This window comes from Heloderma suspectum, chromosome 1 (genome assembly GCF_057233095.1).
Source record: "Heloderma suspectum isolate Gila_16-S chromosome 1, 16-S_ref, whole genome shotgun sequence".
Taxonomy (NCBI): Eukaryota; Metazoa; Chordata; class Lepidosauria; order Squamata; family Helodermatidae; genus Heloderma; species Heloderma suspectum.
This window is the reverse complement of record NC_139458.1, coordinates 5,702,737-5,846,915: the sequence shown is the minus strand read 5'-3', so window position 1 is coordinate 5,846,915 and position 144,179 is coordinate 5,702,737. Positions and strand designations below refer to the sequence as shown.

The following is a 144,179-nucleotide window of genomic DNA, read 5'->3' as shown; positions in this document are numbered from 1 at the left end:
TCATCTAGCTCACTTTGAGCTAGTTTGCTCATCAGGATATCATGGGGCACTTTGTTGAAAGCTTTGCTGAAGTCAAGGTATATGATGTCCACAGCATTCCCACAGTCCACAAGGGAGGTGACTTGATCAAAAAATGAGATCAGATTCATCTGGCAGGACGTGTTTTTGACAAATCCATGTTGGCTTCGAGTAATCACTGCATTGTTTTCAAGGTGCTTCCAGATGGATTGCTTTATCATCTCCTCCAGAATTTTCCCAGGGATTGATGTCAGACTGACTGGTCTGTAGTTCCCAGGTTCCTCCTTTTTACCCTTTTTGAAGATAGGGACAACATTAGCCCTCCTCCAGTCATCTGGCACTTCACCCATCCTCTATGATTTCTCAAAGAGAATAGACAGCGGTTCTGAGAGTTCTTCTGCCAGTTCCTTTATTACTCTAGCATGCCGTTCATCTGGCCCTGGAGATTTGAACTCATTCAAAGTAATTAGGTGTTCCTTGACCATATGCCTATCGATCTCAAGCTGCAATCCTGCCCCTTCAGCCTGTACTTCGCCTTTGCCAGGAGGGTCATAGACCCTCTTTTGGGAGAAGACTGAGCCAAAGTAGGAATTGAGCACCTCTGCCTTTTCTTTGTCATCTGTTAGTGTTTTGCCATCCTTATTTAATAGCTGAACCACCATTTCTTTCCTCTGCCTTTTACTATGCACGTAGCTGAAGGAAGCCTTTTTGTTGTTTTTAGCATCCCTCGCTAACCTCAGCTCGTTCTCAGCTTTAGCCTTCCTGACACCCCCGCAATTCTGTGCTACCTGCCTGTACTCTTTCTTTGTTACTTGGCCTTCTTTCCACTTCCTAGATGTGTCCTTTTTTATTTTCAGGTCATCCCTAAGCTTTTTGTGAAGCCAAATTGGCTTCTTCTGTTGTCTTCCACCTTTTCTTCTTGTTGGAATGGTTTGTAATTGTGCCTTGAGAATTTCCTTTTTTAAAAGCTCCCACCCATCTTGGACTCCTTTTCTCGTTAGCGTCGCTTGCCATGGGACCTTACTGATCATTGTTCTGAGTTTATTAAAATCAACTTTCCTAAAATCCAGGGTACGCGTTTGACTACACTCGGCTTTTGCTTCCCTTAGAACCAAGAACTCAAGTACAACATGGTTGCTTTTCCCCAGAGTTCCTGTAACTGCTACTTTGTCCACTAAGTCATCTCTGTTGGTTAGGATCAAGTCCAGGATAGCTGATCCTCTAGTTTCTTCCTCTACTTTCTGTAGGAGGAAGTTATCCGCCACACAAGTCAGGAATTTCCTGGCGGGGCCATGTTTTGCAGAATTTGTCTCCCAACAAATATCGGGGGAATTGAAGTCCACCATCATGCTACATCATGCTTCCTTGAAACATTGGCTATTTGCTTTTCAAAAGTTTCATCCTTGTCTTCTCCTTGATTGGGTGGCTGGTAGTAGACTCTGACCACCAGGTTCCTTTTATTCTTTGCTCCATTTATTTTGATCCAGATGCTCTCAATGGGGCTACCAAGCTCATCCTCCTGTATTTCTGTGCAGAGATACATATTTTTCACATACAGTGCAACCCCACCTCCCTTTCTGTTCCTCCTGTTCTTTTTGAACAAGTTATATCCTTCAATTGCTGTATTCCAGTCATGAGTCATCCCACCAAGTCTCAGTTATACCTATCAAGTCATAATTTCCCTCCTGTATTAAGAGTTCAAGTTCGTTCTGCTTGTTTCCCATACTCTGGGCATTAGAATATAGACATCGAAGACCATGTGCTTCATAGTCTGGCTTACTTCCTACATGTGTCTGAAGACTATTATTGGGCGCATGCGCCTACGTCCATTGTTACCCCTTAACATTACATCTCCCTTCCCCATAGGATTCAGTTTAAAGCCTTCCTGATGACGTTCTTCATGCTGTGGCCAAACACATTCTTCCCATCCTTTGTGAGGTGCAACCCGTCCCTTGCCAACAGCCCATCTTCTAGGAAGTATAGCCTGTGGTCCCAGAATCCAAATCTCTCTTGTCAGCACCACCTTCGTAGCCAGTCATTCACCCGGAGTATTTTTCGTTCCCTTTCTATCCCTCTTCTAACTACTGGAAGGATGGATGAGAAAACTGTCTGGGCTCCAAAGTTCTTGAGTTTCCTTCCCAATGCTTCAAAGTCTGACGTGATTTCTTTGTAGCTTCGCTTGGCGGTATCATTTGTTCCCACATGGATGAGAAGAAAGGGATACCTGTCAGTGGGCTTTATGAGTGCAGGCAACCTTTCAGTCACGTCTCTAATCCGTCCTCCCGGGAGACAACATACCTGGTGAGTCCACGGGTCTTCGTGACATAAGCAGGTAAAGACAATGAATGCAACCCTCAAACAAAGGATTTCTAAGATCTGTTCTCAAGGGCAGTTCACGTGGGTACATGATTTGCCATTGGCTTTACAATCAATGCAGACAGCGCCTTCCAACTTTTGGGACTGTCTCCTTATGAAATCCTGTTTGGGAGACTTCCACCTGTTTCCTGGGAATACAGTCAGCCTCATGCATCCTTTCTAGGTGGGATGAAGAACTAACTGAATATGTTTCTGAGTTGCAGCAGCAGTTCCTTCATCTTCGAGCGTATGTAGTAGACTCACAGCCTTTGCCATTAGATGTTCCCACCCACAGGTTTCATCCTGGTGATCGAGTATACCTAGATGGCAGACGGCATCAAAAGTGATGGAAAGGGCCATACCAAGTTCTGCTGGTCACGTACACTGCTCTCAAAGTGCCAGGTCGAGATTCTTGGATCCATCACTCCCACCACGCTGCGGCTAAAGACAGTGTAACAGACAGCCCTGCCGAGCCAGGGCCAGAAGCAGCTGACATCACAGGACCAAGCCGCACTTCCCCTGACCGGGAAACAGGGGGACTTGAAGCAGACGTCGGACTCCAAGGAACAGTGCTGGCATGCCTGACCGTGACAAGGGTGTGCCAGAAGAAGAAGCAAGCGAGTCAGGAGATTGGTTAAAGAATATTAGCATAGCATCTACGGATTCAGTTGACCCATGGTCAACTGACACTTGGGTCACTGAACCCATCGGCCCCACTACTATTAGCTTCAAAAGGCAACATAAGCATAAAAAGTAAAAAGTGATTGTGCTAGTAACCTCTCCCTTATCTGAAGAGAAGACAAACATCATCAGCTTTCTGATTCTGTTTGGACTAAGTTCATGTGTCACAAGAAATAGTTTTTTGCAATTAATGAACCAAGTGCGTAAAGATTAGAATGTGTCTAATTGTTGGCTACGTAGTCATGTACCAATACATTCAGCAAGGGGGCGTGCCAATGATACCGTACCTGTTGAATGAAAGTTTGAAACTGAAATGACAGCTCCTTATTATTCTGATTTGAAGAGAAGTGAAGCATGGCATGATGTGCATTGCAATAGATCTGACTATGTACAATTGGCCATTGAAGCATAAGGGAAATATTGCTGGCAATGTAATGGCACGAAGCTAAGTCTGGGACATAGCACATGTGAAGTAAATTACAGAATAAATGGGGCTTATGTTTTGATTAGTGCAATGTGCTCTATGTGGGGCTGCCCTTAAGGCTGGTCCAGATGCTGGAGCTAGTGCAGATTGCAGCAGCTCGGCTGTTGTTGGGAGCTGCCCCTTTTCAGCATGTAACTCCTTTGCTGAGGGAACTGCACTGGCTGCCTATTTGCCACCAGGCCAGGTTTCAGGTATTAGTACTAGTGTACAAAGCCCTAAACAACTTGGGACCAGGATACCTGAGAGAGCGCCTCCTTCCTTACCAACCTGCCCGGTCACTGAGGTCATCAGAGGGCATGTCCCTGGTGGTTCCACATGGACCCATGGCCCGGCTGGAGACCACCAGGAGAAGAGCCTTCAGTGTGGTGGCCCGCTTCCTGTGGAATTCCCTGCCTTTAGAGGTCAGGCAGGCGCCAACATTGTGTTCTTTCCGGCGCCTCCTGAAGATGTTCTTTCAAGAGGCCTTCCTTCCATGACCAGCCGTGGTTTGTTGAACTCCACTTCGTTGAAATTTGTCTTTTTTTAAAAAAGTTTTAACTTTTTAAACTCTTTTAACCATTGTTTTATTCTTATCATGTTGTTCACTGCTCCGAAATCTTCTGATGGGGAGCGGTATATAAATATTGTAAATAAATAAATAAAATAAAATAAATTATGTGAATGGGACTTGGCAAAAATACAAATCCCCATCCTTTACAGGTTATTATGAGCAATGGATGATGTCACAGAGGTGTAACAAGTGCATTTGCTCTCAGTCATGGCTGCCTCAGCTAACCATATATGTTACGGTTGTACTCATGCACCTGCCCATAGTCAAGGTGGAGTCCCTCATGTTGGTGTCCCAATGACAGCACCATCACCAAGGGTAAACCTGACGTCACCCGGCCTGAATGGCCAGTCTCCACTGTCCTTAAGTGGGGAAGCTATTGCTCCCCTGTGCGCCTCATATGCTCCCAGTGGTCAGCCAAACATAAACCTCAATTCAATTAAATGGGCAAAACTGGACTGTAGAGACCGATTCCTCTACAGAAATTGTGTCTGACATAGTTAGCAGCTGAGAAGCAGTCTCTGACAATATGTCTAATCCCTTTACACAGGATGGCACCGTTTCCAATATGAGGCTGCCATCAAAAGTGTGGTGGTTGTGTGGACACACAGCAATGCTCGCACTCCATGGCGGTGCGCTTCTAGACTTGTCATACCAGGTATGCGAATTGCCACAGACCTTCCCCAGGGCCGCCAACGCAATAAACGCAATAAACGCAGTTGGGCTCGGTTCGGTCATGGCATCATACCTATTCTTGGGATTGCAAAAATTATAATCAGATCATCACTTTAGTTATTGTTTGCATAGTAATTGCTATTCCTTGCTTTGTGCTATATATATACCCGACAAACTTCCTGACTGTAAGAGCAATACGACAATGGAACCAATTACCTGGGGAGGTGGTGGGCTCTCCCACACTGGAGGCCTTCAAGACGAGGCTGGACAGCCATTTTTCAGGGATGCTCTGACTTGGATTCTTGCATTGAGCAGGGGGTTGGACTTGATGGCCTTGTAGGCCCCTTCCAACCCTACTCTTCTATGATTCTATAAACAAAGTGTTGTAAATCACAGTGTGCAGGCTCTATATGAACAAGCACAGAGGAAGAGTTTCCTGTCTGCGTTAGTTCACTGACCTCATGGTGGCCAGGTCTGTCTGGTGTGTTAGGAGTCCTGTTAAAGCTCCTCATTCCAATAATAATTTTAGCTATCGTAATGTTTTGTTGTATTAAGTACGTTCCATTGTGTCTACGCTGTTGTTCTAAAATTATGAAGGGGCAGATGTACGCTGCCTCCCTTGGTGAAAATCTTGAAGGACAATCTCCCACATGCCATTATGAAGAATTAAGGAACTAGTCAAACTTGAATGTGCCTAAGTTGGGGTGAACCCCATCTAGGCACAAAGGGGGGAACTGAGAAGAAAGGGGGCCAAACTCCCTCCATGTTTGACCCGTGCCTCCCCTCCCCATGTTCTGCTGGGAAAGCTACATGCCAAAGAACAGCCCTGCCAGCAGTTTGTTCCAGAAGCAGGCCTGTGAGTGTACCGCCCTTCGTTGGCTGCTTTCTCTTTGAGACTTCTGCCATGCTTAAGCAATAAACACGTGTCTGATCCAGAGCTTACCTGTGTCTAGTTGATTTTTACTGGACCCTCGGCTAAACAACGAACATGTGAGCATGGTCCACTCTTACCACAGCGTGTGGGCTCTGCTCAGAAGTGAGAAGAAGCATGCGGAAATTGTGGAATGGAGGTGGCAGGCACAATCCCAACCCCATGCGTGCATTCAGACACCACAAATATTTTATCTGAACAGGGCTTGTGTGGGTGTGGGATGCAGTTCATAGAGATGTCTGCCCAAACTGACTGAAGCAACCTGAACAGCTGCCATGGAATTTCAGAGCCAGACATGCAGGCAGCCTTTGCTGGGACCAACAACACAGAAGCAGAAACCGGCCCTGTGGCCTACAAGCCACAAACACGTGCAGACAAATGCAGTTGACCCCAGAGCCCAAAGCTCACTTGAGATGAGAGATGCAGAGCATTTGCATGGCATCTTGGAGTAGTTGTGGCTGGCAGGAAGACGGTGAAAATGGATGAAATCGCCAATATGAATTCCAGTCCAGGTGTCACTAGGGAAACAGCACTGCTGTGCATCATTTGAAAAAGAGAGAATACTCTTGGTGGGCTTCCAGTTGTTTATTCGCTCAGTCGTTTCCAACTCATTCTGCCTCAGTCACAGAATTTTATGGGGGTCCAGAAGATGCCACCTTCCACTTGTAATCCTCCCATGTTTTTCCACTGCTTCTTCTATCTTTTTTCTTTCCACAAAAAAATCTGTTAAGGAGGGAAAGATGGAATAGTTTGCACAATGTCTGTGGATTGGTAGAGCTTGATAGGTCAGCTTATCCTTCGACGGCAACACTCAAGCATCCTGTGTTGACCAAAAGATCTTCAAATTGAACCACTTCTAATGCTGAGAGAACATCTTTCCTAACAGTCTTGGTTAATCCTATCTGTAGCAACTTCTAAGTCCAGTGATTTCAAAACAGATGCTTTTGCAAGAACAACAATCTCACTTTTGCAGACAGTAAAGTCTTGTTGTTTGGCTGGTTTCCTGGCTTTCCTGCAGTTTTTTCCCCATTCTAAAAGCTTGAGATGCCTCTCCTAAGGCTGAGTTACTGGCAGTCAGAGCTTTAAGCTAAAACAGGCTGGGATTTCTGCCCCTGCCCCTTTTGCCTTTGGCCCCACCCACCACTGGAATGTGGCCCCTGAGAGCTTCTTTGAAATGGGATCTGGCCCTCAGGTTGTACACCCCTGGCACCGATGCAAATTTAGAAATAATTACTGTAATTTTAAAATGGTGACCAGGTCTCCTGTGTGCCACCCGCTGCTGTCTGCAATCCAGTGCTAAATGTTTGTGGGCAGCTTCCAGCCCCCTGGTCTCCCTTCTTATGGTTCTTCATCTTTACATTAGACTTGGATCGGAGGACAGCCCATCAAATAGACAGTCCCGGGACAGCCCTTCAGGTAGACCACTGTTCTTTGTAGAGTTGGACACATTTTCACCCTAGTTGGGAAAGACCCCTCTTTGCCAGAGAGCCTGGAGAGACACTGCCAGGCAGAACAAGCAATATCCTGAGGAGCTGTGGGACATTTAGGGGGTGGCCAAACCCAGCTGCCCATCATTGCTGGGAGCACTCACTACCACAGTGGGGGATCCTCACCAGGGCCCACCAGCAGAGCACGGGGCCCACCAAACTGGAGCCAGCCAACCCTGCCCCTTCCGCAGTCTGAGTCCAAGTAAGGCTGTACCACATCCCATTTGGCTCTTCTGCTCAACTGGGGGGAGGGATAAGGAACTTTGGCGATTTTGCCTACAGACACCCAAGCCTATATTTGGGATTTCAAGGTTTCCCGGCTTTGGAAATCCTGCTCCTTGCATTCCAGATTATATCTTAAGCCACACCATGGTTAAGGTCGAGTAGCTTGCAGGTTTAGAGAACATTCAGAGTGCCGCAGAGGCATCTCTCCTCTCCCTCCCTCCAAATCTGCATAGCAGAAATGGCTGAGTTATTATCTTTTCTGTACTGTATATAATAGATTCCTGGGTCCTTTTGTTTTCTCAGCTAAAGGCCTCTCCTTCAGATGGGGGGGGAGGGGGAGGGGGAGGGGAATCAGCTAGAGGTTTTAAACCAGTCAGAGGTTTTCATCTCTCTGTTAAATATGTAGAATGTATTTCCGTAAGAGAGACATATAGTAGGCAGACTCCTTGCAGCTTTTAATAGGGACATTTTGAAGATGCTGCTTGTTTACGGAGAGTATATGAACTGAAGAAAGGAGCCTTAAGTGAGCAAACACATCCATAAGCAGCATAATCCACGCAGTTCGGGACTGGAAAGGAACTAGCTGTGGCCTCCTGCGGATGGGTCTAAATATAAGGCGGACCCACAGATCATCAGGGAATTTGGAGTCAGCTGCCATCTGTGTGGCGATGACACTCAGCTTTGTTTCTCCTTGTCATCTGAGCCAGGAGAAGCAGTTGAAGTACTGAATTGGCCCCTGGAGTTGGTAATGGGCTGGATGAAGGCCAATAAACTGAAGCTGAATCCAGATAAGAGGTGTATAAAATTATGTGTGGTGTGGAGGAAGTGGATTGGGAGACATTTTTCTCCCACTCTCATAATACTAGAACCCAGTGGGGTCATCCCATGAAGCTGAATAGTGGCATAGATAATATTCAGGATAGATTAAGGGAGGGACTTCTCCACACAGCATATAATTAAACTATGGAATTCACTTCAAGAGGATGTAGTGATGGCCACCAATTTAGTAGCTTTAAAAGGGGATTGGGCAAATTCATGGAGGAGAAGGCTATCAATGGTTACAACTCCTGATGGCTATATGCTACCTCCAGTATCAGAGGTAGCATGCCTATGTATACCAGTTCATGGGCAATATGACCTGGAGGGTGGTACTTCACTCATTTCTTGCTTGTGGCTTTCTATGGACATCTGGCTGACCACTATGGGAACAAAATGGTGGACTAGGTAGATCTTTGGTCTGATCCAGCATGGCTCTTCTTAGGTCCCGGTACTAAAAAGGGTTAGCAGAGAGTAAAGATGGCTGATTTAATCTGGGGGAGACTTACAAGAAGAGCCCCAAGAAGACCCCAGACTCATAACCAGCTTTATATTCCAGACTCTTGACCCCTGGGCGAGAAGACCGTGAAGTTTGATTCTATACTAAATGATGTTATTTCACTAACTGAGCCTCTAACTGAGATTTTGCAGGACTGTCTTTGAAGAAGGGGGGAAAAATGCAGCTGTCTTTACAAGCAGCTTCACAGAGCTTGCTCATGGCCACAACGTGCTGGCAGAGTGTCTAAGTGAGATGAACAGCAGACCTGAGCATGCTCAGATGCTTACTGAGAGGAGGAAAAGTACTGTTTTGACTTCTCGTGGTGTACACCGGCTGATAAGAGAATGTCCCTCCTCGATGCTAGTTGGGCAGGGAAGTGTAGCCCTGAGCACGAGCGACAACTAGGAGGAGGCGTTTGGGTGGATATGACCAAAAATGGCCAAAGATGGCTGGGAGTTCAAAGAAGATATACCAAAGAGAAATGCGTCAGTCAAGATAGCATGCCCAGATGGTAGACTTTGGGTCACATGTTGGGACATTTCAAAGTAGCCCGTTTGTAATGGTGCCAGACACGTTCCCTAGACACATGAAATTATGGGAGATAGATGGGACACTTTGTTTCTGATTGGTGAGCAAATGCTCTAACCACGTGCACCCCATTTTCTGTTGGAGGCTGATTGTCTCATTGCTCCTTAGGCCCCAGCTTTGACCACAGCAGGGGTATAGAAGCCCAGGGAATGGGAGCTCCGGGGTGGTGCTTTTTGTTCCTGCTGCTGCTGCTGCTCCAATTCCCTCTTTCTGCGGTGCCACCAGACCCACGGATGTAGGTAACTATGGGCCTCTTTAGACTCCTAGACTCTGGAACTTAGGATGATTTCTGAGTTTGGGACTTAGAGTGATTTCTGAGAGTGGCACTTAGAGTTATTTCTGGGCTTGAGACTTACAGTGATTTCTGAGTTTGGGACTTGGAGTGTTTTCTAAGCTTGGGACTTGGAGATTATATCTGAGAAGGGGATTTGGAACCCATCTTCAGCGGTGACAACTGGAATTATTCCCAAGTCTTGAGTTTTCTGTTCACTCCAACTCCTTCCTCTACTCTTCCTATGCCTAGAGGAACTTAGTAATGCTTCAGCATAAGTTTTTGTATTCAAGTAAGAAGCAGGAGGGGGCCACGGGAGGGTGAACACATAGGTTGAATTGTTTTTGTTTAGCTTTGAACCACAAGTAGTAAACAGGAGAAAGTTGGAAAGAGGAGTCAGAACAATGTTAGAAGCTCAAGCCTTTATCTTATTGGCCAAGTTCAAAGTACCAGCTTTGGCAACTGCAATTCTTTTGATTCATCTTCCATTTTTCTTGCATTCTCTTTCCGTGTAATTTGAGAGAAAGTTTCTAACGCTCATTTAACCACCATGCCATTTTTTTGTTTTGTATTTTTCCTGAATTTTTTGCAATAAAGCCATAAATATGGTTTCACTTTACAATCTCGTCTGTAGTGATGTTCTGTGGTGGTGTTTACCTGTTGGGATTAGCTTGGTTACCCACTGGGGTGCTTCGGACCCATTTGGTGCAGGTTCTGAGGTTAAACGGGACTGCATTTACAGTCCCTGTGACATTTGTTTGACTGATAAAGCTATTTTCCTACTGGGATTGGGAGGGAGGAGTAAAAAAGCAAACAGGTGCTAGTTTTTAGTTGCAAAGATCTATAAGCAGTGAGGAGGGAAGCAAGCTCCCTGTAGCGGCTGCCCCATCTTCCCAAAGGATGAGACCAGGCCGGTCTTCTCCTTGCCATGATGTTTGGAAAGGGTCTGTAGCTGAGTGGTAGAGCCCCTGCTTTGCATACAGATGGTCCCAGGTTCAAACTCCAGCATCTCCAAGTAGGGCTAGGAAACACTTCTGACTGTGGCCACTCATTGTCAACAGTAAGGGGCCAGATAAACCAGAGGTCTGACTCTGTAGAAGGCAGCTTCCTATCTTCTTCCTGGAGAATGGCAGAGGCTATCCTGTTGATTCTTCTTCAGCACAATTAATCTTCTATATGCTTCATCGTCTTATGCATAACAATGCTTTCCACAAATTTACTTGGAACAGATCTTAGGCTGATGGACCAACTATAGCAGCTCCTGGACAGGAACAGTCTGGTTACTGTTGTTATCCATTCTCTGGTCACCTCCTGGCTGCACTACTGCAGTGGGTTATACATGGGGCTGCCTTTGAAGATGGTTTGGAAGCTTCACTTAGTAGAGCCTACAGCTGCAAGAGCAACCTTCCGCAACATGGCACCCCCTGGATGTGTTGGACTGCAGCTCCCATCATTCCCAGCTAGCATGGTCATGTGTTGCAGTCCAACTGCTAGCTTTGCTAACACCACACTCATTTTTAAAAAGTTCCACGGGCTGCCTGGTTACCTCTGAGCCCGATTCAAAGTGCTGCTGGTGGAGCCCAAGTTCCTGGAGGAGCCCTTGCTTCCAGCTTTTGGGGACCGATTCCTTCTCTGTGTGCCTCCCACCTCTAAGGTGAGGCGGATGCCACAGAGGGAGAGGGCCTCCCCCTGGATGGGATGCCCTCCCCAAAGTGGTCAGTGTTGTATCATATTTTATGCTCCAAGCAAATAAAACCTTTGAATTCACCCAAACATTTTGAACTAGATTGGCTGAGGCGCTATTTGTATCTTTTCCAGCACAATGTAATGCATGTTTACTCACAAGTAGTCCCATTGGGCTCAATGGAGCTTACTCTCAGATAATTGCTTCTAGGACTGGAGTCTTATAGTCTTGTTGTTGTTGTTCAGTCGTTCAGTCGTGTCCGACTCTTCGTGACCCCATGGACCATAGCACGCCAGGCCTTCCTGTCCTGCGCTCTCTCCCGGAGCGTGCTCAAGTCCATATTCATTGCATCCGTGATGCTATCTAGCCATCTCATCCTCTGCCGTCCCCTTCTCCTTTTGCCTTCAGTCTTTCCCAGCATCAGGGTCTTTTCCAGGGAGTTTTCTCTTCGCATTAGGTGGCCAAAATATTGGAGCTTCAGCTTCATTATCTGTCCTTCCAATGAGCACTCAGGGTTGATTTCCTTTAGGATGGACTGATTTGACCTCCTTGCAGTCCAGGGGACTCGTAAGAGTCTTCTCCAGCACCACAGTTCGAAAGCATCAATTCTTCGGCGCTCAGCCTTCCTTATAGTCCAGCTCTCACAGCCATACATTGCTACTGGGAAAACCATAGCTTTGATTAGACGGACCTTTGTCGGCAAGGTGATGTCTCTGCTTCTGACTATGCTGTCTAGGTTGGCCATAGCTTTCCTCCCCAGAAGCAAGCGTCTTTTAATTTCAGGGCTACAGTCACCGTCTGCGGTGATCTTGGAGCCCAAGAAAGTAAAATCTGTCACTGCTTCCATTTCTTCCCCTTCTATATGCCAGGAAGTGATGGGGCCAGATGCCATGATCTTAGTTTTTTTAATGTTGAGTTTCAAACCAGCTTTTGCACTCTCCTCTTTTATTCTGTTAATTTAATATATTGTATTTTGTTGTTTTTATATAAATCTCTCTGACATCTATTGTGATGAAGGGTGGTATATAAATATAAAAATACATAAATATTCCTCTCCAGTTACCCTTTACTGGTCACACAGTCCCTGTTTTTTGATACTAGTCTGCTCCTATTTTACCCATACTTTGCACTTGACTGGGGTGATTGTCAGGGTGATTTTTTTAAAAACAAAAACGTGTGTGTGTGTGTGAATCATAGAGCTGCCATTTCTGAGGCTTACAGCTCTGAGGCGGTGCGTCAAAGTGTACCGTTGTGAGTACGTATTTTTAATCCCAGGGACAATAATGACATATAATATAAGGACTTATTTGCTGCATAAAGCAATTCAGTCACGCCGAACAAATTATTGGTTTCATCGCCCAACGTGCGGCAGCGCTCTCCTTGTTTGGGAAGAACCTCCATGCAAACGGAGGGGGGGCTGTGACTAAGGGCCAACCGCAACATGACAAGAGGGCAGCTGTCCCCAACCTGGCGCTCTCCAGATGTGTGGGACTACAAATCCCATTATCCCTAGCAAGCATAGCCAGGTTAGGGGAGGCCGTGGGAGTTCAGTGTCCTTCCTCCCCTCTCAGGCTTTGCTTGTTTAATTTTTGAACTGAAAACGTGGAACACGATGCAGGACGAGGGGCTGATTAACCTTCCCCTCTCAAAACTACCCCTCACCATCAGTGCTTTGCCCCTGTTGGTGGAAAATACGCAGGGACCCTGCTCCATTTTTTCTTGGAGAGAGAAAAGCAGTTTGGCGAGGGTGATTTTGATCTGGAAAATAACCAGAGGAGAAAAGGCACAGCCCCCCCCCCCGCTTCAGTGGGATTCCCTCGCCTGCTATGGGCAACAGCTCAGGTGTGGAGGCACAACACGGGACAGGCGACTGGATTAGGGGCAGTTTGGATTACTATGGCCAGCAGCCCCCAAAGCCCAGCCCAGGGCTGGGAGCGATTTCAAGACCACAGAGAGTAGCTCTGCAGCAAGAGTACAGACAGAACCCCCAGCGCTGACTGGGAGCAACTGGCAGGGATTTAGAATCAGGCCAGGAGGGTCTTTCTGGAAGCACCACCCCCTCAGGGGCTGTATCTGGCTGTTAAAGGACCAGAAACCTTTTCTTGCAGTGTTGACTTCTCCTGGGGAGTGAAGGTGGAGGGGCCAGTAGGGGACTGCTCCTCGGGTCTCCTCGCTCACTCGGGGAGGCCAAGGCCCACTCCTCAGAGCCGGGGGCAGGGGCTCCTCAGAGTCCTGGCATTCGCATGGATAGCATATGGGGCTGGAGGCCGTGGGCCCCCGCTGGGGAGGTGCCAGTGCCCTCTGACGCAGAGGAGTGGTTCTCTGACTCCTCCGGTGAGCAGGGAGGGCAGCATTCCTCAGCCACCTCTCCGCTCCCCAGACATTCACCCCCACAAGAAGCCAATGGCTGTGGGAAAGGGCACTGGCCCTTTAAAAAACAGAGGCAGCACGCCAGGAGAGGAGCTCCCCGAAGGGCGTCCCTGGGCTGTCCGTTTTGGGCTACGGGCTGTGGGGTTGCTCTCCACGGCTCTTGCGCCAGCGCCCGCAGTTCTGTCCAGGGTCCTTAACCCGTTCTGCTCCAGAACTGTTTCAGCTGTCACCTGACCCCATCTCCCCTTTCTTGAACTGTTGCCCAGGAGGGGTGGTGGAATTTGCAACAGAACAGAACAGGAACCCACAGCTATGCAATATTGTGCGATCACCTTTGCTGAAGACACACCTTTCACTAGAATCTCTGCTGAGGACATCACTGCTCTGGAGGTGGCCCTCGTGTTTCCATCAGTGTTGAGACCAGGGTCAATGGTTTCATCTGTCAAGAGGCAGAGCTGATCCAGCTTTTATATTGCGTTTCCTGTGTGTAAAATGGAAATAGCAATGCCATACTTCATTGGGATTGTCTTGTGGAGGACATGTGCATATAAGTTCAATGTTTCTCAGTAAAGGAATCTTTTCCGTTTCATGTTGCAACTTACTGAATCCTGTCCCTTTCAGCTGAAGTTCAGCGCCCCTCTTTTCTCCTTGAGTGTAAAGGCACAGAAAGTCTGGAATGCCTATGATCTGCTTTAACCAAAACATTATTTGAGAAGGAAGCCTCGCCGTGCCTCAACTTTCTTCAAATTCTACTTGAATTTCAATTAGTGGAAATTAATTAAATCTAATTTCATCTACTTGAGTGAAATGCAATATCTTTGAATATAATAGTTTGTCCAAGGAGACGCAAGCCCATTTAATTAAAAAATGCTAAAAAGGAAGTGAGTTTCAAAGAATGACGTGAAAGGACACACAGTCTCTTTGGGAACAGAGGTCTGGAAGCCACAGAACATCTGCCTGGGAAGCTGGCCCGGAAGACTCTTTTGGAAGATGTCTACACATCCTTGCAAGTAGCCACTGGGCACAACTCACACAGTTGATGCAATGAATGTTCCAGAATCTATGGTGGGTAACTCTAGCAGGAAGAAACTAGACAGGGGCAGGCAGAAGGAAAATTGGGATCTGCTGGCAAATTGCATGGGTGATCTTCAGATCGGCAAGAGGTTTTGACCCTGAATTCAACAACAGCAACATCAAAAGCATCTTAGGACTATGATACATGTCTCTGTGTGAGTCTGCTTATTCACTGTGCTCCTCAACAGAGGCCTTTGTCCGGGTGCTGCTGCTGTCACAGGCATGACAGGTCTGGACCCGTGAAAGGGCCTTTTCAGTGTTAGCGCGCCCTCTCCTCCTCCCATCACTCTGGAAGGCTCACCTGGTGCCTACCTGGTTGTCATTTCAGCTTCTAGTGAAGACCTCTCAGGCACTGAAATTCTGGTTTTGATCTGATGTGGATTTTTATGCCATTTGTCATTCCCCATTTTATATCTATCATTGTTTATACCTTATTTTTATTCTAATATATATTACATAATTGTATTTTTGTGTTGTGTGATGCTGCACAACACCAGGAAATCACCAAATGATGGGCAGTTGGGGGAAAGGCAGTGGGGCCAGGGGAAAGGGGGGGCATGGCCCTCTGGGGAACATTGGAGGGATCCTCAGAAGGCCAAATTTGGCACTTGGGCAGAGGAGGCTGGTGGCTCCGATGTCAGTGGGACAGTGAATCCACTCCGGGTTTCAGTCAGAACCCGTGAAGCACCTTTGGATATCTCCTTTAGAGTTCTGACTGGTTCTCACTGGAACGCGGAGAGGATTCACCGCCCCACTGACGTCGGAGCCACCAGCCCGCACTGCCCTTGTGGCTGGGGCTCTCTACCCCCGGTCTAGACAATTGGCTCTTACTCAGCCTAGCTCTCTTGCCCTCATGCAGAGGAATGCAGAAGGGTGTGCCGCATCTGCAAGTATGCTGGGCTTAAATAAAGGGGCAGAGTCTGTCTGAAATAAAAAGCTTGGCGTGAGGCGCCCCATCATTTCGCCATTTCCCCTAACAGTCGCCGTTTCCCCTAACTATGCCAAAATTTAGCTTTTGGGTTTGTGTTTGCTTCAGTGGACATGACATAGACCAAGGAGTTCCAAGAGGAATAATGAGTGGAGCTCTGGTTCCTTCTGTGTCAGAACAGAAGCTGTTTTTCTCTCATAAATAATGTTCATGAATGAACATTGTTGTTGTTGTTCAGTCGTTCAGTCGTGTCCGACTCTTCGTGACCCCGTGGACCATAGCGTGCCAGGCCTTCCTGTCCTGCGCTCTCTCCCAGAGTGTGCTCAAGTTCATATTCATAGAATAGAATCATAGAATAGTAGGAAGGGGCCTACAAGGCCATCGAGTCCAACCCCTTGCTCAATGCAGCAATATGAATCGTCAATGCAACGATTCATTGCATCGGTGATGCTATCTAGCCATCTCATCCTCTGCCGTCCCCTTCTCCTTTTGCCTTCAGTCTTTCCCAGCATCAGGATCTTTTCCAGGGAGTTTTCTCTTCGCATTAGGTGGCCAAAATATTTGAGCTTCAGCTTCAGTATCTGTCCTTCCAATGAGCACTCAGGGTTGATTTCCTTTAGGATGGACTGATTTGACCTCCTTGCAGTCCAGGGGACTCGTAAGAGTCTTCTCCAGCACCACAGGTCAAAAGCATCGATTCTTCGGCGCTCAGCCTTCCTTATAGTCCAGCTCTCACAGCCATACGTTGCCACAGGGAAAACCATAGCTTTGATTAGATGGACCTTTGTCGGCAAGGTGATGTCTCTGCTTCTGACTATGCTGTCTAGGTTTGCCATAGCTTTCCTCCCAAGGAGCAAGCGTCTTTTAATTTCAGGGCTACAGTCACCGTCTGCGGTGATCTTGGAGCCCAAGAAAGTAAAATCCGTCACTGCTTCCATTAGCCCGCTGCAAATACATGAATAATACTTCCTGCACTTGTGGAGTTTTGGATCCACTAGGTGGCGCTCTTCTCCAACATTTCCTCCGGAGTTGCCAGCCTTGCTCCACTCCCGGCAGGGCAGTGCCCAGTGGCTTGCTGTTTTTCCATTTCATTTTACGTTGCTGACCGGTGGTGGCTGAGTCATAATGTAATCTGCAACTCAACAGGCTCTGGAATGAGTGCAGGGTCCGGTGCCGTGCCTTGTGAGAAGTGTGCTATCTTCAGAATGGCTGATTGGTGTCACAGATAGATGGGTTTCCACTGGAGATCTTTTCTAATACCAAGCACTCCCTACCCCACGGAAAATGGGAACATGCCTTCTGCTAAGAGAACTAGGCTACCTACAAATTGCACCGATGCGTTCCATGATTCACAAACACCACACAAATGTGGAAACGGATCATGGGTGTCTCAGATGCTTTTTTTTTTTTTTAAAGCAAATTGCCAGCCTTTGAGGAGGCAGAGATGTGCGCAGTGCATGGTAAAAGCTCAAGTCTTGTATGAATGATTTCCCCTCCCGTTGCCACCAGCAAATAACCGTAGCTCCTTATGGGTTGTAACAGATATGGATGAACACCAGGATGTATTCTCTCCTGGTGGCAAATGTGAGGAAGGCTTCATGCATGCCTGCTTTCTTTCTTTCTTTCTTTCTTTCTTTCTTTCTTTCTTTCTTTCTTTTTATCACACTTGTGTCCTGCCTGCAGCAAGTCTTGAACTCAGGACCTGAGGGAGGTGAGTGAGAGAGACCCAGACTGTATGCCACCACCAGTTTATGGCTCACAGAGGAACTGCAGGGAGGCCAGAGCCACACGAGCAAGGAAACCTGTGAACTGCAATAGGCCAGAACAGGGCATGTGATGACCCCAGTCCCTGAAAACACTCTTCTGTTGAGGCTTGCTTGCTGGTTCTGAGCAACCAAGAGGCCCTGCTTTGGCTGGCTATGGACCACCTTTGCCCTTTCCTCGAAGCCAAGTCTGACACGTTCACTGGCTCATCCCATTTTATCCTCACAGCAACCAGGTAAGATGGGGTAGGTTGAGAAATGGCAACTTGGTCTTCGGAGTAGCAATGGACGGACTGTGTAAAATCCACTCCGACTGTGTTTCGCAGATTGTCAGGTGCCTTTAGTTCTGTCGCCCATCCACAGATGGATATGAATATTTTTTTTTGCCATGTGGAACAATACACAAGTATTTACGTAAGTATTTATGTAATTTACCTTAGTACATAACATTTAGCATATTGTCACCCATTCCATTCAACATTTCCTCATGAGAAACTTAGGTATTTTCCTACAAATACATATGTGTATTTTGGGAAAGTAAAAAAATCACCTGAAAGTCAAAGGACTCTGAGTGGCGGGGGGGGGGGGGGCACTCCGCAGTGGATTCTGCAAGTCAGATTCTTCTAAATCCAAGCTCATTTTGGTCCATCTCGAATTTCTCTAGCATCCCTCTTTCAGAGAGCCACCCTGCCTGAAAAGCCTGGCTCCGAGAAGGTCCACCGTCTATTCTCTTTGAGAAATCATGGAGGACGGGGGAAGTGCCAGATGACTGGAGGAGGGTTAATGTTGTCCCCATCTTCAAAAAGGGTAAAAGGGAGGAACCTGGGAACTACAGACCAGTCAGTCTGACATCAATCCCTGGGAAAATTCTGGAGCAGATTATGAAGCAATCCATCTGGAAGCACCTTGACAACAATGCCGTGATTACTCGAAGCCAACATGGATTTGTCAAAAACAAGTCCTGCCAGTCGAATCTGATCTCATTTTTTGATCAAGTCACCTCCCTTGTTGACTGTGGGAATGCTGTAGACATCATATACCTCGACTTCAGCAAAGCTTTCGACAAAGTGCCCCATGATATCCTGATGAGCAAACTAGCTCAAAGTGGGCTGGATGAAACAACGATCCGGTGGAGCCACAGTTGGCTACAGAATCGGACTCAAAGAGTGCTTATCGATGGGACCTTCTCAAGCTGGCGAGAGGTAACGAGTGGGGTACCGCAGGGCTCGGTCCTGGGCCCAGTGCTCGTCTACATTTTTATTAATGACTTGGAGGAGGAGGTGCAGGGAATGCTGATCAAATTTGCAGATGACACCAAATTGGGCGGGGTAGCTAATACTTTGGAAGACAGAAACAAAATTCAGAGTGATCTGGATAGACTGGAGTGCTGGGCAGAAAACAACAGAATGACATTTAATAGGGATAAATGCCAAGTTCTGCATCTAGGAGAAAGAAACCAAATGCACAGTTACAAGATGGGGGATACGTGGCTCAACAATACTACAAGCGAGAAGGATCTTGGAATTGTTGTCGATCTCAAGCTGAAGATGAGCCAACAATGTGATGTGGCTGCAAAAAAGGCCAATGCTCTTTTGGGCTGCATTAAGAGAAGCATCGCTTCCAAATCCCGGGAAGTACTAGCTCCCCTCTACTCAGCACTGGTCAGGCCTCATCTGGAGTACTGTGTCCAATTCTGGGCACCACACTTTAAGAAAGATGCAGACAAACTGGAGAGGGTTCCGAGGAGGGCAACGAAGATGGTCAGGGGACTGGAAACAAAGCCCTATGAGGAGAGACTGAAAGAACTGGGCATGTTTATCCTTGAGAAGAGAAGGCTGAGGGGAGATATGATAGCGCTCATCAAGTCCTTGAAAGGTTTTCACAGAGAGGAAGGCCAGGATCTCTTCCCAATCATACCAGAGCACCTGACACGGAAGAATGGGCTCAAGTGATAGGAAGCCAGATTGCGGTTAAACATCAGGAAAAACGTCCTGACTGTTAGAGCAATAAGGCAATGGAACCAATTACCTGGGGAGGTGGTGGGCTCTCCCACACTGGAGGCCTTCAAGACGAGGCTGGACAGCCATCTGTCAGGGATGTTCTGACTTGGATTCCTGCATAGAACAGAGCTTGGGCTTGATGGTCTTATAGGCCCCTTCCAACCCTACTATTCTATGACTCTATGACTCTTCTGCAAAGCCAGATGCCAACTAGAGAGCTGTCCCAGGAGCTTGCCTGTGCTGTGGGCCATCTCTCCTTTGGAACAGTCACCCGTCCTCCGTTAGTTCTGGTAAAGAGGACGGGGTGGCAGTTCTGGAGGAGAGGTCCAGCGCAGGAGATCTCCCGGGATGCCTCTCCAGCCAGGCAACGCCAGGCTCTGAGGAAGGGCCTCCTGAGAGGCAGGCATTTGACTGTGGACGGCTCTCTGAGGAGCTACACCGGCTGCTTTTGCCACTGCCATGGCTGTCCAGAGAGCCCACCTGCCCTCTGGCTCGCTCTGAGGGGTGTGTGAGAGTGAGCCAGAGGACGGGCGGCTCCTCCAAGACCCTGCCAAAGGCTCTCTGGCTGCAGCGTTTGCTGCCGCCGGCAAGCTGGGCTGGTGGGGCTCTCTGGAGAGCCGCTAGTGCCGCCAGCTTGCCCCTGCAGTGCGGCCGCGGGGAGCCCTCCTGGGCGTGGGGGAGCGCACAGCGTCCTACTCCTCCTGGTCTGCCGCTGGAGGTGGGGGATGCACCCTGCCTGCCTCGTGGGAGGGCCAGCCCTCCTCCAAAGGGCGCATTCTTCCTCGGGGACCATATTCCACAGGCAAGATCCAGTACAGCTGAGCCTCTGTGCGTTTTCTTGTACCCGTTGGACCCATGCCATGAGCACAAGAGGAAGCTGGCGCTTCCCCAAGCAACCCTGGAAATGGGCCAAAATGCTCGTTCCTGGAACACAGCAGGCCAACGGAGCTCACTTGTTTCTGCGAGCTCCACTGACCTGCCCTGTTCTGGAAACAAGAGTTTGGGCTTATTTCAGGTTGTTTTAGGAACTGCTAGCTTCGGAGATGACAGTATTCCAGCTGAGCTATTTAAAATCCTAAAAGATGATGCTGTTAAAGTGCTGCATTCAATATGCCAACAAATCTGGAACACTCAACAGTGGCCACAAGACTGGAAAAGGTCAGTTTACATTCCAATTCCAAAGAAGGGCAACGCCAAAGAGTGTTCGAACTACCGCACCATTGCGCTCATTTCACATGCCAGCAAGGTGATGCTCAAAATCCTACAAGCTAGGCTTCAGCAGTATGCGAACCGAGAACTACCGGAAGTACAAGCTGGGTTTAGAAGAGGCAGAGGAACTAGAGATCAAATCGCCAACATTCGCTGCATCATGGAGAAAGCAAGAGAATTCCAGAAAAACGTCTATTTCTGCTTCATTGACTATGCGAAAGCCTTTGATTGTGTGGATCACAACAAACTGTGGCAAATTCTTAAAGTGATGGGAGTACCAGACCACCTTACCTGTCTCCTGAGAAACCTGTACGAGGGTCAAGAAGCAACAGTAAGAACCAGACATGGAACAACCGATTGGTTCAAAATTGGGAAAGGAGTACGACAAGGCTGCATATTGTCACCCTGCTTATTTAACTTATATGCAGAGTACATCATGAGAAATGCCGGGTTGGATGAATCAGAGGTCGGAATTAAGATTGCCGGGAGAATTATCAACAACCTTCGATATGCAGACGATACCACCCTAATGGCAGAAAGCGAAGAGGATCTCAAGAGCCTCTTGTTGAGGGTGAAAGAGGAGAGTGCAAAAGCTGGCTTGAAACTCAACATTAAAAAAATGAAGATCATGGCATCTGGCCCCATCACTTCCTGGCATATAGAAGGGGAAGAAATGGAAGCAGTGACAGATTTTACTTTCTTGGGCTCCAAGATCACCGCAGACGGTGACTGTAGCCATGAAATTAAAAGACGCTTGCTCCTGGGGAGGAAAGCTATGGCCAACCTAGACAGCATAGTAAGAAGCAGAGACATCACCTTGCCGACAAAGGTCCGTCTAATCAAAGCTATGGTTTTCCCAGTAGTAATGTATGGCTGTGAGAGCTGGACTATAAGGAAGGCTGAGCGCCGAAGAATTGATGCTTTCGAACTGTGGTGCTGGAGAAGACTCTTACGAGTGCCCTGGACTGCAAGGAGGTCAAATCAGTCCATCCTAAAGGAAATCAACCCTGAGTGCTCATTGGAAGGACAGATAATGAAGCTGAAGCTCCAATATTTTGGCCACCTAATGCGAAGAGAAAACTCCCTGGAAAAGACCCTGATGCTGGGAAAGACTGAAGGCAAAAGGAGAAGGGGACGGCAGAGGATGAGATGGCTAGATAGCATCACGGATGCAATGAATATGGACTTGAGCACGCTCCGGGAGAGAGCGCAGGACAGGAAGGCCTGGCGTGCTATGGTCCATGGGGTCACGAAGAGTCGGACACGACTGAACGACTGAACAACAACAACAACAACAACAAGCTTCCCCTGGGTGTACAGCCCCGTACATGCAGAATCACAGAACTACATTGTTTTTAATGTAGAAATTTATTGTTTTAACTGTTCTGTTGTTGTACATTGCCCAGAGTGGCTGGGTGACCAGCCTGATGGGCGATTAATAAATAAATAAATAAATAAATAAATAAATAAATAGGGTCCCCCCCCCACCAATTCATAGTGGAGGATTTGGGAATAGAGGGTCAGTTTCCCAAGCAAAGGCCCACGTTTGGTGTCTCAAAAACCCTGCATCCTGTTGCGTCCAAGAATAGGCCTTTGGGGGACAGTGGCTGAGAAGGATATTCTGGCCGCCTGGAAGAATTCGAGAAGGTTGGTAACCCTAGAGCGACTAGCTTCAGATCCAATTTCCGTTCCTTGTCTTTTCAGCAAGAACCACTTTTCAGTCTAAACCCTACTGCTGGAACAGCACAGGGAGCTACATTTCCAATTTCATACCTCATTTCACCTGGATTCCTTTTTTCAGGGCAACTTTCTCCTCTTTGGTTACGTACGTGTAAACCCAGTTATCTCTATCAAATTCTGCTTGTGTTACAACCCAGGGGAGGCACGTGGATTCGCAACATGATTTTTCGGAGTGCATATTCCACTTTTGATGAATTAGAGTGTTGCAGAGGAACCCAAAAGGCTGTGGAGTCCAGCACAGGGTTGCCAGAGTCTCCCGTTAAGAAAGACACAACTGGAGATTCTGAGTTCCCCCTTCTTTCTAGTCCTCCCTCCCAGGCAGATCAGTGCCAGGGCAGCCTTGTTCCTAGGAGTGATCATAGAATCATAGAATCATGACCTTTAGGTGGGAGGGAAGAGGAGGAGAACCCCCCACCACACACAGAGAGATGATCACTGCCGAGGCAGCCGTGGTGACTATTCATTGTCATCCAGCGTTTTAGTTTTTTACTGTTTGTAATCCACTCACAGAACATTCGTTATTGGGCAGATTAGAAATGGCCTAAATAAATAATATTATGACACTGATGTGTCAGGCCAGCCACCCCCAACCTGATGCCTACCAGATGTTTTGGATTTCACTTCCCATCAGCCCCAGCTAGCATGTCTGATGGTCAGGAATGCTGGGAGTTGTAGTCCAAAACAACTGGAGGGCACCAGGTCAGGGAAGGTTGTGCTAGGCAATGCGAGAGGTAGGATCTGCCTTGCTTTGTATCCGTCCAGCTTTTCTCTGCCAAGCCTGGTGCTGAAAAACAGAACAGCCTGGAAAAACACCAGCCAGTTGCTCTCCTGTTGCTCCCTTATGCCTGCAGGGCTCTCCAGCAAGAGTTGTCTGGCAGCGGCAGCTATGTGCAGGATCTAGATCGCAATGCCAAGATCAGGCTTTGCCAGACCTGGGGGAGCTCCTGGCGGAGGCAGGCGTGGCTCCAGCAAGGTTCATCACTGATCCTTTCTGTCTCCAAGCGTGGGTGCTGGCGCCCTGAGACCTCCTGCACAGATCAGAGGGGCAGTCTTAGGATCTCAAGGGTTACCAATCCTGGTTTAGCTCTGGACCATCTAAAGAGCATCGGTGCAATTAAAGGCCTGTTAAATCCTATGCCTGTTTAGACAGAAAAAAGTACTACAACTGCCCCATGCTGGCTGGGGCGTGCTGCAAGTTGTAGGATCTTTTTCTCTCTAAACAGTCATAGGGTTGTGCCCTAAAACACCCAAAAGGAACTCAGGAAGCTGCTGCCTGGGCACGCTTTGGCTGACATCCTCTCCCTTCACTAAGTGGCCTCTGCATCCCACACTCATGGTCAATGCCCTTGAAGGCCTCTGCCTGAGGGGGAGGAGCCATGTGTGTATCAAAAGCTTGCCTATTTGCTGCACTCATGCAGGAAATCTGATGGCCATCAACAGGTTAGGAAAGAGGCTGGAAAGGTCACTGAGCTGCACCTGTGTGGTCTGCATATGTGCGCACACACAGTTCGAGTTCTGCACCCCGAAGTCAGAATTCTCTGTTTCCAGAATATTTTATTTTATCTAAAATTATTTGGAGGCCATCTTAAAGTGTAGAACCCTTACGGGTAGGATGGATTTAAAAAAAACCTGGCACGTGCTTTGTCTATTTGGAATATTTCTGTTCTCTGCATCTGTGCAATGACATTGCACTGCCCTTAATAGTGTGTGTTCATCTGTCAACTTTCCTATGCTCTGAGAGGCAGCTGGCGCACTCGCCCAGTTGGGGACCTGGTGGAAGGGTAGGTAACCATATGCCCCCTGTGTCTGAGGTAGGGTTTGCTGCACGCACACATCGGAACACATGCCAAGGGTTCTACATCCGTACATCTGTGGGGGCAGGTCCTGTGACCCTTCCCTTGCTAGTGCAGGAACCACCATGCCGTCCCGAGGAGGGTCTGGAAGCGGCTTCTTAAGAGCAAAAACGGTGACATTTTATGCTTCTGTCTATTCACAGAAAAAAGACATCTCCACCCCACCCCTGTCCCCTCTTTCATTGAAATGAAGCAGCCACATTTTTCAGACTCCCATCTGAATTAGAAATGTGTGCTTCCTCTTTTCTGTGCTTCATTAACTCTGTTTCCCACATTCTCATGCTGCGTTAACCATATCCTAGGGTTGTCAACCAGTTAACATATCCTTAGTGAATTCATCATCTGCTGTTTTGCCAATTAAATAGCCGATTATTCTATTTGCATATGACCAAAATGTCAGTGCATGTAGGCTAAACTAGATGGGATATTGAAGCTCCGTTTTCTTTCTCAAAAAGCACCTCTGCGTGGTGGTGGTGGTGGTGGTGGTGGGATTTGGATTACAGCCATGGCATGGGAAGGCAGGGTTTTTCTGAGCTCTTTGCCCCTGCGGTGATTCAATGACAAACTGCTTATCCCAAAACCCTATTACCCATGGAGGGACACACGTGTGCTCTACCACTGAGCTGCAACCTGCCCCCTTAAGTATTACATAAAGGTAAAGGTAAAGGTGTCCCCAACCAGTCATGTCCGACTCTAGGGTGCGGTGCTCATCCCCGTTTCTAAGCCGATGAGCCAGCGCTGTCCGAGGACGCTTCCGTGGCCATGTGGCCGGCATGACTGAACACTGAGGTGCACGGAACGCTGTTACCTTTTCCCGCGGAGGCGGTACCTATTTATCTACTTGCAATTTCTTGCTTTCGAACTGCTAGGTTGGCAGGAGCTGGGACTGAAGACAGGAGCTCACTCCGTCACGCGGCACTCGGGTCCCGAACTGCTGACCTGCCGACCTTCCGGTCTGCAGTTCAGCGTCTTAACCACTAAGCCACCGCGGCCCCTAAGTATTACCTAAGGCGCTTGTAAACATGTTTCATACCCTATTGCAGCCTTCCCCAACCTGGTGCCTTGCAGATAAGAAAATAAGAATATTCAGAGCAGCCCTAAGACTGGATCAGACCCAGGGTCCATCTAGTCCAGCTTTCTGTTCACACAGTGGACAACCAGCTGCCCACAGAAAACCCACAAGCAGGACAGGTGTGCCACACCACCTTCCCACCCATGTTCCCCAGCAACTGGTGTACATAGGCTCGCTGCCTCTGATACTGGAGGTAGCATAGAGCCATCAGGACTAGTAGCCACTGATAGCCTTTTCCTCCAGGAACTTGTCTGACTCCCTTTTAAAGCCATCCAAATTGGTGGCCATTGCTATGTCTTGTGGGAGCAAATTCCACAGTTTATGCGCTGTGTGAGGAATTCCTTCCTTTGATCTGTTCTGAATCTCCCACCAATCGGCTTCATAGGAGGACCCCACTGAGTTTTGGCATTTTGAGAGAGGGAGAAAAATGTGCCCCTCTCCACATTCTCCACACCATGCATAATCTTGTAGACCTCTATCATGTGTCCCCTCACCCTCTTTTTTTCCAAGCTAAACAATCCCAGCTGTTGTAACCTTCCCTCCTAGGGGAGATGCTCCAGCCCCTTGAACATTGCAGTTGCCCTTTTCTTCACTTTTTCCAACTCTACAATATCTTTTTTTAGGTGTGGTGTACAGAACTGTACACAGTATTCCAAGTGTGGCCGCACCATAGATTTGTATAAGGGCAGTATGATATTGGCTGTTTTATTCTCAATTCCTTTTCTAATTATACCTAACATGGAGTTTGCCTTTTTTTTTTACAGCGCCTGCACACTGGGTTGACCTTTCATCGAGCTGTCCACCGCAACCCCAAGATCATTTTCCTGGTGGTCACTGGTAGCTCGGATCCCATCCGCTCATACTTAAATTGGGATTTTTTGCCCCAACGTGCATCACTTTATACTTGCTTACACTGAACCACATTCACCTGACTGGGAATGGTGGGAGTTGTAGTCCAGTGCAACTGCAGGTGTCAGGTTATTGCCTGCCCTGTGGCAATAACACACCAGAACCCCCAAAGTCTCAGAAAACAAATAAGCTTTTTTTCAATGCAGGGCTTCACTGACTAAAAATTAGCTGTACATATTAAAACCAACTGCACTGTTAATCAACTTAATGTCAGTTGATTAATCTACCAACTAAACAGATTCATAGACTCAGCATTTTAAAAAGACAGCCTTGGTTTGTGACAGCTAAGACTGCCTTTCTTAAAATGTTGAGCCTCTGGATCAGTGTAGCTGGTAGGAAGATTTTTCTTTTCTCCTCCTTTGAATGGCAGAAAAGTTTCATTCATTAAATTCTACAAGTCCAAGTTCTTCTCCATGGATACAGGAGAAATATATCACTTTATATATCCACATGGATATGGGAAATATATCACTTTCGTGCCACAAGCCTCATTTTAAATTTAAAGAAATGAGCCATGAACTATTGAAAATAATATTTTTAGTGATAGTAGTGAGAAGCTGTGACAGATAGCTGCCAAGATGTATGTGCACCCCCCCCCCCCGCATCACCTCCGAGGTGCCTGAAATTACCTTGCTGGTTATAAATATTTGGATGGACAACCTGTTGAAAAAAAGAGAATTAGAAGGAACAGATAGTGGGCATGATCCCCCTGGGACGTTTTCTATACAGGCTCCAATGAAATGAATGGGATCTGTGCTGCCATTTATGCTTCCTATAACAAAGGGTTCAAAGCAAAGAGTTTAGCTTATGCCAGAATAAACATGTTAGTCTTTAAGGTGCCACAAGATTCTTTGTAGTTTTGTTGCGACAGATGAACACGGACGCCACTCTTCTGGAATTTATTTCAATGGGGTTTCCATAGAAGGATTTCCGAGGGAGGAATCTGCACTATAGAAATTACCATGTTTTCTCCTTGTGTGTAATTGACTGCTCAGCAAGAGGAAGAATTTTTCATTCCTTGAGAAGCAGGAAACATGAAAGGTGGCTTGCCGTTTGCAAGGTGTAAAAACAAACAAAGAAAAATACATGAAATAAGATTTTGTATTTTCAGCACAAAGACAGAAATGGTTTTTTTCGGTCCAGACTGAAATGCATGGCATGTGCACCTTTGAGAACATTTGTGTTGATATAAGAACAAGAGTGTCCCTAAGCATATGCAGACTGTCGCAAGCAACCAATGCAATCATCATACCTCACGGATTAGGAGGCAGGGTTCATATGTAGCTACTCTGCCTACTTGATCATTTAAACAGTGCATCTTTTAAATTATTTTTTTATTAATTATTTATGACATTTCTATACTGCCCCATCGCCAAAGCTCTCTGGGCAGTTTACAGAAGTTAAAACATTAAAATACAATATACAAAGTTTAAAAACCATTTACATAAAAGCATACAGGCAGTATATACAAACAACACATAACTAAAACAACTTTGAACTATTTTTTTTTTTAAAGAAATCCAAAACTAAAACAACACAGCTTAAAAACAGTATGCAAAAGTCAGCAAAAGGAACAAGGGTTCTCAAAAGGGGAGGCCTGCCGGAATAATAGAGTCTTTAATGCCTGCTTACAAACCTTCGAAGAGGTCAGCAGGTGCATTTCAACCAGCAGGTAGTTCCACAACTGAGGGGCGGCAAAGGAGAAGGCCCTCTTGCGTGTGGCTGCCAGTCTCACATTAGGCAGCCGCAGCAGAGATCCCTCAGAGGACCTGAGGTGGTGGACCGGGACATAGGGGAGGAGGCGCTCCCTGAGGTACTTTGGACCTCGACCATGAAAGGCAAGAACCAGCACTTTATATTTTGCTCGGAAACAAATTGGCAGCCAGTGAAAAGATGTTAAAACCAGTGTAATATGGTCTCTACGGGATGTCCCAGGGACCAACTTGGCTGTCATATTTTGTACCAGTTGAAGTGTCCGAACTAAATATACAGGCAGCCCCAAGTACAGCGCATTGCAGAAATCGAGCCTAGCGGTTACTAGTGCGTGCACCACCATTGCCAGGTCCGCTTGTTCCAGGACTGGGCATAGCTGGCGTATCGGCCGAAGCTGATAATGGGCACTTCTCACCATTGTCTCCACCTGGGGTGCCAGGAGCAGGGTTGGGCCAAGAAGCACCCCCAAGCTACGAACGTGCTCCTTGCTCCTTAAGGGCAGTGCACCCCCATCCAGACCTGGTTGACATACCCCTGAATTAGGACCCTTCACAATGAGCACCTCGGTCTTGCCTGGATTCAGCTTCAGCTTGTTCTCCCTCATCCAGCCCATTACCGACTTCAGTCAGTCCTTCAGAGGAGTCACACCTTCCTTGGATTGTAGCAGCCATATCGGGGTCAGACTAAGTAGCCTCATGCAGTCTCATGCTTCATGTTCTTGCTGAGCTCTTTCTCCCTTGAATATATTGTTGTAAGCTGACGAGACACAGGAATTCCTTATCTTGTCAAAGGTCATACAATTGTATATCTTGTTCTCTGCTGTTCTCTTCTGTTCTCTCCTTATCATGGCTACCCTATAACCCAGTTCTTGTATTATAAACAATGGTGCTAGGAGGAAAAATGTTGAGGATTGCAACCCCATGCGGGAGGGAGAGGAGGAGCCATTTCATATATGTCACAATGTCTATAAAACCAATGTGCTAATGTAAATCGGGGCTTCTGGCTCTTTGGAAACGATTCCAGCCTTAAGCCCGCGCGTTAAATAAAGAATCTCTTTTTCCTTCACTCCGTGGTCTCTCTGACTCTGGGTTCTGCAACATAAATGGTGCCGTGACTCGGATGTGGCAGGCTCTGAGCCAGACAGGTGGCAGTTGCCTGCTCTTGATCGCCGCACCAGGAGGACGAGCTCGGCGCATGCCTCCCTTTCTTGGCGCCACCGACCTTTTTGTCGAGTGAATGGGAGAAAGCCTGCACCGGGATCGCCCAAACGGCAGCGAGCGGCAAGAGAACCTTGAGAAGCGGAGGAAGGAACTTGAGCCCTGCCTGTATCGCAGCTGCAATTGAGTTGAAACCCACATTGGAAGCCTTCAGGAGAAAGGCAAGTATATGGGAAAAAGAGGGCCCCGCCTTTAGGGAGAAAGGCCACTGGGCAGAAAAAAAGAGGGCCCCGCCTTATGAAGAAGGTCAGTGTTGGTGGTATACGTATACAAAAGAACCTACTCCTTGCGGGTAGAAGGGGGGCCTGATCACACCCCCGAGTGGGCGCCAGTACCCAGCACGCCAGTACTCAGTAGGAAGCTGAGGAAGCTGGGGAAGCCGTTTTCCGCTCTGGTAAAAAGTGGGAAAAGTGGGTGGCAGGGACATATGGATGTAGTGGAGAGATTGATGATTGTGTGAGTGGCTACTGCGGTTTCTGACGCATACCGTTGACCGTCCGGGTGCCCAGGCCAGTAGCAAAGTGCGTGGTGTGAAAAATCCTCTTGTGTCGGCCAGTGAGACCCCTTACTCACTGACCAATTCCCATTCCCTAATTGTGTCTGTCTTCAATTTAGGAGGGAGGCTATGGGTGGTGGGGGAAGCAAACCTTGCACCCCCTTGAGATGTATGTCAAACAAAGAAGGAAAAAGGTTTTTTTTAAAAAGATTCAGAATAGAAAGAGAAAACAGCAAAAAGCTCAAGGTCGAGCTGAGAGGAAAAAAAACAAGATCTGAGGCTGTTAATTAGAAAAATGTTGCAGGACAGTCTGGCTTTTAACAAAGCGTGGGAGCATGAGAGTGTAAGGCCGAAGAAGTAGCTGTTAGCCTAGCGCGCCGAGAGAGGGGGGGCAGGAAAATTGCCCACAACGTTCTGAGTTGTGCAACATCATCACCTCGCCTAATTGAGATAAAATCCCTAAGAAATGGAAACTGAAAATGAAGACTCAGAAGATGAAGGCAAAATAGAAAATAAAGGTGAAGAATCAGCCCCCAGAGCACAGGCTAGACCCCTCTTCGAGTGAAAAGTGTGCCATAAGACTGTCCCAAAGCAGAATGAAGCGGAAAGACCATGTTGAAGATCTCTGTCAAGGTAACCGTGTTTAGCTTTGAACTGTGTTAGAATTGCATAGAGCCTGTAGCTACTGACCATCAGCTATATGATTTCTGAAGAGCGTAACCATTAAGCTTTTGCCGTGGGATTCCCTGCAATGAAGAAATCTCACTGATTTGAGTGTCCAGTGTTACACTGCCTAAGTGTGTGTGCTAAAGAGACCGAGAAACCAGACAGCATGTTCCTGGCCAAGCCAAAATCATGCTACTGCCATGCTCCTGAAAGCTGCAATAAACTGTGTAAGCTGAAAGACCCAACCTGATTGAGAAGAAGATATTGGAGCAACTGTCTTGAAAAACAATGAGATCTGTGTAGCTGGCTGGCTGACGCTGTCAGTGATGTTACAACTTTAAATTAAGACTGTTTTCCTGTTTGAGACCCCAGCGAAGAAAGCTGACCCGAGTTATTTGTTGCCCGTGCCAAAGCAAAGATTTGGCTGCCCTGTACCTCATCCTGTCCTGTTTTAAGCTTGGGATTTACAAATACAAACAAACTGAGAAGCTTGCCTTTGAAGTCCTGCAAATCACCCCACCGCCTCCACGAAGATTAATGGCTGCCTGAAAAATGCAAGTATAAGGCGATGCCCATCACCCCCCAGCGTCCTGAGTTTCGGCACTCAGTGTTTCAGTGCTTTCGTGTACCAGGTTAGAAAAGAAAAAAAAAAAGAGTAAGTTTTTAAAATGTCTGTGAGAGAACCTGACAGAAGTAAAATAAAATTTACAGAGGAGTTGCCCAAGTTAAAGCATCATGGCTAGAGAGCTGAGCTGTGCCACTCTGTTTAAACAGAAGCCTTGCTAAAAAGTTAAAGGCCCTTGTCTGTCAGAAGGGGTGTAGGGCCACACTTTCCCTTTTTAAACTCATGCAAAAGTAGAGAGCCTTTGCTGGAAACATCGCATCTTCATTGCCCAGAGCCTTCTCTGTTTGCCTCCATCATCATCTGGGCTTTTTAGAGACACTCTGCACATGAACTAAAATTTTAAATTGTCAAAGACTTGCCATGGACAGTGCTATGAAGCTTTTGATAAACTTGAACTCTCATCGCTGTGGACCGTGTGTCTATGTTTGTAGTCAGCTCAGTGTACAGCAGGCTGAGTTTGATCTATAACTTTTAGATTTCCTTCTGCCAGAACTCATGCAGCATAGAGTTGCCGATGCAAAAATGGTGACCTAGAACTCTGCGTGTGTGGGTATGCCCGTCCCTTGATTTTAATGAGCCCTGAGCTTTCAGCCAGAAGAGCAGTATAATTGCTGGATCTGCTCCATCATGCCTTACCATGCAAGAAGTGTTTTCCATTCATTGTGTTAAATTGCAGAAAAAGTTTGTTGTGTATATTTTATGATTTCTTAAATATCATAAAATATATGTGATATTTGCAGATTAGTGTTAGTTGCAACTCCAAATGATACTAAGTGTGGTTCCCGATGGATAACAAGGAGAAAAGACAAAAGCAAGTAGAAAAAAAGGAATAGAGAAAGTAAAAGACAGATAGAGAAGAGAGAAAAAGAAAAGGCAAAAGGCAAAGAAAAAACATTTGTAAAAAAGAAGCGTGGCCATAGTTGCCCCCAGGGTAAATTAAAAGCAGCTGATTGTGCCTGGAGCTTATTACCTGGGGTAAAGTAGCCACAATAATGTAATAGTTCTTTAAGATAAAGAAAATCTAACTAGAAGGAGAAGAAGAGCCTATCCCAAATGTGTGTCATTGGGACTAGTGTAAGGCAGAAAGGTTTAAGTAAGTGAGTTTAACTTGAAAAAGACAAATAAAGAGACAAGGCTGGTGCATGGAGCAGAAAGTTTTATATAAAAAGTTTGAAACATGATCTGCAATACAGGCAGATCAGCAAAGAAAAAGAAAGCAAAAGAAAGAGAAAAAATTTGTCTTCCCATACTAATAAATAAAAAGTGTTATCAAGCACTTTGGGAAGCGAAGTTGTTTACAGGAAGCTGTGCCTGAGAACCAAACACTTCTAGCCTATGCTGAAAATGCTTGCTAGTGTTGTGCTGCCTCATGGGTAACATGTATAGTATAAAAACCCATTTAGTGCAATAGCTCGTGGTTCAGAGAAGCTGTCTGATCCAAAAATTAAGTACGCCTGTGTGCTGTAAGTTACCCAATAAAGTCTCCTTGTAAATAAATCTCCCCCTCGCTGGAATCCCAAAACACAAGTGGGGCTAGAGCGCCTCACCCAGTATCAAACCCTGCTGTTAAAAGCCATGAAAGCAGGTATAAAGAAGTCAATTAATATGACCAAAGTGTCTAAAGTGCTGCAAGGTGCCACCGAGGCCCCAGAGCGTACTTGGAGCATCTTTCAAATGCCTATCGCCAGTACACCCCCCTCGACCCAGAGGCCCAAGAAGACGTAAACGAAAAAAGAAAAGAAGAAGACCCGGCAGAGGCAGAAGATTCTTAAAAAAAAAGAACCAGTGTGCCCAGTGTGGACAAGATAGACATTAGTGGCATGAATGCCCAAATAAAATAAATCAAATACACAAAGGAGAAAAACAAAGGGGCCAGAATGGGCGAAGAGGGAGACAGCTTGAGAAGGGCCGTGACATTGACTGTGAGGGGCAGTGACATTGACTTCATGATTGACACTGGAGTGGCATCAAGAGCAAGCAAACGTTAGCCTTAAACAAGAAGTCCAAACACTGAGCAAAGTTCTTCAAGCCCAGCGCCGCTTTGTCTTAAAAAAATAAGCCATTCCCATCACAGAAGCTCATCCTTTCCAACCAAGAGTTAAAGTATGAGTTAAAGAGGAAAAAATAACCCTTTGACTCCCAGATGGAAAGAACTCAGAACTGTCATACTTTCCACCCCCGCAGCTATGAAAGCAGCTAGAGTTAAACCCTGGATACATTGGACACGAGTCAAGAGAGCGAGAGGGGGAAAGTAGACCATAAACAGAAATCCTGAAAATCCTTTAAAAATCATTCTGAAAAAGCAGTAAGAAGACTCAGGCTAGACCTTACTGTGGACACACCGGGAAACTGTCCCCCTGCGTACGGTCAGACCTGCAACTGGAGAATTGAAGAAGGGGACTAGACCCTACTGCAGCTTGCCAGGTGAATAGCTGCCCAGCGTACGGTCAGATCCCAAAGAAGATCAAACATGCGTGTTGTAGTGTTAGTAGTGTTGCATTGTGTCTCCTTAATAAGGTGCAAAAAGGGGGGCCAGCCCCTGAAAGAGAAAGTTTGTCCCAGGGATTTGCTGATAATTACTGGCTTCACCTGGCTAACATCACGAGAGTAAAACATTTTTGTTTGCCAAGAGGTATACCTGCAAACAGGCTTATTAGCTCTTGCCTAATACCTGTCTGTAGACATCCTGGGAAAATTCAAAAAGATACCATGTTAAGAGTTTATGGTGTAAGTTTAACTTATTCCCAAAATGCTAATTGGGGCGTAGTTGCAAAGATCCTACCCCCTACAGAGTTCACTCTACGCACCCCCATCATTGCTGAAACAAATGCTACGTGTGCACGAATGCTTAATTGTCAAAAATTTTTCCAGAAAATACAAAGCTATCCCTGGCCCCCTTCCACTGTAATAAAATTCAAAACATATCTTTTAATGATGCCCACATACTTTTGCCTCATGGATAGTTTTAGACATGTAATTCCCGCACTTGGTCATTCATTCCTGCCAACTTGTCTGATAACCACCCATGTTGCCTCAGCCGCCAATTGAACTGGTGCCAATTCTTCCCCTGTAGCCTGAGAAAATCCGTCAACGGCAGCCTCGAGCACTCCAACTAACTAAAAATTGTAATAGTCATGTGCAGTTATATTCTGACTCAGAAAAATTGGCCTTAACAATGTCACTAGTTGGGGTTCCAGGTTTAGCCGTGGCTAATGGTCTAAAGAACAACTGGTTAGCTTGCAGCTTAGCCAAAAGCATAAATGCCACCTCACAAGCATTGTCATTGTTAAATAAAGAGTTGCGTGATCTAAGAGGTGCAGTTCTAGAAAATAGAGCTGGTATAGATTACCTCTTCCTTCTTCATCATTTAAGTTGTGAGACACACCAAAAGCTCTGTTGTTTTAACTTAACTGATAATGGCAATGCTGTAGATGAACAGATCAACAAGCTGCACAATATAGTAGCTAACAAAACAATAAGACAAAACAATTAGCTCAATTAGTTAACCCCTTAGCTTCCAGATCTTAGCTAGCTTAAAAGCATTGTTCATCCTAATTCTACCAGTATTGTTCATAAAAGTTCTGTTATGTCTCTGCGTTCCTTGTCTTATGAGCTGTTTAACCAATCTGTTTTATGTCTCAGCTAGTAAAACTGCTGCCCTCTACGCTCTAATAGCCCAACAAAAGGCTAAGTAATATGTATGTCACAAAAAGCTTTGTATAGTTATCAGAAATGCTATAATTGTAATGAAATTATGCATTTAAGGGGGGAATGTAGCAGCCATATCGGGGTCAGACTAAGTAGCCTCATGCAGTCTCATGCTTCATGTTCTTGCTGAGCTCTTTCTCCCTTGAATATATTGTTGTAAGCTGACGAGACACAGGAATTCCTTATCTTGTCAAAGGTCATACAATTGTATATCTTGTTCTCTGCTGTTCTCTTCTGTTCTCTCCTTATCATGGCTACCCTATAACCCAGTTCTTGTATTATAAACAATGGTGCTAGGAGGAAAAATGTTGAGGATTGCAACCCCATGCGGGAGGGAGAGGAGGAGCCATTTCATATATGTCACAATGTCTATAAAACCAATGTGCTAATGTAAATCGGGGCTTCTGGCTCTTTGGAAACGATTCCAGCCTTAAGCCCGCGCGTTAAATAAAGAATCTCTTTTTCCTTCACTCCGTGGTCTCTCTGACTCTGGGTTCTGCAACAGGATAAGGATGTTAAGGAGAAATAGATTTAGGTGTCGCCAGCATACTGGTAACACTCAGCCCCAAACCTCCTGATGATCTCTCCCAGCCGTTTCACGTAGATAGTGAACAACACTGGGGATAGAATGGTGGTGGATCCAGGTATCAGCTGTGCTCTGTTCACAGGTTCAGGTGAACAGGTGGTGGACAGGAGTGGGAGACAAGGGACATGATCCTCCCTCCATGTCCCTGTGTCCTATGATGATGATCCATCTTCTGCTTGTAGAGCAGCTTGTCGGTAGAAAGCACAGTCACAAATAAATTGCAACAGTAACTTTATAAAACACCTTCTATTTGTGGTGTTTATAAATATTATAGTTTACTTATTTATATCCTGCCTTTCCTCCAAGTCACTCAAAGTGGCACACAGGGTTCTCTCCCCTCCCCCATTTTAGCCTTTACAACAACCCTGTGAGGTAGGTTAGGCTGAGACTTGGTGATTTCAACATGGGATTCCCCAGTCTAGCCCAGGCTCCCCCAGCCTGGTACCCTCCAGGTGTGCTGGAGTGCAACTCCCATCATTCTCTGGCTGAGAATGATGGGTGTTCCAGATTCAGTGGAGGCTGGTGACTCTGATGTCAGTTGGGTAATGAATCCGTTCCTGTTTTCAGTCAGAACCAGTGACAACCCTAAAGGAGTTTTGCACCTTGGTTAGCTACACACCTTGGAGAGCTCCTTTAGAGTTCTGACTGGTTCTGACGGAAACCCGGGGTGGATTCACTGCCCCATTGACATCAGAGCCACCAGCCTCCACTGGTTGCAGCCCTCACAAGTGGAGGCCCCAGGTTGGGGGGAGCCTGCTCTAACCACTACACCACACTGGCTCTTTGCAGTGAGAGGATTTGCCATCAAATGAAGGGCCGAAGAAATAAATCATGTCTGTGTTCACAGCCTGGACCACTGAAGCAACATATGCAGGAATCCCCTGCGAGGTGCCGTGCTCCTTGTGGCTTGCTGGCGTTCCCGAAGCCGGGTGGATGATGCTGGAGTTCAGAAGTTCTGGCAAAGTCACAGAAGCCCCAGGAGATGCCCTCGCCCAGGGCTGAAACCTGGGAGGAGTGGCAAGGGGGTGCTGAGAGAGGTGCCTCCCCTCTAGAGAGGGACTCCACGTTTGCCTTGCTGTTCGCTGGACCTGTTGACCAACAGCCAAGGCGGATGGATTTAAAGAACTCCATCCTGCCGAGTCACCTGGGGGAAGCTAACGCAGAGGAACCATGTGGCTGTGGTGGGGGCCCCACCATTAATCTAGCATAACTTTCCACTCCCCCCCGGCCCCCGTAAGCCTGACTGGAAAGCATGGGGAAATTCCCCCTCCCTCAGTGTGCCACAGTGGCTGAAGGGGATGGTGTGTGGTTAATGAGTCCACTTAATACCTTTTACTTAAGCGGTTCACTAATTCACTGGCCCTGGGGTGAGCCCCCCAGAGCCACTCCACCCCTCATGGAGCACTGGAGTGGGCCCACCCTGCTTTCCTCCCTCAGGGTGTGTGAACTGGGGCCCTTGCAGAAGACCTCGGGCGGCCAGTTGCAAGCCTGAGACGTCAGAAACCTCCCAAGCGTGCTGATTTCCGAGACCACTCAGGAAACCTGGAGCAGTTGCAACATGCGCGCCGTCCATTATTCAGCTCTCCCCAATTTAGCATGTCAGTTGCACTCGCGGTGGGAATAAACTCCGACACTCTGGAGAAGGAGGTTGGCTTAATTTGAAGACGGAAATGAGGACAAAGAGCCAAATGGAGCCTGAAGTTACTGGGTGTATGTTTGGGGAATTTCTTGCAACAGGCCAGGCAGCTGAGATTTCAGTCTTTCTCCGTAGACAGATGGGATTCAGTGCACAGGAACTGCCTTGCATGGTCAGGCCAAAGGCCCGCCACAGCTGTCTCCAGCAGGGCTAACCAGGTAACCCCGGGAAGCTCTTATGTATTTATTTCCTTTTAAACTGCCCAATAATCCAAGATCTGCGGGTGTTGTTGTTGTTCAGTCGTTCAGTCGTGTCCGACTCTTCGTGACCCCATGGACCATAGCACGCCAGGCCTTCCTGTCCTCCGCTCTCTCCCAGAGTGGTGTACAATACATTAAAACATAATGCAGACTGTAAAACAAGCAAACAAGCCCCCAAATAAAAACAGCCCAGAATAAAAGCAAGATAAAACTACCAGCAAAGTACAAAATAATCTCAACGCATGAAACCCAATTAAAACCAGCTACAGAATAAAAAACTAAAAGGACTAAAACAGTTCTTAAAATGCCTGGGAGAATCATAGAACAGTATGGTTGGAAGGGGCCTATGAGACCATCGAGTCCATAAAATGGTATTTTTATTCTCCCAGGAACCTGGCACCAGAAAGACCATAACAGGGTGCCCGCACTGAAAAGGCCCTCTCACTTGGGGCTTCATCACACAAGGCTGCTTATTTTGCAATTTACCAGGGTTTCTGTCTCTGCATTCTAAGTGAGATAAAGATCAGCTTCTTCTTCCTCCCCTGGCCAGCACCGTGCTCGCTGTGAGCCTCTCCTGGCCCAGCCAAGAAAACTCTCCTCCTTGCCCAGGTCAACATGTTGGAGGAGGGTGGGGGTGGGGGGAGCAATTGTGATTTTCCTGCTTTTCTCAATGGCTTCTTCTTCCCAGGCTGTGGTTATAGCGGAACCACACATTTATGCACAGCAGTTAAAATGGATTTGCATTTAAACAGTGGATTATGTCAGGTATTTTTTTTTAGTGGGATAAAGATCAAATACAGCGGGATGTGCCCTGGAGGTTGGAGGCATCATGTAAATGACCAGCAAACTTCCGTGAGTGACCGATCACGAGCGCACTGTCAATGCCTCATGTTAGGACAGCCTTGTAGTCACCTGCCTCGCCTCATTTGGCAAGGACACCTGGAAGAGGGCCTCAGACGATGTTCAGGTAGGTAAACATGGTAGGAAATGTTCCTTCAGGCCCTGGGCTGATGGCTGTCCCCGAGGGTGGCCAGGTGTTCTACTTTGCAGAGGATAGTCCTCTGTTTGAAGGCATCCTCTGTTTGAAGGGCTATCCGGTTCAAGTCCAGTTTATCGATTAAGCATCGTAAGAAGGGAGTTGAAGGCTGCTCGTCAGCTCTTCGCATTTGGACAGCAGACTGAGCATCAAGCACGCAGCTAGGGATGGGTGAGAATTTCATTTTGTGGGGATTTTTTGAAAAGAATTTGCCATAACCTAAGGGGGAGGAAAAAAACCCATACTAAACCAGTGCAATGAGTACTAATCATGGAACGCTGACTGAGAGCTACATTACATCCTATGTTGAAGTTTTATTTACTGTAGTATAAGCGTGTGGGCCCCCATCTAGACTGGGGCCACTTCACACAGCCATCACAGTGGCTTCACAGTGGGGATTAAACTTTCCCATTCATCTGCTTTTTTTCCCTTTAAATTTGCCCCCACCCCCTCATGTAGGGGCTAAAGAAAGCAGGGGAGCTCTCAGTTGCTGCCAAGATATAGCTGCTAGATACAGATTTAAAATATTACGGCCCTTCCTTGGCCTGGAGAGCCAAGGCAATCTCCAGATGTGAGGGGGGGGCTCAGCAAATGCCCTCTGGGGGACCCTCTCCTACACTGAGGGGCCCATGGCTGTGGGCTTACCTGGAGGCAGGTGGCTACAAGCCGCCATTTTAAATTTCCCACAATACTGCTGACATCGAGGAGCTCCAGGCATTGTGGGAAATAAACATTTAACTTCCCACAATGCTCTGGGGGCGATGTTCTGTTGGCTTCACTATGGAAAAGGGCTGGTGGGCCCTGCAAGGTAGCGGGTGCTGCTGCTCAGCTGAGCTGCCTTGCTTTTCTCACTGATCTGGGGTGTGTGTGTCTGTGTGTGTGGTGGTGGTGGTGGTGGTGGTGGTGGTACTCTATCTGTGTGCTCCACAGTTGCCTTAAGAGCTTGAGCAGATATATCTATTGTGTTGTTAGTTTCGCATCTGGCTTATTAATTGTGTGTCGGCTTAATTGTATGATCTCATAATTTTTATATCTGGCAAATTAATTGTAGCTGTACAGTGCTCTGTTCCCGTTTAGGCTTTGTCAATTCTTCAGTTTATAGCTCAGCTAGCTAACATTTGTTGTTGTTGTTATTTTACATGGGGAGCCACTCCAAAGCAGAGGGTGTGGGGAGCTGCAGGCATCGGCCATAGGGCCTTTTACCATATTTGAAATTGCTTGTCTGTCTCATCCTAAAAGCTTAGCATAAGTAACAACGAATTACACGCAAGCGCACACTCATGCACATGCATTAGAAGTCAATATAAGTTCAGTTGAAAGTTGAAATACAAAATACGCAGACACAGCCTTCTGCTAGAACCACCCTAGCCTTTCAAAGCCTGCTTGGCATTGCACTCCTCTGTGGGTTTACTCAGAAGTAAGTCTCATTGCATTCAATGGGGCTTGCTCTCTAGTAAATCGTTTTAGGATTATCCAAGTCTGCAGTCCTGTACCCACTTTCCTGGGGGGAAGCCCCATCGAACTGATGCCCCCCTGTGTCGCTCAGGGTCCCGTGGGTGTATCTCAACCTCACATTATGGCAGGGGTGCAGAACATCAGGCCTGGGGTCCCAATCCAGCCCTCATGGGGTTCCCCAGATGGCCACCCCCCCACCCCCTTCCTGCTGCTCATTTGGTGGCTTCCGGGCTTTGGTGCACTCCACGCCCATCCCCCCCTTCTCAAAGGCTGAAACGCCTCTCTTAAGGCTCAGTTACCGGCTGCAAAAGCTTTAAGTGAAAATACACTGGCATCTTGATTCCACCCCTTTTGCCTTCAGCTCTGCCCACCACTAGATGCAGCCCCCGAGAGCTTCTCCAGAATGAAATCCGGCCCTTGGCTTCTGTACCCCTGCATTATGAGGAACCTTTATAATAGGGGTGGGCAATTTGTGGCCCTCAGTCTAATCTCATGTGGGTGGCAAGGAAGGAAAGAGTGGGGGTCGCGGGAAGGGGCTGGCAGAGAGAGAGAGAGAGAGAGAGTGGCATAGAGGGAAAAAGGGTGCCCCACCCACTTTTGACTCTGCCGGCCACCACAAGCAGGCTGCCCTCCACAGATTATCCCCCCTCGAGGGCATGTGGGCTCAGCAGAGGAATGATTCCCCGCGGCTGCTTTGTAACAGCACGCCGCCACCAAACATTGAAACGGAACCCCCAGATTCTCCATTTAATTTTAGCAGTCTCCCTCTCCCTCTTTCCTGGCACCCGGCTTCGCCTCCAGGTGGAAAATTCATCCTGGCTACTGTTCCTCGCAAAGCAGAGCCGTCACGCAGTTGCCGCCACAGCCCCAGCGTGACAGATGTCGTCGCGGTTGCAGCCCTTCAGTCACCTTCGGGGAGTTGGCTCAGCCACGGAGCGGGCCCTCTTTGGAGGACTTGTTGAGCTGTTCCGTCAACGCTTCTGCGTCGCACCAGAAAAACAGCTCCTTACAGCCGTCCTGGTACTTCATTATGGTTCCATTTTGTAGCTCACGGCAAGGGGAAAGAAGGCCGATTCTTCCTCCTCGTTAGAGGGAAAGGCAGCCAGCACGGAGCCCTGTTTATCAGCACTGGCAGTTCCGTGGGCGGCATGTAAACTTGTGTGTACAGGAGACAAATCAAGCCAGTGGGAACAATTGGGCCTCCCTTGCAGAAATCCCTGTGTGTGGCGGCACACTCCAGCTGGCAGGAAGATACATATATATCTATAGCACAAACCACATCCTCTGCAAGCCAAACACAACAGCATCTTTGGAGCAGAAAGAATAACAATTCTGGCCTCTCCAGAGGGGAGCCCCTGGCAGGAATGGGAAGACGTAGGACAGGTGTCGCTAAGGGTCTCCTGGGATGGTGAATGTTGCAAAAGTGTCTCTGCCTGGGGAACAACCCCCCTGGAAATAGGGGAGGGTCTGTAGCTCAGTGACAGAGCCCAGGCCTTGTACACAAAAGGTCCCAGGTTGTCAGAGTTCCCCTTATGACCTGGGCCCCCTGAGCAACTCCTTAAGGATCTTTTGCCTCCGTAAGAGTCCCATCTTCCTTTTACCTTCCCATTCCAATAACATGGGTTTTAGGCTGTAGGTGTGGGGTGACTGACACACCAGGCACTTGGCATTTAACCACAACGGTTTACTGGTAAATTTAAAGCACACCATCACAACTATAGGTATTTCTGCGATAGAGCTGAGTGATACAAAAGGCCTTAAAATAAAATAAAAGTTGCAAAATGCAAGTTCCTTTACCTTAGCTGTACTTAGATTCCTCTAGGCAGCTTCTTCCTGCTCCCTTTTCAGGCTCTGGTCTCCTGGCTCTGCTCTTACTGGCTCTCTCACTCTCTTTTTATACCCTCCTCCCTCAAAACTGAAATTACTCTTTCAAACCTAGGGATGGACAAAAGTCCCTTACCTGTTCTTGAAGCTTGCTTCGCGGTGGGGGGGAGGCGCTTCGGTTCTCCCCCCAACGTTCAGGCGAGGGGGGGGAGGCGCCCCGCCTCGCCCAGCTGAAATTCAGGCCGGGGGGGAGGCACCCCATCCCTCGCCGGCGAAATTCAGGCTGGGTAGAAGTGCCCCGTCTACCCAGCCGCGAAAAAAAACGTAAAAAAAAAAAAACAACGCCCCCGTGATAGGCTATGTAACGATTAACGTAGCCTATCACGGCTATATTTCCAAAGTCAGCCGTGATAGGCTACGTTAATCGTCACGTAGCCTATCACGGGTGACTTTGAAAAAAAAAAAAAAAGCGCGTACGCAAATGGCGGCCCCCATAGGGCGCCGCCATTTAGTTCCTTATTTGGTCCCTGTAGTCTACGTAAAGATTTACGTAGACTACGGCGAAAATAAGGGCAACGCTATTTTCCCCCCCGAAGTCACCCGTGATAGGCTACGTAATGATTAACGTAGCCTATCACGGCTGACTTTGGAGATCTAGCCGTGATAGGCTACGTAAATCGTTACGTAGCCTATCACGGGGGCGTTTTTTTAAAAATTTCCTTGTAATGGCAGCGGCGGCAGCTGGTCAAAAGACCGGCTGCCGCCCCCACCCCTGACGAAGACCCACCAAACCGCCGCTGGGACCCGCCGCCGGGAGGGACATTCGTCAAAGGTAAGTCCCATCCCGGGGGTGGGTGGGGGGGTGGCGGAGAATTTCACCGCCGATTTCGGGGGGCCGAATGCGTTGGCACTCGGCCCCCCAAAGTTTCGGGGAGAAATTCTCCCCCATCCCTATTAGGGATGTACGAAACTCACTTACCTTTTCGCGGAATTTTTCGCGGTGGGGGGGGAGGCGCTCTGTCCCTCCCCCCGGAATCCTCGAGGGCGGGGGAGGCGATCTGGTCCTCTCCCCCGGAATCCTGCCTGGCTGGCTGTGCTCTGCGGCGGCTCCACGGAGCAGCTGGCCAGGGCCGTCCGCAGCTGGATTTCCGGCCGTGGATGGGCTGCTGCGGACGCAAATGGCGGCCGTCGTAGCGGCCGCCATTTGCATTCAGCCAGGCTGCCGTGATAGGCTGCGTAAGTATTTATGCAGCCTATCACGGCACCCCCCAAAAAAACAAAAAAAAAGGCATATGCAAATGGCGGCGGCTACGGCGGCCGCCATTTGTGTTCCCTATTTTTCGCTGTTTTAGCCTACGTAAATATTTACATAGGCTATTACGGCGAAAAAAAGGGGAATGCAAATAGCATAGTGGGCGGCTCTGGTGGCTGGTCTCCTGGCCGGCCGTGGTCGGGCTGCTGTGGCCGCCATTGGCATCCTTGCAGCTGTGATAGGCTACGTAAGTATTTACGTAGCCTATCACGGCTAACCCCCCCCAAAACCAGCGTACGCAAATGGCGGCGGCTACGGCGGCCGCCATTTGCGTTCCCTATTTTTCGCCGTTCTAGCCTACATAAATTTTTACGTAGGCTAGAACGGCGAAAAAAAAGGAATGCAAATAGTGCCCACTACGCTGCTTGCGTTCCCCTTTTTTTCGCCATAATAGCCTATGTAAATATTTACGTAGGGTAGAACGGCGAAAAATAGGGAACGCAAATGGCGGCCGCTGTAGCCGCCGCCATTTGCATACGCTGGGCTTTTTTGGGGGGGGTTAGCCGTGATAGGCTACATAAATACTTACGTAGCCTATCACAGCTGCAAGGATGCCAACGGCGGCCGCAGCGGCCTGGCTGCGGCTGGCCAGGAGACCAGCTGCCAGAGCTGCCGCCGCTGGTGCTAGAACCGCTGCATCCGCCACAGGTAAGTTCCGTCCCGGGGGGATTCCGCGGGGGGGGGGGCAGGAGGCCGTTCCGCCACGGATTCCGTGGCGGAATTCTCTGCCATCCCTACTTATTTTCCTTTTGCCTCTGTAGGCCTCAAACCTTCACACAGGTTCAACCCACTACAAGTGTTAAAGGTTGTTGAAGGATGCCTCTCACATGAAGCCCTGGAAAGCAGCTGATAGTCAGGGCAGACAATATTTAGCTATAGGGACCAAACGCCTGCTGGTCTCAGTGTAAGGTGACTCCACGTTTTTTAAAATTATTATTTATAAATGTATGCATCACCTTTCAGCCCCAAATAAGCCCTCCCCGTTAAACTTACAGTTAAAACCTGCAACAATGTAACAACTTTAAATTTAAAAAATCCTCTTAAAACCATTTGAAAATGTTCTTATAGGGTAGGTCCAGGTCAGGGCACCAGACGCGCTACAGAGCTGATGTCCCTTTGCAAGTACTTATCATTCAGAAGGATTTACAGAGCGCATTTCAGGTGCTTCAGTGCCTCCCATACATCGTGCCGTCAGTGATCCTTGCCAGAGCTCAGTTAGAACGCAGGCCAGGCGCTGGAAGTGTTGGCCCCAGATGTGTGTGTGCAGATTGAGCAAGCGACTTTCCGAACTGGCTGCCACAATGTGCCTGTGAGTGTGCTTTACTGCATCAGGCTGCAGGCACAGAGCCAACGAACGAGCTGCAAATGTGCCACCCTGGCAGCACTTTGAGTCCGGCCCAGACATGGACTGGCAGCCAGCCAGTGCAGATGGAGAAGTGCTGGCATAATATGATCAAGTTGACCACTCCTGTTAACAGTCTTGCGGCCCTGTTTTGGACCAGCTGAGGTCTCCGGACCATTTTTGAAGGCAGCCCCACCTATAACACATTGCAGTTGTCCAGACGAGAGGTTATCACAGCATGGATAACTGTAGCTAGGCTGTCTCTGCCCAGAGAAGAACCTAGCTGGTATATCTACCACCTTGAAAACATGTCTAATGACTACATTTGGGGCGGGGGAGGATATAATTTAACATCGTTTTAATAACAGTTGATGTGCAGCATGATCTTTGATGCACACTGCACACCCCTGTCACCTCTCCCCCTAGTTCTACCGCTGTACAAGTTTGCGCCTTCTGCTGATGGCTGTGCTTGCTTCTCCCATCTGTCAGTTCTATCTTTTCAGTGCCAGGTTAAGACCTTTCTCTTCTCCCAGGCATTTGGCAGCATATGATGAGTTTTAATCGATCCTGGATTGTCTTATGGTTATGGTTGATGGTTTGAAGTTGTTTTAGATATATCTCGTCTCGTGTGTGTGGGGGTTTCTTTTATGTAAATGGCTTTTAACCTCTGTATTCTGTATTTTTAAATGTTTTTAATCTTTGTAAACCACCCAGAGAGCTTTTGCTATTGCGGTATAGAAATGTAATTAATAATGATAATAATGATGATGATGATGATAATAATAATAATAATAGCAGCTCTTCCACAGAGCTAGCCCAGTTCCCTAACCTGCCTGCTTGACTCCTTAATGTGCGGTTCCAATCCCACAATTTGCATGCTCCTCTTACCACACAGACACAAAAAGCAGGCATTTACATGCCCACCAGCTAATTAAGCAGCCAAATGAGGGATTTTGCACATGCTGTTTAGGTAATCACATTTGGAAATTACTGCGGGGGATTAGGCTGCTCCTGTTTCCCGCCTCTGGTGCCACAGAAAGAGGGGTGATTTCAGATCCTCGCCTCAGACGCTTGGCCCTCTTCCTCCCACTGTCTTCCCAAGCTACCATCTTGCAGCCCCCCCCCCGCCAGCCCTGAGACTCTTCATGCTCAAATGAGGACATCCATCTGCAATTATGCACACAGCACATGGGCTTCATCCCAGCAGCTCCTTCTGCAGAGAAGATGAAAGAGCGGAGTGGCAAACGGCTCTTCGCTCGCCTGGCATTTGCTGCTCTCTGGAGGGGTATTAAGCCATCACTGTCATCTCTTGCATGATTGGAGGGGGACCAAAACGCACCCGTGCCACAGCGGCGACAGAGCACGGTGCTCTCTACCACCACACAGCTGCCAAAGAGGAACTGCACCCCCCGCTTGCCAGACGGCTGCTGTTTCTGCTTTGTTCAGAGAAGAAGATCTGTGTTCGTTGGCCTGTAAAACCCGGACCTCTGAGACGGATCAAAAGACCACTGAGGCCAACCCCCCACATGGAGCGGATGTGGTCTTGCACACCAGAGTGGCACTGAATTTTGAGCAAGGGCCTTGCTTTGGATCGAGCAAGGGCTGACTGGAGAACAGCTCTGGCTTGGCTCACTCCGTCCCACACAAGCAAAGGCCTCTTGAACCACTGCCCCCCCACATAGCATAACCATAACAAAAGCTTTGGCAGATCCCTCCCGTTCTTAGGCACTTGGCCACCCGCCTGCATAGGTGGGTGGGCATAAGTTGCAAAAGCTTTGGCAGAGCTCTCCCCTTGCCACACATGAAGATGCCTGCAGAGGCCTCATGTGGTGTGTTCTGGCTCTTTAAGAGGCAAGCCAGGAAAGGCCCAGCATAACCTGGCCATGGCAGGGAACTGGAAGAATCGGGTTCGCTTTTTCAGCAGAAGCCTGAGTGAGTGGTTGGGCCTGCATCATCTCCTCAGGGGCCAAAATAATGCTGGGCACAGATCGGGGCTGGGGAACCTGCAGCCTGTGAGCCTCGTCTGGCCCACGGAGGCGCCCCATCTGGCCTGCACAGTCCCCTGGAGGAATCTCCACTCTTCCCTCCAGTTTGTGATTGAACATAACAGGGAGGATTCACCTGCATGCCACTCTCTCTCAATTGGCAGGGGGAGCCACCAATAGGGACACCCCCCCCCCAGTTAACTCAAATCTGTGTTGTAAAGAGGGGGACCTGGCTGACACTGGGTGGAGAGGTTCCTCCTAGCACTGGCCGAGCTCCTTTCCCCCTGTGCTAAAAAAGGCAAAGTGGGTAGGCGGGGTTGCCATGATGTTGTCACTTTTGATCAAGTCACCTCCCTTGTGGACCATGGGAATGCTGTAGACATCATATACCTGGACTTCAGCAAAGCTTTCGATAAAGTGCCCCATGATATCCTGATCAGCAAACTAGCTCAAAGTGGGCTAGATGAAACAACGATCCGGTGGATCCACAGTTGGCTACAGAATCGGACTCAAAGAGTGCTTATCGATGGGACCTTCTCAAACTGGGGAGAGGTAACGAGTGGGGTACCGCAGGGCTCAGTCCTGGGCCCAGTGCTCTTCCACATTTGTATTAATGACTTGGAGGAGGAGGTGCAGGGAATGCTGATCAAATTTGCAGATGACACCAAATTGGGCAGGATAGCTAATACTTTGGAAGACACAAACAAAATTCAAAGTGATCTTGATAGACTGGAGCGCTGGGCAGAAAACAACAGAATGGAATTTAATAGGGACAAATGCCAAGTTCTGCACCTAGGAGAAAGAAACCAAATACACACTTACAAGATGCGGGATACGTGGTTCAACAACGCTACAAGCGAGAAGGATCTTGGAATTGTTGTCGATCACAAGCTGAAGATGAGCCAACAATGTGATGTGGCTACAAAAAAGGCAAATGCTCTTTTGGGCTGCATTAAGAGAAGCATCGCTTCCAAATCCCGGGAAGTACTAGTCCCCCTCTACTCAACACTGGTTAGGCCTCATCTGGAGTACTGTGTCCAGCTCTGGGCACCACACTTTAAGAAGGATGCAGACAAGCTGGAGAGGGTTCAGAGGAGGGCAACAAAGATGATCAGGGGACTGGAAACAAATCCCTATGAGGAGAGACTGAAAGAACTGGGCATGTTCCACCAATCAGCTTCATGGGCCGTGCACATTCTGAACTGGTGCCTGGATGCACTTATGGCTTGGATGAGGGCTAATTAACTGAAGCTGAATCCTGATAAAACAGAGACCCGATGTGTGGCCGTCCCCATGTCCGGGATTGGGCTGTTTGCCTGTTCTGATGGGATTGCATTCATGTTGGTGAATTTGTAACGTGCAAATGCCTTCTGAAGTGATGGCTGCCCACGCCACTGTCACCTCTTGGCATGGAATTCGGTAGCTCCACTCGACCGCTGTTACTGTCCTGGCGTTGCTGTGAGCTCATTGTTTTAGGTGAAACTCACATTCCTACTTCTATGTGAACCCAAGATAAAAAATTCTGTAATTAGCAGCATGTAGTAATTTCTCTTCCGGCATAATTGGAAGGCTCACCATTTAAGGATAACACATAAAACCAGCCTATTATACGGCTCATTTGCTTGAAAATTATTGCAAATCTAACAATACTATCAAACGTTGTAGCTATCTCTGTGTGTATGGGCATCCAAAAGGGATACATTTTTATTCTTTTATAAAAGTTATGTCCTTTTTAAAATTGCTGGCACTAAATTGTATAATTATGTTAGTTTTTAGTTATGGGAAGTTGTTCACGGTGGGCAAGTGGTCAGAGGATAATTAATTAACATATTATTCTGGAGCAGGGCAAACAATTGCAGCTTGGGCTTAAGAACCGAGCACTTAAATATGACAGACACTGCTTTATTAAATTCAAACTGGCCTGTTGGATTTCATGCCTCCCCAGATGTTCATGTTTTACACCAAAGAAAGACAACAAATTCTGGGCCATGATGAAAATCCATCAAATTAAAACAAACTTGCTCATGTTCATAAAGTTGCTCAATGTGACGTTCTTTTTTCCTGCTACCGCACTGACTTGTTAGCGAGAGCCCAATCAAACAATGTCTCAAGGTGAGATGTGGGTTACTAGACCAGGGAGGAGTACACACCTGGCCTTGCTCTCTACTTGAGGGGGCGACACTGATTTTACATCTAATTCTCGCTCCCTGCCTGCTTTGAAGAGATCTTTCACTTTCCCTTGCACTGTGTCTTCTTATGCATTATTATTGACAACCCAGTTAAATAATTGCCTGAACTGAGCTTGCTTTGTCGAAGCAAAAAGCCCAGGTCAGCTCCCATTGAAGGTCTGTAGCTTATTTTACCTGCTAATTAAGGGAACTTGAAACATGAAGGGCTAAACAGCTCACACCTATGGTTTTGCAAGGGAGCTTTAGCAAGACTCTAGATCTGAGGATCTAGCTGCTAGGGTTTAGCAGAATATTTTAACCCTTGATAAGTGCCTTATTTGACCCTTTAGACCACCAACAAACAAGATTAGAATTTACAAACGAAACAGAGTAAGATGTACATCTGCAGTTCAACCTTACACCATCGTAATTTTTTTTTGCATTAAGTTGCATTACTAACAACAAAGCTAGCGGATATGACAGTATTCCAGCTGAGCTATTTAAGATCCTAAAAGATGATGCTGTTAAAATGCTGCACTCAATATGCCAACAAATTTGGAACACTCAACAATGGCCACAAGACTGGGAAAGGTCAAGTTTACATTCCAATTCCAAAGAAGGGCAACGCCAAAGAGTGTTCAGACTACCGTACAATTGTGCTCATTTCACATGCCAGCAAGGTTATGCTCCAAATCCTACAAGCTAGGCTTCAGCAGCATGTGAACCGAGAACTACCGGATGTACAAGCAGGGTTTCAAAGAGGCAGAGGAACTAGAGATCAAATCGCCAACATTCGCTGGATCATGGAGAAAGCAAGAGAATTCCAGAAAAACGTCTATTTCTGCTTCATTGACTGCTCTAAAGCCTTTGATTGTGTGGATCACAACAAACTGTGGCAAATTCTGAAAGAGATGGGAGTACCAGACCACCTTACCTGTCTCCTGAGAAACCTGTACGAGGGTCAAGAAGCAACAGTAAGAACCAGACGTGGAACAACCGATTGGTTCAAAATTGGGAAAGGAGTATGACAAGGCTGCATATTGTCACCCTGCTTATTTAATTTATATGGAGAGTACATCATGAGAAATGCCGGGTTGGATGAATCACAGGTCGGAGTTAAGATTGCCGGGAGAATTATCAACAACCTCAGATACGCAGACGATACCACCCTAATGGCAGAAAGCGAAGAGGATCTCAAGAGCCTCTTGTTGAGGGTGAAAGAGGAGAGTGCAAAAGCTGGTTTGAAACTCAACATTAAAAAAACTAAGATCATGTCATCTGGCCCTATCACTTCCTGGCATATAGAAGGGGAAGAAATGGAAGCAGTGACAGATTTTACTTTCTTGGGCTCCAAGATCACCGCAGATGGTGACTGTAGCCATGAAATTAAAAGACGCTTGCTCCTTGGGAGGAAAGCTATGGCAAACCTGGAAGCTCACTGGGTGACTTTGGGCCAGTCACAGACTCTCAGCCCAACCCACCTCACAGGGTTGTTGTTGTGAGGATAAAATGGAGAGGAGGAGGATAATGTCAGCCGCCTTGGGTTCCTTGCAAGAGGAAAAAAGGCGGGGTATAAATGCAATAAATAAATAAATAAAAATAAATAAATACTGAAGCTGAAGCTGAAATATTTTGGCCACCTAATGCGAAGAGAAAACTCCCTGGAAAAGACCCTGATGCTGGGAAAGACTGAAGGCAAAAGGAGAAGGGGACGGCAGAGGATGAGATGGCTAGGTAGCATCACTGATGCAATGAGTATGAACTTGAGCACACTCCGGGAGAGAGCGCAGGAGAGGAAGGCCTGGCATACTATGGTCCATGGGGTCACGAAGAGTCGGACACGACTGAACAACAACAACAACAACAACAACAATGCATTTATGAATATGATATGAATGGATGCCATCACCATCACCATCATCATCATCATCATCATCACCATCATCTCCATACTGCCCAGTAGCTGAGGCTCTCTGGGTGGTTCACAACAATTCACAATATAAAATGCAGCATAACACTTTAAAGACACACCATTTAAAAATAATTTAAGGGCGCAATCCTATTGGGGTAGGCGGCCGCCTCTGAACTCGGAGGTGGGGATGGGGGAGAATTTCTCCCCGAAACTTCGGGGGGCCGAGCGCCAACGCATTCGGTCCTCCGAAGGTTGTTCGGGGAGAAATTCTCCGCCCCCCCGCCCCCCCGGGATGGGACTTACCTTTCACGAATGTCCCTCCCGGCAGCGGTTCGGCAGGTCTTCGTCAGGGGCGGGGGCAGCAGCCAGTCTTTCGATCGGCTGCCGCCGCCGCCATTACAAGCAAAGTAAAAAAAACAACAACACCGCTGTGATAGGCTACGTAACGATTAACGTAGCCTATCATGGCTAGATTTGCAAAGTCAGCCGTGATAGGCTACGTTAATCGTCATGTAGCCTATCACGGGTGACTTAAAAAAAAAAAAAGTGCGTACGGCTAATGGCGGCCCCCATAGGGAGCCGCCATTCGCGTTCCTTATTTGGTCCCTGTAGTCTACGTAAAGATTTACGTAGACTACGGCGAAAATAAGGACAACGCAAATATCTCTCTTTGGGGCTTTCCAAAGTCAACAAGTATGGATGTGAGTCAAATCTATGATTCCGTAATTGCTTTTCCATTCACCATGCACTGCTTATCCAAATTTTGAAAATAGCACAGTGAAGCCATTAGATGTATTCTGTGCTCATGGCTTACTCAATGAACCTACTTCTTGCCATATTAGAGAGCCAGGTGAATCAGCCCTGAGTTTTAATTTTAACTGGGAGAGCAGCTGAGCTCTTGTAAGCTCTCTTTTGATTTTGCAGCTCAGCTCTCACAAAGTTTACCTTGCTTTCCATAATTGCCAGTAAACGGGTATAGGGAACCTACTTGTTGCAACTGAGAAGAAACTTGCTGTCACTGCAGCAGGGAATTGCAAAGAAGTAGTTAAAAAAAAAAGCAGCAACAACATCTTTGTTGTTGTTGTTGTTGTTCAGTCGTTCAGTCGTGTCCGACTCTTCGTGACCCCATGGACCATAGCACGCCAGGTCTTCCTGTCCTGCGCTCTCTCCCGGAGCATGCTCAAGTTCATATTCATTGCATCCGTGATGCTATCTAGCCATCTCATCCTCTGCCGTCCCCTTCTCCTTTTGCCTTCAATCTTTCCCAGCATCAGGGTCTTTTCCAGGGAGTTTTCTCTTCGCATTAGGTGGCCAAAATATTGGAGCTTCAGCTTCATTATCTGTCCTTCCAATGAGCACTCAGGGTTGATTTCCTTTAGGATGGACTGATTTGACCTCCTTGCAGTCCAGGGGACTCGTAAGAGTCTTCTCCAGCACCACAATTCGAAAGCATCAATTCTTCGGCGCTCAGCCTTCCTTATAGTCCAGCTCTCACAGCCATACATTGCTACTGGGAAAACCATAGCTTTGATTAGACGGACCTTTGTCGGCAAGGTGATGTCTCTGCTTCTTACTATGCTGTCTAGGTTGGCCATAGCTTTCCTCCCAAGGAGCAAGCGTCTTTTAATTTCATGGCTCCAAGATCACCGTCTGCGGTGATCTTGGAGCCCAAGAAAGTAAATCTGTCACTGCTTCCATTTCTTCCCCTTCTATATGCCAGGAAGTGATGGGGCCAGATGCCATGATCTTAGTTTTTTTAATGTTGAGTTTCAAACCAGCTTTTGCACTCTCCTCTTTTACCCTCAACAAGAGGCTCTTGAGATCCTCTTCGCTTTCTGCCATTAGGGTGGTATCGTCTGCATATCGGAGGTTATTGATAATTCTCCCGGCAATCTTAATTCCGACCTCTGATTCATCCAACCCGGCATTTCTCATGATGTACTCTGCATATAAGTTAAATAAGCAGGGTGACAATATGCAGCCTTGTCGTACTCCTTTCCCAATTTTGAACCAATCGGTTGTTCCATGTCTGGTTCTTACTGTTGCTTCTTGACCCTCGTACGGGTTTCTCAGGAGACAGGTAAGGTGGTCTGGTACTCCCATCACTTTAAGAATTTGCCAGAGTTTGTTGTGATCCACACAATCAAAGGCTTTAGAGCAGTCAATGAAGCAGAAATAGACGTTTTGCTGGAATTCTCTTGCTTTCTCCATGATGCAGCGAATGTTGGCGATTTGATCTCTAGTTCCTCTGCCTCTTCTAAACCCAGCTTGTACTTCCGGTAGTTCTCGGTTCGCATACTGCTGAAGCCTAGCTTGTAGGATTTTGAGCATCACCTTGCTGGCATGTGAAATGAGCGCAATTGTGCGGTAGTTTGAACACTCTTTGGCGTTGCCCTTCTTTGGAACTGGAATGTAAACTGACCTTTTCCAGTCTTGTGGCCACTGTTGAGTGTTCCAGATTTGTTGGCATATTGAATGCAGCACTGTAACAGCATCATCTTTTAGGATTTTAAATAGCTCGGCTGGAATACTGTCATCTCCGCTAGCTTTGTTGTTACTAATGCTTCCTAAGGCCCACTTGACTTCACTCTCTAGGATGTCCGGCTCAAGTTCAGTGACCGCACTATCATGGCTATCTGCTTGGAAATAATGGAGTTGGGCACATTTTGCCTCTTCCAGGTGATTTAAATTTACCAAAGTGCACCATAATTCTGTAGCCAGTAAAAGCAAAACATGCACGGCTTATTGACTCTCTTAGATGGAGCAGCACAGGGACCGTTGCTTGAAGCTCCAGCATGCTGAACTCATGTCCCTGGAGATGCTATTGTTGATGCATAAGCTGTAACCTAAAATATTGACTTTATAATGTAATTGAATCCTAGAGACATGTTTCAGATAGAGAGCACTTGACAAATGATTACGCAACAAGAGAGCCAGGCCTAAAGGCCTGAGCAAGAAGGTGATGGAATTTGCAGCGGGGGATTCACTCCTATCAGCCACTCTGAGCAGGAGCAAGAAAATGTGCTGGATGACACTGCTTGAACTTCCTGCTCGGGTTACTAGGAGGAATGACAAAGGGGCTTCTTCCTGAAATATTTCTTCCTCCTAGTTTCCAGTATGGGTCTCACTCTCATTTCAGAATCCTGTGGATGCAAACTGGCTTGAATGCTGTGTGTGTACATTCTGCACGATCCGGCTCATACCTGTTACATTTTCTGTGAGCAATTCTTAAAGACAATAATACGAGCTGGGTTTGAAATGGGACCATATTTTTGTATGCTGGCCACTTATGCATGGCCAAAAAAGAGGGGGAAATTCATCCTCGAAAATTAGGACAAAGAGGACGCGCATTGGTGTAGTATTTGCATATGCAAATGTACATGTATAGCTGCATATTTAGGCTTAATAACTATGATTTAAATAGTAATGTAATACATCTCCCACCATAGCTGAGAAGGCTGACCAGGTGACCTGGGTCTCTTGCTCATCTTCAAGGCCCCTGCTGCTCTGCCTCCTTATGGTCTTTGACTTTAGTTTGCGTTAGATTTGGACTGGTCAGCACAATCAAAGAGAGGGCTGCCCTCTGCCAGCTCCCCAGGATAGAGGAATTTCCTCTGTAAAGTAGGACACCTCAGTCCCCTATATTTTGGGGATGTGTAGAAGGAGGCTGTGGGGTGACTTCAACTTTGTCTTGAACTCCCAGCCCACAGCTGTGGCCTAGCAGTACACTGGCCATTGTGCTCGACACAGCCGAAACCACTGGATCATTTTTCATTTTCAGTATTTCATCTAAAGGGAAAAGTAAAAATGGTATCAGGGATAAGCAAATAACAAGCACAGATGAACCAAATGTTATTAGAATTTTGTCTGATGGCTCCAGTGGTTACCAGATAATCCACAGGTTATTCATGAATAACCCATGGAGAGGTTGGAAGCCTTGGGCTCCTTCACACGGAGCTTTTATCCTGCAATTGAGAATGCTCCTTCATGGAAGTTTGCAGGCCCTTTACACGACACTGTGACCCTCCAGGGCATCTCCTTCACTAAATGCCCTTTGTTTTGTTTTTAAACAGATCACAGATAATGAGCTATCAAATTACCCCTTTGTGTTCCGCTTCAGTTTCCTCCATCAAATGAGTCAAAGTGTCAAGAAGAGGCACGAGATCAATGAAAGATAACGGAAGACTCAGGTACAGGGATAAGGAGGCGGGAAGGGGAGCGTGTGTAAAGGGAGTCAGTTGTGATCCTGCATTTAAAACGGAAGCAGAAAGCCCTGTTTTAAATGCAGGATTTTAGGCTGGTGTAGAGGAGCCCTTTGTCTGGGGACTGTCCATTTGCATATTTTGCAGAGGGTTTGGGGAGGTGTTCTAAACAGGGAATCAAACTGAACTTGAACCCAGAACTAGGATAAACTTTTATTTTTGCTTGAACCAGAACAGAACCTTACTTATCTGAAAGTCTCTGTTGAATCAGAACTGGAAAAAAATGAGGTTACTGGTTCAGAATCAGTGTTCAACTAATCAATAACGTACCTAATGTGGTCCACCCACTGGTTCACTGGCTCTACCAGAATTAAAACGAGCACACACAATAAAACCAATATCCAGGTGGTTTTATGTATTTTGGGTTTTTGCAGGCTTCCTGCCTCCATCCCTGTCAAGGCCTGGGCCTGGGAAGCCTTAGGCAGGGACTGAAGTGGAGACCTGCTTCCTGTTGGAGTCACAACAGTCTGTGATTTGGGTGCATAAGCTTAAATACCTGTTTGTATAGGTTGCAGGCTAGCTGGTGGTTTCTGGGATCAGCTGAACATTGCATCTTCTAGTCTGCTGTGATAGTTTGTGTATGACAGTTCAGCTGATGTCTTGCTAGCTTGGGGCTTATCTTTTCCCTCTCTGTTAAAAGATTGTTGTGGTCATTGGCAAAGTTTTTTGGTGCATACTTCAGTTGTGTGTTCAAGTTACTTGCCATCACTTTTTCCCCTTTGCAACAGGGGCTTGGTCAACATAGAAGTTACAACATGGAAGGGTTGGATCCAATGTTAGCTTTACTTGGACTAGACCCATTGAAATGAATGGGACTTAAGTTAGTTATGACCCACTGTATAACACCCAGTTAATGAGCCATGGTTGAATAAATATTTTTGAAATACTGGGAGACTCAGAAAATATCTAGATGTGAGCTGTAGCACTTGGCTCAGGTTTCTTTGTTGATGCCATCAACTCAAGAAAGCATTGAGTGGACATGCTTTTGAGTTTAAAATCTGTATTGTCTCCACAAAGATCCAATATGAAGGAGGCAATCTCTGAGGATGTTTAGTTTGAGAGGCTAAAGAGAAATGACAAAAAGCGGTAATACCGAGTACGAAACAGAAATGCAAGCCAAGCATGTTGGAAATACAATAGGCCACTATCAATGTCAGGTCCATCTCTTGGAGGCTGAGACATGCACAACATTCCTGCTGATGTCCACTGCCGGGGATGATCACCAGTGGTTGGGAGAGAGAATGAGAAGCAGGAAATGCCACTGCCCACCTGCTCCCTGCCTCTCTGCCTGTCAAGCAAGCAATGAAGGGAAAGAGGAGAAGGAGCAAGAGCAGCTGGTGACGGTGGTGAGAGGGTCGTCCCGGGGTGTGCGTGCGCGTGTGTTGAGGGTGTCTTGCCCAAAGGCCCTCCAAAACCTGGGGCTGGCACTGGGTGGAAGTGGTAGTGCACAAATTAGGGAGCCTCTCCACACATCAGCTGCCCAGTCTGTTCACTGGCAGCCGAATCAAACTTCTCGCTTCACACATTATGGTGCTCCAAAGGATTGACTGAGCATCGTTCATTTCAACTAACCGTCCCCATTTGGAAAGATCAGGGCAGGCCACAGTTGGACTGCACACGCTGCCTTGGGGCTTAGAGGGGAACCCTGGGGCCTGCCTGAAAAACAGGCTTGGGAGATTTGGAAGTGTTCCCTCCCCTGGAGCGCTCTTGTCAAGTGCTTGCATACTGCCAGGCTGGTGGGCGGATAAAGGTTGCCCAGGCGTTTTCTTCAGCACGCCTCGCAGGCGTAACAAAATACGGGCTGAGTCATCCACCCACAAGCCTGCAACCCTCTTGAAAACTGTCACGTTTTAAAAGCCCTGTGCTGGCTGCCGGGCTGGGATGGTTCCGAATTGACAAGGACACTTTCTCAGCCACTTTCCCCACCTTGAAATCAACGGTCTGGGCTACATTTGGTGGTGGTTGTGGGGAGAAATTCTTTGGCGGGAAAGAGAATCGGAGCAGCTGCTGTCTTATTTGTCACACAAACTCCTGTTCTGATGCTCCATTAAAAGATGGCTGCTCCTTTCTCATTCGCCAGGAGCTGCTGTTACAGTAGAGAGCAGCAGCTGAATATCTAGAAAACACACGTTTGTACAGGATGGATGGAAGGTTCCTTGAGCAGCACATTTTGTTTGAGAAGTGCAGTGTTAAATAATCTCTCCAAAGAAAGGGCAGTGATTGAGGAAGGCTGGTTGAAAATTTGAAGGCACAGTGCGCTATTCCATGCAACCTTATTTTAAAACCTGGATTGCTAGGAACAACTTTCTTTCTCCCTCCCTCCCATCCTTCCTCCCATCCAAATAAGAATGTCTTGCAAACCCCCCCCCCCGCCCCAAAGATGCTTTACTTGAAAGCAGGCCCAAAGTTAAAAGGTACCTCATGCTGTTTTTGAACAGGGGGGGGGAAGCAAATTGATATTAACAGTGCAATCCTTTGCATGTCTAAACTGAAGTAAACCCCACTGAGTTAAATGGGACTTCCTCCCAAGTAACTGTGCTGAAGAGTCAGTGAAATGATTTGATGAAACTAAGTCGGGGAGGAGCCATTTCATGAAGCCATTTCTCCTCCGATTACTAGGTCAATTTCACAAAGGATTGGCTGAATCTCTGTTTCTCCCCGGCCCTAAGTGGGGCTACCAGGCAGGTGCACAGGCAAGAACAGCCACCTCTGGGCTGCCTTTCCGCCAAGCAGAACAGCATGATTGCAGAAACATCCAACTACCCATCTTGCATTCTCCTCAGTAATTAAAAAGAAATCCAAATGGGAATGAAGTTCAATTCTAGCTTCGGTGAACATAGGGGGCAAAATCCACAAGATGTTCTCCCATGCAACCCCCCCATGGAAGTGAATGGGACCTGCCCAAGAGCTCTTTTTTTTCCAATGGATACTGAAGAGGGGAGCATCCTAAGTGGATGGGCTGCATTATCAAAGCATATTCAGATTTTGGTGTGTGCTGGAATACATGGACATGGACTTGGTGGAGAGCTGGTGATGTATATTCAAGAACATGCTCAAAACTGACCTCACACCATGCACACTAAGAACTTAACCAGATGAGGGACCCGGTCTCCCCAACATGATTATGTTATCTGGGTGTGGAGGTGGATGGGTTGATGTCTGAATGCCCCCCCCCCCCCATTCTCTCTGGCTATACAAAAGAAACATGACATGGAAACTGAACTCTGGGCTAGATGGACTTTCAATGGATAATATCCACGCTAGCTAAATAGAGCCTTGATGTTCAGAGGCAGGGGGACTGTTTCCTCCATGCCCTGCTCGTGGGCTTCCCAGGCTTGTCGGGCTGACCACCTGTTTGAGCCAAGACTGCTGGATTGCTAAGGCTGCTGACAAACATCTATTCCTTGGTTGTTCAAGTTGCAGTGGACGTGTGCTCACCATGCTGTGTTCAAAGGAACAGCTGCATCTCCAGGACTTCAGCTCAAGGATAACATGGAAAATCAGTCCTGACACTTTGTGGCAGAAGCCTACTTGCACTGCTTGGACATCATGAACCCACCACCTGCTCACTCCACACCCCCGGATCAGTTTTGCAACTAAGTGGACTTTCCTTTAAGAAACACAATGAAAATACAGTAACCAAAGAATGCTTAAATCAGGGGGTCGAACTTCAGGCCTGGGGGCCAAATCTGGCCTTCCTGGGGTCCCAGTCCAGCCCTCTGGCATTCCCCCCCCCAATCATTTGATGGTTCCCTGGCTTTTGTGCAGTTTCCTCCCCATTCTAAAGGGCTGAAAAGCCTCTCCGAAAGCTCAGTTCCTGGTAGTAAGAGCCTGAAGCTAATACGTTGTTCCGTCGTTCAGTCGTGTCCGACTCTTCGTGACCCCGTGGACCACAGCACGCCAGGCCTTCCTGTCCTGCGCTCTCTCCCGGAGCGTGCTCAAGTCCATATTCATTGCATCAGTGATGCTATCTAGCCATCTCATCCTCTGCCGTCCGCTTCTCCTTTTGCCTTCAGTCTTTCCCAGCATCAGGGTCTTTTCCAGGGAGTTTTCTCTTCGCATTAGGTGGCCAAAATATTTGAGCTTCAGCTTCAGTATCTGTCCTTCCAATGAGCACTCAGGGTTGATTTCCTTTAGGATGGACTGATTTGACCTCCTTGCAGTCCAGGGGACTCGTAAGAGTCTTCTCTAGCACACAGTTCGAAAGCATCAATTCTCCGGTGCTCAGCCTTCCTTCTAGTCCAGCTCTCACAGCCATACATTACTACTGGGAAAACCATAGCTTTGATTATGTGGACCTTTGTCGGCAAGGTGATGTCTCTGCTTCTTACTATGCTGTCTAGGTTGGCCATAGCTTTCCTCCCCAGGAGCAAGCGTCTTTTAATTTCATGGCTACAGGCACCGTCTGCGGTGATCTTGGAGCCCAAGAAAGTAAAATCTGTCACTGCTTCCATTTCTTCCCCTTCTATATGCCAGGAAGTGATAGGGCCAGATGCCATGATCTTCGTTTTTTTAATGTTGAGTTTCAAACCAGCTTTTGCACTCTCCTCTTTTACCCTCAACAAGAGGCTCTTGAGATCCTCTTCGCTTTCTGCCATTAGGGTGGTATCGTCTGCATATCGGAGGTTGTTGATAATTCTCCCGGCAATCTTAATTCCGACCTGTGATTCATCCAACCCGGCGTTTCTCATGATGTACTCTGCATATAAGTTAAATAAGCAGGGTGACAATATGCAGCCTTGTCGTACTCCTTTCCCAATTTTGAACCACTCGGTTGTTCCATGTCTGGTTCTTACTGTTGCTTCTTGACCCTCGTACAGGTTTCTCAGGAGACAGGTAAGGTGGTCTGGTACTCCCATCACTTTAAGAATTTGCCACAGTTTGTTGTGATCCACACAATCAAAGGCTTTAGCGTAGTCAATGAAGCAGAAATAGACGTTTTTCTGGAATTCTCTTGCTTTCTCCATGATGCAGCGAACGTTGGCGATTTGATCTCTAGTTCCTCTGCCTCCTCGAAACCCAGCTTGTACTTCCAGTAGTTCTCGGTTCGCATACTGCTGAAGCCTAGCTTGTAGGATTTTGAGCATCACCTTGCTGGCATGTGAAATGAGCGCAATTGTGCGGTAGTTTGAACACTCTTTGGCGTTGCCCTTCTTTGGAATTGGAATGTAAACTGACCTTTTCCAGTCTTGTGGCCACTGTTGAGTGTTCCAGATTTGTTGGCATATTGAGTGCAGCACTTTAAGAGGATCATCTTTTAGGATTTTAAATAGCTCAGCTGGAATGCTGTCATCTCCGCTAGCTTTGTTGTTACTAATGCTTCCTAAGGCCCACTTGACTTCACTCTCTAGGATGTCCGGCTCAAGTTCAGTGACCGCACTATCATGGCTATCAGGGACATTCAGATCTTTCCTGTATAGTTCTTCTGTGTATTCTTCCCACCTCTTCTTAATCTCATCTGCTTCTGTTAGGTCCCTGCCTTCTTTGTCCTTTATCATGCCCGTCTTTGCACAAAACGTTTCCTTGAGATCTCCAATTTTCTTGAAGAGATCTCTAGTCTTTCCCATTCTGTTGTTTTCCTCGATTTCTTTACATTGTTCATTTAAGAAGGCCTTCTTGTCTCTCCTTGCTGTTCTCTGGAACTCTGCATTCAGTTGGATATATATTCCCCTTTCTCCCTTGCTTTTTGCTTCCCTTCTTTCCTCACCTACTTGTAAAGCCTCATCAGACAGCCACTTGGCTTTCTTGCATTTCTTTTTCTTTGGGATGGATTTCGTTGTTGCCTCCTGAACAATGTTACGGACCTCCGTCCATAGTTCCTCAGGCACTCTGTCTATCAGGTCTAATCCCTGAAATCTATTCCTCACCTCCACTGTATATTCATAAGGGATATGATTGAGGTCATACCTGAATGGTTTAGTGGTTTTCCCTACGTTCTTCAATTTAAGCTGAAATTTTGCAACAAGAAGCTCATGATCTGAGCCACAGTCAGCTCCAGGTCTTGTTTTTACTGACTGTATAGAGCTTCTCCATCTTTGACTGCAAAGGACATAATCAATCTGATTTCGATATTGACCATCTGTTGATGTCCATGTATAGAGTCGTCTCTTGTGCTGTTGGAAAACAGTGTTTGCTATGATCAGCGTGTTCTCTTGGCAAAACTCTATTAGCTTTTGTCCTGCTTCATTCTGTACACCAAGGCCATGCCTGCCTGTTATCCCGGTGATTTCTTGACTTCCTACTTTAGCATTCCAATCCCCTATGATGAAGAGGACATCTTTTTTTGGTGTTAGTTCTAGAAGGTGTTGTTGTTGTTGTTGTTCAGTCGTTCAGTCGTGTCCGACTCTTCATGACCCCATGGACCATAGCACGCCAGGCCTTCCTGTCCTGCGCTGTCTCCCGGAGCGTGCTGAAGTTCATATTCATTGCATCCGTGATGCTATCTAGCCATCTCATCCTCTGCCGTCCCCTTCTCCTTTTGCCTTCAGTCTTTCCCAGCATCAGGGTCTTTTCCAGGGAGTTTTCTCTTCGCATTAGGTGGCCAAAATATTGGAGCTTCAGCTTCATTATCTGTCCTTCCAATGAGCACTCAGGGTTGATTTCCTTTAGGATGGACTGATTTGACCTCCTTGCAGTCCAGGGCACTCGTAAGAGTCTTCTCCAGCACCACAGTTCGAAAGCATCAATTCTTCGGCGCTCAGCCTTCCTTATAGTCCAGCTCTCACAGCCATATGTTACTACTGGGAAAACCATAGTTTTGATTATACGAACCTTTGTTGGCAAGGTGATGTCTCTGCTTCTTACTATGCTGTCTAGGTTTGCCATAGCTTTCCTCCCAAGGAGCAAGCGTCTTTTAATTTCATGGCTACAGTCACCGTCTGCGGTGATCTTGGAGCCCAAGAAAGTAAAATCTGTCACTGCTTCCATTTCTTCCCCTTCTATATGCCAGGAAGTAGGTCTTCATAGAACCGATCAACCTCAGCTTCTTCAGCATCAGTGGTTGGGGCATAGATTTGAATTGCTGTGATGTTGAATGGTTTGCCTTGGATTCATACTGAGATCATTCTATCATTTTTAAGATTGTACCCCAGTACTGCTTTTCCCACCCTTTTGTTGACTATGAGTGCTACTCCATTTCTTCTAAGGGATTCTTGTCCACAGTAGTAGATATGATGGTCACCTGAATTAAATTCGCCCATGCCTGTCCATTTGAGTTCACTGATTCCCAAGATGTCAATGTTCAATCTTGCCATCTCATGTTTGACCACCTCCAGCTTACCTTGATTCATTGATCTGACATTCCAGGTTCCTAAACAATATTGTTCTTTACAGCTAATATCTTTACAGCTAATACAGCTAATATATGGTGGCATTTTTTGAATGGTGGCCTTGCCCCTTTTGTTTTGGGCCCACCCACTACTGGAATGTGGCCCCCAAGAGCTTCTCTGAAATGGAATTCAACCCTCAGAGGGTGAAAGAGGTTCATCACATTGAGAGGATTTTGGGGGGCTTTGCAATTTTTATTTAGAAGCTTTTGGGATGCAGGGGAGTTTGGGGTAGCTTGTCCATAGGGGAGCAAAAGACATGCAGATCTACTGTATTAGAAGCTACATAGGTGCTACATGACGTGTTGTTGTAATAGTCTTTCAGCTGTGTGAGTCCTTATAGGGAAATAAGGTGATTAGTCAAGGGTTATACAAGGGTAGATGTTGTGGTTTGGAATTCCACTGTCTGGGGAAAAGAAGTAAAAAGGAGACGTTGGCTGTAAAGTGAGAAGTAAGGCTCACTTTGGAGTAAACAACTGGTATCAGGGATAGGAGGGAACTTTTGGTGAAAAAGATGGACTTTCTGGGAGGAGGGAGGCCCAAAAGGTAACATGGACCAGTAGTTTTAAAGATTTTAGAATATGTATTAAGAAAGAGATCACCAAGTTTAGAAGGGTATTTAGATCCATGCACACAGAAAATGGGGTTCCTCCTCCTGATCGCAGGGCCTCGACGAGTCCTGTATTGTGAGAAGGTTTCGTTTGCTGGTGAAAGTGAGATCTCCTTTTGCTGGTAAAGTACAGGTGTGAGGGGTGACCAAACGGACAGCTGCAGGATTTGTGGTGTGATGAGTTTGCACGTGTGTGCCACTTTCTTTATCTTTCCTTAATACATGCATTTAGCTTATGTTGTTGTTTTAGTCCTTATTTGTACAATTTAAGTAAATCTGAGTGAATGCAAATATTCTAACTTGAGTCCTCGAAGGACCTCACCTACAACATCCGGGCCAAACCGAGGCTGTTTTAAGTGTGCCGAGGTATCTAATACTGGGAACCCTGAAATTTTAGCCTCTAGTTACCTCACCTGGTTTAAATGAATAAACGTTCACATGGCTCGCGTGCGTGTGTGTGTGTTATGGCAGATAGCCCACCCACAACATAGGAGGAAGGAAAGATTGATAACTGATCCAACATTTGATTTGCTCGTTGTACACCTGTCCATTCCATCACAAAGGGAGGAGTAAGCTGTGAGGAAAAGGTAAAAGCTGCTGGATGCTGCTTTAACGGTATATTTGCATGTATTTGCATTGGGTCTTTCAGCTGATCTATTAAGACGGTTCTTGTTCTCCTTTTCTGAAACCTGTGTCACTCTTTCTTCATGAAGTACAGTTTTTGTTTCAAGAATGCTCAAAAGTGAAAAAGCAAAAGAAGAAACTGAACAGCCACATCCACCCATCAAAGCGCTCTGTGGTGTTGCCTCATTAGCTCTGACAAATGTTTTGTGTTTCAGCCATGGCTTGTCAAAAGGCAGCGACAGCCGCTCCGGGCCAGTTTTGGCTTGCAGTAACAGCAAGATGGTCATGTTGAAGGCAGACAGGTGTGTGGAGCTTCCATCTCTGGCAAGTTGTGCAGAAGAGAGATGACTTGGAGCAAGTTCATCAGGACATTTTTGACTGGGAGTGGCCACCCCCAGAGTTTATTTATTTAATTTAATTTATTTATTTCATTTCTATACTGCCCAATAGCCGAAGCTCTCTGGGCGGTTCACAAAAATTAAAACCAAACAACACACAATAAAACAATTTAAAATATGTAGAACATTAAAACCACAATATAATAATACAACCACAATAAAACCTAGCAGTAGTGCAAGAGTTTAAAATACAAATTTTTAAAACAGCAAAGCTAAAAGTTTAGAAAGCTAAAATGCTAAAATGCCTGGGAAAATAAAAAGGTCTTCACCTGGTGCCGAAAGGAATACAATGTAGGTGCCAGGCGAACCTCACTAGGGAGCTCATTCCACAGCTGGATTGCCACAGCAGAAAAAGCCCTCCACCTAGGGATGGCGGAGAATTTCTCCCCGAAACTTCGGGGGGCCGAGCGCCAACGTGTTCGGCCCCCCGAACAAGTTTTGGGGAGAAATCCTCCGAACCCCCCCCGCCCCCCGCACCCCCCCCGGGACGGTACTTACCTTCGCCGAATGTCCCTCCCGGCGGCAGGTCCGGCCGGCGGTTCGGCGGGTGTTCGAGCGGGGCGGGAGCGGCAGCTGGTCTTTCGACCGGCTGCCGCCGCCGCCATTGCAGTAAAAGAAAAAAAAAACACGCCCCCTGATAGGCTACGTGACAATTATGAGATTATGATTATTATGATTATGATTATGACGATTATGAGATTATGATTATGATTATGACGATTATGACGCTATTTGCGTTGCCCTTATTTTCGCCGTAGTCTACGTAAATCTTTACGTAGACTACAGCGACCAAATAAGGAACGCGAATGGCGGCTCCCTATGGGGGCCGCCATTAGCGTACGCGCTTTTTTTTTTTTTTAAAGTCACCCGTGATAGGCTACGTGACGATTGACGTAGCCTATCACAGCTGACTTTGCAAATCTAGCCGTGATAGGCTACGTGAATCGTCACGTAGCCTATCAGGGGCGTTTTTTTTTTTTTTAAACTTTCGTGTTCGCGGCTGGGCGAGGCGGGAAGCCTCCTCCCCGGCCTGAATTTTGGCCGGGGCGAGGCGGGAAGCCTCCCCCCCGGCCTGAATTTCGGCCGGGGCGAGGCGGGAAGCCTCCCCCCCTGGCCTGAACTTCGCGGGGGGAGCAGCGAAGCACCCCCCCCCACCGCGAACAAGCTTCGGCGAAAGGTAAGGGACTTTCGTCCACCCCTACCTCCTCCTACTAGCCACCCACCTCACTCCCTTTGGCAGGGGCTCACGGAGAAGGGCCGCTGACGATGATCTTAAGGTCTGGGCAGGCACATATGGGGGGAGGCGATCCTTCAGATAACCTGGCCCCAAGCCGTTAAGGGCTTTAAATGTTAATACCAGCACTTTGAATCGGGCCCGGAAATGGACTGGCAGCCGGTGCAGCTGAAAAAGTACTGGTGTAATATGAGCTCGCAGGCCAGTCGCTGTTAACAATCTTGCTGCCCTATTTTGGACCAGCTGAAGTTTCTGGACTGTTTTCAAAGGCAGCCCCACGTATAACGCATCGCAGTAATCCAGGCAAGAAGTTCTCAGAGAGTGGATAACTAGCTAGGCTGTCTGTGTCCAGATCAGGGCGCAGTTGGTATACCAGCCTAAGCTGATAAAAAGTGCTCCATGCCACAGAGTTCATCTGTGCCTCAAGTGACAGTTCTGGGTCCAAGAGCACCCCCAAACTACGAACGTGATCCTTTAGGGGGAGTGCAACCCCCTCCAGAACAGGTTGAATATCACCTAGCGAGGCAGACGAACCACCCACTAACAGTACCTCTGTCTTGTCTGGATTGAGTTTCAGTTTATTGGCCCTCATCCAGTCCATTACCATGCCCAGGCACTGATTCAGAACCGCCACTGCCTCACCTGGTTTTGATGAGAAAGAGAGGTAGAGCTGGGTGTCATCCGCATATTGATGGCATCTCAGCCCACACTTCTGGATAACCTCCCCCAGTGGTTTCATGTAGATGTTAAACAGCATGGGGGATAAAATAGAGCCCTGTGGAACCCCATCGCACAATTGCCATGACACAGAGAAATAATCCCCCAGCACCACCTTCTGGAATCGGCCATCCAAGTAGGAGCGGAACCACTGTAGTGCAGTGCCTCCAACTCCCAACCCAGACAACCTATCCAGAAGGATACCATGGTCGATGGTATCGAAAGCCGCTGAGAGGTCCAGGAGAATCAACAGGGTCGCACTCCCCCTGTCCCTCTCCTGGCAGAGGTCATCCCACAGGGCGACGAAGGCAGTTTAGTACTTCGCTTGGATATGGTCCAGTGTCATGAAATCAGGACACGACACCCAGATATTAATGTACTGAAAATCAGCTTTGCATTTCCCATTGATTCATAGAATCATAGAATGGTAGGGTTGGAAGGGGCCCACAAGGCCATCGAGTCCAACCCCCTGCTCAATGCAGGAATCCAAGTCAGAGCATCCCTGACAGATGGCTGTCCAGCCTCGTCTTTAATGCCTCCAGCGTGGAAGAGCCCACCACCTCCCTAGGGAATGGGTTCCATTGTTGTATTGCTCTGACACTCAGGATGTTTTTCCTGATGTTCAGCCGGAATCTGGCTTCCTGTAACTTGAGCCCATGATTCCGTGTCCTGCACTCTGGGATGATCGAGAAGAGATCCTGGCCTTCCTCTCTGTGACAGCCTTTCAAGGACTTGAAGCGCGCTATCATATCTCCCCTCAGTCTTCTCTTCTCAAGGCTAAACATGCCCAGTTCTTTCAGTCTCTCTTCATAGGGCTTTGTTTCCAGTCCCCTGATCATCTTGGTTGCCCTCCTCTGAACCCTCTCCAGTTTGTCTGCATCCTTCTTAAAGTGCGATGCCCAGAACTGGACACAGTACTCCAGATGAGGCCTAAGCAGTGCTGAGTAGAGGGGGACTAGTACTTCCTGGGATTTGGAAGCTATGCTTCTCTTAATGCAGCCCAAAACAGCATTTGCCTTTTTTGCAGCCATATCACATTGTTGGCTCATATTCAGCTTGTGATCGACAACTATTCTAAGATCCCCTCTACTCATCGACAACTAGTTCCCCTCTACTCATATTCAGCTTGTGATCAACAACAATTCTAAGATCCCCCATCTTGTAACTGTGCATTTGGTTTCTTTTTCCTAAGTGCAGAACTTGGCATTTATCCCTATTAAATTTCATTCTGTTGTTTTCTGCCCAGCGCTCCAGTCTATGAAGATCACTTTGAATTTTGTTTCTGTCTTCCAAAGTATTAGCTATCCTGCCCAGTTTTGTGTCATCTGCAAATTTGATCAGCATTCCCTGCACCTCCTCCTCCAAGTCATTAATATAAATGTTGAAGAGCACTGGGCCCAGGACTGAGCCCTGCGGTACCCCACTCGTTACTTCTCCCCAAATTTGAGATTCCCTGATCTTGTGCATTTGGTTTCCTAGTGCAACTGCTGATAATAAACCATATGGCCCTAATACAGCTTCTTGGGTGTTTTGAAGGAAGTCAATCTGAGGTTTCTCGCAAGTTCCAATGGGAACTCAAAGAGGGAAAATGTCCCTAATTACTCTGGCTTTTCGGCTTGCCTCAGTTTCATCTGACATGTAACCAATACTGTAAGGTGATGTACGTATGAGTGCATATTTATTTATTTTTAAACATCTCATAGACCAGGGGTGGGTAACATGCAGCCCTCAAGCCTCATGCTGCCCCCTTGCCCCTTTTGCAGCTCCCACTGCTGCCCTGCCAAATTTGCCACCTAAATCTGGTGGTGTGGTGGCAGCATCAAGGAAAAATAGCCTGCTTTCAAAAGTCTGAAGTGCAGTTTGCCCCTGAAATTCAGCAGTGCCGCTGCAGCAAAAAGGGGCTATTTTACTGAAAAACTGCCTCCCCCCCCCCCCCGTGCTGCCACTATGTGGCTGAATTTTGGTGGGAAACCACACTTTCGGCCTTTAAAAGCAAACTGTTTTTCCTTGCTGCTATCATATAGTTGGGTGCTGATGGGACCCAATTCTGGCCCACATGAGGGCTCCACCCCTGACTTATCCATGCACTTCAGGCCACACCCCTTCCTTCCTTGACCTCCCTGCATTGAGCAGGGTGGCCTAAAGAGAGGTTCTCTTAGCACCCAACTGAGGTTCCCAATTGCACAGAGTGTTCTACTGTCCTGGCTCAGGTCGGACCCCATGGCAAGTGGCTGGTCAATTGGGTGTTGGAGGAGGCTCTGGAAGAAAGAACTGCAACCAGCACGTCAAAGGTCACCTTGAGTGCCATTTTTCTTGGTAGAAAGGCAGGGTACAAATCAAATCAATCAATAAATGGCTCACATTCAGTCAGCACTTACGTCAGGTGAACAGGAGCACAGCAAGGCAGAGACTAATAGTACCTTGGACTGCACTATGGGGGAATGGCTAGGCTGGGATTTTAAAAAATTGTTTCATTTTATTAGGCTGAGATAGTGCCCCATGAAAGAAGCTGTTGTTTCAGCAAGGGGCCAGCAGCAACAGAGGGCTTGAGGAGGCTGGTCAGGTCAGGTTCCCCAGAAGCTCCCCCCCCCCTCCCAGGTCTTGACTGCAAACTTCAAGGGACCAGGCCCATTTCTGGAGCCTTAAGCTCCCACATGGCTCAGGGCCCTGGGAGACTTTTGGAGAGCCATCTCCAAGGCTGAGATTGATGGGAAGGCTGAGCCCTTGGATCTGGGGTTCCTGAAGGCCCTTCCTGGAATAAGGTGACCAGTGTTTTGCTGGCTTCAGAGCCTTTTTTTGCAGTGACACTGATCCTCCAGATGGAGGGGTCATGGTATCTACTTGCAGTCAACTGATGAGTTTCACTTCAGACCTCGCTGCTCCATGCAGTGAGGTCAGGGAATGAAGGGGCAGGGCTGACATGGGCAGCCCCATCCCTGTCCCCACTGTTAGCCCCCACAAGTTCTTCAGAATGCCTACAGAAGGAAAGTGTCATCCAGAAGGACCTTGCTGGCACTGGGAAGGGCCATGGCTCAGTGGCAGACCCCCTGCTTTGCATGCAGAAGGTGCCAGGTTTGATCCCCGGCATCTCCAGGTAGAGCTGGAAAAACTGCTGCCTGAAACCCTGGACAGCCATTGCTGCCAGTCAGTGTTAACAATACTGGGCTAGATGGACCAAGGGTCCTACTCGTTGTAAAGAAGCTTCCTATGTTTCTTTGTATCTGGGGAGAAGAATCCCACTCCTGTTCTCTCTCTGTGCTGCAATCTGAAGTGGCTAATCACCACAAAACTGTAGTTCAGAAGGGCTCTAGGTTGAATTTGGCCTTGATTTTTGGGATCCCATGAGAACCCATATAAAGAAAAGGTAGTTGATTCCAGGCAACTCTCAGTCAGCGACCTCAGGTACCCCTGATCATGAGAACCTAGTGGAGGCTGGTGGCTCCGATGTCAGTGGGTGGTGAATCCGCTCTGGGTTTCAGTCAGAACACTAAAGGAGCTATCCAAGGTGCCCCACTGACTTTGGAGCCACCAGTCTCCCCCGTATGAACCACGTCAAATGGGGCCGGAAAAATCTATGTCAACTGCAGGGGGTATTCAAGCACAAAATTGCCAAGTTCTCTGGATGATCTTTTGTCCTTTCTTTGCATTTTGATTTTTAAAAAACCACCCAAACCCATTACTCATTAATTGAAGGGGGCATAATTATATCATTATTTCAGATGATTCACTTTTAAACATGCACTTGTTAATTGTTACCTTGTTCATATCAGGATGACTGTTTTCCCTAGAAAAATGTTAATCACTTTGCTCTTTTAAAAAAATTAACTTCTTTTACATAATGTTATAATGAGCATCGAGAAAACCGTCAAGGTTTCATCAACACCGTGCCTTCCCATCCTGGTGTCTCCATAGCAACAGGATATATTTTCCCATCTACTTTACCTGTCCTTAAAATGAAGTGGGGGAAACATGTGAGTTTCTTAGTACAGATACTTGAAAAATAGAGGTTGCCTGCATAAGTGCAGAATTATAATCCCACTCCGTTCTGTAGAATCAGATTTTCTCCCTGGCTTTGGCTGCAAGGGAAAGACACTTTGGCCTGGACAACTTTGGCCTCCTGAATGTAAAGACAGTAGCCCTTCTCATAAACTGTCAAGGTGTGGAAGGAAGGCAGATTCAGCCGGACTGGGCTCACCTCCCCTGCTCCCAACCTGAGCGCGTTCACTCAAAGGCAGAGCCTTTGTGTGTATAACTTGCACTTTATTCCGACCTTTGGATGGAGATCAGGAACAGGCACAGTGGGCAAACACTGCCCCTACCTCCCCCATGCATCTACTGAATGGGATGGAGGTACGTTGACACCTGATCTGACTCAGCCAACACTTGCATAGCAACACACCAGCCTAAATCACACTGTTTTTCTGGCTTCTTCCCTAAGTCCTGACCCCACAGGAAATGAAACATAAGAACTGTAAGCGCATTCACCCCCTGTTACCCTGGACTGTCCTTTTCGATCTCCTGTCCCGCTTCTGCCTCTCCCAGGATCCATTTTTAGAGCAGCCTTCTCCAAGCTGGTGTTCTCCAGATGTGTTGGACTGCAGCCCCCAGAATGGGAATGACAGGAGTTGCAGTTCAGCACACCTGAACAGCACCAGGTTGGGATGTCTGTTTTAGACTGTAAGCTCCCTGGGGCAGAGGCCTGCCAGTTTTGCTTAAGTGACTCCAAGTGCCATGGGTTGTGTGTGTGTCCATGGCTGAGTGGCAGAGCATCTCCAGCTAAAATGATCTCAGCAGGGCTGGGAAAGACCTCTCTTTCCTGACACCCTGGACAGTGATTGCCAGTCAAAGTAGGTGAGTCTGGACTTGATGGACAGATGTTCTGGCTCAGAGGAGGTACATCTGTTCGACCCTTGACCTGTTGTGATGTGCATCTCTCTTGTAATGCAGAAAAGTCCAGTTTCACAACAGCCACTGCTCATGAGTTGTGAGTGGCCTGGCACACATTCGCCCAAGATGGTGCGGTATACTGTTTGCCAACACTAAACAAACGGTGAAAAGTAATATGTATTCATAAAAAACAACAACTTGGAAAGAGCTAATTCAATCAGGTATTCTGCTCTTGGTGCGGCATATCCAGCTTGTCCACAGATATAATCCTTATTGGCAAAAGTAGGGAATGAACAGAAGGTGGCATAGAAGGCTGGCAGCCTGCACCAATCTGTCTTTCCATCTGGATGTCAGTGGTCCCAGTAATAATCATAATATTACACACGGTTGAGCTGTCCAGAGGGATTTCTTGCTCCCCTCCAACCCCCTCCTCAAATATAGTAGGCTGACATCTTGCCACTGGGGAGCTGTGAAATATGAAAGGGACACAGATGGAGTGAAAGACAAAAGAAAACTCATGGAAACTCAACTTTGTTTGGTAACTTTTTCTTCATTGTTCTTTCTTGAAAAACAAGCCCCGCAGTGTGGCTGGATATTAGACCACACGGCTCATACATGGCCAAAACAATTCATCACACTGTAAGCAGGGCAGTGCTGTGTGTCATATCAATTTACGAAGCCTATTCTGCCATGTCTCTTCTGAAGCCTACATTGTGGATGTGCCATGTGTAGTGACATGCCCCAGGAGTCATGACCTCCAGCCCTCAGGCCTCCCAGTGTGCAGTGGAGGATTCTGATGAGGACAAGGCACAAGCTACTTTCTCAGGGGTAGAACAGTCAGTGCCTTATTCAGAGCTTTCCCAGCCAGAGGACTCAGCCCTGCCATTGCCCTCTGCCTCAGAGGATGAGTCCCTGACAAAACCTTAATCTCCCTCATCTCACAGAAGTCTAAGACTGAAAAACAGGTGAGAGTCCTTTAACAGTCCAGTCAGCTCCTTGGGGAGGTAAAGGTAACCACACGACAGGTCTTGTTAATCTACATAAGGCTTCAATTGGCTTTGGTTCCCTGCTGAGACAACATCCTCCCATTGTTGTAGCAGGACTCATTTGGAGCTATCCAAGGTCTCCTTGCCTTGCTCTGACTGCCACTGAATGCTACCAGCTTCCCCTGTGAGCCTGAAGGGAACACGGAATGGGACACCAGGACCCAGAATAGGACACCAGGATGCCAAGACCCCATGGACAAAAAGCCTGCTGAATAAAACTGTCTTCACTGCCTGTCTAAAAGCAAGTAGGAATTCATTCCAAATTTGGGCACCCATCTTAAAAGGCCCTACCTTGGCTACCCACCCAATGTATATCTGATGGTATGGAACTAGAAGCCAGTCCTAAGAGGTAGAACATACTTCTCAGGCAGACTAATAAGGGGGAAGTGATTTTACTATTGTGAATCCTGTTTTTATTGCAAGCTGTCTTGAGTTTCTGGTAGAAAGATGGGGTTGGGTGATGATGACTTTGGATGATGATGATGACAGGCTAGCTGGAGCAATGTTCTGATTCCGTATAAGGCAGCGTGCTACATACATATCTGAAGAGAACCGTCTTCATTTGTTATGCTCATTGAGGAACCACCTGGTGCAGATTATGCACCATCATGGTAGGGGGCTCCACCCCAACCTCTATACATTTGTTTTAATATCTGAAATGTTTCGGCATGGATATTACATCTGAAAAGGCCAATGGTGATGAATAATGCTGATCTACTTAGCTGGCCTGTTGGAAAGACAGCTGGGCTAATAGACGCTGAAGCATTTTCAGCACATGAAACTTGATATACAAATGTTAAGTATTGTTATTACATTAAGCCCTGCTTTGCTCACATTTTATTGCATACCTGTCTCTTTGTTTTATACCTCATGAAATTAGCGATGAAGCTCCTGTCAGGTGCAGCTCTGGGGAAACTCCGAGAACACCCAAGGCATAGTCGGCTTCCTCGTAATCTTGTTTAAGCATTGCACCTACTAAACATGATTTTCAGGGTGAGAATATCGTTGGCGGAGGAAAGCGGCAAAAGATGAGAATGTGAAAAAGGGGTGTTATTTAAACACACTGGAGTTCATTTTGCATTGAGTCTACCAATCGACGAATTTTAATTCTTGGGTTATTGTCTCACTTGGAGCAATTCACTGCAAGGGGAGTCCCAAACTCTGTGCAGCATACTACGTTTGTAGAGAAGGTTATCAAATATAACACATCAAAGATAATTACATCATTTCATGCTTCAAAATGATTTAAAAGCCTCCAGTAATAGGCTGGCAGTTATTTCTTCACAGCATCTTGTTTGGTGTTATTTTCCATTTGTTTTTGAGACTTCACTCTCTCGTGTTGCCTCTTGAATTATCTGCTCGTTTCTACTTTTCATGGAGACTTTGCTTTCCCTCCTGTATTATATCAGTAACATCTAATTTTTCAAGCTTTCTGAATGTTTAGTCACTGAGGGCGCAATTCTATGCATGTTTAGACAGAAAAAAGCTATACAACTCCTAGCATACCCCAGCCAGCATGGATATTTTTCTGTCTAAACATGCATGGGATTGCACCTTTAATGCAACAAGAGAGGCATTTGAGATTGTGGTACAAATAAATGTCTGAGCTAGGCTGTCATTGTTCTCATGTTACAGCATGAGAAAGGGGAGTGGCACATTCTCTGGATTCGAACCCAGGGCTTCCAGCCCCAGGTGCCAAGCATTCTCACTAGACCACACTAGCTGGGCCTGCCTGCTTAACTAGGACTTGGAGGCTATATACTTACTGGCATTTCACAGTGACAATCTGAATAGGTTCTGCACAGAATCTCTTTAATTTTGGCTTCACATCACAAGTGCTTCTCAGGGTCTGGGTAGTTCACTCAGCCTGCTGACGCCTCCCAGAGTTCACCCACCTCCTTCAGGGGCTTGAACTGCACCCATCATGATGTATGGCTGGGACTAGAGATGTGAAGGCCCTGGGAAAAAACAGAAAAAATGGGGGGGGGGGGAGAGGTGTGTGTTTTTTTTAAACAACAACACAATTTTTCCTGTTTTTCTCTCCAGGGGGTTGGGTGTTTTGTTTTGTTTTTGAAAAACTGAAAGCCCCTTACTGCCCCCCCCTTTCTGGGTTTTCCCCCAGGGCCAGGCTAGTTTCCCAGTATGGTGCCTGTAGGCACAAATGTGCCCACGAACACCTTCCTTGGTGCCCGCCAGGCTCCCTGACCCTCCTGGTTTGGTATTTGTGGTTTGGCATTTGAGGCTCAAGTTCTGTTTTTGCCTTGTACTCAGCTTCTTGGCCTGACAGTTTGTCTTCTGTGAAATTGGTGTTGGAGCAGAAAACTGTGGGTTCAAAAGGGTGGTTTGTGTCTTCGAACTCAGACTCTATCTCTGCCTTGTACTTGGATTCTTGGGCAAGTTGTTTGTGATTGGCCACACCTCCTATGGCAGCCATTTTGTGAGAGCACCCATGACACTCAGCATTCCAAATGTGCCCACAGGCCCAAAAGGTTTGGGGGCTGTGGAAAGAATCCTTTAACCTCACCCCTAATGTGTTGTGTGTACCAGAGTAGCAACGCAGTTATAAGAGTGCCGTTGACATCTGCATAAGGTGTTCAACAGATGCTTGTGCTTGTGTTTATTGTGAACCAGAGTTGCTCCATGTTGGTACGCTAGCCCACCCGTGTGTTGCCACCGTAGTCTGTGAGAAGCAAATTACAGCCTGTCAGCAGTTTCCCTGGGAATTGTAAGGGAGGATAGGTTCCTCTCCAGGCTGCGAGCTGATAGCATTGTACTTTGTGCAGTAACTGAGTGTCAGTAGCTGGCAAGCGTCCATCCTGTCCAGGGAAGGAACGTTCAGCCCCTGTTCCAGATAACAGACTGTGTGAATGCCTCCAAGTAATGCGGCTACTAGAGCATGGCTAGAGTTCTTCCCTATATGTGATGTATTTTGCTGTATAAAAGCCTGCCCTACTGAACATTCGGGGCTCTCTGCCCCTTTGCTGACAGAGTGCTTTGCTGGCCATGCAATAAAGGGCTTTTTGATCCAGGAGTCTTACCCGTGTCTAGTGTGATCCATTGTCTGGCTAGACAATGAACAAAGGGTGTGTTCTGCTCATACAACAATTTGGCGACCACAGTAGGACCCGTCTGGCTTGTGTCCCTCTTCTCCTCCACCCGGAATCAACGCCCAGGCACCACTAGATGAGTTCACCTGAGGGATCTTGTTTCCGGTGGAGGGTCGGGAAGACTTTGATAAGGGACGGGTCCAAGATAAAGGGTAAGACAGATCACAAATAAAACAGGTAAATAACACAAATATGTTGTGTCTTTTCCCGGCCTGTTTTTGAAAGACTGTCAGAATCCCAGAAAGAGAGATCCCTATAAAAGTTAAAATCAAAACTGGGGGTTAGACCCCCAGAAAAATCAAAACTGGGAGTTAGACTCCCAGAACAGATTCTGGCCAGAATCAGATTTCCTAGTTAGACTATGGAAATCAAAACTGGGGGTTGGACTCCCAGAAAGAAAAATAAAACAGGGGTTGGACTCCCTGAGCTCTAAAAAGCAAAACTGTGAGTTGGACTCTCAAAACCAAAATGGGGAACACATGTTCTGCCCCTTTGGGCAGTCCTCTAGATGAGATGATGAAGTCTTTCAAAAATTTGTCTGGTACTGCTGCTTTGTCAAAGAAACGTATGTGTATTTTGTGTTCTGAAGAATGGCCGATCACACATCTCATTCGTGGCCAAACATAAGATCCTTTAACCACCAAAGTTTGAGAGATTTAAGACTAGTCTTAGAAGATAAATTCCCTGGCCAGAAGGCTTATTGGTCACTTTGGGCAAATGAGGCTTACAAACGGAGCCAAAGAGGAAAGGTTTTTGCCCCAGAAAGCCTTAGCTCCCTACTAACAGCTCTGCCTGTGTATTTTAGCCGCCTCTGCCCTGTCTGGTTTGTGTCCCCTTTTGAGTTCCACTATACCAATTTTAACTCCCCCCCATCCCAGGTGGAAATGGAGCTCTTGGCAAGCCCGCCAGAACCAGCTTATTCGTCACTTAGAAGCCCTTTTGGCTATTGATGAAAGGGCAAAATGAAACACCAGGAGAGTTTCTTTTTCCAGACTCTCCCAGTCCATTTGCACATACGGTGGTATGGACTCAGAAGCTGAGCAGAGTAAACCTCTGGTAAGTGGCATGTTTGTGGACCAGAGCGCCCTCCCGGACATTAAAGGGTATTTTACTCGCCATGTTCCCGGGTGGCAAGGAAAGTCTGTGTCAGATGTTTTGCGTTTGGCAACACATGTTTTTTAATGGTAGAGATGAGAGAAAAAAGAAAGAAAGAAAAAAGAAAGAAAGAAAGAAAGAAAGAAAGGAGTCAGTAAATAGTCTGAAAATGCTGGCTGCAGCAATTTTGGAGGGAGGATTTTACAAGACACGAGGGAGAGGACGTAGGCGAGGAAGAAGTCGAGAAGGCCAGTCACAGGGGCCCTGGCAGCCACCTCAAAATGCCCGCGGCATCTGTAGTTATTGTAAACAAGCAGGGCATTGAAAGCATGAGGGTCCCCTCAGACTGAAGGAAAAAGAGATGAGTTTGAAGGGTGAGCAAGTGCAGAAGGAGAAGAAAGTAGACAATGATGGTCCCAAGGAGATTTCTACATAAAAACCTCAACAACTAACAATTGGAAACTGAAATTGAGTGCCCCGTTCTTAAAAGTCAAGATTGGAGAAAATGAGTACTCTTGTTTAGTTGACACCGGTGCAAGTTATTCCATGCTAAACACCAAAGAACTTCTCCTCTCGGGACGCTGAGAGCAGGTGATGGGTATTGATGGGATCCCAAATTATCAACCCCTTAGTAAAGAAGTCATGGTGTCTGTAGGGCCCTTTGAAACAGACCATTTGTTGTTGTTCAGTCGTTCAGTCATGTCCGACTCATCGTGCCCCATGGACCATAGCACGCCAGGCCTTCCTGTCCTGCGCTCTCTCCCGGAGTGTGCTCAAGTTCATATTCATTGCATCGGTGATGCTATCTAGCCATCTCATCCTTTGCTGTCCCCTTCTCCTTTTGCCTTCAATCTTTCCCAGCATCAGGGTCTTTTCCAGGGAGTTTTCTCTCCACATTAGGTGGCCAAAATATTGGAGCTTCAGCTTCAGTATCTGTCCTTCCAATGAGCAGTCAGGGTTGATTTCCTTTAGGATGGACTGATTTGACCTCCTTGCAGTCTAGGGGACTTGTAAGAGTCTTCTCCAGCACCACAGTTTGAAAGCATCGATTCTTCGGCGCTCAGCCTTCCTTATAGTCCAGCTTTCACAGCCATACGTTGCTACTGGGAAAACCATAGCTTTGATTAGACGGACCTTTGTCGGCAAGGTGATGTCTCTGCTTCTTACTATGCTGTCTAGGTTGGCCATAGCTTTCCTCCCAAGGAGCAAGTGTCTTTTAATTTCATGGCTACAGTAACCGTCTGCAGTGATCTTGGAGCCCAAGAAAATAAAATCTGTCACTGCTTCCATTTCTTCCCCTTCTATATGCCAGGAAGTGATGGGGCCAGATGCCATGATCTTAGTTTTTTTAATGTTGAGTTTCGAACCAGCTTTTGCACTCTCCACTTTCACCCTCAACAAGAGGCCATGCTTTTATACTAATGGATCATAGTCCTGTAAATTTATTAGGAAAAGATTTGATCCTGATAACTTGTGGGTTTTGCTGCCATCCACTCATTTGATGGCTCTTACTGAAGGAGTGGAGCCAAAATGTTCCTCCCTCCCAGAAGCCCTTGGGAAAATAAAACAAATGAACTTAATAGAGAAAAAAAATAAGGTCCGTTGGAATTTTAGAGATGAAGACAATCTCTTGTTGTTTCAGTCTTGTCAAGCTTAAAAGAAGAAACAAGCCCAAGCACAGGCTTCGCCAAGAGCGCGGCTGAATTGTGTGCTATTGTAAAAAGATCTTACAAGTTGGCATATACCATACAATACGAGAAAGGCAAAATTGTAGTTTAAGCTCCACTTGTGTGTTTACCAGAAAGGAAGATGTTTTTGAACAAAATAATGCAAGTAAAACTGCATGTTTGTGAAGAGAGAGTACACGTGCTGAAATTGTTATGATTAAAATGGGATTTTTATATGGTTAAAGGAAGTGTAAACTTTTGCTGAAAGTCACCGGTGAGAAGCAAGTAGACAGAAAGTGTAGAGGGCACCAAGTTGGAGAAAGATAGAGTAGAGGCTTGTAGAAAGCCAGAGTATAATAGAAATGCTGCAAAGCATAGTCAACTGATGAAGGTCAGGCGAGAGTTGCACAGGGAGTGAGAGCTCTGTGTGTAGAACTGATAACCACAAATCGTTTGTGGGTCATGATGTACCTAAAACTGAAAAGTTCAAATTAGTGAGTTGCTTAAGAATGTGTGCTTTGTTCCATTGATACAAGAAGTATATACTGAATTGCTCCTTTTGTTTATGCTATTGCTGTATAAGTTTAATCTCTGAGCATGAACAGATGTCTTTCTGATTATGCTGTTGCAACTCCTTATGAGAGCTTTGAATCAGCTAGTCTCTCCGCTTTAAGTAGCTGAGCTCATTGCTCTAAAGTCAAAAAACTGTTCACTGATTCACGATATGCTTTTAGAGTAGTTCATTATTTTGGTCAATTATAAGAAAAGAGAGAGTTCATGACTTCTGCAAGAACCCCCACTGAAAATAGAAATATATTTCAGATTTGTTAAAAAGCAGTTCTCCTGCCATTTCCCATTGCTATTATTTAATGTGAAGCTCATACATATGAGTGAGATGTTGTGTCCCACTCAAATCCCCATGCTAATGCAGCTGTAAAAGCTGCTGCACAAATATCTTGTTAATCTTTGGGACCTCAGCATAGCCCAAGATTCGTCCCCAAAACAAAAACAAAAAAAATCCAAGTGGAGTCGCGCAGGTTGTATTTTACACCCCGACTCTCTAAGGCGCTCCCGAGGTGGCCACTTGGTAGCGCCTAGGTCACTCCATTTTCTCTTGGCCGACATGCTTCATTCCTTTTCGCATGCCGGCAAGGAAGGATAGGCCATCTGTCAGGCCATCTGTCTCTGTTGCGTCACCTGTAAGGGTTGTGCAGGGATGTAGAGGTCTCTCAGAGGGTCTGTTTTTACATCTGCAAATGGATTTTATTCAAATGTCCAAGTGTCGTAGGTTTGAATATGTGTTAGAAATTGTGTGCCTATTTTTTCTGGATGAGGGTAAAGGCATCCCCTTGCAGGAGGGCAGATGCTACCACAGTCACTGAGAAATTTTTGAACTTTGTAACTCCTACTAGGAACAGGTGTGCAGGGTAATGAACATTTCCCAACACTTTCACTGCCCATATCACCTCCCCGCCCTCGGTTTGGAAAATGTAGAGAATGGGATACGGAAGAGCAAAATGTGTCAAGGTTATGTACTGAATTGAACTCTAATGAGGTAACTATTTTGCCATTAGCCCTGATGTCTATGAGGGCCACCCCAAACAGAAAACGTCACTTCTGATACGAAATTATCACCAGCAGGCCAATTAAATTTTTCTCCTCACCTCCCGAATATGAGGACCCTACCTACGCTCATTCATTGACCATAGACTATTGTAAGAAATTAATGAAATGTGTTAAGAACTTTCATTCACAGCTTGAAGAAGCATCCAATCATGAGCAGCGCCACAGCCTAGAAGCTAGAGATCAGGTCTATGTGAAAAGACACCAAGAAAAGGAAGCCTGGATCCATCATACCTGATGCAAGCGTGCCATTCCACCAGATGACAACGAAGCAGCCAAAACCTCCACCTTCTTCGGACTAGGACGAGAAGCAGATGACAACGGGGTAGCCAACCCCCCCACCCCACCTTCCCCGGACTAGGACAAGATGTGAGGGCCTGGACAGCAGACGGCATCAAGAAACAGTGGAAAGGCCTGTACCAAGTTCTTCTAGTCTCACACACCGCTCCCAAAGTAGCAGGTCGAGATTCCTGGATCCATTACTCCCACTGCACTATCGCCAGAGGAGCTACAACAGACAGCCCTGCTGAGTCAGGGCCAGAAGAAGCTGACATCACAGGATCAAGCCGCACTTCCCCTGACCAGGAAACAGGGGGACTCGAAGCAGGTGGCAATGGACGTCGCGGGAATGACGCTAAGCCACCTGACCGCGACAAGGGTGTGCCAGAAGCAGACGAAAAGTGTGCCGTGTCATGGCAGGCAACGCACCTAGGTGGACTCAAGCTGAAATTACAGCACTTGTCTTGAGCATTTTTCTTTGCTGTACCCTAACACTTGTAGTCAGAGGTCAGCCGCTTGCAGTTAATAACTGTAAGGTATAATGGCTTGCTTTTACAGCAAAACCTATTCCTTTGTGCATACTGCAAAGTTATGAGTATCGTCACCACAAACACAGTATATTTTCTGTAGTGGGGGAGAAAGCCGTGTTATTAATTACAAAGAAAAGTAGGGTTATTTGCACCAAACCAGTGTACTCCTGGGTGCAGGAAGCCATAGAAGAATTAAATAAGAAATGGGCTCCCCCAGAGACTACTTCCCCACCTGTAGATAAAGGTAATCCAGATGTGTTTAAAAAAACTGGCAGCCACCACAACGCCTGAGCCGATCCCTGGGAGTTGGGGTCCAAACACATATTTTCATTTATTGAGAGTTGTAGCTGCCAAGATCAGCCACCCTTGTTACATCTGTGCTCACATCCCCACTCATAGCCATAGTGGAGTCCCTCTAGTGGGTATCCCAGTGACCATTTCACAGTTGGCACAAGCACAACAATTAAACTTGACATCTCTTGACATAAATGGTCAGACCAGACTGTCCATAAGCGGTGACGTTATTGCCCCCTTTTGTGTTACCTACCATCCCACTAACCAGGCTAACATAGAACACCATAGTTGCGACATACCACTTCAGTTTGATGGGATAAACTGGACTGTAGAAACCGAATTTTCTACAGAAGTTGTGGCAGATGTGGTTAGCAGCTGGGCAACTGTTTCCCATAATCTCTTTTATCCCTTTACACAGAATGACACCATTTCCACTTTGGGCTTGCCAGCGGGTCTTTAGTGGTTATGTGGGCACACAGCAACACTTGTGCTACCATCTTTGTGTGCTCCATGGCAATGTGCCCCAGGGCTTGCGCTGTGCCAGGTATGTGCATTGTCACAGACCATCCCCAGGGCCGCGCCAACACAGCAAATGCAGTTGGGCTGGGTTTGGTCGTGGCCTCATACCTACATATGGGGTTGAAAGAATTATGCCGACATCTGTGCACTATCTGAATCCCTCACTCAGTTTATTAATGAAAGTGTTGCAATTGCCAGACCCCTCTCCACTGAACTAGCCGAAGGACGTCTAGTAGCCTTGCAAAATAGGCTAGCTCTAGACTGCCTCTTAGCCTCGCAAGGAGGTGTGTGTGCTTTAATTGGGAATCAGTGTTGTACTCAAATAACAGATAACCAACCTGACATCCTGCACCACCTAAATAATATAAATAAAATCTCTAAAGATATTTCACACTTAGGTAAGGATACCTTTAGAGATTGGCTAAGTTCTTGGCTTCCCTCTACTGCTTGGATAAGAAAAGTAGTTATGGCAATTGTTGTTATTCTTGTGTTAATAATTGCTATTCCATGCTTTGTGCAATGTTGTATAAACCTTGTTCCTCCTTTATATAAGGGCTCTCAACTTCTTACAGGCCAGGATGCAGCCATGCCTGTAAATGAACCCCCCTGATTGAAATGTCCAGCTCTCCAGTCCATTGCCTTAAACTTAAAGAATTCTATTAATGATCCAAGATTGTACTAAGAGCACTATTTGGATCAAACGGTGGATTGTGGAAAGAATCCTTTAACCTCACCCCTAATGTGTTGTGTGTACCCCAGAGTAGCAACGCAGTTATAAGAGTGCCATTGACATCTGCATAAGGTGTTCAACAGATGCTTGTGCTTGTGTTTATTGTGAACCAGAGTTGCTCCATGTTTGTATGCTAGCCCACCCGTGTGTTGCCACTGTAGTCTGTGAGAAGCAAATTACAGCCTGTCAGCAGTTTCCCTGGGAATTGTAAGGGAGGATAGGTTCCTCTCCAGGCCGCAAGCTGATAACATTGTACTTTGTGCAGTAACTGAGTGTCAGTAGCTGGCAAGCGTCCATCCTGTCCAGGGAAGGAACATTCGGCCCCTGTTCCAGATAACAGACTGTGTGAATGCCTCCAAGTAATGCGGCTACTAGAGCATGGCTAGAGTTCTTCCCTGTGACGTATTTCGCTGTATAAAAGCCCACCCTACCGAACATTCAGGGCTCTCTGCCCCTTTGCTGACAGAGTGCCTTGCTGGCCATGCAATAAAGTGCTTTTTGATCCAGGAATCTTACCAGTGTCTAGTATGATCCATTGTCCGGCTAGACAACGAACAAAGGGCGTGTTCCGCTCATACAACAGCTCCACTGTTCCAGGCCTTTACAATGTCACCTTTATATCCAAGGCTGCCTGCGCTCGATCATCAGGGGCCTCTTCAGCTGTGGAAGGGGCGAGGTGTGTATCAAATCAATCCCTGTGATTGGAAGGCAGTATGAGGCCTCTGGATTGGATAGGCCTGATACAAATGCAAGGAGCCTGCACTTTCTCGGTCAACTGTCCCTTTTGCCTGCCTTGAAGCAGCTCCCAGCTCTTGACCTCAAGGACCTTGGCTAGAGAATACATCTTTCCAATCTACGTTCAGCTACAGGCAACCTTTTTGGCCCTGAAGGCCACGCTCAGTGGCTGTGGGTTGCCCACCCCCTGACCTGCAGCTCCCCCTGGCCAGACCAGCCCTGACAACCCTTTATTACGAAAGGAGGCGAACACAGATTTTACATGCGCTTGGTTAGCTTTTGTTGAGATCATCTGGCTCCACTGAAGAGAAAACTGACAACTCCAGGCATGCCCCAAAGGCCTTTCATATCCTTAGAATCAGAAGAGCCAGATTTCAAGCTGAATAGAGCCTACAGTCGGGAGAAGATGCTCTCAGTTCACCTGAGGCAAACGAGGAACAACACCTAGGAGAAATGAGGATTACTCAGTTCAAAAGAAGCAGATTTTCACCATCCTAAAGTCAAATCTTATGTGAATCAAAGGCAGAACTGCACCACATGGGAGCCATCATGCTGGACGTGGAAATCTGGCACTGCAACGACGGGGTGGGTTGCTCGGGACCTGTGTGCCTGAAGGACTGCCTCCCCACGTGTGCCATTCATCACCTGAAGCCTCGGATTCCTCAGCTGTCAGAGGCCCAGAATGCGGGGGGGGGGGGCGCTTTGGGTTGTGGCAGCCACCTGATGGATTGCCCTCCTGGCGGAGATTTGCCCGCCCCAGCACTACATGGTTTTCACTAGCAGAGGCAGTCCACTGCACCTCGGATAACTCCTAGAGAGTTCTGACTTGTTCTGATTGACACCCAGAGCGGTTTCACCATCCCACTGACAACAGAGCCACCAGCCTCTGCTGATGGTTTTACATGTTTGACGAAAACATTTTTCGGAAGGTCTTCAGAAGGTCTAACATATTCATGTTGACATGTTAACATATTCAGAAGGTCTAACATGTTTGGAAGGTCTAACATATTCATTATGAATATGTTAAGACTGTTTCCTTTATCTGTGCCTTCACTTTGGCTTTCTGGGCTTTATAAATGGCTATTTTTGTTGATTTTGTGTCCCTCCCCTCCCCTGGGTTATATGATTTTGGTGTTTTTTAATGTTTATTTAATGTATTTTAAGGATGTGGTTTTATTCTATGTAGATTTTACTGTTGTAAGCAGTATTGAGTTTCTTTTTGACGAAAAGCCTGGGATGTGGGTTTTTAAGATAAATAAATAACATGAATACCTCTAGCAGGCCAAAGTAGATGGCTAATAAGCTTCATTTGGCTCAGTGGGTCAGAGGCTGCGCAGGACCTGAATGTAAGGCCACATCTGCAAGGCAAGCCAACTCTTCTATTAGCAAATAAAATATGATAACCTGATGTTGAACAGCAATCCATATATGACACAGCCAGCTCCAGTATCATCTGCACACAGAGGGGAAGCTGCTATAACAGCACAGATTCTCTGTCAAGTACCTTTTACCATTTTTTATCCATCTGGTTTGAATGGACCTCATCCAAGCAGGAGCATAGGAAATGCAGTCCCGGGCAATTAATATTGCACATTATGGAGGCACTGAGAAGATGCCATTTTAAATCAGTGCAGAGAGGGAAAGTGTGACTTTGCAAGTGGGGCAGAGTGATCCATCTTTGTTGGCCAGTGTTCTAAGCCAGGGATCCATTACATGAGAGAGCCTCTTATGGTCTAGCAGGTGGGGAAACCAGTGAGAACTCAAATAGATTCTGGAACACCCGAAACCACTGAAACACCTTACAGGTGTCTTTTTCTCCCACCACCAAATGACCACATGACTCTGCAAAGAGCATCATTTCCACACTGAACAGTTCGGGGTTTCCTCAAGGTGAAGATCAGTCATGGTGGATGTGCTTTCTGGAAAGATGGCTTGCCTACTGATCTTCCCCTTGCCAGATGCTGGGTGTGTTTTAGGGCACATTTTCAGTTTATGCAGGGCAGCAGTGACGACTAGTAGGCCTGCAAGCCCATGCAGATGTACTGGGCATCCTGGCGGACAGTCCTCTGGAATGCACAAGGTTTTAGCAGGAGGGGATCAGGGCCTGGGTTCCTTGGCAGACAAGTCGATGTGGAAAGGGTTCCATGAGGATTATGAGTTCCAGAGCTGCATTTTACAAACATTATGCTGTGTCTCCTATCACTAGGACTCAGAGTCATCCAATATATTTAGGACTGGCAGAAGATAGTACTTCTTTTTTTTTAATATATTTTTATTTATAGAAGATAGTACTTCTTCAGGTAACATATAATTAACATATGAAACTCATGGCTATAGGACAGCCTTCCCTACCCTGTAGTCCAACATGTCCTCCCGATGTGCAGGACTACAACACCCATAATAACCTCTTTCTTTCAGGAGGAAATGTGACAATGTCACATTAACACTTCAGGGAAAGGACGGCACTGGGACTCTTTCCACAAACCCATCATGTTCAAAGAAACAGCCATGCAGGTTGTTTACACCTCCGTATACCAATCCATCCCTATCTCCTCCATATACCCATCAGTGACAGAACATAAACATTACTTAGAAAAGCAATGTGGGAGCAACCCGTCAGGAAAGAGTACATCACGTGGTGATGCATGACATCATGACGCATTCCGCGATTTCAAACTACAGCTCCCAAGATGCTGTTTGATAGTGCCCATGTGCAAAAAGCCGTATACACAGAAAAAGATCTCAAAGGAGAACTGTCACACGAGATGCCATGACTGAATTCATTACTTTCAGACTAAGTGACATATTGCTTTGTCGTAAGTTAGCCCATCACTAGTTAACAGCTTTCTATCTAGCCAATTTTCAGTCCTGTGAAAATATTGAAACAGAAGCTTTGGTTTGCTTAAAGGAGCTTCAAAAAGCTCAGGCAAAGGAGCTGTCAACAGACCTGACCCCCTGCAGCCCTCTTTGTTCTGAGAGAACATGCCCAGGCCTCCATTTCTGGAAATGGTCTATTTTTTGCAACAAGTATATCGAGGGCTCTCCAGGTCAAATATAGCAGAAGTAGTGTAGAATCATAGAATCATAGAATAGTAGGGTTGGAAGGGGCCTATAAGACCATCGAGTGCAACCCCCTGCTCAATGCAGGAATCCAAGCCAAGCATCCCTGATAGGTGGCTGTCCGGCCTCGTCTTGAATGCCTCCAGCGTGGGAGAGCCCACCGCCTCCTTAGGTCATCGGTTCCATTGTCGATGTCAGGGTGTTTCTGAGTGCAGGGAGTGGGATAGCAGTTCAGATTCTGAAGGAGAACTGCCAGACATGGGGGAAGTGTTTTCCCAGGCTAGTCCAGACACCTTCCCCATGTCTGGCCTTTCTCCTTCAGAATCTGAACTACTATCCCACTCCCTGCACTCAAAAACATCCCTGACAGCCATATTGCTCTAACAGTCAGGAGGTTTTTCCTGATGTTCAGCCGGAATCTGGCTTCCTGTCACTTGAGCCTGTTATTCCGTGTCCTGCACTCTGGGATGATGGAGAAGAGGTCCCGGCCTTCCTCTCTGTGACAACCTTTCAAGTACTTGAAAAGTGCTATCCTATCTCCCCTCAGTCTTCTCTTCTCAAGGCGAAACACGCCCAGTTATTTCTAGGGATGTATGAAGCTCCCTTACCTGGAGTCCGCGGGGGTCTGTGTGTGGGGGAGGCAATCCATCCTTCCCCCCTGGAATCCTCGCCGGCCGGCTCTGCTCCGTGGCGAGTCCGCGGAGCTGCCAGCTGGCTTCGGCTGCTGGCGGACTTCCGGCCGCTGGGACGCAAATGGCGTCTGGCGTAGCGGATGCCATTTGCGTCCCTGCTCTTTGGCGTGATAGGCTACATAAATCTTTCTTCTGCAGGATGGCAGCGGATGGACCGGACTGGCCATTGGCAGGTGGGATCCGTTCCGGGGCAACTTCACGGGGTGGCGGAGGTGGGTGATCTGTTCTGCCACAGACTTTGAGGGGCCGGATTCTTTAGAAGTCCCTGGCGGAATTCTCTAACATCCCTAGTTCTTTCAGTCTCTCCTCATAGGACTTTGTTTCCAGTCCCCTGATCATCCTCGTTGCCCACCTCTGAACCCTTTTCAGCTTGTCTGCATCCTTCTTTTTCCTAGGTGCAGAACTTGGCATTTATCACTATTAAATGTCATTCTGATGTTTTCTGCCCAGTGCTCCAGCCTATCAAGATCACTTTGAATTTTGTTTCTGTCTTCCAAAGTATTAGCAATCCTGCCCAATTTTGTGTCATCTGCAAATGTGATCAGCATTCCCTGCACCTCCTCCTCCAAGTCATTCATGAAAATGTTGAAGAGCACTGGGCCCAGGACTGAGCCCTGCGGTACCCCACTTGTTTCCTCTCCCCAGTTTGAGAAGGTCCCATTGATAAGCACTCTTTGAGTTGGATTCTGTAGCCAACTGTGGCTCCACCTGATCGTTGTTTCATCTAGCCCACTTTGAGCTAGTTTGCTCATCAGGATATCATGGGGCACTTTGTTGAAAGCTTTGCTGAAGTCGAGGTATATTAGGTCCACAGCATTCCCACAGTCCACAAGGGAGGTTCCCTGATCAAAATATGAGATCAGATTAGTCTGGCAGGATTTGTTCTTGACAAATCCATGTTGGCGTCGAGTAATCACTGCATTGTTTTCAAAGGAGCTTGCAGTGTAAGGAGCTTGCAGTGTTATAACCATGTTCTTCACCCATGTTTTGAAGTTTTTTCTAGGATGGAAAAACCCTAGGATGGCCACTTCTGCATCACCCAAAAGGAGGACAAAAGGGATCACAAATTTGCATACATTTTCTGTATGCTGATTTATATGTATAGATGCCAATTTAGAAATAAGTACTACAATAAAAACAGAAAAACAATACATTTTACCATTGTGGGGAATTATGTGCCCACATGACTTGTGTGGCTGCTAAAACTGTTGATGGGCAACTTTAGGACCCCTGAGCCTCTCCCTTCATACAGAAGACAGTCCTTCCTCTGTATTCACAGCAGGACACAAGGCCACCGTATTTAGCCAGGCCATACTTGGATAATACACTATTAATAATTTGGAAACTCCCCCCCCCCTCTATACACACACACACACACACACACACACGGGGGAGTTTCTCCAAATGTATTAATAGTGTATTATCCACTATTAAAGAACTGGACATGGAACAACCGATTGGTTCAAAATTGGGAAAGGAGTACGACAAGGCTGCATATTGTCGCCCTGCTTATTTAACTTATATGCAAAGTACATCATGAGAAACACCGGGTTGGATGAATCACAGGTCGGAATTAAGATTGCCGGGAGAATTATCAACAACCTCCGATATGCAGATGATACCACCCTAATGGCAGAAAGCGAAGAGGATCTAAAGAGCCTCTTGTAGAGGGTGAAAGTGGAGAGTGCAAAAGCTGGTTTGAAACTCAACATTCAAAAAACTCAAATCATGGCATCTGGCCCCATCACTTCCTGGCATATAGAATGGGAAGAAATGGCAGCAGTGACAGATTTTACTTCCTTGGGCTCCAAGATCACTACAGACGGTGACTGTAGCCATGAAATTAAAAGATGCTTGCTCCTTGGGAGGAAAGCTATGGCAAACCTAGACAGCATAGTAAGAAGCAGAGACATCACCTTGCTGACAAAGGTCTGTATAATCAAAGCTATGGTTTTCCCAGTAGCAACGTATGGCTGTGAGAGCTGGACTATAAGGAAGGCTGAGCGTCGAAGAATCGATGCTTTCGAACTGTGGTGCTGGAGAAGACTCTTACGAGTCCCCTGGACTGCAAGGAGGTCAAATCAGTCCATCCTAAAGGAAATCAACCCTGAGTGCTCATTGGAAGGACAGATACTGAAACTGAAGCTCAAACATTTTGGCCACCTAATGCGAAGAGAAAAGTCACTGGAAAAGACCCTGATGCTGGGAAAGATTGAAGGCAAAAGGAGAAGGGGACGGCAGAGGATGAGATGGCTAGATAGCATCACCGATGCAATGAATATGAACTTGAGCACACTCCGGGAGAGAGCAGAGGACAGGAAGGCCTGGCGTGCTGTGGTCCATGGGGTCACGAAGAGTTGGACACGACTTAACAACTGAACAACAACAATCCACTATTAGTGTGTGTGTGTGTGTATGCATGTATGTGTGTATATATATATATATATATATATATATATACACATACATATATATATATATATATGACCAGCCAGATGGGCGATTAATAAATTTAATAAATTTAATACATAAATATATTTCCTTTCTCTATTAATACTGTATTAGTCACTATTAGCATATCTCTGCCTGCCTGCCTGCCTATCTCTCTATCTATCTCCTTCCTGGTGCTTTAATAAGATACTTTTGGGGTGCAATCCTATGCCCACTTAGAAAAAAATCCTACAAGCTGGGGAATGCTGGGAGTTGTAGCACTTTTTTCTGTCTACACATGCATAGGATTGTGCCCTAAGTTTTTAAGTGCTTGGAAAGTTCGGTTGTGACAGCTGATGGTGACTTTTATACATTTTTGTGCTTTGCGATGGCCCAGGAAAGATCTGGGGGCTAGGCAGGAGGTGATCCCCCCCCCGCCTGGTCGGACCCCAGTTCCAGGCACGTAATATTCTGTAGAGAAAAAATGACATGGCAGGAAGAGATGAACCCTTGGAGCCATCAGGGCTGCTTGCAAGGAGAGACATATATTAGGAGGAAAATCACAGCAGTCTGTGAAGTATGGTTTTCGCCATGGTTTTCAGCCAGCTGGGTCTGGGTTGAAGAATGAGTGCCTGGGATATATGCCAGCACCAAATGTTCAAGTAATAATGAATCAAGTGACTAAAAATATCAGATAAACCACATTATTGTCTTAGGAAACACACACACACAAAAAGCAATGGCTTCATGCCAAACACTACTCACCTGTCTCTCCCAGTTTTTCTCCCCCAAGGCTGCCCTTGAATTGTTCAAGATCTCCGTCACCCATATCATGCTAAGGGCCTGCAGAATTAAGCCTCCTTTAGCTACTACCACTGTGAGCATGTCACGGTACATGGCGAGGAAAAGGGGCGACTTAAGGAAGTTCCTGTTTATTTTTTAAAAGATGCTCATGATAAGCAGGTAGAAGCTTCTGATGGAGTGGTTCTTATTCTGCTTGCACGTTTCTGATGCTAACGTATGCGTAGATACTGGGGGGTTTAATCGCAACTGACTTCTGGACATTTCTGTTGGCAAGAAAATAAGGTTATTATTGTTGTTGTTGTTGTTGTTCAGTCGTTCAGTCGAGTCCGACTCTTCGTGACCCCATGGACCATAGCACGCCAGGCCTTCCTGTCCTGCGCTCTCTCCCAGAGCGTGCTCAAGTTCATATTCATTGCATCCGTGATGCTATCTAGCCATCTCATCCTCTGCCGTCCCCTTCTCCTTTTGCCTTCAGTCTTTCCCAGCATCAGGGTCTTTTCCAGGGAGTTTTCTCTTCGCATTAGGTGGCCAAAATATTGGAGCTTCAGCTTCATTATCTGTCCTTCCAATGAGCACTCAGGGTTGATTTCCTTTAGGATGGACTGATTTGACCTCCTTGCAGTCCAGGGGACTCGTAAGAGTCTTCTCCAGCACCACAGTTCGAAAGCATCAATTCTTCGGCGCTCAGCCTTCCTTACAGTCCAGCTCTCACAGCCATACATTACTACTGGGAAAACCATAGCTTTGATTAGACGGACCTTTGTCGGCAAGGTGATGTCTCTGCTTCTTACTATGCTGTCTAGGTTGGCCATAGCTTTCCTCCCAAGGAGCAAGCGTCTTTTAATTTCAGGGCTACAGTCACCGTCTGCGGTGATCTTGGAGCCCAAGAAAGTAAAATCTGTCACTGCTTCCATTTCTTCCCCTTCTATATGCCAGGAAGTGATGGGGCCAGATGCCATGATCTTAGTTTTTTTAATGTTGAGTTTCAAACCAGCTTTTGCACTCTCCTCTTTCACCCTCAACAAGAGGCTCTTGAGATCCTCTTCGCTTTCTGCCATTAGGGTGGTATCGTCTGCATATCGGAGGTTGTTGATAATTCTCCCAGCAATCTTAATTCCGACCTCTGATTCATCCAACCCGGCATTTCTCATGATGTACTCTGCATATAAGTTAAATAAGCAGGGTGACAATATGTCGTACTCCTTTCCCAATTTTGAACCAATCGGTTGTTCCATGTCTGGCTCTTACTGTTGCTTCTTGACCCTCGTACAGGTTTCTCAGGAGACAGGTAAGGTGGTCTGGTACTCCCATCACTTTAAGAATTTGCCACAGTTTGTTGTGATCCACACAATCAAAGGCTTTAGCGTAGTCAATGAAGCAGAAATAGACGTTTTTCTGGAATTCTCTTGCTTTCTCCATGATGCAGCGAATGTTGGCGATTTGATCTCTAGTTCCTTTGCCTCTTCGAAACCCAGCCTGTACTTCCGGTAGTTCTCGGTTCGCATACTGCTGAAGCCTAGCTTGTAGGATTTTGAGCATCACCTTGCTGGCATGTGAAATGAGCGCAATGGTGCGGTAGTTTGAACACTCTTTGGCGTTGCCCTTCTTTGGAATTGGAATGTAAACTGACCTTTTCCAGTCTTGTGGCCACTGTTGAGTGTTCCAGATTTGTTGGCATATTGAATGCAGCACTTTAACGGCATCATCTTTTAGGATTTTAAATAGCTCAGCTGGAAGACTGTCATCTCCGCTAACTTTGTTGTTAGTAATGCTTCCTAAGGCCCACTTGACTTCACTCTCTAGGATGTCCGGCTCAAGTTCAGTGACCGCACTATCATGGCTATCAGGGACATTCAGATCTTTCCTGTATAGTTCTTCTGTGTATTCTTGCCACCTGTTCTTAATCTCATCTGCTTCTGTGAGGTCCCTGCCTTCTTTGTCCTTTATCATGCCCGTCTTTGCACAAAACGTTCCCTTGAGATCTCCAATTTTCTTGAAGAGATCTCTAGTCTTTCCCATTCTGTTGTTTTCCTCCATTTCTTTGCATTGTTCATTTAAGAAGGCCTTCTTGTCTCTCCTTGCTATTCTCTGGAACTCTGCATTCAGTTGGGTATATCTTCCCCTTTCTCCCTTGCTTTTCGCTTCCCTTCTTTCGTGAGCTACTTGTAAAGCCTCATCAGACAGCCACTTTGCTTTCTTGCATTTCTTTTTCTTTGGGATGGATTTCGTTGCTGCCTCCTGAACAATGTTACGGACCTCCGTCCATAGTTCCTCAGGCACTCTGTCTATCAGGTCTAATCCCTGAAATCTATTCCTCACCTCCACTGTGTATTCATAAGGGATATGATTTAGGTCATACCTGAATGGTTTAGTGGTTTTCCCGACGTTCTTCAATTTAATCCGAAATTTTGCAAGAAGCAGCTCATGATCTGAGCCACAGTCAGCTCCAGGTCTTGTTTTTACTGACTGTATGGAGCTTCTCCATCTTTGGCTGCAAAGGACATAATCAATCTGATTTCGATATTGACCATCTGGTGACGTCCATGTGTAGAGTCGCCTCTCGTGCTGTTGGAAAAGAGTGTTTGCTATGATCAGCATGTTCTCTTGGCAAAACTCTATTAGCTTTTGTCCTGCTTCATTTTGTACACCAAGGCCATGCCTGCCTGTTATCCCGGTGATTTCTTGACTTCCTACTTTAGCATTCCAATCCCCTATGATGAAGAGGACATCTTTTTTTGGTGTTAGGTCTAGAAGGTGTTGTAGGTCTTCATAGAACCGATCAACCTCAGCTTCTTCGGCCTCAGTGGTTGGGGCATAGACTTGAATTACTGTGATGTTGGTTTGCCTTGGATTCGTACTGAGATCATTCTATCATTTTTAAGATTGTACCCCAATACTGCTTTTCCCACCCTTTTGTTGACTATGAGTGCTACTCCATTTCTTCTAAGGGATTCTTGCCCACAATAGTAGATATGATGGTCACCTGAATTAAATTCGCCCATGCCTGTCCATTTTAGTTCGCTGATTCCCAAGATGTCGATGTTCAATCTTGCCATCTCATGTTTGACCACCTCCAGCTTACCTTGATTCATTGATCTGACATTCCAGGTTCCTAAACAATATTGTTCTTTACAGCATCGGATTTTCTTTTCACCACCAGACACATCCACAGCTGAGTGTCCTTTCGGGTTTGGCCCAGCCGCTTCACTCTTTCTGGCGCTACTTGGAAATATCCTCTGCTCTTCCCCAGTAGCATATTGGACACCTTCCGACCTGAGGGGCTCATCTTCCGGCATCATCTCTTTTAGCCTTGTGATACATTCCATGGGGTTTTCTTGGCAAGAATACTGGAGTGGGTTGCCATTTCTTTCTCCAGTGGACCACATTTTGTCAGAACTCTCTGCCATGACCTGTCCGTCTTGGGTGGCCCTGCACGGCATAGCTTATGGCTTCACTGAGTTACGCAAGCCCCTTCGCCACAACAAGGCAGTGATCCATGAAGGGGAAGGTTATTATAGTCCTAGGTTATTATGGCTATTTTATTGATTCCTTTGCTGTTTCTTGTTTTGTATTATATTGTATTTTATTCTTTTAAATATTTGTATTGTATTTTATATTCTTAACCGTTCTATGGCATTTTTGTTTTTTAACTGTTTGTAATCCGCCGAGAGAACATTAGTTATTGGGTGGATTAGAAAGGTAATGAATAAATGGATTAAATAAAAATGAAAATGATAACTGCTTTTCTGTTCATTCCTTTGAACCCACACCAGGACATGTGGCAGCCCCACCTAGTGAGGAAGGCAGGCTGGCTTTCAGTGTTTTGTCTCAGAATTGTATTAATTAATCTGTTCTCAGTACAAAAATCTAGCCTTGTATAGAGCATTGGGGAAACATGCACACAGCTGCATACATAATGGAATATAATACTTTGCAATTATGGTATTTAATGTTTTGGTATATAATGTGTGCTCTCTCTCTTGCCTTATATATATATGAAAGATGGAAAGACTAACAACAGAGTATTAAAATATATTTTAAGCTAAATGTTTCGGCTCCTGCCCTGATCAGTAGCTGTGCTGTTAACTGGGTATCCTGGCTTCCACCCTCCTGATGAGGGTGGAAGCCGAAATGTTTAGCTGTATACATATATATGTCTGTCTGTCTGTCTGTCTGTCTGTCTGTCTGTCTGTCTTTCTATCTATCTATCTATCTATCTATCTATCTATCTATCTATCTATCTATCTATGGCTTTGGTCTATAATGGCTTGCAATTCTATATATAATGGCTTGCAATTCTACAATTATGCAAATCAACAGGTCCTGCATGTCCGAAGGACCACAGGGTAAACATGGGAGGTGAATCATTAAAACAAACACAAGCCCTTGCTCAGTCGGAAGCTTTCATTAGCACGATGAAGCCGACTTATGTGTGGTGAAATTCCAGACCTGCCCTTTGTCACAGAGCTAATAGGAGACGATATGGGGTGGGGGGGAATCATCTCAGTGTGGACTCTGAGCCTTTCACTGTGTGTGCTTCTAGGGGCTGAATTCTTAAAAAGGAGAGCTGGAATGTCTTTCTATTAACATTTGAGAGGGTTGCATTCTGACCAGCACCTTCCCTTTGGCTTGCCTCGTCTCCTCACTGCGCTGCTGAAAGGGGAGAAAATGGCAGCCCCTGTGGATGCCCCGTTGATTCTTCCCAGCCCGTTTGAACAGAATGGCTTAAAAATAGGCACACACCCTGGCTTGGAGCCAAGGGCAGGGAACAGTGGCTGGCTGCCTGCCTGCTTTGTACGTACAGCTGAGGGCTGAACAGGCATACCACGTGGACAGGCCGTGGGCTGTTCTCTGCGGTATTGGGCCACACTGAAGCGGCCTTCCACCGGGTGAGGAACGCTGGCCCAGCTAGCTCCGGGTTCTCAGCGCTGAGCGGCAGCGCCTCTCCAAGGTCTTCCCAGGCCTACCCGGGGATGCCAGGCCTTGAACCTGGAGCCTTCTGCATGCAAAGCATGTGCGCTGCCACTGAGCTGCAGCCCTTCCCCAAAGCCGGGGTGGGGAAACCCACGCACAGGGGCCCAATGCCCCCCCAGTGTTCCTTCAGGAGGCCCCTTCCTTCCCCCCAAACACCCCCTGGGTCGCAGTTTCCCGGTTTTTGTGGAGTTTCCCCACATTCTAAAAAGTTGAAATGCTGCTCTGAGGGCTTACCGGTGGGAAGAGCTTGAAGCTGCAATATACCAGGGTTTGGGGGCCCACCCCATTGGCCTTTGGTCCTGCCCACCACTGGAATGCCCCCCCCCCCCGAGAGTTTCTCCAAAATGGAACTTGGCCCTGGGGCTGAAAGGGGCTGAAACCCCTGCCCTGAAGTGGCTCTCGCTACCCCTGCTGCTGTTGCATACTTGCTTGACGGCACGAATGTGGCAGGTGCAGGACAACGCAGAGTGGGAGAGCGTGGCCTCTGCCCCGGAGGGTCGACAGTCGATCAGATGGATCCACAGCCTGTTCTGTCTTCATGGAACGGGAGCAGGGGAATCCAAAGCCCCTGGAAACAGCCGTGGGCAGGGGAGGCTGGTGGCTCCGATGTCAGTGGGGTGGCGAATCCGTTCCGGGTTTCAGTCAGAGCCGGTCAGGAGCGATCCAAGGTGCTTCGCATCCTGTCGCCCTGCTTCGCACCAGCCTCCCCTGACTGTGAGCGAGGAATGGCTCGCGCACATGCTAGACGCCTCGTGTGGAAAAGCCCTTGGTCCTCAGCCAGCTGACACGCGCGGTGCTGAAATGCGGACAGCCAGCGTGGTGCAGCGAATAGCGAGTCAGACCAGGGTCAAGAAGCCCAGGGTTCAAATCCCTCCTCAGCCATGAACCTCATTGGGCCACCTTGGGCCGGTCGCCATCTCTCAGCCTAGCCTACCACACAGGGTTGTTGCAAGAATAATGATGGGGGGTATGTATGCCACCCTGAGGTTTATACCTCTGCTCTGACTCCAATCAGGTAAAGAAATATTTCAAGATGGGGAACTGTCAGTGACCCTAGGCTTTCCTCATCAGAGAAGCCGGGCTGAGCAGGGTGGAGTTTCACTTGGCTGAGATTTCACCTATTCTCATCTATTTACGGAGCACCTTCGGTGTGCCTGGGGCTTTACAGAGGACAACAGTGCAGGTCCCTGCCCCAAGGGGCCTACAGTCTAAAATTCAACACAGGAGAAACAATAGAGGAAGGCGAGGGCGGGAAGGGTCAATCTTGTGCTATGAATAGCCACTCCTGCCCCAGAGAAAGGGTTGTGTTTCTGGCCGCTTGCTAATTAGCACAAACAATAGAGTTACACACACGCTAATGAACAGACTGCAGCAGCTCACAATAAGCAATCTAGTTTTCTGTGGGGGGGCAAGCGAGGGGGAGGACAAGGTTTCATTAGGCAGCTGAGAACTCACATCGGACCGCGGCGACGAAGACGGCTTGAGAGCATTCTCAGTTCTCTGAGGGGCAGCCTTTCGTGGGGTCTGTTTCCTTGCCAAGAGAAGTGGCAGGAGGCCCATGGCACCCTTTGTGAGAACCTGCTATTGGGAATGGTAGCAGCGGAGTTGTCAGGTCTCCAGCACTCCAACCGGTAATGGTAATATTGCCATAAAACACGAGGCCCAAGAGTCAAAGAGATGGGCTTGAGATGTGAATTTGCCACCCTGAGAATGGACCAAAAAATACGAGTCTCAGGGCCAAAGCCTGAGACCTTGTAACCCTAGGTAGCAATGTGTGTCTGTCTGTCTGTGGGGCACACGGACAGGCAATGTTCTTCTTAAAGGCATCAGTACCCCCCCAAAGCCACAGCATGTCCTTGCAGTCTCCCAAGGCTGCTTCCTGCCAATCACCTCCAGAAAAGGAGACACTCCGTTGTTCCGAGGAGACAGCAGCAGACGTTGGAGCTGCTGGCAACCATGTGGAAGCATCTATTGTAAGGCTGGTGCTTCCACATGGAGCCTCCACATGCCACTGCTATGATTTGTATGGCTTGAAAAAGAGGGATGCTTAAATGGCTCTTTAGCTTGTCCCATATGGTTGCAGTCCTTGCAGATGTGCTGCAGATGTTGGGTGTTATATTTCAAGCTGCAGGCTCTCCTGTTGCCACCAGGGCTGTAGATTTGGAGGGGCTGTGGCAGAGCAAGGGCTGCGGTCAGCCAGAGAGGTCTCCTAGAGAGGGCCTTTTCAGTGGTGGCCCCCTGGTTGTGAAATGCCTTTCCTGGACAGTCTTGCCTGGCACCTACATTGTAGTCTTGATCGTTTTATTTTCCCAGGGTTTTTTTTTTTTACTCCTTTAGGTTTTCTTTAATGCGTTAGTGCATTTTTAGATCTTTACACTGCTGCTGGTTTTTATTTTGGCTTTTACTTTAGTTTTATTCTGTTTTAAACCTATGGTTTTTATATTATGTTTTACTACGTTAATGTATTTTATGTTTTTAAGTTCAATGTTGTGACTCACCCAGAGAGCTTCAGCTCTTGGGAGGTATAGTAATGTAATGTAATGAATAAATAAATAAATAAATAAATAAATTTCACGCCAGAGGCTGGAGCCCTTCCAGACAACAGATCTGATGTTCCAAATACTGTCTGTTAAGATTCCATGCCAAAAACTGTGGGGGAAAGTTTGTCAGTGAATATGCTTTCCCCACAGCCAACCCAGAAATGGAGCACCATTCAGTGATTCCACCAGCGGATCCCAGGGAACATTCCTGGAGAGAATGCACTCTAAGGGCATTCTCAGTACCACTTGTGGAAATAGCTCAGTGAATACACGGAGATTCTCGGGCACATCGATGTGCCACTTTTGGACTTGTGTTGCTGTCTCAAGCATGCCTTCCCCTCCATGCATTCCCTGAATGCATGGCAGGGGTGGTGGGATCATGCCAGCTAATCATGCCCCTGATGCTATTGCACCCCTCTGGCCACATCCCCAAAGTCTGTTCCAGTGTACCCCAACATTAACATGTATGGGCATCGACGTGGTAGAGAGCCCTCCCTGATCAGAGTTCCCAGTTACTTGTCATTCAGTCACGCTGAATTACATGTGTACAGCGTAGAGGCCTCTTTCACATGTTCAGGGGAACCCACACAGATGTTCGGAGCACAGTCAGAGGAGTGTGATGGTGCCGGGGGCATGTCTTTCTGCTGTGGTCCCCTTCTGCTCATTCAGGGAGTGCATGGAAAGGGACGGGCAAATGGTGATATACTCCCGCCTTCTTCCATTACAGCTGCTTCCAAGCCCCGGAAGACAAATGACTCCTCCAATATTCTCTCGCTCTTCCACATTCCGAGCTGCCTTTTAATAGTGAAGCCAAAGACTTTCTCTCTTTGCAGTCCTCGTTGCAGCTGCCGTCTCATTTTGTCGTTCCACCTGGTTCAAAGCGAATTGGCCTTCTGGTCAGGAATCGTTGCCTGATACGTTTCTTTCAGGAATGAGCACTTGTTGATCACTGCGATTGTGGAACCAGCAACGCAGGGGTGGGGAGAAATTAGGCGATGCTCAGTCCACGCCGCTTTGTGGTTTCTGCAGGGACATCCTTTAATTATTCAGCGCCTGCGCTCCACGGAAGAGTTGGTTCAATGTTCTCCTTTTAAAACCAGGATCAAAGGATGCAGATCCCAAGCTCTCATTCATTCTGGAATGGGGAGATAGTGAGAAATGCAGGCTTTGCTGCCAGCGTCGCTGCTCTGATGTCTCCTTTGTTTTCTACTAGCACCATTTGCTGTTATGATGGATTTTGAAGGGATCTGAGAAATGGCACAGTTCTGCGAAAGATTAGAACAAAGTGTGTGTTTAAAACGGGCGTGCCAGAGCTGGCTCAGAGGGGCTCTTTGTGCTCAGCAGCGCGTATCCAGAATTGCTTTCCGTCCAACCATCCGCATGGCGCCCCAAGGGCTGGCACATAATTCCTTGTTTATTCTGGGGTGGGGGTGATTCATGGTTCTTGTTGTAAGCAGAGCCTCCATGAATTGCCCTTTTGTTCAGCCAAGCCTGACATCTGTGAGGGATACAGTTCTTCACCTTGGCTTTAGCCATTTCTCCCTCTCTCATCTGTTAGATATTTTTAGAAAAGATTTGAGATGGGTGAGCTACCCATGCCTTGTATGGGCATTGGTTCAGAAATTAGCTGTTATTTCCCCCCAAACTGAGAAGTAGCTTGGCTTATTTATAAGCCAAAGCCAAATTCCCTGTATGCAGCCACAAATCCCATCCCCTCAATCCTCCAAATCCCCTTTAAATGTCACATACTGGCTGGTGTTTACAAAAATAAAAAAATTCCCTGCAGGTAGAAAACTAGCTGTCTCGGGAATAGGACTCTGCCCTAGCCTTCTCTCTGATATGCTAACTTTCCACATAGAGGGGATGTTTTCCTATGGAGGAGCACTCAGTCAGGTGAATGCAGGTGACTGTGTCCTCACTGTGAACCCTACAGTTGCACAGCCAGGAAACAAATTTAATTGGGGTTCATCACATGAGGATGAAATCCTGAATCCTTACTGGGGCTTTCTGCTTCTGGATTCTTTGCGGGATTAAGATCAGCTCCTTTACACGGGTGGACACATGCTTTGAATCGAGGACTTTATTTCTCGGCAAGTTCTATATGTTTCATTTTACAGTCACTAGGTGCTGCTGTGATTATAGCACAACGCCATCATTACACACAACCAATAGATCAGATTAACATCCCTTATAGCATTATCTCCAATCTTTTAAAAAGCGGGATAAAGGTAATAAACCACGGGAGGGGCCCTGGAGGTTGACAATATCATGTAAAGGACCCGCAGACTTCTGTGGGCAACCAATCTTGATTGCACGATATAAGCCCCGTGTGAAGAAGCTCAATATATCAGTGAGAATGAGCTGTCAGGGCAGGGCCATGGGAAGCAGGCTGAGGGGAGCCAGGAGCCAGGAAGCAGGAGTCATGGACAAAGCCAGGAGTCAGGACTGAAGAGTAAGTCAGGAGCGGAGGACAAGCCAGGAGTCAGGATCAAGGGGCAAGGCAGATGTCAGGCCTGAAGAACCACCAAGGATAGAGGAACACATGGGAGCTCAGGACGCCGATATTGCTCGAGCAAGACTTAGCTGAACCAGGACGCCCCTTTGTAGACCTTCCTGTTCTAGTGGAGCCAGTCAGTGGAGGCTGGTGGTTTCCAATGTCAGTGGGGCTCCGCACGATGGAGAGCTCCTTTAGAGTTCTGACTGAAAGCCGGAGCGGATTCACCGCCCCACTGACATCAGAGCCACCAGCCTCCACTGGATCCAACGCCCAGTTTGGATAGACAGAGCCAGTCCAGGTCCTGAAAGTATGAAACAGCCTAGGCCAGGGCGCTGAACCTCACGGCCTCAGGCGGGCCAACTGGCATGCCAGTCCAGCCCTCCAGGATTCCTCAAATTGCTGTAGTCCCTTCCTCTGGCCAGATCCCCTTTCCCCTGACCGCCAATTGTTTGGTGGGTTCTTGGCTATCGCACAGCCCCCCCCCCCAATTCTAAAAGGCTGAAATGCCTTTCCCAAAGCTTTGTTACTGGCAGTCAGAGCTTTAACACAGCACATGCTCCTTTGCCTTGGCCCCGCCCCTTTTGTCTTCAGCCCCACCCACCACTGGAATCTGTCTCTGTAGTGGATTTGGTCCCGGAACAGCAGGCGAGGAGTCTTCGTGAGCTCCCACAGTTGCGTCCCCTACAGTGTGCTGAATGCGTAGAGATCTACCGTAGCGATCTGTGTAGCCTAACACAGTCAGTGGACTTTAGCAGGCTTCAGCTCACAAAAGTGGGCCTCATTCCCTAGATGGGCCTCTCACACAGTCGCAGTTGGTATCAAGCAAGTGCAGCTCTGCATGTTAAACAACTGTACATAGAATCATAGAATAGTCACAGAATCATAGAATAGCAGGGTTGGAAGGGGCCTACAAGGCCATTGAGTCCAACCCCCTGCTCAATGCAGGAATCCAAGTCAGAGCATCCCTGACAGATGGCTGTCCAGCCTCGTCTTGAAGGCCTCCAGTGTGGGAGAGCCCACCACCTCCCTAGGTCATTGGTTCCATTGTCGTATTGCTCTGACAGTCAGGAAGTTTCTCCTGATGTTCAGTCGGAATCTGGCTTCCTGTCACTCGAGTCCATTATTCCGTGTCCTGCACTCTGGGATGATGGAGAAGAGATCCTGGCCTTGCTGTCTGTGACAACCTTTCAAGTCCTTGAAGAGCGCTATCATCTCTCCCCTCAGTCTTCTCTGCACAAGGCTAAACATGCCCAGTTCTTTCAGTCTCTCTTCATAGGGCTTTGTTTCCAGTCCCCTGATCATCTTCATTGCCCTTCTTGGAACCCTCTCCAGCTTGTCTGCATCCTTCTTAAAGTGCGGTGCCCATAACTGGACACAGGACTCCAGATGAAGCCTAACGTATGCATAGTTACCCCACCCTTCTGAGATAGGGAGTAGTGTCTTATCTCAGCCATGAGCTGGGAGGCCCTTCCTCCTTGGCTGGAATGCTGGGGCCGCTCTCGGAGGAAAGGCAATTAATCTCCCAGGCTGGGAGGCTTCAGGAACCTTCGAGAATATGAAAGAAGGCTATATAAGCTTGAGAACAACACAACTGATTTGGTCTCACTTCAAGGGGGAATAGCGCTGCCAGCCTGGAGAACTTTTGTTGGTCCTGAGGGGAGCATCGCATATGTCTTGGGGACTCAGATATACTTATCAGCTGCAGTAAAGGTGCCTTCTTTATCAACTGAAGGGATGTGAGCTTTCTTTGTGCATTCTTTCTGCCTCCAAATATCATCTTTGTATATTTAATAAACGGTTAAACTGAACCATTTGTGATTTGTCTCACTCAGCACCCCATGAATCTGGTTTGACTGGTATCTAAGTTAATGAGGATCCCATAAATCCAAAACAGTCAGTGCCTTGACTTCCAGAATGGAAGAAATGTCGAATATAAATATACAAAATTAATAAATAAGTTGGGCAAACACTAGGCTAAAACTCTTTCCCACGACCTTCTTGCTCTCCTCTTGCAGGGATCATTTCCCCTTTAAAACATGCAATCTCACCCCTTTGGTCTGAAGTGGACTGCACTACATGTTATTTCTGCACATCTGCATTGGCAGCGGTGCCCTTCTCGTTGCAGCAGCATCCCTTGGGAGTTGCTTCTGCTTCACAGATGGAGAAGGGTGGACCTCTGCAGTCATCAGCAGAGCTGTTCTCATCTGCCTGCTGCCAAGGGCAGTCAGGCTGACAAGTACAAGGCAGAGGGCCTTTTCAGGGGTGGCCCCACACCTCTGGAATCAGCTTCCATCAGAGGTTCATCAGGCCCCCTTTTTGCACATCTTTAGGAAGGCTCTGAAGATCCACCTGTTTCTGCTGGCCTCTCCATAATCTGTGGGCGGTAGGCTTTATTGGTGAATCTGTTTTTAGAGTGTTTTTAGTGTATTTTATTGAATACAAGCAGATGGACCCAGCTTTGCTTGGGTTGGGTCGAACCCTTAGTTTGATACAACAAAGCCTTACACACCCATCAGAGTTGGAGACATTTTGCTTGCCCCATCTGAGTGAAGCCCTCTGGCACCCCTAGGCATGGCCTCTGCCATGGAGTTACCTGTGTATTATACTTACAGTACTTTTCAGCCAACTTCAGTTTTTTTTACTAATCACTATCAGTTATAGCATTAGCAGAAAAGGGAAATAGAAAGCTCCAAATGGAACTCTGTCAAGAAAGAGAAACGGACTGAGGGAAGGGGATGAAATGTGCCCGTGGCGGGGGGCAGAATGGAATAATGGGTGGAGTTAGAGACAGTTGGGAAAGTCAGTGAGTAGGAGCGGAAGCAGTTGTTTTGACAGAAGAGATAGAGAACGAGTTGAGTAAGGGGTGGGAGCTGACTGGGATAGCAGTTAGTGAGATCACAGAGGTTAGGCTAGGCTATTAGAACCTGTAGATATTATCCTTTATCACACGACTACTTGCTCTGGATGTAATCAAGCAAAGTTGCACCACTGCCAGATTTGGACACATTATGCCTGCCCTGGCCCTTCGGCATAACTCCTGCCATGGTGACCCCCTTGAGGGAGGGGTCTGTCAGCTTCATTCCTTGGGGGGCGGCAGCCGTATAACTCTTTACTCAGACTCCTTCCTCCAGGCTTCAAACAGTCTGAACTGCAGAACTATGTCCTGGTTAAGAAAGTCTGCCTTGTACTGCCCGAATATGGTACTGCAGGCTTCAGCCGCACAGGCACATTTAGGGGCGCAATCCTATCTAGATAGGCGGCTGCCTCTGAACTCAGAGGCAACTGCCTATCCAAAGCAAGGCAGGAGAAGCACAGGAGGATTGTTCCCTCCGCGCCTCTCCTGCCCTGCTTTTTCTCCTAGACAGCTGTTTTCGGCTATCTATTTATTTATTTTATTTATTTATTGCATTTATACCCCGCCTTTTTTCCTCTTGCAAGGAACCCAAGGCGGCTTACATGATCCTCCTCCTCTCCCTTTTATCCTCACAACAACAACCCTGTGAGGTAGGTTGGGCTGAGAGTCTGTGACTGGCCCAAAGTCACCCAGTGAGCTTCCATGGCCGAGTGGGGACTAGAACCCGGATCTCTGGGCTCCCAGTCCAACACTCTAGCCACTACGCCACACTGGCTCTAGCTGCACAGGGGGTGGGGGGAGCGGGAGAGGAGGCTGCCGTATGACACATAGGATGTGTACAGGCAGATCTGCTCTCCCCGTCCCAGAACACCCCCAGCCCTGCCCCTGTTCAGCTGCTCCACGGTTTACGAGTCCATCGAGGACATACAAACAAACACTTCTATTTATATGTATAGATTTATTGCTTTTCTATTTGTTTTTGCACATTTTCGTACTTTTTAAATCTTGTATGCCTCCTTGAGAAGGTTCTAACCTTACAGGTGGCCTAAAAGTTCATTTTAAATAAAATAAAATGAACAAACTCGGCCTGTAAGAAGAAACATTTTAGTGAAATAACTGGCTTTGGTTATTTGCCTTAGCGGGCATAGCATCATAGAATCATAGAACAGTAGGGTTGGAAGGGGCCCACCAGACCATCGAGTCCAACCCCCTGCTCAATGCAGGAATCCAAGTCAGAGCATCCCTGACAGATGCCTGTCCAGCCTCATCTTGAATGCCTCCAGTGTGGGAGAGCCCACCACCTCCCTAGGCAATTGGTTCCATTGTTGTATCTGAACTGCTATCCCACTTCTTGCACTCAGAAACTCCCCTGCCAACTCCCCTGCCAGTTGTATTGCTCTCTAACAGTCAGGAAGTTTCTCCTGATGTTCAGCCGGAATCTGTCTTCCTGTCACTTGAGCCCATGATTCCATGTCCTGCACTCTGGGATCCGCCCGCTCTCTCTCTCTGTATTTTGAATAGTTTCCTCTGCCTTGTAGGCCCCTTCCAACCCTACGACTTCCAACCCTATGACTCTATGCCCCCCGAAACCAACAAAAGTCGGAATTTAAGGGTGGGCCTCTTGACATTTAACACATTGTTCTATTGGTGGGAAGGCAAATGTCAGATATGATTCACTCGGTCCTTCCCCCCAACCTCACTATAAATCGCAACCCCCCTTCCATTATGTAATGCATTTGGGTCCCGGTTGGAGCACGTCCCAACATGTCTTTATTCCATGGAGGGACATTTATCATTTGTAAACCCCAGTGATGTTGCTGTCTCCAAAACGCACCTTCTAATGGGGTGGGGTGTGTGTGTAAAGGGAGCTTAATTAATGTTTCACCGTAACATGTCTGTTTATAAAGAAATTATGTACTATGAAATTAGGTGACGTGCAGTGAAATGCATCTCCTAATGGCCAGGCTGACGTTTTAAGTGATCAATAAATCACATAAATATTAAGACCTTTCCGAAGGAGGATAATAAAGTAAGACATTTGGAAGCACAAGTCACTGCTGCTACTTACAATTACCCACCAAATAAAACAGTTTTATTGTAAGTGTAACTTTAATTGCTATGTAGAAGACACAGATCATCAAACCCAGGGGGGTGGTGCATGGAGGGTCGGGGAAGAAGCATAGAGAATTTATTTTCTGAAAAAAGGGGGGCAGGTGTTTCAAATGGTTACGTTAAGGTCAAGAATAACCCCCCTTTTTTAAAGCAAGAAGTAAATTTTATTGTCAGTTTCTAAGATTCCCAGGAGCAGTAAACATGAGTTAGTTCCATTGAAACGCTCACGGGTTGAAGTAGCAGAGTCTTGGTTAGTTCCCCTGGTGGCAGTAAACTAGCCTTCTGTATTGAGCTTAGGGGCGATTTATGGCCATCACGTCAAAATATTTCAAGTAGCACTTTACAAACATTCTGCTCACCCTCCACATATTAAATCCACTTCAGACACAGAGAGGCATTTTTTACTTTGCCAAGCAAAGGGACTGCTGAAAAGGTAGCAAGTCTGATGTGAAAAACTACATGGGAAAAGAGGGGATCTCACAAGAGGTGAGGAGAGGTGGTGAAGAAAGTGGGAAAAGCAGTGAAGAAGGGGACTCTCATCCAGAAAAAGCTTATGTCAGGAGAAGGCAACCTCAGGCACTCTTCTTCCTGGCCACAACACTTTCCCCTGACCAGAAATCATTTGGTGGTTTCCCAGCTGTTGCACGTCATCCCCCCCCCCCTTCTAAGAGGTTGAAATGCCTCTCCTAAGGCTTAGTTACTGGCAGGAAGAATATTAAGCTGACATATGCTGGTATGTTTGGTATTTTGGCCTTTCGCCGTTGGCCGCATTCCACCAAAATGGAATTCAGCCCTCGGGCTGGAAGAGGTTCCCCACCCTGGCTCATGCCATAATAGATGTGTTAGTGTTTAAGTTCTTTGTGGTTGGAGAGCTAGCGTAGCTTAGTGGCTGAGGCTGCAAGTCTGTGCTCACTTCCCTGGAAGTAAGCCCCATACATTGGATTGGATTTCATGAGTGTGAACTATGAGTTTGGAAATTCTCAGTTCAAATCTCCCCTCCCAGCCCTGACCATGCTAGGTGGCCTTAGGTTGGGGCTTGGTGGAACACCTTCTCAATGGGGAACAGAGGAAGCAGCTCTTTAGTTTGGACAAGAGAAAATGAAGTGTGTGTGGGGTGGGGCAGAATGGAGATACAGGGACATATCTGTCCTTTGTCATAATTTGAGAGCCTGTGGTCAGTCAGTGCACTTGCTTGGAAGTAGGTTCAGCAGAGACTAAAGGAAGTTCTTCACACAACCCATACATATGGTTCAATGTAAGCGAGTGTAAGATCCCTATCTTCACATGTACACAGATGGGGTCTGAGCTGGTGGTGAGTGACCATAAAAGGTATCTTGGGGTTGTGGTAAATAGCTTGATGAAAGCCTCAACCCAGGGCATGTCAGGGGTGAAATCGGCAAGCACCCAGTTAGTGACCATGAAGAAATAGACAGAAGAAAATGCCCAATGTTGTAGTGCCTTTAAGTCTACGATGAGAGCACATTTGGAATACTATGCACAATTCTGCTTGCTCAGCTCAAAAAAAAATATTGTAGAGCTGGAAAAGGTGCAAAAAAGGGCAACCCAAATGATCAGGGGACTAAGGAAAGGTCACAATGTTTGCGGCTCTTATCTTAGAAAAAGGTGAGTGAGGGGGAGGACATGATAGAGGTGTGCAAAATTATGCATGGTGCCAGGGTGGTGGGCCGAGGGGCATGCCCCATTGGCCTTGACCTTGTCCTTCCAAAATTCAACACCATACAAGCCAGAAATACTTTGGAAGAGTGACGAATGTCCAGGATTGCTCCAGAAGAGCTGGGTGACCATACTGCTTCGCTGGCCCTGCTGGACTGGGAAGTGGAGTGAGCGAGCTGCTTCCGTTCAGGCTGTGACAATTGTGCCTTCTTTTCATTATCATGGTAGGTAGATTGTGCCAGAACAGGGTGTCCTTGCTTCATTTGTGGAATCTCCTCCAACCACGTTACTCAGCTATTGCATGATCACATCTCTTTGGTATTATGAAAGTGAGCTATCAGTATGGGACTTTAAAAAAGATAATATTGAGAGGAAGATGACAGAAGTAAATGTCACCTTAGTTAACAGAAGAACACAAGAAGAACCCTGCTGGATCAGAGCCAGGGTCCTTCTAGTCCAGCGTTCGGTTCACACAGTGGCCAACCAGCTGCCCCAATGGGAAACCCACAAGCAGGACATGAGTGCTTCAGGATGCTCCCGCCCATGTTCCCCAGCAACTAGTGTACACAAGCATACCGCCTCTCATCCTGGAGGCAGCACATAGCCATCAGGACTTGTAGCCATTGGCCCAATCTACATGGAAATGCCCCTTCATGGATCACTGCCTTGTTGTGGCGAAGGGGCTTGCGTAACTCAGTGAAGCCATAAGCTATGCTGTGCAGGGCCACCCAAGACGGACAGGTCATGGCAGAGAGTTCTGACAAAATGTGGTCCACTGGAGAAGGAAATGGCAACCCACTCCAGTATTCTTGCCGAGAAAACCCCATGGAATGTATCACAAGGCTAAAAGAGATGACGCCGGAAGATGAGCCCCTCAGGTCGGAAGGTGTCCAATATACGACTGGGGAAGAACAGAGGGTATTTCCAAGTAGCACCAGAAAGAGTGAAGCGGCTGGACCAAAGCCGAAAGGACACTCAGCTGTGGATGTGTCTGGTGGTGAAAAGAAAATCCGATGCTGTAAAGAACAATATTGTTTAGGAACCTGGAATGTCAGATCAATGAATCAAGGTAAGCTGGAGGTGGTCAAACATGAGATGGCAAGATTGAACATCAACATCTTGGGAATCAGCAAACTAAAATGGACAGGCATGGGTGAATTTAATTCAGGTGACCATCATATCTACTCCTGTGGGCAAGAATCCCTTAGAAGAAATGGAGTAGCACTCATAGTCAAGAAAAGGGTGGGAAAAGCAGTACTGGGGTACAATCTCAAAAACGATAGAATGATCTCAGTACGAATCCAAGGCAAACCATTCAACATCACAGTAATTCAGGTCTATGTCCCAACCACTGATGCTGAAGAAGCTGAGGTTGATTGGTTCTATGAAGACCTACAACACCTTCTAGAACTAACACCAAAAAAAGATGTCCTCTTCATGATAGGGGATTGGAATGCTAAAGTAGGAAGTCAAGAAATCACCGGGATAACAGGCAGGCATGGATTTGGTGTACAAAATGAAGCAGGACAAAAGCTAATAGAGTTTTGCCAAGAGAACACGCTGATCATAGTAGACACTCTTTTCCAACAGCACAAGAGACGACTCTACACATGGACATCACCAGATGGTCAATATCGAAATCAGATTGATTATGTCCTTTGCAGCCAAAGATGGAGAAGCTCTATACAGTCAGTAAAAACAAGACCTGGAGCTGACTGTGGCTCAGATCATGAGCTTCTTGTTGCAAAATTTCAGCTTAAATTGAAGAACGTAGGGAAAACCACTAAACCATTCAGGTATGACCTCAATCATATCCCTTATGAATATACAGTGGAGGTGAGGAATAGATTTCAGGGATTAGACCTGATAGACAGAGTGCCTGAGGAACTATGGACGGAGGCCCGTAACATTGTTCAGGAGGCAGCAATGAAATCCATCCCAAAGAAAAAGAAATGCAAGAAAGCCAAGTGGCTGTCTGATGAGGCTTTACAAGTAGCTGAAGAAAGAAAGGAAGCGAAAAGCAAGGGAGAAAGGGGAAGATATATCCAACTGAATGCAGAGTTCCAGAGAATAGCAAGGAGAGACAAGAAGGCCTTCTTAAATGAACAATGCAAAGAAATTGAGGAAAACAACAGAATGGGAAAGACTAGAGATCTCTTCAAGAAAATTGGAGATCTCAAGGGAACGTTTTGTGCAAAGACGGGCATGATAAAGGACAAAGAAGGCAGGGACCTAACAGAAGCAGATGAGATTAAGAAGAGGTGGCAAGAATACACAGAAGAACTATACAGGAAAGATCTGAATGTCCCTGATAGCCATGATAGTGCGGTCACTGAACTTGAGCCGGACATCCTCAAGATTGAAGTCAAGTGGGCCTTAGGAAGCATTAGTAACAACAAAGCTAGCGGAGATGACAGTATTCCAGCTGAGCTATTTAAAATCCTAAAAGATGATGCTGTTAAAGTGCTGCACTCAATATGCCAACAAATCTGGAACACTCAACAGTGGCCACAAGACTGGAAAAGGTCAGTTTACATTCCAATTCCAAAGAAGGGCAACGCCAAAGAGTGTTCAAACTACCGCACAATTGCGCTCATTTCACATGTCAGCAAGGTGATGGTCCAAATCCTACAAGCTAGGCTTCAGCAGTATGCGAACCAAGAACTACCGGAAGTACAAGCGGGGTTTCGAAGAGGCAGAGGTACTAGTGATCAAATCGCCAGTGTTCGCTGGATCATGGAGAAAGCAAGAGAATTCCAGAAAAACATCTATTTCTGCTTCATTGCCTATGCTAAAGCCTTTGATTGTGTGGATCACAACAAACTGTGGCAAATTCTTAAAGTGATGGGAGTACCAGACCACCTTACCTGTCTCCTGAGAAACCTGTACGAGGGTCAAGAAGCAACAGTAAGAACTGGACATGGAACAACCGAGTGGTTCAAAATTGGGAAAGGAATGCGATAAGGCTGCATATTGTCACCCTGTTTATTTAACTTATATGCAGAGTACATCATGAGAAACGCCGGGTTGAATGAATCACAGGTCAGAATTAAGATTGCCAGGAGAATTATCAACAACCTCAGATATGCAGACAATACCACCCTAATGGCAGAAAGCAAAGAGGATCTAAAGAGCCTCTTGTTGAGGGTGAAAGAGGAGAGTGCAAAAGCTGGTTTGAAACTCAACATTAAAAAAACTAAGATCATGGTATCTGGCCCCATCACTTCCTGGCATATGGAAGGGGAAGAAATGGAAGCAGTGACAGATTTTACTTTCTTGGGCTCCAAGATCACCACAGACGGTGACTGTAGCCATGAAATTAAAAGACGCTTGCTCCTGGGGAGGAAAGCTATGGCCAACCTAGACAGCATAGTAAGAAGCAGAGACATCACCTTGCCGACAAAGGCCCGTCTAATCAAAGCTATGGTTTTCCCAGTAGTAATGTATGGCTGTGAGAGCTGGACTATAAGGAAGGCTGAGCGCCGAAGAATTGATGCTTTCGACCTGTGGTGCTGGAGAAGACTCTTACGAGTCCCCTGGACTGCAAGGAGGTCAAAACAGTCCATCCTAAAGGAAATCAACCCTGAGTGCTCATTGGAAGGACAGATACTGAAGCTCAAATATTTTGGCCACCTAATGCGGAGAGAAAACTCCCTGGAAAAGACCCTGATGCTGGGAAAGACTGAAGGCAAAAGGAGAAGGGGACGACAGAGGATGAGATGGCTAGATAGCATCACCGATGCAATGAATATGAACTTGAGCACACTCCGGGAGAGAGCGCAGGACAGGAAGGCCTGGCATGCTATGGTCCATGGGGTCACGAAGAGTCGGACACGACTGAACGACTGAACAACAACATGGAAAAGATTTCAGAAGCTTTTTCTGGTTATATCCAGATTTTCATGAAATTGCTTTGGTCCATCAGGGGCACATGCAGCAAGAAAAGCAGAGTATACACTACCTAAAAACCCTGCTTTCATGGGTCAAACAGCACTTGAAGCTGCCATACTTTGGGGTTGGGTGGCAGGAGTCTAGTGAGTAGAACTGAACATCATCAACTGCATAGGTGCTGCTCAGCCAATGAGAGGGGCTTCTTCCCTGCTCCTTTCAATGCTCCCCTGCTCAGGGAAGTTTAATGGAAGAGATGAAGTACATCTGATAGTTTACCCCACATGTCTCCCTTTGCATCCACCAGGGGTGTGAAGCAGTAATATTCAAGCCCTGCTCCCCGCATCATTCATTCATTCATTCATTCATTCATTCATTTCTATACCACCCAATAGCCAAAGCTCTCTGGGCGGTTCACAATTAGTTACTATAGCGTGTTAATGCAACATTTCAGAATTGCACAGTTGCACAAAACTGTGAATCAGCAGTATTGAAGCCCTGCTCCTTGCCTGAGTTACTGCCTCAGTACAATTCAATTCTGACTATCACGCTAATGCGATATTGCACAATTGCATGATTACAGGACTGTGAAATAGCAATGTTATAGTGCAAAATAAAAATAAACAGGAAAGGCCAGCAGCCAAATAGCGCTACTGTGTAATAGTGCTAAATGGGAAGAGAAGCCTGTGTCCAACGTGGGTACTGCCAATGGGGGGTGGGAGGAAAGAATGGGGGAAAAAAAGGGATGGTTCCACCCCTTGACCAGGTCACAGCCAGGTCACAGACACACCCCTAGGCATGCCTAGTATGCAGGATTTAATTCGGGGGAACGGGGCACACTACAGCAGAACTGCATGGCAGCCACATTTAAGGAAAAAAGATGCACTAAAAAGACTGCAAAAATGCGCCTTTTTGAGCTGCACGGTTGCTGTGGAGTGGGAACAATGTCATTTATTACGAACAATCCGGATGTGTTCTTGCTCCACACTAAATCACCTGTGTAGATTGGGCCATTGATAATCTTCTCCTTCAGGAATTTGTCTAACCAATGCTATTTATTTTATAAATTGATACTCTCCCTTCCTTTAAAAAATATTGCTAGAAATATGCATGAGATGTTGAAATATGAGAAGGAGCAGACGAGGGAAGGCAGATGTGTGAAAAGCAAATTTAGACCCCTGAACATTCTCCTGCCCAAGCACCTCCTTACCTTACCTTACCTCCTGAGAGGGCCACCTCGATCTGCAGATGAGTTTCAGCAGTGACTGGCATTTTGCTCATCTGTGCCATGCGCCGGGGCACCAGAGTTCCTCCCGTCAGAGTGACAACCAGCCAGTCAAGTGTCTCATCTGAGATTCTGTCTGCGGCCAGCAAAGACTGAGCTAAAGTAGAACTTGACCCCGAGATGCTAATGAAGGAACTCTTCAGACCAAGATGGTAACTTATGCTAATTAGCACTGACTGCTTGTCGGGCATGGGGCTAACGGCTCCCCCTAAAAGGTCAGAGAGCTTGCCCTTCTCTCCCAATGGATTTAAATTAAATAACACTGCCATGGAGCTTGTCTCATCAGGAGAGGGAAGGTGACAGATTCTTCCTGGAAAAGGTTTCTCTCTCAATGAAATGGCTTTCTTATAGCCCCAAAGGTTAGCCTTTCAGACCTTTTGCCAAACCAATGTTTCCTTCCTCTTCCTCTTCCTCCTCCCCTACCACTGCCATTCAAAACTTCTTGTTCATCCTAAATATATTTGAGAGCTCTCCCATTTTTAGGAGAAAGAAAATGAAGGCCTCCATATGAATGGAGCAGCCTTCCCCAACCAGGCATGTTCTGGATGTGTTGGTCAGCAACTCCCAGAATCCCCCAGCCAGCAGAGCCAGCACATCTGCCAACACAGCATAGCCAACACATCGACACAGCCTTGCACATCTGCAAGGCTGGGGCAGGCTGAAATAGAGTGAGGTTCACAAGGAAGGAGGCACCCCTGTCTGTATTCTCTGCTGGATGGACAACTGGATGTGCACATCAGAGTTGCTGTAGAGCTACACGTGTGATTTTGGGGAGCATCCGGCTTCCATCAATCACAGGCACACTAAGTTGAGGAGAAGATAGGAAGCTGCCTTACAGCAGGTCAGACTACTTGTCCATGGTCTGCTCTGACTGAGAGCAGCTCTCTGGGGTCTTAGCAAGAAAGGAACCATCCCCGGTCAATGCTACCAAATTGCTTTTTAATTAGAGGTGTGGGCAGTTGGACCCGGGGCCTTCTGCTAGCAAAGCAGGTGCTGTACTACTGAGCCCGAGTCCCTCCAAGATCAACAGTCAGCACTGTCAGTGTTGACTCCGGAACACCAGTGGTTTGGTTTGATTTTAGGGTGGGTGGGAGGGAGCAGAGGAAATCCAGCCCTTTCCCCTCTCCTCGAAGAGTGATCGGTACCCTCTGAGGGATACACTGTAAGAGCCAGGTATTTGCCCCATTGTAGATTTCCTCTTCCTAAGCCAAGAGTTGTGCAGAACTTTTTGGGTGAACTGAAGTTAAGTTTGCATTTTGATGTGCTGCGCATGGTAAGTGCCCGCTCTGCAGCCACCCGAGGCATGCACCTGCGTGAGACTAATGAGCGCAGAGAGCTTAAACATGGCCCTCTGGGTGTCAAGGGGAGTTTTCCAGCTGACTTAAGTGCTTTGGACTCATTCTCTAGACAGCCGTAATGTCATTTCTCAGCACTTCTGGCTGTATGACAGAACAGCTTAGGCTGCAAATGGATGTCCGCATCACAAGGAACTGAAAAGCAGGGATTTCTGAAAAAACAAAACCCCAAACTAAACTATTGTTTCTTTCCTTTTACATAACTCTTCCCCAACCAGGTGCCCTCCAGACATGTTGGACTACAACTCCCATGCTTGCTGGGCATGATGGGAGTTATAGTCTGACACATCTGGAGGGCACCCAGTTGGGGAAGGCTATTTTACATCTGTCTGTCCATCCGTCCGTCCATCCACAATTATTTCTGGGCCACCTTTACAGGTGGAACCATCCACAGCAAATGTTTTCCACTGTGTGGCTCTGTAGCTGGCATCAGCTAATCCCAAATGCCAGTCTCACACATGCACCTGTCTTTATGTACACCTCACTGAAAACACAAACATTTTTAGTGACATGAAAAATTCCCTGAAGGACTGCCATTTTCAGATGTTCACTATGCCATGAGCTCATTGTAGGCACTACATTTTTATCTTCCCCGACCCCACTTCCTCCCAGGAGTTCTGAGTAGCTTACAGGCTGTCCCCCATTTTCATCTTGCAACAACCCTGTGGGGTAGAGTAGGCTGATAGCAGAATAACTGCTCCAAGGTCACCCAGTGAGCTTCAGGGCTAAGTGACCAAACTGGACAGGATGTTAAATGTGCCTTTGCACTTAATGGCCATGTCTCAGCAGCTTTCAATACCATCAACCATGGTACCTTCTGGGCCGCCTTGCCGGGATGGGATTTGGAGGCACTGTTTTACAGTGGCTCCATTTCTTCTTGGAGGGGCGGACCCAGAAGGTGGTGCTGGGGGACTCCGACTCCCTGGCCATTGGCTTGTGGAGTTCCTCGGGGTTCTGTTTTGTCCCCCGTGCTATTGAACATATACATGAAACCACTGGGAGAGGTTGTCCGGAGTTTTGGGGTTCAGTGTCACCAGTATGCTGATGACACCCAACTCTACTTTTCCTTTCCATCTAATTCCAAGGAAGCTATTGGGGTGCTGAACCAGTGTCTGTCGGCAGTAATGGACTGGCTGAAGGCAAACAAATTGAAGCTTAATCCAGACAAGACAGAGGTGCTCCTGGTCAGTCGAAAGGTAGATCAGGGAATAGGGATCCAGCTTGTGCTGGATGGGGTTAGGCTCTGCCTGAAGACACAGGTTTGCAGCGTGGGTGTACTTCTGGATTCATCCCTGAGCCTGGATGCCCAGGTTTCAGCGGTGGCCAGGAGTGCGTTTGCACAGCTAAAGCGAGTGCGCCAGCTGCGCCCATTCCTTGAGATGTCTGACTTGGCCACAGTGACACATGCCTTAGTTGCATCCCGTTTGGATTACTGTAAAACATGGGGCTGTCTCTGAAGAGTGTTCAGAAACTTCATCTGACTGGTTCAAAGAGCTGCTGCCAGACTGCTGACTGGGGCTGGCTAGAGGGAGCACACCACTCCCCTGCTAAACAGCTCCACTGGCTCCCAGTCTGTTTTCGGGCACAATTCAAAGTGCTGATCATGTCCTATAAAGCCCTATACAGCTTAGGTCCAGGTTATCTGAAAGACCGTATTCTCCCCTATGAGCCTGCTTGTGCCCTGAGATCTTCAGGGGAAGCCCTTCTCGCCGTCCCGCCACCATCACAGGCACACCTGGTGGGAACGCAGGAGAGGGCCTTCTCGGTGGCTGCCCCAAGGCTCTGGAACCCCCTTCCTAGGGAGGTGAGAGTGGCACCTTCCTTGATATGTTTTCACAGGCATGTAAAAACTTTTTTGTTCCAGCAGGCCTTTGGGGACAGCTAGTCTGGACCTGTGAAAATATGACAGATGGATACTATATTTCTTGTTGTCGTTTAATGTTTTGATGTTTTATACAATTTTAATATTATTGATGATTTAATTATATTTTTAACTTTTGTATATTTCTATTTATACATTTTAACTGTGCAAGTTTCTAATGTTGTAAAGCCGCCTTGAGTCCCAGTACTGGCGAAAAGGGGGGATATAGGAACAACAACAGTAATGTTTTGAAAAATGCAGTTAGTAGCCACTGGCATGTTGGTGCGAGCAGATAATTATCAGGGTCACACAGGCGGGGAGGGTGGGGGAGTTTAACCCTTCCTCTCCTACTATGGCCGTGACAAAAATTGGTCCTCTGAAGCTGCTGTTTGCATTGAGAAGAAATACCAAACTCCCCCCCCGCTTCAATCCTAATAATGATCAGTCCCCCCCCGGGGGGGGGATTGGCTAGGGTCTGGCAGCGGTGTCTGGGGAGAAGGAGGACAGCGGGTGCTCCTTCCATCTGTGGTCTGGGTGGAGCCCTTCTCTGACAATCCTGCTGAGGCCTGCAGTGGCAAAGGCTAGATAGACTTTTTAAATCTTAAATAGATTTGTCTATTTGAGGGAAAGTGTGGGCGGCATCACACTCTGCAGCATCCTGGTCATGTGAGCAGGAGCAATGGGGAAGACCTGTGTTTGGTTCACATTTTAATACAAACTTACCTCATGTCACACTTTCGAACCACCATGTGAATCGAAACTCAGGTATTCTTCAAAATGCGCACTTCTCCGAATTTTGCAACAGACTTCTCGTATCAAGAAATGTGTACAGAAATGTATACAAAAATGTGTATATTGGGGAAAAGTGCACACAAAATGCATATATTAGTGAAAATAGCATTGAGAATGCATGATATTAGGAGAACGTCTTGCAAAAATGTGCCTACTGGGCAAAAATGCATACAAAAATGTGTATATTAGGAGAAACATGCACAAAAATGCATATGAATTTTCAGGTGAACTTTAAAAAAAAAGTCTCGAACTCTGGGGTGAACTGAATCTAAGATTGGAAAAATGAGAAATGGAGGGAAACCAAAACTGTCACATTTGTCCACCCCTAGCAGGCACATGGATAGGTCCATAGGCTGCTATCACCCAAGTCAACCTCCCTTAGGAAGCTTCTGTGTCCTCACTGGGTGACTTTGGGCCAGTCACACACTCTCAGCCCAACCTACCTCACAGGGTTGTTGTTGTGAGGATAAAATGGAGAGGAGGAGGATAATGTAAGCTGCCTTGGGTGCCTTGCAAGAGGACAAAAGGCGGGGTATAAATGCAATAATAAAATAAATAAATCGCCCTTCATTCACCAGAGCTCTTCCTAAGGAGAATCAAAGGCTGGTGGGATTCGAAGTCAGATTCCAGATGAAAGGTTGAGGAGGGGATGTGTCTTTGAATCCTGTTCCACCCTTGTTTCATCTTGGGATATATATATGTGTACTTTCTTTCTTTTCTGTTTTTTCAAAAGGCCGGCAACCACCGGGGCAAACTAGAGGGTTTCTTAGGGAAAAAACTATTGATGAAGACAGAAATAAGTGGAAATACTTCAGGGAACAACAAAGTATCTTCTAAAAGGCTTGAGAAAGGAAAAGTAATGGATGGTTCCATTTGAGCCTAATGTTATTTCTGGATGTCTTTTATAATGTGTTATTTACTGCGTAGTTTAGGGCTGACAGAAAATAAACAGCATTTGCAACATAATGTCTTTAGAGCCGCCATGCCGTTGCTCATCCTGTTTGGCTGTCAAGATCCAACTCTGAGCAACATCCGTCAAAGTCTTCCGTGATGGAGTCTGTTCGTATAATTATCTCCTTCTCCCTTTTTAAAAAGCAACTTAAACGTAAGCAGCTCTTATGACTTTTTCATGGCTCACAATGAGGCCCATGCTATACTTCAAGATGTAGCGATGGCCACCAACTTATATGACTTTAAAAGGGGGTTGGACAAATTCAGGGAAAATAAAGCTATCAATGGCTAATAGCCAGAGCCAGTTACTGGGGAACATGGGCAGGAGGGTGTTGCTGTACTGATGTCCTGCTTGTGGGTTTCCCATGGGCAGTTGGTTGGCCAGTGTGTGACCAGGATGCTGGGCTACATGGGCCCTTGGTCTGATCCAGCATGGCACTTCTTATGTTCTTATCTTCATTTGCCAGTTTGGACCATTGGATTTTGGAGAAGGGAGGGATGCAATGAAATGAAAGGTATCTGTAAGATGTTTAAATTATGTGAGATCCCAGATCTTGGTCTTGTGGAATCCTTCAGGGAGACCTAATTCACACATTTATTTTTAGTGTGGTAAAGTCACCACAGGAGATGGCATCATCCATATTGGTGTGTGTGTGTGTAAGGATGCATTATGTCTCTGTGAACTCTGTATTCCACCATTTGTGGGGGTTTCTATCAGGATAATACTGTCCCCAAATGCAGTGCTTACATTTTCCCCATAGGAATGAATGGCAACCATTTGCTTATCTGGGAGAACGTATCCTGGGGATACCCATTGGCTAAACCTGTTGTTTGCTACTGGTGACAGTATGTGGTCTAAGTGGCATGTTTAACCCCCTCTTCACTTTGCCTCATTGAAATGAATGGGAGCCTTTGAGAACAAAGCTTGTTTCTATCTGCATATCCCCTTCATCTGCACAGCACCATCCTGGGTTCCAATTCTTGGTCATACTAGAGTGGCTTTCCCCAACCTGGTGCCCTCAAGATGTGTTGGAGTGCAACTCCCATAATTCCCAACCAGCATGGCTATAGGTGTGCATATCTGAGGGGAGATATGATGAGGGGAGATAGGATAGCACTCTTCAAGTACTTGAAAGGTTGTCACAGAGAGGAAGGCCAGGATCTCTTCTCCATCATCCCAGAATGCAGGACATGGAATCATGGGCTCAAGTTACAGGAAGCCAGATTCCGGCTGAACATCAGGAAAAACTTCCTGACTCTTAAAGCAGTGTGACAATGGAACCAGTTGCCTAGGGAAGTAGTGGGCCCTCCCACACTGGAGGCATTCAAGACGAGGCTGGACAGCCATCTGTCAGGGATGCTCTGACTTGGATTCCTGCATTGAGCAGGGGGTTGGACTTGATGGCCTTGTAGGCCCCTTCCAACCCTACTATTCTATGATTCTCTATCTCTATCTCTATGTGGAGGCTGATGGCTCCAAATTTGGTGGGGCTGTGAATCCATTCTGGGTTTTAGTTAGAACCAGCCAGAACTCTAAAGGAGCTATCCAAGGTGCTGAACCTGGAAATACTTACACATACTGTAAAATGGAGGTTGGCATATACATGCATGTGTATGCTCAGAGCTGAGACGCAACATTTCAGTGCTGACCTGGTTGGGGTAGAAGTATCCCCATGTAAACTCTTTCTAGAATGCTTCCCAAGGCATTAAACCTTCAGACCTACATGGAGATAGATTGGCAAAAGGAATAGGTGGGGGGCATGTTTCTTATTCCCATGACAAGTCCCCAATATATAGCTGGGCTACTGTGTTGGCTGTTTAAACACCCCTGCCCCCCAATAGAAGCTCAGTTGAATGCCCAGTCTTGTTATTACTATTAGGTCTTTCTTATTACAACACTTCTGGGATGGGACAGCAGTGAATGCATTCAACATGACTCTCAGTAGAATAGTCATTCTACAACAGAACCAAAGAATGGAGAATTATGTGATAACACTTCTTTGCTTGGGTTTATGCAAAGCCCAAATTGCAGAGATCCAGGCGCTGTTCTGAACCAGCTGGATTGATGGTTTTAATTCTGGATCAAATGAAGGATCTTTTCTGGGAAGTCTTCTTTCACCATCGTAAGAGAAGCTCTTCCATCAGATGGTTCTATTCAAGCAGGGTCTTGGCATCTCTTCTTCTGCTCTATAATTGCCGAGCACTGCATTCGTAATTCTTTCCTAGGTCTCTGCTCCCAATATGATTAGAGTGCTGCATTTATTTTCATTTCAGCCAGTAGCATCAATATTTATTAACAATTCATTTAAGCTCTTAATGCACTGAGCATTTTGAATGTTACAGCCACAATTTGTATTTATTACTTCAGCTGGGAAAAGCTGACTGCTTTTGCAAAATGAGTAGCAGAGGCCGGCAATGAAATTAGCAGGCCATTGTAGGGCTTCCTAGGTCAGAACCAGCGCCTTGAATTGTCCAGGAGAGAATAAGGAGCCAGTGCAAAAGATGGAACACCAGTGTCGTGTGTGATGGTCACAAGGCCCGTGTATGGTTTTTGAGCAACAGTTTTCCCCGGTCTAGTGCTAAAACGGTCTTATCCTCTGAAAAGAAACACCCAGTTTTTGGTCTTTCAAGCAAGTGCTTCTTATTTCTTCTCACCTCTTCTAATTGTTCTGTGTTTGCATTTTGCCTGGTTTATACCATGCTCAAAAAAATGTACTGACATTTTCAGCACAGAGTTGCCACCAAAACCTTGGCTCAAAGTGAAATTCAATGTCAGTGTTGCCATTCCTCATCAGTTGAAATATTTGTTGAATTTTGAGGGAAGCTAAAATAATTAGATCAGTCTCTCCCAACCTGGTGACCTCTAGATGTTTTGGATTTCAATTGCCATCAACTCCAGTCAGCATGGACAATGGCCAGTGAGGATAAGAGTTGTAGTTCGGAACATCTGGAGGGCACCAGGTTGGGGAAGCCTGGTTTAGATAAAACTGATGAAAATTCTTGGGGGCGGGCCACACTTCCCATACTGTCCAATTTTGCCTGAAGTTAACTTCATTTCAAACCTGGAAGGTCTTCCTCAGGCGATATTTTTGGAGGAATCTGAAGGGAAGCTAAAAGCATTGAATAAGTCTAGATAAATTCTTCAGGGCTGTTTTGCACATCCCCTAACCACAGCGAGAAAAAAGGGCACTGTATCATGGACTGACCACCTTCTCAGTATGTAGGGTTCATTCTTCTCAGGAAGGTCAAGCAGAGTCATGAAAAAAAGAATCTGCTCACCTTCTGTGTAGCCTACTGTCAGGGCCAGGACAGGGTGAGTGGGGGCTAGTGCATGTCCATGGGTGGCTATACCAGGACCACACCAGGCTTCCATGTCCTCTTGATCTGGCTGGACCAGTTACTTCATACCTGATGGTGCTTGCCAACCACAGCAACTGATGTTACACCTCTCCTTTGCTTTCTGTTCTGCTGCGTTCTGAAGGGGTTTGCTGGGGCTGAAGCATGCACGGTCTTGGGCCGCTTGCTAGGTTCATTTCCAGCCCCAGGCCACGACGCTCTTCCCAGCTCAAGTCTCAGATTGCCCCCCCCCCCCACAGTCTGCATCTCTCTCCAAGTATAACAGACGGCCCAGCTGTCATGACTTACCCCAGGCAGGATCTATTTACATTGTTCCTCTGGCAGGTCCAGGTGCCAACTCTGCCTCTCTGTCTATTCAATATCAGGGGTTTGTACACCTGCTTATCTTCCAGTGTGATCTATGCCAGCATTGGTCAGAGATGCACTGCTGCATTTGACATAGGACGAACAGGACAAACTCTATGCAAAGGAATAAATGGACACCAGTCTGACATCAGAAATGGGTTTAAAATAAAACAGCAGGGAGGGAACACTTCAGTCTCCCAGGATGCTCTGCCGGTGACCTTAAGGTAGCTATTCTCTTTAAGGACAGTGTGGTGTAGTGGTTAGTGTGTTGGACTGGGAGTCGGGAGATCCAGGTTTCTAGTCCCCACACAGCCATGGAAGCTCACTGGGTGACTTTGGGCCAAGCACAGACTCTCAGCCCAACCTACCTCACAGGGTTGTTGTTGTGAGGATAAAACGGAGAGGAGGAGGATTATGCATGCCACCTTGGTTCCTTGGAGGAAAAAAGGCGGGATATAAATGCAATCAAACAATCAATCAATCAATCAATCAATATCAACACAAAATTGTTCAAGTTTGGTTCATTCAGACAATCACCTCTTAATTCCTGTGGTTTGAACAAGCATACAGCATGTCTTCCCTGAGTGGGCCGCTTCCTCCTTGTGGTTGCCACCACTGCCCACTTGCTTCCCCTCTTGCTCTGGGCCAAAACGTGTACAGCTGCAAGAAGGAGGGAGCCAGGTGAGCAAGAACTCCAACTCTTTGCTCCTGTCGCTGCTCACTCACTCCGGAAGGGTGAACAGGCAGCAACAACATGGAGGAGCAGCAGCACAGGGGGCTCTCAAGATGGGCAGGGACCCCCTGCTGAGACACGGGCCCAAGGAAGTGCCCAGTGGTGCCACCCAGTGACACCAGCCCCGCTCCCTGGCGCTCCCTGGAAGACGAAGCGTATAGATATCACAGGCGTTGGACCAATACGATCCATTGTACCTTAAACCAGAGGTGGCCAACTTCTCTCTTCGTGGGGGCCCTCTGCTCCACCCCAAGGATCACTTAGCAGTATTTAGGGTGGCCGCTCGTGCATTTCCCAACACGAGGAAATGCATTGCCAAAGAGGACGAAAGTGGACCCTGATTTGCATAACATTTGCATGTGCTCGTTTATAAGTATAGTTGGAAATTAAGAAATAATGACTACCATTTAAATAGAAATGCAGCACTTCTCGCCATAGCGGGGCAGCCTGTGACCAGGTCAGCTGTGTGGCAGCTGATCAGTCTGCTGCCCAGGTGCTGCTAAGCATTGACAGACAACTTAGGAACAGAATAGGAGCCCCGCTGGATGAGACCAACGGCCCCTGGAGTCCAGCCTTCTGGTCCCACTGTGGCCAACCAGGTGCCCCAATGGGAAGCCCACAAGCAGGACAAGAGTGCAATAGCACCCTCCCACCCATGTTCCCCAGAAACTGGTGTACATAGGCGTACTGGAGGTAACATATAACCATCAGGTCTAGTAGCCATGGATAGCCTTCTCCTCCATGGATTTGTCTAACTGCCTTTTAAAGCCATCTAAGTTGGTGGCCATCACTACATCTTGTGGAAGTGAATTCCCTAGCTTAACTGCACGCTGTGTGAAGGGCTTCGGTTCATCCTAACTCTCCCACTATGCAGCTTCAATTGATGAACCCGGGTTCTAGTATTATGAGAGTGGGAGAAAAACTTTGCCCTGTCCACTGTCTCCACAGCATGCATCATTTTGTACACCTCTAGCATGTCTCGCCTCACTCGTCTTTAGTGCCCCACCTGGTAAACAGCCCCAGCGGTTGCCACCTTTCCTCATGGGGAGGTGCTCCAGCCCCTTGATCATGTTGCTTGCCTTTTCTGCACCGTTTCCAAGGCCAAGGCCAGCCCCACCTCCCCTTCTCGTGGCCCTTTGCCTTGAACAAGGCAGCAGCCCTCCAGACAGGCGACTGTCCTCTGACAGCCCTTCAGGCTGCCCTTTATCAAGTAGGACACGCGGCCATCCCAGCAGCAACGGCTTGATGGTTCGGCCACAAGCACTCGGGCAGTATGCAGGGAGGGGGGCAGTGCTACGGTGCAAACGAGATTCCTCAGAGATCTCCCTGCCTCCAAGGTGAGGGCGAGGGAAAGGCCAAGGGTGAGCGCAGCGGGTCCAGTTGGAAGCCTCTGCTTCCAGATGCTCCCGGTACCCTGATGCAGTGGCTCCCAAAGGCTCCATTTGCTCCTCACCTTTCCCAGTGGTGCATGAGAATGTGTGGGGGTCTGTGTTGGGGGATGCATGTTAACATGGCTCTGCCCAGTTTGGGCTGTTGCCCTGCACGGTGTAGTTCCCCCCCCCCCCCGAATCCTCACCCAGGGCCAATTCACAGGGTTCCTCAGCCTGGCCTTGCAGCAATAAACTGTTTAGGCTAACTTTGGGCCTGGTGGGGGACCTTCATTTTCTCTGCTCATTTCTAAATGGAATTTGCATGAGAGAGAGAGGAAAGAGACAAAGAACCAGCAGGGCAGGAGGGGGCTCCTCTTAGCATGTTATAAATCTGAATTCATGTTAAAGAATCAACTGAGCCAATTCATGCTGGATGCCAAAACCAAGAAGCTGAATGCAATATTTTCTTCATTTTTTTCTGGTGGGCATCAGTTGCAGAAGGAGAATGGTTTGGGCTATTGTTTAGCATCTTTCTCCAAACATGGTGTCCACTTACGAATTGCCCTCAAAGGAGGACACACATCACCACAAAAGAGGACAAAAGAGGACACTGATATGCATATAATGTGTACATGCTAGTTTATAAGTATAGGTGCAAATTTAGAATTAATTATTATAATTTGTACAGAAATACAGTAAATCTCACCATAGGGTGGAAGACTGTGACCAGGTGGGCAGTGGGCTCACTGTGACCAGGTGGCCAGTGCTGCCAGGTGCTGCTCACTGTGGATGGACCACAGTTCTTGTGGCTCTTTACCTTTAAAACAGATTTGGACTGGGCAGCCCTTCTGAGAGAGGGTGCCTTCAAATTGTGTGCTGTTCACTGTACAAGAGGACACATGGCCACCCTCCCTCCAAAGTGAAAGTTCATTAAGTAGTATGTCCAACTCCTTTCCCCATTTTTAAGCCATGCTATCAGTGACACTTATTCTAGGTTGAGGTGATCAGTGAGTTGCAAAGAGAATATTTGCAAGCACCAGGTTCCATGCTGCAGACAAGCGGCCTTAAATATTTCTGACGGTGTTTCATTCCAGTGAATTAGTGGGACTGCAGATAGGATCTGAGCCATGTTTTACTGGGATAAAGGTCCCCTATTTTCTGCTTTAAGAGTTCTTTTGCCCGACCAATATCTTTCGACTGTGAAAGGGAAGGTCATTGGCTATCCTTTACATGCATAAAATATAGTGTGGGCAAAATGACAACCAGAGAGGATGAAACTCACATCCTTTGCTGTGGCTGGTGTAACTATTGAGAGTGATGTGAGGCTTCTTCCCCTGTAAGTGCAGCTTGCTCATAAATCACGCCTTCCTTGTCAGCTTGGCTTTCTGCGTTCCAAAGTGAGCTGTCCTACATGTGCTGCTGGGAGGGATGGCATCCTCCTGCCCCAGGGAATCAATTTATACCAGACGTCCCTAATCTGGTGCCCTCCAGGTCATACTGGCTGGGGCTGGTGAGAGCTGTCATCCAAAATATCTCAAAGGGCAGCAGGTTGGAGAAGGCTAATTTTGACAAGAGCTTTTAAATGGCTTGAAAGACCCACCTCATCTTCCTCTGCTGTACCCACTACACCTGTTTCTTTTGAGTTCTACCCTTAGAGGCAGCCTACAAATAATTTGAAATAAAATTAAAATAAAGTTTGTCAAACTGGTGGTTCTGACTATAGAGGTTCTGCAGGTTTTTGAACAATACAAAAGCCTGCCAAATCTGTTTATGAGCAGTAAACATGGGATGAGAACGTATGAGGAGTAATCCCTTAAAAAAACCCTTTTTGAAACACAAGTAAACAATAAAAGCTGTGCTGGATCAGGCCAAATGTCTGTCTAGTCCAGCTTCCTGTCTCCCGCGGGAGTCAACCAGACGTCCCCATGGGAAGCCCAGAAACAAAACCTGAGCTCAGTACAACCTGCTGCTCATGTTTCCCTGAGGCACACCGCCCCTAACAGTGGAGGTATGATATAGCCGTCATGGCAAGTGGGCAATGATAGCTCTGTCCTCCATGCATTTGTCTAATCCCCCTTCAAAGATATTGCAGGTGATGGCCATCACTACATCTTGTGGTAGCACATTCCACGGTTTAATTGTTGTTATTCAGTTGTTAAGTTGTGTCCGACTCTTCGTGACCCATGGACCATAGCAAGCCAGGCCTTCCTGTCCTCCGCTCTCTCCCGGAGTGTGCTCAAATTCATCTTCATTGCATCGGTGATGCTATCTAGCCATCTCATCCTCTGCCGTCCCCTTCTCCTTTTGCCTTCAATCTTTCCCAGCATCAGGGTCTTTTCCAGGGAGTTTTCTCTTCGCATTAGGTGGCCAAAATACTTGAGCTTCAGTTTCAGTATCCGTCCTTCCAATGAGCACTCAGGGTTGATTTCCTTTAGGATGGACTGATTTGACCTCCTTGTAGTCCAGGGGACTCGTAAGAGTCTTCTCCAGCACCACAGTTCGAAAGCATCGATTCTTCGGCACTCAGCTTTCCTTATAGTCCAGCTCTCACAGCCATACGTTACTACTGGGAAAAGCATAGCTTTGATTAGACGGACCTTTGTCGGCAAGGTGGTGTCTCTGCTTCTTACTATGCTGTCTAGGTTTGCCATAGCTTTCCTCCCAAGGAGCAAGCGTCTTTTAATTTCATGGCTACAGTCACCGTCTGCGGTGATCTTGGAGCCCAAAAAAATAAAATCTGTCACCATTCTATTGTTTTCCTCGATTTCTTTGCATTGTTCATTTAAGAAGGCCTTCTTGTCTCTCCTTGCTATTCTCTGGAACTCTGCATTCAGTTGGATATATCTTCCCCTTTCTCCCTTGCTTTTTGCTTCCCTTCTTTCCTCAGCTACTTGTAAAGCCTCCTCAGACAGCCACTTTGCTTTCTTGCATTTCTTTTCCTTTGGGATGGATTGAGTTGCTGCCTCCTGAACAATGTTATGGACCTCCGTCCATAGTTCCTCAGGCACTCTGTCTACCAGGTCTAATCCCTGAAATCTATTCCTCACCTCCACTGTATATTCATAAGGGATATGATTGAGGTCATACCTGAATGGTTTAGTGGTTTTCCCTACGTTATTCAATTTAAGCCGAACTTTTGCAAGAAGCAGCTCATGATCTGAGCCACAGTCAGCTCCAGGTCTTGTTTTTACTGACTGTATAGAGCTTCTCCATCTTTGGCTGCAAAGGACATAATCAATCTGATTTCGATATTGACTATCTGGTGATGTCCATGTGTAGAGTCGCCTCCTGTGCTGTTGGAAAAGCGTGTTTGCTATGATCAGCGTGTTGTCTTGGCAAAACTCTATTAGCCTTTGTCCTGCTTCATTTTGTACACCAAGGCCATGCTTGCCTGTTATCCTGGTGATTTCTTGACTTCCTACTTTGGCATTCCAATCCCCTATGATGAAAAATACATCTTTTTTTGGTGTTAGTTCTAGAAGGTGTTGTAGGTCTTCATAGAACCGATCAACCTCAGCTTCTTCGGCCTCAGTGGTTGGGGCATAGACTTGAATTACTGTGATGTTGAATGGTTTGCCTTGGATTCGTACTGAGATCATTCTATCATTTTTGAGATTGTACCCTAGTACTGCTTTTCCCACCCTTTTGTTGACTATGAGTGCTACTCCATTTCTTCTAAGGGATTCTTGCCCACAGTAGTAGATATGATGGTCACCTGAATTAAATTCGCCCATGCTTGTCCATTTTAGTTCACTGATTCCCAAGATGTCGATGTTCAATCTTGCCATCTCATGTTTGACCTCCTCCAGCTTACCTTGATTCATTGATCTGACATTCCAGGTTCCTAAACAATATTGTTCTTTACAGCATCGGATTTTCTTTTCACCATCACACACATCCACAACTGAGTGTCCTTTCGGCTTTGGCCCAGCCGCTTCACTCTTTCTGGCGCTACTTGGAAATACCGTCTGCTCTTCCCCAGTAGTATATTGGACACCTTCCGACCTGAGGGGCTCATCTTCCGGCGTCATCTCTTTTAGCCTTGTGATACGTTCCATGGGGTTTTCTTGGCAAGAATACTGGAGTGGGTTGCCATTTCCTTCTCCAGTGGACCACATTTTGTCCGAACTCTCTGCCATGACCTGTTCGTCTTGGGTGGCCCTGCACGGCATAGCTTATGGCTTCACTGAGTTACGCAAGACCCTTCGCCACAACAAGGCAGTGATCCATGAAGGGGATGGTTTAATTATGCACTCTTAAACTCAAAAAGTGCTTCCACTATCCAAACCACTGAGTATCTGAGTTGGACCCCCTGAAAGCAGACTCCCCCATCTCCTCTTACATTCTTGAAAGCTGAGGAAAAGAGGTAGACCTCTGTGTTGAGTACTGAACCTTGACCCTCTACTGGGGCTTTGCCAGCAGCTGGCTCTGTTCCTGCCCTGACTCCCAGTAGCCATACGTGCCTCCCACAGACGATGGGACACCCCTTTGCAAGGGGCATTCCATGAGCCAGCCTCCATCCCTGGGGTGGCTGTGTTGCCTCTCAGAAGTCATCAACCATAGGGCAAATGGCCGCTGGTGGAAAGAGGCTCGATAGATGGGTGTCTGGGTGGACACTGAGCCCATAGAATCCCAGAGTAGTTCTGATTCTGAGGAAGAGCATTCGCTCCTGGGAGAGGAGCGCGCTCCTCTTTCCCAGGACCAACAGCTGATGGAGATTCCTCCCACCAGCATTCCTAGTTTAGTTAGCAGTCCAGGGAGTGACCAAGCACAGATAGCAGACTTGGTGGATGCACGACGCAGACGCAGAGAGCGGCGCCAGATGGAGGGCGCGGAAGGGAGGCGTAGTGCCAGGTTGGCGCGCAAACAACAGCTGCGCCCAGAGGACCCAAGGGAAAAGGGGAGGGACTCTCCCTAGTCCTTAAGTTCAGGGGTCTGCCAGTAATTCCCTTTCAAACGGGGACCAACTGTTCCAACGTAGGGCATAGGTACTGTGCTGCTCAGATCTAGTTGCAATCGGTATAGTTGTTAAGTTGTAAAAGAGGAATAAAGCTTTGAAAGGAATTCCTTTGTCTGTGTCTGGACTTGGCTACTGGATTAGACTGAGAGAGGCCTCCAAGGAGCCCTTGACAGCGGGCTGGGAAAAGCATGGAGCTTTTCCAAAATAAAGCACCTTTCCCTTTGCAGGGTGGGGCGAGTTCTGGAGGAGGAGAGAAGGGGCAGCCGCAGCCACAATGGCAGGTGTGGGAACAGCAGTGATGCCTGCAATGCCAGCCGAGGTGGTGAGAAGAACGTGGGGGGTGGGAGACAGGTGGTTGATCTGCCTGCCTACCACAGCTGAGAGCTCTGGCAGCCCTCCCCAGTAACATGGAGCCAGGAATCCCAGTGTGAGCCTCCCAGAGACATCATATCAAGTTGTTGCTCACCTCACGTTCTTTAGAACCACAACCTCGGGGGTCTCTGTGCCAGAGCTGACCCCAGGACCTTTGCTGAACCCCTTTGTTTCCCCCTGGATTCAAGTCCTTCCTTGCAGAGGTCCAGGGCTTAACAAAAGCCAGGGCTCACCCTGCCGGGTGGGACTCCATAGAGCTATGTCCAGCAGAGCAGGTCCAGACTGCTCTCGCCAAGACACATTTCTGCCTGTGAGGTGCAAGCCAAGCTCTGGCACGTGTAACCCCACAGCACGGCTGGGAGGATCACACAGGCTTGTAGTAGAGTTTTTCCTAGGGCAAAGGGAGGGAGGGGGGGAGGGGGGGAGGGGGGGATCTGGAGGCTCATGTCTACGCAAGGGGACGTCGCAAAGACACAGTTAATGCACTGTGCTTAGAATGCAACGCTATCTCACTGGAGAAAGTTCCACAGCAAGCGTTTCACTACATCAGTGCTGCTTTATGATGAATAGCAGAATTATGTAAATGCGGGATGTCACCCTTGGCCTAATTTTATGCGGCCCCAACAGATGGGCTGGGAGAGAGGGATGTAGTGGCAGTGCGGGAGCGCGGGAGCACCATATAATCCTGCAGGGTCGCAAACCCCACCCACTTTTGACTCTGCCCACTGCTGGCTCTGGCCCCCCCATCACTGGCATGTGTCCCCTGATGGTTCCCCTGAGGGGATGTGGCCCTCAGCAGGAAAAGGTTCCCCATCCCTGCCCTAAATAATTGATTAGTGACTCGCGTACGGTGATCCGAATCAGCTTCTGGCTCAATCAGAACTCTGCAGGCGATACGGAGGAGAGTGCTTGAGTCTCTCTCATTTGTATTTTCTATTTTTTAGGTCATGAAATGAAATGAAGAGCTGGAAAAGAATGGACGCTGTACCAAGTGATCAACGCAGGGCTCCTTTCCTTGTTCACAGTTGTCTGGCTGTGCTTTAAAACTCACGGGCATTTCATTTGTTGGGTAATGGAGAAGACTGTTTTCCAGGCTTAATGTACATCTCGAGGTGTCACAAAGAAAAATGGCCTGGGAGATTCGCACGGTGCATAATGATGCTCCCATTTTAATGTTCCATAACTACATAAAAGAGAAGCCTGGGAAAGATATTTAAGATGTAACGTTACGGACAGCCTCATTTAATTCATCTCTCTCCATCTCTGTGCCTTAGATTGCGTTGTGGCCACCAATTCTTGAACAATGATGAGATTTGTAGGGGGGAGGGTGGGCTTGGAGCGATGGATCTCTGGTGGAAAATGCTGCTGCAGAAATACAAAATAATATTTTCATAATTATGGTGCCTCGGGAGCCTCTGACAGCTGCTGTTTTATCTTTGTCTTGTCTGTTATGGAGTGGAATGAAAAAGCTTTTGCTGGCGTTGGGTGAAGCCATGGCCATTACCTTACTGCTGTAAGGTTGGTTCTGCTGCATAATTTATTTATTTTTGAGGAACAAGGTGTGATGAAGTGGAGACACACACAACCCCCCCCCCCATCTAACGAGCTGTTGTGTTCAGACAGAAGTAGTTTCTTTCCCCCAGATTTGTTCATGGTTTCTCCACAGGTATGTAGAATGGGTACCCTGGTGGGATGTCATTTGATGGAAGTGACTCATTATTGTGTCTTCTAAACAGAACTGGCCAGGGGCAAGTGATGTGTGGAGGGACCCAGAGGTTATGCGCAGATGGACACTCTTAGTAGAACATGTCAGTCACTAAGTGCAAAGAGGACACAGAACCTGAAACTCACCTTTGGGGACTTCTGTGGTTTAGTTTCATATGATGGTCAGATTTCTTAGGGGTAGGCAGATTGTGAGGTCAGTGGTAAAAATGGCCACAGCAAAACAAAACTACATTTTCAGAATCATGATACCCAAGGAAAGTTAGACAAAGTTGAAGGGGCTGTTCCAAGAAGGGTCAAAAACTTCCACCATAGTGGAAGCCGCATGAAGAGGCTTAGTATGATGACTTCTGGGAGTCCAACCAACTATCTTCTAAAAAGGGTCTGAATAATCACCTTGTTACCCTATGAGCCATGTTCACATCACACTTCAGTCCCATCACAGGTTCATCCATATCCCTCTAGTTCAGGGGGGTACAACCTTTTGGGGTTGGGGGCTGCATTGGCCCCCACAGAAAGCTTTGGAGGGCATACAAGTGGGCAGGGACACAACGCACACCCATTCACACATTCTCAAACACACAACACATATACACACCCCAAAGACTCACTCACACACCCAATCTGTCTCTCACTCACTTTCACACACACACAGTTGCTGAGGGGTTGGTGGATGGGAGAGACCTCACCCTCACTGATCAGGGGGGTGATCCTCTTGGGAAACAGGGACAGCGGGGACAGCCTTCTGCACATAACCTGTTCCTCTGCAGAACTGGGCTCCTGAGAGCTCACCAAACCGCAGACTCTCCTGTGTGGTGGCGGCAGTGTTAGCAGCAGCAGTGGAGGGAGTAGGGGAGAAATGCACCCGCAGCAGCCCACACAGTTGGCCTCTCTGAGGGCCACAACGAAGGCATCATCCTGGTTTTATCTTGCGTGCAAACCCATATCATCTCTCTTATTCAGTGGGACCATCAGAAGGATAATTGCTTCTACCCCACACACTACACTTAAGGGAAATACTATTCTATTGTTAATGTTTTTTTTCTTGCTGCAAGAGGCCAGGTTGTTTATGGCAGGAAATTCTATGTAAGCGCGATAGCTTGCATTTACATTCCAGGTCTGAGCATGTCAATGCCAACCTGAATTACATTCCAGATCACCTCAGGCCTAAGCCATGTATATTTGACTCATTATTACTGGATTCCCCCCCCCCCCCATTACAGACCACTGAACAAGAACCCAGGGAATATGGTTGAAACAGCAGCTTGCTCTACTTGGATGTAGCAGCAAAGAGCAGATGCTGGCAAGGGCCATAAACAGCAACACGTTTCAGATGTTAAGAAAAGTGGACACATCCTATACAGGTGATTCTAACTGAACAAATAAGCATACATTGGCTTATCATGAATAACTTGTTTTGAGTTTGCTGGTCATGGGCAGAAGTAAAGGATGCATAGTTCACCCCTGAGCAATCCTGTCTTTGTGGCCTATGTTTCTGTGCTACTCAGATACCCTCATTCTGTTCATCTCAATCTCATTCTGATGTACCATGTGACACTTGTGTATTGCCCACAAGCAGCTTCTTCTGGTTTACATGGCAGAGGCAGCTGCTGGCCAGGCGATGACGGAGGAGAGCAAAAGAGTTAAGGGAAGTCACTAAGGGAAGGGTTAGGAGGAAAGAGAAGCCCTTTCCAGGTGCTCTGCCAGAACAGGGTGTACAGACACATGAGCAGGGGCAAAGCACCATGCACGCTGACCCCACGTCCCACATCCCCATACACACCAGCCCCGTCCCTCGGTCTCTGACTATACCACATGGACTGGCAAGGTCTGAAGCCGGCTTCTACTTGCCTTGGCTGGCCTGGCCACTCGGGAATCACCAAAAAAGAGGAGCAAGGAGGACATAGTTTTACATAAAATTAGTCTGTGCAAAGTTAGCAATAATTATTATAATTTAAATAGAAATACTGTACATCTCATCTCAGTGTGGAAGATGGTGACCTGTGTGCCTTGCTCAGTCTGCTGTCCAGGTGTTGTTGATGGGCACTCTCCTCAAGGCCCTTTTGCTCTTCCTTCCGATGGTTCTTGATCTTTCAACTGGACTTGGACTAGACAGCCCTTTGAAAATAGAGGGCTGCCCTCTGGCAGCCCTTCAAATAGAGGACTGTCCTGTGTAAAAGAGGACACACGGCCACCTTAGCTTTTGCTTGAATGGGAGTAGAGCTCTCTGCAAGATCGCTGTCCCTGACAGAGCAGCAGAACTGCTCAACACTGCGAGAGTGGGTGCTGAGGGGCTGGGGCTGGCATGCGCAGAGATGTAGGGTGTGGGGCTGGCATGCACGGCCCTGTGCCCCACATGTGCATGTGTGTGCCCTGTTCAGGCTGAATGCCTGAACCAGGCTAGACTCAGTGGGTGAATCCACAGCCTCTGGCATAGTTGAGGACTCTGGGCCTTCAGCCAGGGGCCTCGTGGGAGGGCTACTGGGGTCTGCGAGCACCTGCGAGCGCTCCGAAACCTGGGCACCTAGCAAGCTCTTGGGGGGTCTGTGAGTGCTCAGGTTTCGGAGCCCTCGTCAGGCACCGAAAGGTACTATGGAGCTGCGCAATGGCAGCAGCACCTGTGATTCGCAGGCAGCATGAAGTCCATGGGTGGGCCAGGCCTGCCGGGAATGAATGATAAGAGCCCGGCCTTCTGTCCAGCAGTGAAGCCTTTCAGGACCTGGGCTTGGAAAACACAGTTGCTGGATGTGGCATACTGCCTCTGACCCTTGGAGTTCCACATCATGGCTAGTAGCCATTGACAGGCTCATCGCCCTCCATGAGGTTGCCTAATCCCCTTATAATCCCCTCCGTACCCTTCACCATCTGGCATGGTCTGGATCCTCGCCAGCATACACACCACCTCCCCTGCTTGCTTTTAACAAGCAGCAATTAAAATACATTATTTAAAATCAGTTTATGCTTATGGTGCCTCTTTCATAAACTTAATATATAGCCCTCTCAGACACTGTGCTTGCATTTCATCTGACCTGCCTCCTCCATCCCAAAACACACACACACACACACACACACACACACACACGCTCTTTTGCCAAGGGCATGAGAAAGCTCAGGGTAAGTCTTTGCTTTGCTCAGGAAAGTCTTTCAGGCACCAGAATGGGAGCTGAGCAGATGGCTTGCCAACCTCATGAAAATATTGAGGGCGGGGGGGATTCATTAGCTGCAAAGACATCCGCGCTTGTCCATTACAGCTGTTGTGGGGTGTGCATGGGGGGTTGAATGGCTTCATACGGCTGCATTTTCCAAACAGAACTATAATGAGGTGCTATTTAATTCCTCCTGTAGAAAATAGGCTGTCATTGCAACCGCAAACAGTTAATACCATTTGTTACTATGGTTAATGGTAGGTTTCTTCAATGGCCTGTTTGGACAGGTATTAAAAGGGAGAAAAAAAATGTAGGATGTATTGAAAGTCAGGTTTCGGCAAATGTGGCCTTACCAAAATGCAACCCAGTGGATTTTGGGCGCTATTAAGGAGAGCAAAAGAAAAGACAGACAGCTTTGATTGATTGTGTCCCTTCTTAAGTAATCAGATGGATTTTCCTCTTCAGACACCAAAATGTTGGAGTTTTAAAAACCAACTAGGGACACTTCACAAGCAGACCATTTTGCCCCTCTGAGCAGATGTACTGTGCAAAACTAAGAGCTACCAAAATATCACTCAGGACACTTGTGACGCAGTTCTAGCAGGGCTGTGCTTCTCAGGTTGCACGCAGCTTTGTGAGTGCCCCCCACCCAACTGCTACCCCCAAGGGGGACTGCCCTGGGCATGGAATGGGCATCAGGTGGGAGGCGTCTTTAGAGGGAATTGTTACACCCCCTTTCCTTTTCTGCTTTTATTAATATTATTCCTTCTTTATAGCCTCTCTGGTTTTGGGCAATGGATGAATGTAGGCCACCATTTATGACATGCTCCTGCATCTGGTCAAGGAGCCCCCCTGGAATGAAGCAGGCATGGACCTGGCTGTGGCCTTGATGGGAGGAGAACACTAGGGAGCTTCATGTAAGAAGGAGGAGGAGGAAGAGTAGGATGTTAGTGTAGTGCAACACGCAAACTGGGGTGGGGGGAGGATTTTCACCACAACAGAATGAGACGCGCCTCGGAGTATTATTTGGATTTTCATGGCATTGGCTTTGGTCTGTCAGGGACACATGAAGCAAGATAAGCTGAGTGTACCGTACTTTCAAAACCTGGTTTTCAGGGGTCATGCAGCTCTTGAAAGGAACATACTTCTGGGTGGGGTCGGGGGAGTAGAACTGAACGGCATCAGATTGGCAGGGGCTGCTCAACCAATGAGAGAGGTTTGCTTCCCACCCCTGTCCAGGCTCCTCCCTGCTACTACATTACTATGAATGGAGAGCAACTAATTTCCCCCCATGTGTGCAGATTTCCCTGAAGAAGCCCAAATCCCCAATTATTCAGTGAATCATCCGAAGGCTCCCTACAAGAGCACCCCCCCAATTTGCTGCATTCCAGCAATCTGCTGCAGAGTTATTGCTCCCACCACATTTTCCCATATGTGCACACTTTTGCCTTGAGAAGCCAAAATCCCTGGTTCTAAAGTGCAACATCTGAAGGCTCCCCGAGAGCATTCCCCCAATTTTGCCACATTCCAGCAAACTGTCACAGAGTTCTAGCTTCCACACCACCTCTCCTTCCCTGGGCACTTCCTCCCTGCTCACAAATGTAGGCTCCACCTGAGACCTCACCAGACTGGTACTGCGATAAAGTGGTGAACTGACTTTACACAGCATCAGAGAAGCAACTTTACACAGCATTGGAGAAGCGATTTAACATAACACTGAAGAAGTGATGTAATGCAAACTGAGGCTAATTGCTCCCACTGGAGAAAAGGAAGTGCAGGGCGATTCTGAAGGCTTGAAAGAGCGCTCTAGGGCTTTGATGTGTGGGAAAGACAGGTGAGTTTCTGTAGTTACCTAGGTCACTGAAGGCACAGCCACACCCCTAGGAACGTCCCCATCATGCTGAATTTAAAGTGGAGGGATGGGCACAGAGCAGCTAAACCTCAGGGGAGCCGAATTAAAGAAAAACAATGGACTAAAAGTACTCTGCAAAAATGCGGCTTCCCCACAGGTAAACTCTAGGGTGGCTGCAGAGTGGCCAAGACATCATGTGTTCCTAACAACTTTAAGCCACAGCAGCAGCAGAGAAAACCTCCCATGTAGGCCCTAGGGAAAGCTTGCAACATTAATGCGCAGGAATCCCTTACAGGTAGAAAAAGGGGCACTCCGCGGTGTATAATTCATTGATGGAATTGGGTGCCCCAAGATGTGGTGATTCCCACTAGCTGAGATGGCTTTGAAAGGGATCAAATAATCCATGGAGAAGCAGAGAGGTCTGTCCAGGGCTATTAGGTATGATGGTGATAGGGAACCACCATGCTCAGAGGCAGTGTGGTAGGGTGAGCTATGGCCTTCTTGATCTGAGAGTGGGCTTCCTAGAGGCATCTGGTTGGCCACTGTTGGCCAGAGGACACTAGACTGGATCTGACCAGTCATAGGGCTCTTCTTATGGTCTTACGATAAGATGATTCCTGACTCCATCTATGATAATGATAATGATGATGGTAATGGTGATTAGTGATTTATCACTATCAATGTGGATGGTGTTTTACAGAGTAGCAACAAAAAGTAAGGAGCCTACAATCTTACAATCTAAAGTTCAGTACAAAAGAGGCAATAGAGGAAAGGGAGGAAGAAGGGCTGCATTAATAGAAGCATAGCTTTCAAATCACGTGAAGTGCTAGTTCCCCTCTACTCAGCACGGGTTAGGCCTCATCTGGAGTACCGTGTCCAGTTCTGGGCACCGCACTTGAAGAAGGATGCAGACAAGCTGGAGAGGGTTCACAGGGGGGCAACGAAGATGATCAGGGGACTGGAAACAAAGCCCTGTGAAGACAGACTGAAAGAACTGGCATGTTTAGCCTTGAGAAGAGAAGACTGAGGGGAGATAGAATAGCGCCCTTCAAGTACTTGAAAGGTTGTCCCAGAGAGGAAGGCCAGGATCTCTTCTCGATCATCCCAGAGTGCAGGACACGGAATAATGGGCTCAAGTGACAGGAAGCCAGATTCCGGCTGAACATCAGGAAAAACTTCCTGACTGTTAGAGCAATACGACAATGGAACACATTCCCTAGGGTGGTGGTGGGCTCTCCCACACTGGAGGCATACAAGATGAAGCTAGACAGCCATCTGTCAGGGATGCTCTGACTTGGATTCCTGCATTGAGCAGGGGGTTGGACTCGATGGCCTTGTGGGCCCCTTCCAGCGCTACTATTCTATGATTCTAAGGACCAGGATGTGGGGGCTCAGAAGAAGAATATGCACTTAGTTCAGTCACGCATACATTCAACATAGTTTCAATACTGGGTGAAGTCTGAAGGGTTGTGCCACAGACTTCATGGACAAGGTGGGTTTTGAGAAGGGATTGGAAGGAAGAACTTGTCTGATCTTTGAAGCTAAGCAGGGTCAGCCCTGGTTAGTACTTGGATGGGAGACCTCCTGGGAATCAGGCTTCCTGCACTGAGCAGGGGGTTGGACTCAATGGTCTTGTAGGCCCCTTCCAACCCTATGATTCTATGTCTATGTCTAAATATAACAGAAGTGATCCAACTATGTTTACTGTATATATCCCTGAAACTCTCGATAACACTTCATGCATTCCATGTTGGGCATAATAAGGAATGGAATTGTAAATAAAACTTCCAATATCATATTGCCCTATACAAAGCTATGGTACGACCACACTTGGAATATTGTGCACAGTTCTGGTCACCACCCCTAAAAAAGGATATTGTACAGTTAGAAAAAGTGAAGAAGAGGGCAATTAAAATGATCAAGGGGCTGGAGCAACTCCCCTAAGAGGAAAGCTTACAACATTTTGGGCTTTTTGGCTTAGAAAAAAAGTGAGTAATGCCAGGGAAACGTGAAAGAGATATATAAAATTATGCATGGCATGGAGAAAGTGGATAGGGAGACATTTTTCTTCCTCTTTCATAATACTAGAATCTGGGGATTCGACAAATTCATGGAGGAAAAGGCTAGCAATGGCTACTAGTCTTGATGGCTATATGCTACTTCCAGGATTGGAGGCAGTATACTTGAGTATATCAGCTGCTGGGGAACATGGGCGGGAGGGTGCTGTTGCACTCATGCCCTGCTCGTGGGTTTCCCACAGTTGGCTGGCCACTGTGTGAACAGAATACTAGACAAGATAGGTCTTTAGTCTAATTCATCATGATGCTTACATTACTATGCATCTGATGAAGTGGACTGCATGAAAGCTTATACCATAATAAATATGTCAGTCTTTAAGGTACCAAAAGACTCTTTGCTGTTTTTGCTACAACAGACTAACATGGGTACCTCACTGAAAATGGCTTAAAATGAGATTTATTTATAAAAAGCACTCCAGTCCTTGCTGAAGAAGGTGGAAAGCCAAAGTTGCATTACTGCCTGTTGTGGCCACATGATAAATTATTACCTTAATTGGGAGTCAAGTATTTTCCACCCACCTCTGAGAACATCTTAAGCATGAAGGGACAGCAGATTAGTGTTTCACCACTCATAGAAAACTCACGAAGAGCTAAGATGTTTTAAAACATCTTGGCATTTTTGCTGTTTGCAGCAGAACGTGTTATTGCTAGATTTTGGAAAGGATGTACTATGACTTCATATCATCTATGAATGGATAAAGTTATGGGAACTTATGATAATGGAAAAGCTCTCACACCAAATGAAAGTTGCCAAAGGACATGGGAAGTCAGGAGATTTTGTGTTAACATACCCTGTATAAACTTTGCAGAAAACAACACAGGCATAAATGAATACAGAGTGGTTCATTTCTATTAGTCTCACAAGAGCAGTAAATTATATATAATAATTTAGGTTATGGTGCAAATGAGTTGATGTTTTGATTTTAATGCTTTGATTTTTAATGTTTTGTCTAGTTATTTAAGGGGGTTCATTCAATCCTTTCATTTATTATATTTCTATATTGCCCCATAGCCAATATATGGCTGGGCGGCTCACAAAAATTAAAAGCCATTAAAACACATCGGGCATATATGTTTGGACCTTCTGGTCCCTGTGATCAGTCTGGCTGCCGTATTTTGCACAAGCTGCAGCTTCTGAACCGTCTTCAAAGGCAGCCCCAGGTAGAGCGCATTGCAGTACTCTAACCTGGAGGTTACCAAAGCATAGACAGCTGAAGCCAGGTTATCCCTGCCCAGATAGGGGCGTAGCTGGGCCAAGTTGGTAGAAGGCACAGACTGGCTCCTTCAGGGGGAGTGCAGCCCCATCCAAGGGAATGGCTTGATTCTTTTGTTCTTACTTTTTTCTTTGGTTAGCAATGTCAGGCCTTCAGTCTTCATTTCATGTACTAGAAGATACTCGTACTTGGTTTAAGTTGTTGCAAACTTCTTTTGTTCACGGGAGATAATAATTCTTGTGACTGCTTACAGGAAATAAATAAAAATGCAGAAAGAATAATTCCACTTCGGGGCACGTAAACCTGTGGGTAGGGCAGACTCTCAAATATCCAGCCCAGTGCAGTGTTTTACCAAACATTTTGTCAGAAATCAGGGGAAAGAGGAGCACAGAGTACTTGAAACTCTGCTCAGGCCCTCTATAGCTTCTGCAGTCTCATCCAATGTTATGCCACACATTGTTTGAGCCTATCTTCACAACCATAATGTTTAGAAAATTGGTTCTCTCTCCCTCCCTCCCTCCCTCCCTCTCTCTCTCTCTCTCTCTCTCCTGGAAGCTGTACTTCTCAATTTGCAGATCTCTGCTTACACGGACAGTGTGTTTGTAAAATGACACCATATGGATTATCAGCAAGCCCAGAAATAATCCTCTACAACCATGGGGGGAATCTCCATGACAATGGAAGGAGAAGCAAATGGAGGATTACCCGGAGTTTTCAAGGAGTCGGCCTTGGTCTGTGCAGGGACCCATGAATGAGTGCACTGCACCATTATGAGTTGCTTCACTGGAACATACTTCCAGGTGGAGTGGGGGGATTGGAAGTGAATGTCATCAGACTGACAGGGGCTGCTCAACCAATAAGACAGGCTTCCCGCTGCTTCCAGGCTCTGCCCCCCTTTCTCCTGCCCCCTGAAGCTCCCATTGCGAAGGATCAAACCTGTGCATTAATTACTTCCAAATATGAAAAATGCGCAGCTTCGACCTCGTGCTTCACACCTTTAGGGGAGTTACTCCAGTCTGCCTTTCACCCCATGAACACTGGATGTACCATGGCTCCAACCAGCCCCCTTTCTAACCCCCTTTCTCCTCCCCCGCAAGTTCCCTTTATGCGATGCGGCAAAGAATCGAAGCTGCACATTAATTACTTCCTAAAAGCAATGAACCAAACATCAAAGACACACCGCTTCGACCTAGCGCTTTACAGCCTTTAGGGGAGTTACTCCAGGGGTCTAGCTAGTGCTTTAAGGCTCCTCAATGCTCTATTTCAATTGATGGGAATCTCAGTAACTTCGGGAGTACGCATTAAGGGAACAAGCTTCATTGACCACAATGGGAGTTACTTCTGAGTACACACACCAAGGTTTGTGCTAGGAAACACAGGGAAAGGAAACACCCCTTGACCGAGGTCATGGTGAAAGGCACACTCCTGGTGTCACCCCCCATGACAGACACTCGCCACTTGATGAATGCACTATCAATCTCAAAGCAAATGCTGAGGTTGGGGCACACAGCAACTATAGCACGGAGAACCCAACTTAAGGAAAAGAATCGGACTTAAAGTAGCCTTAGGAAATCCATTTTTTTCTGAGAAAAGCTCCGGGGTGGCTACAGGATGGCCACAATGACGTGTGTCCCAAACTACCTCCAAATTCAGCCAGCTCGCAGCAAATTGCTCGTGAGACACCCCCCATGACAGACACTCACCACTTGATGAATGCACTATCAAGTGGTGATCTGCATGAGTGAGCGGGTTGTCGCAGACGTATCACCACAGAGAGACTTTGCATTCCCTCTCACACACAATGATTCTCAAAGTGGAGTCACATCACCCCATTCTGTGGCTAGTTATTGGGGGCTGGTTCACACATGGCTGTTCATCCTGCAGAATCAAGGAATGACTTGAATACGTGAATTTACTTATTTATTTACAGCATTTATATGCCTATCTAAACAGATTCCGGAGTGGTGAGCGATAAAATGGCCCATCACAGATATGTCACCATGGTTAGAATGCTCACATCCCCTCACCTCAAAATGCAATGCTTTCCAGTGGAGTCCGTTGATTTTGATCCATGTCAGCCATCACCTGATGTGTCTATCATCAAGTGACAAGCTTCACCAACATGGCTCTTCTTATGCATATGTGAACCAGCTCGTGGAGAGAGACAGCCCCAGGCATCTTGCCTAACGCAAAAACCTAACTGGAATCTGAAGCTCAGCAGCGCAACCTTCCTCTTCCTGATGAACATGTTTGTTCATCAAGTGTGTGACTGCGCTGTTCCCTCCTCCTCCTCCTGTATCAGAAGTCACAGCTTCTTTGAAAGGTCCTGTTTGGCCAATGAGTAGCACATTTTATTCTTTCAGACTTTGGATCAGGTCCAATGTCAAGGTCAATCATGGCAGCTTTGCAAGCTGCCTGGCATCTTTATCTCTGCTGGGTGCCGACGTGCTTTGCTGCCGTTTTCTTTGGCTGGAATTAGGCAGGCAGGTGGCCAGCCAACGGCTTGCTGTGTCCTTGCAGAATTGTGGTTGCAGAAATGCCTCCTTCTCTTGCCTCGCCATTTCGGCAACGCAGGTTGATCGCGGCAGGGGGTGGGAGGACAGTGTATTTACCATGTCCTTCGTTGGCTCATAATTTTATCTTCACAACAACCCAGTGAGGTCAGTTAGGCTGCGAGGTCATTAGGGGGCCAAGATCACCTTCATGGCCAAGGAGGAATTTGAACTACGGCTGTCATTTCACCCACCTCAAAATTGTGTGCTATATTTTGGGGGTGAGGAGAAATTCTTTCGAAGGGGATAAGAATAGGAGTGGCCCATTTTATTTTCCCCAGAAAGTCCTGTTATGAAGTGCTTTCTGGATGTTGGGTATTTCAAAACGGCTGCCACCATAAAAAATGGCTGCCTCCTTTGCCATTCACTGGGGCCACTGTAACAGTGGACAGCAGCTGAATATCTGCAAAAGGACACACACACGTCTACGCAGTGGACAGATTGTTCTTCCAGTATCTCATTTTATTTGAGACATGGAGTGTTAAATAACCCTGCAAAGAAAGGGCAGTGACTGAAGTGGAGCTGTCAAAAATATGAAGTCACAGTGTGCCATGCCATGCAATCCTATTTTTAAAACTGAACTAAGGGTGGCAATGGGGGAGGGGAGTTTGGATTTCTTTCCTTTTTTAAATATAAGAATGAATTTCAAAAAAACAGGAAAATTGTCCCCTGGACCCCCAGCAGTTGCCCACCCCTGGTTAAAAAGTGTCCTGTGTTGGAATTTGGGGGTGAAGAATCAGCTAAATGATTTGGAGATGCAAAGTTGGGTGAGGGCTCATTTCATGAAACGGTTTCTCCTCGAATTGCTGGGTCACATTCACAATGGTTTGCTTGAATCAGTTCCTAATTTGAACCCAGGTCTTCCTGGTTCAAAAGCATTCAGGGCAGTGGGGGGTGCACAGAAGTAGATAAAAGAGACAATGGGACACTTAGGTAATTTTAGACTCTGGCATTATGGGGTGGGGATGGTGTTCAAAGGGTAATATGTATTACTTCACTTGCTTCAAATGGTCTCCCCCCCGCCCCGCCCACCCAGCCATGTGTATTTATATACTTATATTGATTAATTGCATTTGTCACCTTTCAAGACTGAGGTCTTCCCCACAAAGATATCAAGAGCCTAAATATACATTTCCAGAGTGGTGACCTGCTGCCAGTCAGAACAGACATCACCGGGGTAAACGGGCTCGGGGTCAGTCTGACAGGGCTGCCGTGGCCTGTTCAGGTACTGCGGAGGTGCGGTGGGGGGTTGTGGTCCTGTTCACAGCCTCCACATGCTCAAATGTACCGGGAGGCTTAACCACAGGGTGACCGGATGCAAAAGAGGAATTCCTCCTTCTGCACAGCTATTCCAGGCACATGACCCCTGACCTCTTTTGCATATGGCCACCCTAGGATTAATTCTGTTTTTAAATTAATTTAACCTGCTCTCCACATTTGATTTTGAAACAGTGCAATCCTATAGTTGCCTACTCAAACGTAAGTTCCAGCGGGCTCAACGTGGCATACTCTCACGTAGGCGGCTATGGGATTCCAGCTCGACTCACTTGGAGGCCTATTATTTCAATGTGGAATTGCCCATCTTTGCCGTTGTCATTTTCATTTGTATAGCGGCGGCAGCAACAACATAGCAGTTTGCAGAACCTTAGATGATGCAGCTAGGGAGACCAGGGGCAAAAGAAGACAGGGCTCCTGCCCCTTAACAGTTCTGTAGAAGAGGGAGCTTCCGGAGGTATCCCTCTTCTGCTCAACTATTAAAGGCACAGGAGCCCTTGTTCAATTTTGTCCGTCCCGTCCCGTCCCCCCGCTTTTTGCACCTGCTTTTAGCATAGCAATCAGAATGAGTGCAAACCTCGAAGGGTCTTTCTGGCCCACTTGCACGGCGGGCTTGAAGGCCCGGAGACTTCCCTGCTGGGGAAGGAGCCTAAATCCACCACTCTGGGGACTTTTCCAAGTGGCTCTAACTGCACCTCCTCCAAAATTCAGGCCAATGACTTTCCTTTGCGGTCTGGTAACCTCAAGGCGAGGGCATGATGATGGCAACACTTCTGGCTGCAGCGAACACGGGCAGGTACCATGAGGTATGGAGCGCAGGCATAACGTTTAACCGGGATATGGATCCACTGTTATAAGCTTCAGAAGAAATTGGATTGTGTGTTCAGAACCCTAGCAAAGCAGTGGGGGGTCAGAGTTAATTGGTTTTTTTTTAAAAAAAGAAAAACACGAGAAAAGTGCCAGGCCTGGTGAAGGATATCCGCTACCTACAATGCAAAGGAGCGTTGTTTTGCAGTTCTGTGTGGGAACAAGCTGCAACAGCTCTGTGGGGCACAGAATGGGACTCTATATATGCTCAGAGAACCTTTTCTTTAAAAGCAAATCTTACTCCCAATCGTTGACTGGGGGGGGGGGGGGAGGCCAAAGAAGGGAGGGGCTGTGCTAAAAAGGCAGGGGTAAAATGGAGGGTGAGGTGTGCTAAGGTCCAGACGTCCCTGCGGGAGATCCAGTACATTCTGTATGCTGCCCTCCGTAAGTGACACTCGGCATGGAGACGCTTGAGGCTGCGCTGCCTGGAGCATAGGTCACCCCAGCAACACGTTCCTTGTCCCATGTAAGCAAGAGGCAGCTCTGAACTTCTGGCTTTGGCCTATAAAGCGCTTCTGTGGACTTCAAGGTCAGGCTGAACCTCTCGAAATAGGAGTGAGGGAGCTATGAAGGCCTGAACCAGCTCTCTAGGGCTAGCAGTTGCCTCCTTGGGCCTTTTGCAAGTCTGCATGTCTCCTTCAGGTATGGGGCTAGAAGGGGAAGGAGCGGAGTAGGGAAATGCAATAATGGGCTCGCTTGAGGGTGAGGGGTTAGGAGTTATATTTCTAAATATTTGCATTCATATTTTCAGTGGGGAGGTTGAATTCAAGTGCTTTGGAGTCATGGCCATTTGGCAGGCCTTGAATTGCTCTTTCCTTGCTTGCTTGTCTGTTTCTTAAAATGTAGGCCCTGACTTTTGGTCCACACCAATGCATCTCTTCTGCTTGCTATAATTTGTATAGGTTTCATTTTAATCTTTACAAACAATTACGGAGAACTTCTAGATAACTGTCTGTACAGCATAATTCAGATAATGGGGATCTTACCTTTCTTTGGTGACCTACTGTGGGCAGGCCAGTGGCTCAAAACGGTTGTGGACTAGTCAATTTTCATGCTCTTATTTGAGGCTGACTGAGAGTTGGAAAGGAGCCATGATGACTAGGTGCCTTTGTACACAAGGCATTTATTGTATGCTCACCATTCCTTACTCACGGGCATTGGCAGTTTCTTTAGACGGCATCGTGACCCTCCAGTTTCACTTCTGTTTTTTAAGAAGAGTCTCCTGGATTTTTCAGAGGAGAAAATGGAGTGTTTTTTCTGAAAGCAAAAGAAAACATTTTTCCTACTTGCGTAATTGTGACACTCCGCTATAGCACCACCCCACCTGGAAGTTATGTCGTGGAAAAGCAGGAAAGGAAAAGCTCTTTGGGTAGAGCTCGGATTTCAATTCTGCGATGAAACCAAAAGTAGATACGGAGGGTTAACAGCCTCGTGTAGAAAAGCTCTGAATCAATCCCTTGTTGTAAGGTAGAGAGGGTCTGTATCTAAAATGCATCCCAGGGAGGCGTTGGGCTGGAAGTCTCCAGGAGGGGGGGAGGGGCTCCCTGGGCACTCCCCAGGGCCCCATGCGGCAGGCGTTAACCGGGGGGGGGGAGCATGTGCAGAACAGTATCCCAACATTTGGCCACGAGACGCTATGGCTTTTAGCAGAGGAACGCCAAGGCCACAGGGCAGCCTTCCCCACCTGGATCCCCGCAGATGTGTTGTACTGCACTTCCCATCATCCCTAGCCAGCATGGCCATGTTGGCTGAGAACGGAGCTGAAGTCCAACACCTCTGGACTGATCCAGGTTGGGGAAGAGAGCAGAGGCGGCTTCTCTCCCTGGCCCTTCTGGAAGGAAAGGGGCAACGAAGCTGTGTGTGTGCAGTCACTTGGCTGGAACCCGGGGAGAAGGATTGTTTCTTTGGAAGCCTTTTCAGATGGAAAGGACCCGTGGTGTTGTGGTAAATGCAGCTGATGTGCAGGAACTCCTCATAGCCAGGCCTCCAAGGAGAACCCAGAGTTATTCCCCCAGAAGAGGTCTCTAGATGTCCTGTTTTCTGTTATTTATACTCAAAGGACTTAACACCCTGTTTAAAAATTCCATCATAAAATGCATGGCATCCAAATCAACTGGGCCATTAATAAGATCTCTCAGCCACTTTTGTGGGCTGTGAGTGCGATGCTGTGCATAGTTTCTGGGGAGTAAGCACCACTGAACTTGACGATACTCACTTCTGACTGCACAGGTTCAACATGGAAAACACACCGAGCTTCAACCAAAGATGTTCAGTTGCCTGAAATGCGACCTTTGCAATGCAACATGGGGAACTGCCTTGTACTGAGCCAGACTGTTGGTCCACCTAGCCCAGTGTTGTCAACACTGACTGGCAGCTGCAGCTCTCCAGGGTTTCAGGCAGGGGTCTTTCCTGCCCTACCTGGAGATGCTGGGGATCGAACTTGGGGCCTTTGACATGCAAAGCAGGGGCTCTGCCACTGAGGCATGGTAGTGGTAGAGCCACCACTAAAGTTAAATTGGCTTTAAATTAGGAATGCAAATGCTCCCGCCAAGGAGGATTGCTGTCTGAACTGTTAGCGTGAAGTAGGAAGCCCATCAAAGAAAAGGGAAGAAGCATCCCGCCTCTGCTGATGTCTTTCCTCATTCTGACTTTCTCTGTGCCTCTCTGTTACAAACAGTGCTAAAACTTGAAAGCCTTGTTATCACCTCATATACTTATCCTGCTGCAAAAACAAGTCCTGAGCTCCCCTGTGTTTGCCCTCCACA

At 47.2% G+C, this 144,179-nt stretch overlaps 1 protein-coding gene and 1 long non-coding RNA gene across 10 annotated transcripts in view; both read left to right on the top strand.

Annotated features, from left to right (window-relative positions):
* The first annotated feature begins 28,558 nt into the window (after positions 1 to 28,558).
* Positions 28,559 to 130,752, top strand: LOC146356821 (uncharacterized). Of its 5 annotated transcripts, XR_014787686.1 has the most exons (4): positions 28,559 to 38,053; positions 40,379 to 40,597; positions 54,194 to 54,310; positions 127,653 to 130,752. It is a non-coding gene; the product is annotated as an uncharacterized LOC146356821 (long non-coding RNA). The 5 variants fall into 5 exon arrangements; XR_014787687.1 differs by lacking the exon at positions 40,379 to 40,597; XR_014787680.1 differs by having other exon boundaries at positions 28,559 to 40,597.
* A 10,353-nt stretch (positions 130,753 to 141,105) lies between these two features.
* The window catches only part of LOC146356820 (hemojuvelin-like), a 14,762-nt gene continuing 11,688 nt past the window's right edge, over positions 141,106 to 144,179 (top strand). Inside the window, exon 1 of one of the 5 annotated variants that reach the window (XM_084833806.1) lies at positions 141,106 to 141,353. The gene's annotated coding sequence lies outside the window, so the exon portion shown is untranslated. The other 4 variants (XM_084833814.1, XM_084833798.1, XM_084833788.1 and 1 more) reach the window with 4 other exon arrangements.